Source organism: Podarcis cretensis, assembly GCF_951804945.1.
Source record: "Podarcis cretensis genome assembly, chromosome: 3".
NCBI classification, from domain to species: Eukaryota; Metazoa; Chordata; class Lepidosauria; order Squamata; family Lacertidae; genus Podarcis; species Podarcis cretensis.
The window spans coordinates 39,997,669-40,103,877 of record NC_137172.1 but is presented as its reverse complement, the minus strand read 5'-3'; the positions used below and the strand labels follow the sequence as shown (position 1 = coordinate 40,103,877).

The 106,209-nt window shown below is 45.1% G+C and overlaps 2 protein-coding genes across 8 annotated transcripts; one reads left to right on the top strand and one right to left on the bottom strand.

The window, feature by feature from the left end:
- Window positions 1-6,442: 6,442 nt before the first annotated feature.
- On the bottom strand, window positions 6,443-22,861 carry MRPL14 (mitochondrial ribosomal protein L14). Of its 3 annotated transcripts, none has more exons than XM_079969379.1 (3): window positions 22,740-22,861; window positions 12,905-13,000; window positions 6,443-7,007 (listed from the first exon to the last, which is right to left on the bottom strand). In XM_079969379.1, the coding sequence occupies exons 2-3, from the start codon at window positions 12,976-12,978 to the stop codon at window positions 6,644-6,646; spliced, it is 438 nt and encodes a 145-aa protein (XP_079825505.1). In that variant the 5' UTR covers window positions 12,979-13,000; window positions 22,740-22,861; the 3' UTR covers window positions 6,443-6,643. The 3 variants fall into 3 exon arrangements, with proteins under 3 accessions (XP_079825505.1, XP_079825503.1, XP_079825504.1); XM_079969377.1 differs by lacking the exon at window positions 22,740-22,861 and adding an exon at window positions 22,118-22,236; XM_079969378.1 differs by lacking the exon at window positions 22,740-22,861 and adding an exon at window positions 22,095-22,192.
- On the top strand, window positions 22,368-105,129 carry TMEM63B (transmembrane protein 63B). 5 transcript variants are annotated; one of them, XM_079969213.1, is made up of 24 exons: window positions 22,368-22,518; window positions 67,450-67,648; window positions 68,272-68,355; window positions 72,430-72,464; window positions 78,943-79,033; window positions 80,244-80,281; window positions 80,911-81,053; window positions 83,831-83,882; window positions 84,110-84,218; window positions 85,564-85,634; window positions 86,768-86,848; window positions 87,247-87,370; window positions 88,767-88,900; window positions 89,557-89,694; window positions 89,979-90,132; window positions 92,319-92,425; window positions 93,175-93,261; window positions 94,756-94,821; window positions 95,413-95,575; window positions 96,772-96,877; window positions 98,047-98,214; window positions 99,549-99,664; window positions 100,469-100,552; window positions 102,093-105,129. In XM_079969213.1, exons 2-24 carry the CDS (start codon window positions 67,472-67,474, stop codon window positions 102,255-102,257), a joined length of 2,493 nt encoding a protein of 830 aa, XP_079825339.1. In that variant the 5' UTR covers window positions 22,368-22,518; window positions 67,450-67,471; the 3' UTR covers window positions 102,258-105,129. The 5 variants fall into 5 exon arrangements, with proteins under 5 accessions (XP_079825339.1, XP_079825337.1, XP_079825340.1 ...); XM_079969211.1 differs by having other exon boundaries at window positions 102,090-105,129; XM_079969212.1 differs by lacking the exon at window positions 22,368-22,518 and adding an exon at window positions 22,738-22,847 and having other exon boundaries at window positions 102,090-105,129.
- Window positions 105,130-106,209: the final 1,080 nt, after the last annotated feature.

Sequence of the window (106,209 nt, the reverse complement as noted above, 5' to 3'; positions counted from 1 at the left end):
CTTCAGGCCAAGGGAGCCGGCATTTGTCCGCAGACAGCTTTCCGGGTCATGTGGCCAGCATGACTAAACCACAGCTGGTGCAACGGGACACTGTGACAAGTGCCAGAGTGAACAGAAACGCTGTTTACCTTCCTGCCGCAGCAGTACCTATTTATCTACTTGCACTGGTATGCTTTCTAACTGCTAGGTTGGCAGGAGCTGGGTCAGAGCAATGGGAGCTCACCCCATCATGTGGATTCGAACTGCCAACCTTCCAATTGGCAAGCCCAAGAGGCTCAGTTGTTTAGACAGGGCCTTCTCAGCAGTGGTCCCCTCCTACTTATGGAGTGCCCTCTCTGCCCCCTCTTTGTTGTTAACATTTAGGTGGAGCTGAAAATCATTCTTGCTTATTGGTTTGGGCTACTTTTAAATTATTAGTTGTCAGGATATTGTGTCTCTTTTCAAGGCTGGATTGTTTCATTGACTGTGCTGCTGCGCTGCTTTGGGAGGACGTGCAGCATTAAAAAAAACAACCAAATAAAGACATCAGCATCTTTGATTACCAAACTTGCAGCTGCCAAGTTGACATTCAGCACCTGTCTTGTGAAACTAGTTAGCTTGACACTCTCTCATCGCTAATGTACCAAGGCAGTACATTTCACAGACGCTACTGGTAAATGGTCATTTGAATAGGTGTTTAGTTACGTACAGCTTTCAAAAAGAAATCTTACTTTCAACACCCTGGACTATTACTCCCTAAAGAGTAAGTTTGTTTAAGTTGAAGGACAGAAAGACCAGCATTTGAAAAGATTATAGAAGCATTATCAGGACCTGGAATCTTTGACAATGACTGTATTACTGATGCTTACTGGATAAACCACAGGCACTGCTGTCGGGGTCCCTGAGCAAGAATAACGCTTCACATCTCCTCCACCCTAACTAGTACCAGGCTATTCGGACAATCTCACAATCACACCATAGGTAAGAGATGCTGCTGTCAAAAGCTGTCAGCAGACTTGATTATCCCTTGGCCTGTTTATGGCAGTCTTCCACTTAAACTATCAACCTCTACCCGTTGCTTCTTTCCCTTGGACTCGGGAGGCCTCCCTGTCTAAGATTTCTCCCCATAGGCTCCAGCGGCTTTGTCCTTCCTCAGTTGCCTGTGGCTTGGGAAAGCGCTGACAAAGGTAGATTTTGGCTATTTAATGTCAATCAGGATTAGCACAATCTCTTAGAAAGCCTCTCTGCCACTCAGGCCGAGCTGCTATTTCTACACCCAAGCTGCCCTCTTGTGGTAATCATAGGAGGTCTTTACACTCACGAATTTCAGAATGAATGCTTTCATGTGGTACAAGGGCATCCTTTTACACTAAAACTGTAAGGAGATTTTTATTTCTCTGGAGCAATGGGAGTCACTATCTTTTTACTCCTAGAGGAACAGTAGCCTTAATCCAGTATTGATAGACACATAACAAACCTAAATGGGATAAGGAAGGTGAGGGAGAAATCTCACTGGCTTAAAAAGCATTTTCATTCAGTTCTACCGTAATTCCTGAAAATTGTTTTCCCCATATTCCCCCTGCCCAAGATAATCAGAGATCCTCGAGGTTGGGGGGACGGGCTGCATGGGAACAGCCTTGAGCCATCTCCACCCCCCAGACAGACATATATATTTATTTATCTAAAAGTCTTTCCAAACCACTTAATATTTCAAAAATCTCTAAGCAGTGTATGTAATCAGTGGCTCTCAGCTGTAGACAGACCAGTCTCCTGTACTCAGCCAGAGTTAGAAAGCACTACCTCTGCAGTTCTCTGTTCTTCTTAGGGGGTGCATTTATTTGTTTTCAAGCATTCCCCTGCATCATGCCTCCTTCCAAAGCAATACCGATGAAACTGTAGGTGGCCCCCCCAACAGGAAAATATGTGCTGAGCTGTCTTGTAATACCTATTTATATTGAGCTCCCAGGTTAAGGATTTGTTCAAAATATTACAAATCAAACGTCTTTCTCTATTAGGATTAAAGTAGCATGTTCTATTGTCGTGCCCTATTCTCCTGCTCACCAGCTCTATAGGAGAGATATAAGATTTTTAGCATAATAGGTCAACAGCAGGAGCTATTCAGCTCTTAAGAAATGCACGACCCAAATTTTAATAATGAAATGGGAATGTTGAACAGCTTTTTTTCTAATCCCAAGTGGTGGTCTGACCTGGGTTCTTGTGTTAGCGATAATGGGCCTTTGAAGGGTTTTTCTTTCTTTTTAGTCAAAATTTTCAGTAAGTGAACGTGGGTTTTTATAGTATCAAAAATAGTTTCTGCAGAAAGAACGTAAGAAAAACCCTGCTATATCAGATCAAAGATCTATCTGATCCAGCATTCCGTTCTCACTGTGGCCAACCAGATACTTATGGGAAGCTCACAAGCAAAACATAAACAGAATAGCTCTCTCCTGGTGTTATTCACCAGTGACCGGTATTAAGAGGCATGGACACCTCTGATACTGGAGACAAAGCACAGCCACCACAACCAGTAGCCACCGAGAGCCTCATCCTCCATGAATTCGTCTAATTCTCCTTTTAAAACTGCCCAACTTGGTAGCCATTGCTACATCTTATGGTAGCAAATTCTAAAGTTGAACCATGTGCTGGGTGTGTGAGAGAGAGACTGCTCCACTAAGAGTCCCCAAGTGCAAATTCTGGCTAAAATGGGGAAGATGAATCAAAATAACTCCAGAGAAAATTGTCTGTACTTAGCATGAGGAAAGCTGAGCAAGGAACCCCCTGCCACAAGGAAAATGTTATGGCGCAGAAGTTAGCAGTTTCCGGAGATATCCATAGAAAGTGAGGTCAGTAACTGCCAGCTCATCATGCCAAACTCTGCCTCCATGTGCCATCAGTTTGTGACTAACTTTGTTCCTGAACCACCATTTTGAGACTAGAGGGCCTCAGGAGCCTTCAGTTGTGTCAAGTGGGCCCTGAGCTTCAAAAGCTTGAGAACCTCTGAGGTAGATTAAGCGACTACTCATAACTTACACAGAAAACCCTAACAAAACCTCACCTGATTCAGAGCAACTGATTCAGAGCAACAGTTCAAACCAGCCACATTATTCCGAAACACATTCCAACTTCCAAAAAACAATATGGATTTATGGATGTTGTTAAAATATTTGGTGCAGGCATTTTAAGCACTGTAAGGAAGTGTGTAAGAATGAAGCAGAGCGTGGAGTTCAGACCAAAATGGAGGGGGAGTGTTGCCTCAACTATTCGTATTATATTCCTGTTTTTGGTGCATTAATATGCCATAAAGGTTCTCTACTGATATTTCATATGTGTCATGGATGTGAGCAACACTATTCTGTAACTAAAGTCCACCTTGTAGATAGGCACAGGAGGAAGTTGAGGGAAGGGGCACACATGTTGCTTGTTATAGCATGGAAACACTTGAAACAAACCATTAATAATAATAATAAAAATAAAGAGTCAATGCTGTAGTCAAGAAGGTACGAGTGTGAATGAGCATCCAAACAGCTATTAGTCTGTCAGGGACAATGCCAAGGTTATGTCCTTCCTCCACAGTGCTACTCCAGCTGCCCAGTGCTGTGAAGGGTCAAAGTGGGCACCTGCAACCCCTGCCATTTTCATTCAAAGATCCAGACAGTCAGCATAAAACCTACCTTGCTGAAAAGAAGAACGGGGGGAATCCAGAACTGAAATATTGCATGGAAGTTTGTATGACCTTGGTTCTGGCACAGATCACAAATTCTTAGGCTGTGCGTGTGCTCAGAGGAACCTTAATTCTTAGTGTATTTTGCTCCAGTTGGTGGACCTTTGAGTTCTAGCAAAAAGCAGTTACCACAAACCTCAGGTCTGCCCATGCCTGATACAGACAATACTGAACTGCATAGACCGATGGTGTAGCTTGGGTGCAAGCCTGCCTCCTATATTCCTGAAGCAACATAAGCAACACAAGGCTTTGCAGTAAAACACATGGCTTCAGAACTCAGATTTATTAAGAAAGTCAGTTGAATCTAGCCTCTCTCATAGGCCCCTTTACCAGTGATACATATCCGGCCTTAATATACATTTCAGCGCCAAGGAACCACACCAATGGGAGGTAGTTTGAACAAACGAAACAGCCATGATGGGCATACAGTAATGATTTAAAATACAAGTAGCAGGAAAATATTGTCATCATTCTTTTAAAGGAAGAAGTGAGGAAACTCTGTCCTGTGGGCTGATTTTGACTTGCCACTTTGGCCCATGAGGCCATTTCCCCCAAACTGCGCCCACCTATCAACTAATGATATGGGGCGGTATCAGCTGGTGGGCGAAGGGGTTCAATCCTCCTGAGTGATGCTTTGCCAGGACCTTCCCGGTGCGAATAAGCTGGCAAAGCAGAGCGCACAGTTGAACCCTCTGCTCATCAGCTGATGAAGAGAGTTCAGTCCTGCTGGGTGCTGTTTTGCCAGTGCATTTCCTGCAGGGAACATGGTGGCGAAGCAGACCCCTCCCACCACCACAGGTCAACTTGGCAGGTGTGTGGATGCCTATCCCACCCCCTGCCTTTGGAAGTCTTGCAAGTTGCCGCAGGGGGATGGGAGAGGGTTTTCTAGATAGGACCAAGGTGAAACTATCAAGCTCCCTTGTTATTGTTGCCATTGACAGGAAGGGTAATGTTCTTAATGTACTCATTTGTAGCACTTAAATGTTATTGGGGTGAGGCAGGTTGTGTGTTGTTATATTCACTATTATGTTGTTGTTTTATTATGTTATGAATTTTTTCTTGCAATGGTTGATTTTGAGATGTGTTCCCATTTTTCTTTGTTGTAAGCTGCTGTTGAGCATGACTCTTTTTGTGGAAAGGCAGCATACAAATAAATGATGATGATGATAGCTCAGTTGGTTAGAGCATGGCGCTGATAACACTTAGGTGGCAGATTCAATCCCCATAAGGGACAGCTGCGTTGCAGAGGGTTGGACCATATGATCCTCAGTGTCCTTTCCAACTCTATAATTCTATGTCAGATGAGTGACCCCACCCTGCTGTTAAGGTTGATCTGCAGGATGGAGGGAGATACAAGATCCAGCCTGCCAAGCCAAAAAAAGTCCCTCGCCCCTGCTTTACTTCGATATACATAGTGATTGGGGGGGGGGGCAGCATGTCACATGCAATATAATACAGGGGTGTTGCTCTTGACAGACACATACAGGCTGTGGATTTATATGTATCCCATAAGTCACCACCAGATGGCACAAAGAGGGGAGAAATCCTCAATGTTCACCATAGGAGCAACATAAAAAGCAGATCTTTCATCCTTGGCTCTCACACAATGGCATCACATCTTGAAGGCAGGGTATTATTTTTTAGTAGCATTTTTATCACATTCAAACATTTTAATTTTCACATATGCAAGAGCCACGGGGACATAGCACAATCTCACCACTGCTAGAGAATATTTATTCCGTTTTCAATGTTGTTATCCACCGCAAACTTTTGTTCATTGGGTGTACTAAATATCAAATGACTTGTCGCCAGGCAACACTGGGGCACTGGGGGTGGGGGACAACTGCAAACACACACTTGTAGAAGAAGAAGAGGAGTTTGGATTCAATATCCCGCTTTATCACTACACTAAGGAGTCTCAAAGCAGCTAACATTCTCCTTTCCCTTCGTCCCCGACAACAAATACTCTGTGAGGTGAGTGGGGCTGAGAGACTTCAAAGAAGTGTGACTAGCCCAAGGTCACCCAGCAGCTGCATGTGGAGGAGTGGAGATGCGAACCTGGTTCACCAGATTACGAGTCTACTGTTCTTAACCACTACACTACACTGGCTGAAATCCATGAGGTTCGTGTGTTTTGAAATTACTCTGGATTTCATCCAATGAAACCAAGTAAAATGGAATGCCACCTGCCAAGTCACTGACACAGTGCCATTTTGTCACTCAGAAGCATGCACACCACATCTGCATGTATTAATTGTTCGTAACTGATTCTGCTTTCAGTATTTCACAGAATCTGGAATTATTTGGCAAGGACTGAAGAAGGGGGAAGCCATGGAAATCCCTCCCCCAATCCACTGATGGATTCCTTTCATCAACCAACAGACGACATTGGATACCACCCTTTGTGGGGTGTTTTGTTTTTTTCTTCTTTCCTTTCTGTTGCTCTTGAACAAAACTACTGGCTTAATGTTTTGTTATACAGTCAGTTATGCATTTTGTTTTTGCTGGTTGGAGCCTGGACAAGCTCAATATTTATCAATACATAAAACGTATTGACAAATGTTCTGGTTTAAGAAAGAAAGAAAAAGAGAGAAAGAACACAGACAGGACAAATCGGGAGATTAGCACAGGATATTCGCTAGTTTGCTCCTACAATTGGGTCATATCACATCTTCTGCCTTCCCTAACCCTTCTGCCTCGCCCTGCCCTCCCCAAAGGCATCAGCCACGCAAAACAAGCTACTGGATTAACAATCTTGAGCTTTAATCATATCATGTCGCAACTGTCACTGAAAAGGGCAACAATATGGCTTTCAAAAAGAAATCTTGACGTGTTTTCAACCCATATGCCAATGTGAAACTTCCCCTTGTTTTATTTAGGTTCAGAAGGGTTTAAAGCGGCTGGGACGGGACAGTACTACTTAACTGGATGTTCCCTTATTTGTCACACAAAGTTCTGGGCAATGGCCAACACTTTCGAGAATTCTTGCCGCTTCCTCAGCAGAGAGGGAATTGGGGTTTTGATTCTTGTCCCTACTGGGTTCCCGTTGTCTTCAATGAGCACCACGTTGTTAGAATCAAACCTGGGAGTCATGCGAGGGCCCGGCATCTTGTGGCCAACAATTAAAGCCTTTTTCTTCTCCCCTTTGATAGCCAGAAGGATCTTGTCGCCGACTTTGCCCACTCCGTTCTTGTTGTAGACATGGATGCATTTCGGAGGCCGGTGGTACGGAGTGTTTCCCAAGGCGCTGTTATCTACAACTCGCACACGGGTCATCTTCTGTATTGCACTGCACGCGCCGCTGATGCTGCCGAAAGATAAGTTCGAAGGCAATAACAAGTCAGACCAACGGTAGCAGTCCCAATCAAGGACTATCATGCTCCGAAACATGTGCCGTTACTATGACCTCCCTCGCACTCAAAATGCTGTTTAAAGCCAAAAACTCTAAATACGCTACCACAAAGGCAGTTTAATATCAACAGTGGATAGCATGAGAGGGTCAAAGGACAGCTTTTTTTATATAAAGCAACCCAAGAAATGCAAATATTTTCAAACCTTTGCCCTTCAGAAAGTAGCTTTCCACACCAGCTTATCTACTAAGGAATTGCTAGCGTATGATAAGAATTGCAGAGGATTCTGGGAAGTATTCTAGGGTGAACAGAAAGAAGCCATCTCACAAACAGAGGGTTGGGATGGGGGGAGAGTGAGCCCATTTCAATGTGAAGGTTGATTCCTCACAGAAACCAGATGCTGATAAGGAAGGAACTGGTCTTGTGGGTTTTTCTGTCTTCCCCCTAAACTGTGAAAGAATTGTATACAGAGCTGCCAGCTTATATATATTTCATTGGAAGCAAGTCCCACTAAACTCCATGAGGCTTACTTCTAAGTAAAATGGATAGGCCTGCACTGTTAAGACTCAAAAGGATTCCTGAACTGTTACCATCATGGCTTACTATTACAAGTAATGTTTACTCATTCAGTATTTGTAAAGCCATACAATTATTTCTTTATTTTTACAGTGAGTTAAAACACACGCTGGGTGATCCTTCAGTCAAACAATTTTCTGAAATACTTTTTTTTTTTTTTAGCCAAAAAAATTTATACACCAAATGACCGAACATTGTTCAGAAGGCAAGCAAGGGATTCTTAAACTACAGTATCTGGTACTTAGGGGACTTAATAAGGATTTGAAACTGGCTTCTCTACTAGAATGTTCATTTCTCACAAGAGACTTCTGCTAATTAGATACTAGTCTGACAGGTTTTCCTGGAGTTTGGCTTCTTTTTTGCCTCTTCTAATAAAGAGGAAAGGATTAGAGAAAGGGAGTCTGGTTGGTGAGAATCCATAAGTGACTTCTGAGCACTTTCTCAGCAAGGAAAAGCAATTATTTTTTATTAAAAACTGGGATTAACCAGACACATAATGGAACACATCCAAATGAGATGTCAGATTTGTTGATCAGAAAACATATTTCCGTATCTCAGTTCTCAATATCACCACCACTTTTGGTAAATTTGTGAATTGTTTATCTCTTAGAAGCAGTTCATTTAGGACACCCCTTTATATAAAAATAGTCATTGTTAGGTTTTTTTTAAAGAACTGGGTGGCCTTCTTATCAGGAGGTCCATTCTGTATGATGTCTGAATTGGGCCTTTAGTGTTGTGGCACCTGCCCTTTGGAACCCAATTGGTGTTGGATTAGAAATTGTATTTGTATACGTAATTGTTTCTATATAACTTTTAATTGTACTGTGAAAGACACCAGAATGCCGACTCAAACAGAACAGGCCTTGAGAACCCACTATGGCATTTGTTTATTTTTAACACCCATTTCCTCTTTAGCAACTCTGAGCATGTGGTACCCTCACACATGACCCCTTCCTTGAGATCTGCTTGCTTCTAGGTTGAGATGAAAAACAATTACAGACTAGACCCTCAATCTGAGATATGACTCAAGCTGAGAAAACCACTGCAGCAAAATTTGAAAACCGCAACTTTAGAACCACTTCCTGCCCCCCTTCAGCTTTCAGTGCATGGGAAATAATAATGTTATTGCCATCAGTGAATTACTGTCTTCATTCAAAAGGAGACACACCTAGAGAATGCTCGATGGCTTTGAAGCACCAACATCCATGCACCATGCCTATTCAATGGGACCCATAAGTCTCCATCTTGGCCCAAGTGGAGCCCAAGGGCTGGCTGAAGTTGTTGACTTCTGCTCCATTCTTCTGCCTCCATGATATAAAGCCAGATATAGGAATTAAAGCAGCACAAACCTATTTGATCTTTAAAAGCTTGTACATAGCTCAGTGAAGGAGCACATGGTTTGCACACAAGGGGTCCCACGTTCAATTCCTTGATCTCTCCAAGGAGGGTTGAGCAATCCCGCTCTCTGAAATCCTGGGCAACTACTGCCAATCTAAGCTAGAGGGACCAATAGTTGCCTATGTTTCCAGGTCTGGCATATCTGAAGAGGGCAGAAATGCAAAATGGCAACATAAATCCAGACAGACTAGAGCCGCAAATTTTTGACAAACCTAGACAGCATCTTAAAAAGCAGAAACATCACCTTGCCAACAAAGGTCTGTATAGTTAAAACTATGGTTTTCCCAGTAGTGATGTATGGAAGTGAGACCATAAAGAAGGCTGATCGCCGAAGAATTGATGCTTTTGAATTATGGTGCTGGAGGAGACTCTTGAGAGTCCCATGGACAGCAAGAAGATCAAACCTATCCATTCTGAAGGAAATCAGCCCTGAGTGTTCACTGGGAGGACAGATCCTGAAGCTGAGACTCCAATACTTTAGCCACCTCATGAGAAGAGAAGACTCCCTGGAAAAGACACTGATGTTGGGAAAGATGGAGGGCACAAGGAGAAGGGGACGACAGAGGATGAGATGGTTGGACAGTGTTCTCGAAGCTACCAGCATGAGTTTGACCAAACTGCAGGAGGCAGTGGAAAACAGGAGTGCCTGGCGTGCTCTGTTCCATGGGGTCACGAAGAGTCAGACACGACTAAACAACAACAATTAATTGATGCATATGAATGAAGAGTAACATATTTGAAGACGGTTCCAGAAAGTGTACTGGCCTGTGGGACAGAAACTTACTATGCACAGCATCTAAGGAAATGTGCACCTGTACACATTGAGATCTGCAAGGGAAACCTGCCCGACCTCAGTGCCAAACTAGGGCCTCAAAGCAGTTCCCACTTTTTGTTTACAGTGCCCACTCGAGAAATTCATGAACAGCCAGTTTCTCTCTCGGGAACTCTCTTATACCACAAAGCATTCATTATACAATGAACCACAAAAGTCAAGGGTCTTTGTTCCCTCTTGAACATGAAGGATTTGGCAGAAATATTCCCCACAAAGAGTAGCACGTTAAATGCCGAAGGGGGGGGGCACATACCTGTACCCATCTGAACTTAGGAACATTTTTGTGAACATACAAAGAATGAAATATTGCGTCAGACCATTTAATCCAAGCAGCCCCATGTCTACGACTTCAAACACCGATGGCTTGACAAGGTCTGAGGCAGGGCTCTTTCCTTGCTCTGCTACTTAAAAGCCTTTTAAGGGAAGATGCCAAGAATAGAACCTGCCTACAACAGGAGAAGAATATGGCAAGGGAGGGGAAGAAACAGATTTAACTCTTATCTATCCCAGGTAGTTCTGCAGATAAAATAAGACTGTGTTCACAGGTGTCATTGATTTCCATTGTCTTACATATATGTATACTGCACAGGGTCACAAAAACACAATGAATAGCTCATATTTGTATTTGGAAGACTTTTATTTTTCAGCCTACTGCTTCTAAAGGAGAAATTTTGCAGGGAAAAGGATATTACAGTGCTTTTTTATTCTCTGAGTTGCTATAAAGAGCCATCACCTTTTCCCATGACTATCTCTAGCTTTGCTGGAGGTTTCTGCTCTCCAGCTCCTTGGCCTGCAATTCAATAGCAGGAAGTGGCACAACTCCAGGTTCACCACACAAGAAAATCTTTAAGGATCCCACCTGTGGGAATGGTTTTCCTGTGCTTCAATAAGATGAAACCACAAAGTTATAACTCCTCTAGTTAAAAATGGATTGAAGAAGGAATTAAAATAAATGCCTACAATGATATTTGACCTCTTTTCTCCTAAGAATGTATTTCTCACAGACATCAGAAATAAATACATTCACTATGGTTGGTAAATATGCCATATATAAGAATTTATTCTCATACAATGGAAAATGTATGCAGTCCATATTTTTGTTCCCTTTTACCGTATTTTTCCGTGTATAAGACTAGGTTTTCTTCCTAAAAAATAATGTCAAAAATTAGGGGGTGTCTTATACACAGATACATCTCCCCCCATTTTCTTAAATATGAGTCCCCTAAAATAGGGGGCGTCTTATAGAAGGAAAAATATGGTAATTTTAAATTATTGTTTTATTGTTAATGTTTGACTTTAACAGAGGGCCTTCTCGGTAGTGGCATCCACCCTGTGGAATGCCCTCCCATCAGATGTCAAAGAGATAAACAACTATCTGACGTTTTGAAGACATCTGAAGGCAGCCCTGTTTAGGGAAGTTTTTAATGACTGGTGTTTTAATGTATTTTTAATCTTTGTTGGAAGCTGCCCAGAGTGGCTGGGGAACCCCAGCCAGATAGGCAGGGTACAAATAAATTAATTATTATTATTATTATTGTAGTGGTGCAGCAATAAAACTTCTAGCACATTGGCAAAGCTAAGCACAGTCTGGTACAGTTTCAAATTGAAAGGGAGACTCTGTATTGAGATTCCTGCATTGAAAAGAATTGGACTAGATGACCCTTGGAGATACCTTCCAACTCTACAATTCTGTGAGTCTAAATAAAATGTCAGGAAAAGTAATACATATATTAAAAGTGATTTAAAAAAACAACAACAGCTGCCCTTTAACAGAAGCCTGAGACCCAGAATCATATCACCAGTGTCTCTCCATCCTACGAAAATTTCTAGGACGTTAAGCTGCCATGTAATTTTCAAGGCAGAGAAATAGGGATAGTGCTTATTAAAAAGTCAGCAACACATTATATACTGTTATTAGGAATCTCATTAGCTACAATGGCACAAAGGAGGGTTTAGCCACATTTCCTTATGTAGGCAGCCACTGCCTCTAAGAAAGCAACTCACAGCACCTCAAGCTGTGGCAATTCTCCTTCTATCGTCTAGGAAGACCTGCATGGTGCTCAGAAACTGCCTCTCCTAGCTCTGAAATACATAAGGAGACACTGCCACGACTACCACAGTGGTTGGAAGGAATGGAGTTATTTATATCACACTTTTCCTTCACCACAGAACCCAATACAATATGCATGCAGTTCCCAAGTGGTCTCCCACCCAAGTACTGGCCAGACCCAAAGCCCTCATGTGCCTTCAGACCATACCTTGAGACAACAGTAAGACTACAGCAAATTTAAGTCGGTGAAAGACTTCATATAACATCCTACCACTGTGAATACTACTTGCTGTTTCCTAGCTTTTAACACAGTGACATTTTCTTCTTTGAGCAGTGCAGAAAACCATTATTTTTAAAACAACAACAACACACACACACACACATTCAATTGCACTTTAAAACCACTGCATTATTATAAAACTTCAAGGTATTGGAAGGATGTCTTGAATGAACTAGACTCAAAATTATCAACTACTTGCTAAGCTAAACAAATTGAGATTTGTCAAGGGGCATTGTTGAATGAATTTATGAGTTAAGACTAGAAAGAAATAACCTCCAACTGGAAATCTGTTCAGGGCATGACTAGATTATTAAAGGACAATGCTATACACACCTACTCAGAAGAAAACCCCACAGAGTTCAATGGGACTTACGCTCAGGTAAATATAGAACCACAGACTAGAATTATATGGGAATGGCAAAGTTAACAAATCATATTAGGACAGGAGGTGGCATATGTAAGTATAAAGATTTTCTACTGAGGTGGGATTTTAAATGATTTTAACCATTGGAACAAACCAGGAATATTCTTATCAAAAGGATAAATTCATGAAATACAGTCCTGTACACTAAACCATGCCCAATGTAATCTTCTAATTTTGCTTGTATAGAAAATAGGGAGGAGTTTGACAAATGAACACTAGGTTTGCTTCATCTGATTCATGTGCCTGTAAATATACTCCAGAGTAAAAAGCCATTATCTGTATTGGAACACATACCTGAAATTTCGCTGATATGTTGCCCTGTTTATTTGGGCTAGAAAAAGCTCTGGGTACTTTTTCCAAAGCGCCATCAGGATTCTGGTTTTAAAAAACCTGGACAAGAAACAAAAGATTACTAATAATATACTACTATTGATGGTTACAATTTTGATAAAGATAAATCAAACTATCAATTCCATGGGATACATTTGGGGGGAGGATATTCTGTTGCAGTGTCCCCAAAAGCCCTCAAAAGCATGCATTGTATTGTTAACAAAGCGCAGCAACATTCCCTCCTTGGATCAGAGTCAATGCAACTCAGTTACATATAACACAATGGTACTGTATTTAAATAATAAAAAAGCACTGCAGTGCAGCTTTCTTCTTCAAGGGCATAGTTCCTCTCTGTACAAGCATCCTCCTACCCTAACAGCTGTCAGTTTTTACAGCCACTGACATTTTAAGAATATCTGTGCATGGAGAGAGCAAAAGCCCACAACTCTTAGCAAGCTATACAACGGAACCATTTAGCAGTCACAATAAATTCATTTTTAAAATGCTAAAAGCATCAAAAGATATACTAATTTATTTGCTGCCACGTTTTAAGGGAAGCTAGCACAAACATTTTAAACAAGTTTGGGGGACAGTATTTTTTAAAGTATATCAAAATTAAGTTTTTAGGTTTCATTTGTATACTATTTGGAATTTTTATTTGATTTTAATCAGAAAGGAGTCTTAAAATTCAATGGGTATATAATCTTAAAATCAGTCACCAGCCAGCATAGAGCCAACTCCTAGGGGCCAAGCGGTCTTCCCCCCGCCCCCCAAAAAGAAAATTTTGAGGGGGCTGCCCCCCCAGTTGATGGGCATTGCTATTCAAATGGTGTCCATGTACTGTGTCTTGTGATCAGTTTTGCAAGGTGAGGCTTACTTGTCCCTCCTCCAATATTTTATTCAAGTTGGCACCCCTGCCAGCCAGTGATATTTCTAGAACGGGAATCATAAAAATTCCCCAAATGGTCTGTCCTCAGGTTATCTCCTTTGACATATATGAGCTTTTATGAATACAGTCCACTAAGTTTGCAGTGCCTTCACTTTGCTTTACCCAAGTTAAAAGGTGTATCATAGTCACTCTTAATTTTTACTTCAGGTACTTGTATGACATTGAATTTTCACTTTGGGTAATTATTTTCCTGGTTACAAAGATGTAACATAGCAAAGTTGCTACAATGCAAGGTTCTCTGCTACTTTTCAGGTTCAAGTGACCCACATGGGAGAAGAGAAAGCACTTTTGGCACACAGAGTAGCAGTAGTAACCACACTGCTAGAGCACTAAGCACTAAAGGAGGCGAATGCATTAAAATGTTCGTTCTTCTTAACTTCTGAAGCACCACAATTATCTGCATTCCAAAGATATGCTTGGAAAAAAGACATTTTCTTTCACCCACTTGCCCCCCAGTGATCTCTTGCCACAACATCTTCCCTCTACAGAGTCCTAAAGACAGTCTTCTCCAAGTGGCACATAGGGGGAAGAGTGAGATACCCAAGACAGGCAAGGAAATTGTATCCTCGCTTATGATTTTTATTCTTCTCGCAGCTCAATCATTCACGACACGCCGGTTTTGAGGCAGATGCTGACATTTCACTCCTTTTCTTCAAACTCACTGATCAAAAATAACTGCTAAATGTGAAAAGTGGTGTCTGACAGGAGAATATTCACACCACTAACTACAGATGTGGCTCCTGTAAATGGCAACCACACACAAACAGGGTGGTATTCAACTAAATTCTACTCACCGGTATTAATGGATATCACTAAGTTAAGTCCATTAATTTCAAGGGGTCTCCTATGAGTAAAACTCAGCTGAATACAACCCACACTTTCCCAATTTATGCCACAATTTCCATGCTTGATCTCTGGTCATCACTTTTGTTTTAAAAACGAGTAAGCCCCTCTGAATACTTTGAAGCAAGAAGCTATTATTTCATCTCATTCCCCTCTGTCTTTTTATTTGGACCAAAATCCAGTTTGAATTCAGAATAAGTTGTATAAAAGGATGGAAAATAATTAGTATAAAACAGGGATGTCCAACTGGTAGGTCGTGGGGGGGCATGGTAGATTCCTGGTAGAAGAAATTTATTGGAGATGTAATTTCCACAGATCATGATCACCCTAGTAGGTAATCAATCCTCTGGAAGCTCAACAACTTTGGTAGATCACTGCCAGTTTTTTTTATAGTGGGAGCAAATCTCAGTCTCTTGACAGATGGACATGCCTGGTATAAAAGAATGAAGAAAACTATTAATTAGGTAAGGAAAGCTCTAAGTGTTAAGAGAGATGCTCAAAATTCCCAATAATGTGTTTCTCACGTATGATAAATTTAGGAGAAGGATATTTGCAGGGAAAATGAAAGGCCTTAACCATTCCCTTGACCATTAAGTTTCACCAGCAGGTTTTCCACACCATGTCCTCTCCAGCTGAACTCTAAAAAACAGCCCATCTAGTGCTAGGGAGGAATCAGCACTTGGGGTGTGTATCAAGGATGTGAAGATATGTAGTTATGTGTTCCTGGAAGCAAAATATAGGTTGCTAGGGAAGAGTTTGAAAACTGGGGCCTTCAAAGCAGCTCTCTACAAAATGCTACCAGTTCCACTTGCAGGGCTACCTAGACAGGTGTAGCTGTGTAGTCTCAGTGCATGAATAAGACAGTGGTACTGGCAGTTTTGGATTTGTTTGGAGTTTGGATTTGTTAGTCACTGAGAATATTTTGGGACAAGCTGGGCCTGATCAAAAGGGACAGGGCTCCACTTGAACTGGGAAGGAACCAGATTTCTGATGCTTGAAATAAAAAAGATGGCAGAGCAGCTTTTAAAGTGATTGTTGGGGGGAAGCCAACAGAAGCTGGGGAGCATCCAGTTCAGAACAAATCATCCCCCAGGGATGAGGGAGGGACATGTTTATTATAATTCAAATGGGAAGAGGGCAGAGCTTGGCACTGAGATTGCTGGAGCCCATGATAGCTCTTCAGAGAAACCAAAGCACCATAGGTTAAATGCAAGTGCCAAAGACACTTGGAAAGAAATGCTGTATATACGGTAAGTGTTTGTATAGCAATGCTAGGAGATTAAGGCAAGACAGAGAAGCAAGAGCGCTTGGTCTCAGAGGAGAGCATACATACAGTGGGAATAAAGAAAACCTGGTGAAATGGAGGAAACCAGTGGAGCGTCATTATCTCTGGGTACAAAGTCTATAGAAAGGCCACGAAAGAACATAATGAAGGTAGTGTCACTCTGCACTTCAAAGAGGACATAGAACTCAACAAGCAGGAACTCTTCAAAGGGTGAGATTCCTCCACAGAATATCTATAGGTGGTGATACCACACCCAAAGAATAATTTAGTTTCCTCCTGATCATAACAGAGAATGAAATAAAAAAGGCATCCCAAGGAAGTGCTGTAGTAATGAGTGACTTCAATTACCTTTCCCATACATTTGGTATATGAATTCTTCAGTAGTGCAAAGAATTAAAATTTCTTAGTACCTAAGATGATTGTGCACTACATAACTGTGCCCTAGAACAGTTTGGTCACAAAACCAACCAGAGGGGTTAACCCTGGACTTAACTTTAAGTGGTTCCAGCAAACTGCTGCAAGATGTTGAATCAGTTTGGAACACCGATCATAGTGCTATCAAATTCAATCTATGTGTAAATGGACAATTGGCAAGAAATTCCAACAGAGGCATTTGACTTCAAAAGAGGCAACTTCCCAAATATTAGGGGATTGGTATAAATGAAGTTGAAAGGCAAAGTCAAGAGGGTCAAATATCTGCAAAATGCTTGGGAGTTGTTTAAAAACACAGATGCATGTCGCAGCTCAGGAAAGCACCAGCAGAGGCAAGAGGATGGCTTGCATAGTTAAGAAGCATTTCAAGGAAATTACTGGAAGAAGGCTTCCTTCAGAAAATGTTCTTATCCAAATGAGAACAAAAAGTAACACAAACTTTGGCAAAGGAAACACAAGCAGACAATAAGGGATACATAAAAGAATCTGAGGATCCCATTGCTAAAAACATGGTGACAACAAAAATCTGAAATTAGCAGAGGACCATCACTTAAGGAGGCAGCTGGACTTTGGATGAGAAGGGTATGCTAAAGGAGGAAGGGGGGATTGCAGAGCAGCTGGATGAATTCTTTGCAATTGTCTTCACAAATGCAGATACATGGCAGAACTTTGGGCCTGAACTAACCCTCTCAAGAGAGGAGTCTTGAGACACTGGGACAAATATATGTGCAGGTAATTTTTAGGGCAGAAGAACATTCAGTTGTGTAACCTGCAGTCTGACACAGGCTTACTATCTCAGGGATGGAGCTTCCAAGCATATAGTCATATGGAATAAGGACATTTTAGTCATCATTAGCCAGTATTTGTGCACCAAAACATTAAGTGCCTTATTAAAAATCACCACCCATACCCAACTCCATAAAAGTATTGCCACACAAGCAAATCTAGAACAATTCCAGAAAGTTGCATTCCAATTAGCAGAACAGTAGAACACCTAATACAGGGTGGCCTGAAAAACACCTGCACAAACACACCTTTTCTTATCTGTTGGGTCTACTGCTGAGGCCGGCCAGAAAACAATGTAACCTGCTTGGGGGGAAAAACAAAGCATGCAATTGCCTAAGAATCTGGAAGTTTCAGCAGCCCAAGCACGTTCATATTTGATGTCTTGCTCCCAGAAATATGATGTGGCACTTAGAAATGTGAAGTATTGTGCAGACCTACATTTAGTTAAGGGCCAAAAAAGCACTTCACTACTCTTGAGTAGCAAGGTGCTTTTCAAGCTCTGTGAGAAGGAATATAAGCTCCAAAGAAGCTGTATGGCAGGCATGCTGTCAGGTGCCATAAGAAAGCTGCAGAGATAGCGCAGGATAGTATGCACCCCGGAAATGATCTCTTTCAGCTTCTGCCTTCTGGAAGAAGGTATAGGGCTATAAAGACCAGGACTAGCCACCTGAGAAACAGTTTCTTCGCAAATGCAATTCTGGTTCTAAATGCAGCATAAGGAGTCTCACGGCCTAGGACCCTCGTACCTACGGGACCGCCTCTCCTGGTATGCCCCACAGAGAGCCTCAAGGTCCATAAATAGCAACAGCCTAGTGGTCCCGGGCCCTAAGGAAGTTAGATTAGCTTCAACCAGAGCCAGGGCCTTTTCAACTCTGGCTCTGGCCTGGTGGAATACTCTGCCTCATGAGACCGGGGCCCTGCAGGATCTGATTTCTTTCTGCAGGGCCTGTAAGACAGAGTTGTTCCACCTGGCCTTTGGCTTGGAGGCAATTTGATTCCCCCCCTCTCTTTCTTTTTTCTTTTCCTTCTCCTCCTGCGATGAGGCTACATTTTAATATTTTAATGTTTCAATATTTTAATGTTGTATTTTAATTTTGTTTTTAAGTTGTAATCATTCAACTTGTTTTTATTATTGCTTGTAAGCCGCTCTGAGCCCGGCCTTGGCTGGGGAGGGCAGGGTATAAATAAAAATTATTATTGTTGTTGTTGTTGTTGTTGTTGTTGTTACTATAGCATATTGTATTTTTAAATGGGGTTTCAGTTTTTAGGGGTTTTTGAATGTTTTATGTAGTTTTCAATTTCATTGTTCTGTATGGGACAATGACAATAAACATTTCGTATATATTGTATGGCCAAACTCAGCCCTCCACCTGTTTTGGGACTACAGTTCCCATCATCCCTGACCACTGGTCCTGTTAACTAGGGATGATGGGAGTTGTAGTCCCAAAACATCTGGAGGTCCGAGTTTGGCCATGCCTGCTGTATGGTATTATATTGTAGCCCAGCGTTAGGGATACCCAGCAGGCCTATAGCCTCATCTTTCACATCTCCAGGCCCACCTAAGCAACATCCTTGCATGCGGAGCATAGCCTGCACCGCACAGCAAGCATGACCATAGCAGGAAACACAGATATATCCATGCTGATAAACTCCAACTGCTCAATAGGAGCCTACACCCTAGAAAAAAGCTACAACCCAGTGTCTATCCCAGGCCCCAGAACACCCCATCATGACTGTCTAAGCCAGTTTGGAAGCAGAAAAAAGGCAACATTTTCAAGCCCTCTTGGTGAATCTTGCAGATACACATGCAACAGAACACAGAAAAATGCAGCTTGCAAGAGATTGTAGATCTTTATCTATAATTGGGGGGGATTCCCATTTATGGAAAAACCTTGACTACACTCAAGCACCTTCCTTCTCATGTAATGTGGGTCAAGTAAATGCCTCACATGAGTGCAGATAATAGTGCACAAACTGGCTTTTTAAAACGCAACCTCACCTTTTCCCTTAGCATGTAGCCAGTTACTATTCCCCTCTCGCAAACAACTTTCTCATAAAGAGTTCCAGGATCCACAACATTGGAGTTGGGAGGCGGGGGGCGGGGGGGGGGGAGAGAGAGATAGCAAATGGAATAAGGTAACAGTTTTCCCATGGCTGTTCAAATACATTGTTTCACTTTATCCTGCCTGTAACTCCAGATGTCCCCTTCTCAGGAAACAGACCTTTTTCTTCAACATGACACATCTATAGAACAAGTTGGATCCCTTCCACTTTGCAATTACCCAGATCTGTACCATTTCCACAGACTGGCTGATTCAGCTTTAGTGTCCTGAGCAGTCTGTTCCTACGGATGTTTCCTTGGAATTGAGTCCCACTGAGCTATACTTGCACACCAAATACGCATGCACTGGACTGTGCTGCCTTCGTTTAGATAGGGTTGCCATACATTTGGATTTTCACAGACATATCCAGAATACTGCAGTCGGCAGCAGTGTCCAGGCAGAAATTGGGAAAATCCGGACATATGGCAGCCCTTGTCAGCAGTACTGTCCCCCCCCCCCAAAAAAAAGCTCAAAACCAGCATTTTATTTATTTATTTTTTGCGATTTCACCTAAAAAGCTCAAGAACTTTGGGCAAAACTAAAGAAAGCTCAATAATCTTGCTGAAAAAAAGCCGAACAACTTTTCTGTTCAGATTTTCACTGTTTGAAATATGTCAACCCTACTTTAGACATGTTTATTTGGGAAATCTGATTCTAAAGTGGCATTTTTACTGCAGCGACTAGAATTATATTTAGTGAATTGTGTACACTCCTGATTTCAAACCACAGAAAAGAGCAATTTTTGGAGTAAGAACATGACCAAAAGGTATCGAATGTAAACAATGGCACTACAATGTGTTACACTACCTCTGTAGCTTCTGCAAGCTTGTTATCGGTTTCTTTTGCACAACAATCTACAATCCACTAACTTGCATTGTAAATGGAATCAGGACCAGAGTATCAATAACTCTACCTTTAATCTATTCAATTTTGGCTAATGACTGAGGGAGACAAGTCTACAAACAGAATGAACCTTAACTTAGCAGCCTCCAGTTTTAATTATAAGGTTGCAAAACACTCAGCCTCCAGTTTATTGTTAGCAGAAACGTAGCAAGATGTGATTGTTGAACAAACTTGAAGTCTAAGTCTCAAAATCCAAACTTTATTTTAAGTCCTTAATGCAGGTTCCCTTGTCCTATAATTATATAAGGGGTTATCTTTTGATTAAAGAAATGTTAGTGAATTGTAAATGTGCTGTTGATACAGTTTTGAAGAGAAAAGAGCATTCTCCCTTTGTTTTTAGATTATGCATGCTCATGTCACAGCAGGTACCATCTCTAAAGACATTTCCCCCTGTGTGAGAAGAGAACAGAAAAGACCTATAAACATGCACCTGCTACCTATGAATTTGAAAATACTTGCATTTTTTAAAAAAGTTTTTTTTAAATCTGATGCCTAATTAATTGGGAGCACACTTTTAATTGATCCAAAGCACATTGTAGTGTAGTCCCAAGCACTATTAATGTGATGATTTCAAAGATCAGATTTGACCAGGGATTTTGTATGGTCCCAAAATACTGTACTGAAACAAGACACACAGGTACAGAGCAACAAGTTTCTGATAGCAGATACTAGAGACAAATGTAGCAATAAACGAGCAAGATGGAAGTCTCCAACAGTCATTAATATGTACTGAACAAAGATCAAGGCAGGTCAACAAGTATGCTGCAAAAGAACTGTAAGTCAAACTGAGGCCTCAAGCCGCAGTCTTAATCATTACCCAGTACAGAAAGAGCTGAATCCTGGAGACTGGGTTCAAATCTGATCTTTACTTTGGAAGTGCTATGTGGCTTTGTTTAAAGTGCGGAGTACAGTAGTTGTTAAAGTGTCAGACCAGTCACTATCTGTTACCATAACCTACTTCACAGGCTTGAGGCTATAATGGGAAGGGAAACAGGTCGGACACAAATGCCACCCTGAGCTCCTTTGAAGAAGGGTAGGGTAAATTTTAAAAGCACAGCACCTTGCAAATTAAAAACGACGTGCAAATAAGTAGTTGTAAACACCCATGCTCATATGCGAGATCCTGTTGAATCCAAGGGAGTTGCTCTGCCTGATTGTTTACATCTCAGAAATAAATACAACCAGGCATACTCCCAAGAAAAGTGTGCATAGGACAGACACTTTACTCTCAAATAAAGTAGCAATGCCAAGCATGCAAACTAAAAAGTAAGTGCCGCTTAACTCAAGTGTAAACATGCCCAGGACTGGGCTTGTAACTCATTTAAGATGGGGGCTGTCATATTACTATAATAAGCCTGTATTGCCTTCAGGAGTGCTAGCTGGAAACACTTCGCGCGGTTAAATGGGCAGAGGATCCTGCTGCTAATGCCCTTATGCGTGAAATCCCAAATCCACCTACACGGGAGTAAATCCTACTGAAAACAGAGGCCCTGATTTGTGAACAAAGTATGATGCTGCCTTAGTAGGGCAAGAGCTTTTCGGGCATCCCGAAGGGAACCGGCTCCGTAGGGCATGCGCTCTTCCGGATCAAGGTTGCAGTCCCAAATACATTAATCTCCCCCATTTATCTATTATGCAACCCCAAATGCATTTATCGATAATGCACGCTCGGGACCGTGCAGCCCCGCTTGCTATGCACGGAAGTGCCCGGGACCTTCGTCCGAGGCTGCGGCTGGTCTGGCCTAGGAGCCTCTTCCCGCAAGCAGAAGCGAGCCCCGTCCCCGCCGCGGGCTCCCCTCCCACTCCCGCGCCGCAGGGCACCCGAAGGACCCCGGAGGGCAAAGAAAGACACACACACGAGCACCCTTCAAACTCACAGGCTCCTCGGGCCCAGGCTCCCTTCCAAACGCGCAGGCGCAAAGCAGCACAGCCGCGTATGGCAGGGCCCGGCAAGAAACCCGGGAGGGAGCGCGTGCGCACAGCGCGAGGCGGTTGGAGGGAGGGGAGGCTCCTGGCTTTCTCCGCCCGCCCTTTCCCCCGGTCTCCTGCCTGCGCCGGGCGAAAGACCACGCCTCCCTGCGCGGCTCCCTCCCTCCCTCCCCCCTCCCTCCCCGCTTATTCCCGAAGCCGAGAAGCCGGAGCTGGGAGGCGCGAGTCCAGGAGGAGAGGGGAGGTTGGGGCGCCTTTTCCTCGGCGGAGGGGCGTCAGCGGGAGCCCCGCGCTGAGAGGGCGAGGGAGCAGAAAGCCCGGAGGAGCCGCTCTGCCTTTGACAAGTGAGGTAAGTCGCCGGGGAAGAGGCTGCTGCTGCTGCTGCTGCTGCTGCTGCTGCCTGTGCCTGGCAATGCCCCTGCGCTCCCTCCTCGCCTCCTTCTCTTTCCTGCCGGGCTGCAGCAATAACAGCTCCGGAGCCCCGTTTCCAAGGGCGCCCGGGACGGCTTGGCCATCCCCTTGGCGGAGCGAGACGGCTCCCGGTGGCGCCTTCTTTTCCCTCCCACCTACCTTGCCAGTGCGGTATCTGTTTACTCGCGAGAGAGCGAGCGGGCGGGCGGGCGAGCGCTGCGTTGCTCCCTCTTGCCTCGAGGTGGAACAATGGCAGCGGAGCCCGAGGTAGGGGAGGTGGCGAGAGGGTGCCGGGCAAGGTCTGCCGCTCGCTGGGCGTGTGTCCCTTTTGCAGAGCCCTGCGGCAGGCTCGGGGTGGGGGGGGCCGCTTAGCAGGCTCCCCTCCTCCCTCCGCCTCCCAGAAAAAAACCTCTCCTTCCCCCCGCCTTGCCCACCCAGACACAATGACAGTCGTCCGCCGATCCCGCGCGCGCCCCTCCTCTCGAAACTGGTCCAGCTGCTGCGTTTCGTCGCAGTTCTCTGGATTCTCCCGCACAATGTCAAAGAAGGGAGGAAAGGAGGGCAAGATGCTTTTTCTTCGCCGTCAGACAAAGCGGCCATCTCGCTGGGGTGTGTGTGGTTGTTTTTTTTTTAAGACCCGATCAGGCTTTGTGTGCATTGGGCAGGATGGCGTGAAAGGAGGGACGGGGTGTGGGGGCGCAGGCTGCGTGTTTCTTTGTTGCTGTCTCCCCTCTTGGTGGTGTGATCGCGATAGTGATGCTGATGATGATGATGTTGGTCCGCGATGCTGCAGTCAATTCCCCCCCTTCCTTCCTTCCTTCCTTCCTTCCTTCCTTCCGCGTCAGGTGCGGTAGGGAAGGGAAATCCGAGAAAGCCATTTAATGGACTTAACAGTGCGGTATCCTATAGACAAGCCCGCTCGGAGTTAAGCCCCACTCACGGGACTTATTCCCAGATGTATGTGTATAAGGAGTGGTGTCTTTTAAGTTCTCTCTTTCCTGCTGCTTTTGCTCTGGAGATTCCCCTGCTGCCTTCAGAACAGCTTTCCTCCCAACGTGATGGTTGATGGGAGTTGTAGTCCAAAACATCTGACCGGCACCAGGTTGAGGGAGGTTGCTTTAAAAAAGAAAAGGAAAAGAAATGCACCAAATGCTCAGGGAAACTAGGCCCAAAAGGAGGCGGATGCAAAACCAAATCCATGTCCTATCCTGCCTCGCTGTTCCCCTGCTACCCTGCCATTGCGCTGTGCCTTCTCCAGGGATTTTCCTTTGATCTAGTCCCAAAGATAACTGAGAGCAGCCAGGCAGTCAAAATACCTTTCTTTCGCCTGTGATGTCCAGATGTTACTGGGCTGCAATCCCACCATCTCTTACCATTGGCCATGCTAGCTGGCGCGGATGGGAGTTGGAATCCTGCAACATCTGGAGGACCACAGGTTCCCCATCCCGGGGCTAAAGGAAGCATTGTGGTCTATTTCTATGAGGGATGGCAGGGAAGCAGGATGGACAACTTTTCCCAGACCTTCTCATGTGACACAATTATAGCACTTCAGTGGTTACCATCTTTGCAACATCTGGAGGCTACAAGCCATTCTAAGTCTAAACCACCAGTGTATGCAAAATGAGTTTTAATATAAAATAGATTAATAATTGCTGCTATATCAACTTAGTTCTCCTGCTTCTTATTCCCCCTCCCACCTCATTTTAAATAAAAAAGTTGGATTGAATGGAAAGGGAGGTGTATTGGAAGGAAGAGACTGAGAAGTGAATCTTCCTATTGCTATTATTATTGTTGTTATTATACAAAACCCCCATTTCCACCACCCTAATGACAGTGCCTCATTCTGAGTCAGGGTCAGCTAGTGTGGGTGTTACTGGAGCTCAATGTGTCAACAACATCTAATGATATCCATGGGAGATGGCTTCCTTACTGTTGGTGTGGCAATCTGAACATTTGGAATGCGGAATGAATGTAGAGGGTGTTTTTATATAGATAGCATAAAGCCTATCTCCAGCTGTGTTTGAATCTGGCATTCAAATCAAAGGGTAAAGATGTTTTGGCTTCACAGATGCTCATAGGCTGCATGTTCTAGCAAGTAATAAATGCTGTTGCTATTGGGGAAGGCATAGGGCCATGTTATGTCTTCTCCAAGTGCACAACAAAGAAAGTTCCTTTAGATGCCAATTTAATTGGTGACAGACTTTTGCAAATGTTTTATGGACTCTTTTGGGGGGGGGACAAAAGCAAATATAAAATATGGATAACCATAGATGAGATGTTATTAATTACTATGCTGTTTATCATTTGCATAATATTTTTGCATTGCTGTGTTTGCCCTTTTGGTTGCATGGAAGGAAAGTCAGTGTTACAGGGATGGACCTAAGGCAGGGAGATTCTGACCTATCCAAGGTCACACAATTAGTCCAAGCTGTTAATCCTCTCCTTCAAACAATGCCTCTGAAACTGCTATGGCAAATGCAGCTACTGTCTTCATTACTAGAGAGTCATGTGTAGCGCAAACCTTATCATGTTTTCTGACACAGGCTGCAGTATTTCAGAGGGAGTTACTCTCTTGTAATTGTGTTTAGGTTTGCAGTCGTAGTCTCCTTACAGATAGGAGATGATCAAAGGCATGGACTAGAAGATAACGGCAGTCAAAATGGGGTTCAAAGGATTGGCTCTTTCTCCTAGGTAGCTGAGGCAATAAAGTAGATTCCTGTTACATCATGAAACCAAAGGTGCAATAATTCATGGCTGTTTTTAAGGTAACAGCCTATAAGACATAGACGACATGGCCTATTGAAAACAAAAAATTGAAACCTCAGTGCAGAGAATATCTGTTTAAGAGGGTGTATTGGTTGGGAGACAATGGAAGAGTGTGCCTTCAGGGTTAAAGCCAAAGCATTGGAGAGTTACAGTGCCTGCTATAGCTGTAGAGACCAATATGCGACAGATATATTTCATTGCAGGTAGGGCAGATTACCTAGTAAGATAATGCTTAAAGCATCTCTGGACACAGTGTTTCCCAAACTTAGAATAATCATGCATCTCTTTTGAGAGTTTTACTGGCATATCCCCTTCGTGGGCGAAGATAATTTTGGGGGTAGTTTTAATAATATTATTTTATCTTTGAACTGTTTTCTGCAGCTAAAAAAACCCCCTGCAATAAAGTAAAATAAAATAGTATGCTGTGTGCCCTTTGAAACCCTTTCCTTTCTTCTTCTTCGGCAATCACTCACAGCCGAGTAAGATTGTCTTCCATAAACACGGTTTTAACAATGAGTCCGTAAGTGACTGTGGAGGCCAGTTCTGGATCCATACGTCCTTCCACAGTGGGGACATTGATTTCCGGTGGGGAGTTGATCACGGAGTTTCCCATACCCCCAGGGGTACATGTACCACACTTTGGGGAAGACTGCCTGGATGGATGGGGGAATTCCCATCCACCTTGCAGCAGGGTGGCAGCAATGGAATGGGCTAGGGCCGACCTGTCCAACCGGTCGATCACAGGCTGTCCCTGGTTGATCCTGAGATCTTCAGCGATCGACCAAAAAAAGCTCAACAACTCTGGTCAATTCAATGGATAGACCACTTTATTACTTTATTTATAGTGGTAGTAGGTCGCAGTCTCTTGGAAGTTGGACACCCCTGGGCTAGGGAGTTGTGTGGCTCTCCAGCACACACAAGCAGGGAACGAACTTGCATGCAGGGGTAGGGCAGCTGCCAGACTCCCTCTCTCAAGTGGACTCACAGCAGCAGTGACATTGCAGTAGAGTCAAGTAGCTGCTCAGGAAGCCTGTGAGTGAGCTTGAGGAGGAGGCTGGTGAATGGAGCAGCGTGGCTGCCAGGGGGCCAAGTGGCAGCAAACACTTTGCAGGGCAGGCAAGGCATCAGCTCCAGTGAGCCTTGTCAGTTGTGTGGGTCCCTGCTGTCCTACTCTTGCCATTTTGGGGCGGGGGGGGGGAGAGGGGCGGGGCAGGACAGGACAGGGAGAAAAGTGGGATATAGGGCTGTGGATGTGGTTTATATTGCTACAAAACTTCTGTGACCCCTTTAACCAGAAGTTTCTGGTTTTACTTGCCAAAGGATTTAATGAAATCTTCTGTCAACATCTGCTGTTTAATCAAACTTGGAGGTTGCATCACACACACCAGTTTTTGCTGTCTGCTGAAGAAAGGATATTTTAGGTGTTCTAAACTGTTATTGATAAAGTTAATCAGGGTGGGAAGACAAGAGGATTTTGCTTTATCGGTGGAGTCGTGACTGATCAGCAAATCTTTAAATACAAACTATGTATGTTTCTTTTTTTTAAAAAAAAGGAAAATGTAAATAAGTTGTGGAACCTCATGCTTTCCCACATTTTCTGTTAACCCACAAGTGGGAAAATAAAGAGTATATAAGGAATTCAAAAGTTAGGGAAAATGAGGTGACTTGGAGTCTGTTCAAAGATCATGACCAGCCATCATGAGCTCATCTTTGGACAGATCCATCTCAGCCGCTTGGGGATACACGCTTGCTTAAATAACTCAGTAAATGCAAATACGGCTTTAATCTCTGGAATGGTTTCTGGAGGCATTTGTTTCCTTTGATGAATTCCTGTAGAGCTCAGGTTCTGGACAACAGGCTAGAAAGATCCAAGAAGGGATTTTCCCAAGAAGGATTGTACAGTTTCCCCAACAAAAGGTTCCAGGATGCATTCACAGTCTTCACCAACCAAGTTGTTAGTCCCCCATTGCAGCTCTCATTTACTGAGAAGCAAAAAGGTCAAGGGGGAAAGTGCCATCTTCTGAGCATCCTGTCCATATCCTCGGACTGCATGAACTGAAAGGTATCCAGAACCAGTCTGCATAAGGTCTCCAGTTGTGGAGTCCAAGCTGGAATAGATGCAAGCAGCTTTATCAGCAATCTGCTCACAGCAGGCTGCTGAGTGCTCCACTCTTTTTCCGGACAAGTCAGAATGCAGTAGGCCTCAATCATTCACAACTGCTGTTTCTGTGCCAATGCAGTGGTGAATGCTTCTGATGTATGTTAGCATGAATGTATGGTGCCATCAGCCAATGAAAGAAACTCTCCAACCGAGGTGCTGAACAAGCTCTAAACAGGAAGAAGGGGAATCTAGTACAATTCTGTCAAGTGCCAGAAAGGGTCTCCTGATTCCAGAGATTAGTCAGAGTCATTAATGGAACCATTAAAAGACCTGTTGAATTCAATCCCACTGGAGGGCCCAAGAGGTGGTGGGTACTTGGGGGTGAGAGCTCATCAACGGCAACCTTGCTAGGGCCGCTAACAATGTGAAGCCAGATGACTAGTAATTGTAGCACAGTACTCCTAACTATGCCTATTCAGAAGTATTTCCTGTTCAATTCAGTGGCAATTACTCCCAGTTAAGTGGAGCTAGGATTGCAGGCTTGGGCATCTCCTAGAGGGCTTGAGCTAACCAGGCCCCATGTCTTATTAGGGCAATCATGTACTACAGAGACTCTCTCATCCATCACTCACCCCAATTATAAAGAGGACTGGTGGTATTGCAGTCCACCCATTTCTTACTTATCTGGGTCAGTAGGTAGGTTTTTTAATACAAAATATGCCATGTAAAAGTCTACTTTAGTTGTTACTCCCACTGACAAGAGTACAAGGCTAAATAACTTTCAGTGTCCAACTTGCCTTTCTTGGGCAAGGCAAAAGTGTATGTGTTAGTGCCTTAGCTCCGGGTCTGCCTGGGGGATTCCAAATATCATTATTCCTATCAATCTGACTCTCAGTCTGGATTTCGTATGTAAACCCTATTGGTCCCTCTGCTGGATCACATATGTGGAGGGATGCGTTGAAGGAGTGGGATCCTCTTATGTTCTAGATCTCTCTGTAGCATACTAGTAACGTTCTGGACCATCTTTCATGGATGGAGATTGGAAGCATCATGCTTTGGTAACACTTATCCTAACACTGTGGTTGGGTTCAGATAGTGGTACTGCATGGTTGCAGGGGCACTGGTGGTTGTTGGTTCTCCTGAGGTATATTTAAGTGCTTGGCCTATTTGAAGTTCTACTCCACCCTCAACCTCTCCCAAAGGACCAGGTAAATGGCACAGGAGTGCTCCCAAGAATACAGCAATTGTAAAATATTAAGTACTGAGGCCCAACATTATGTATAAAGTAATGCCCAAGGAATTCCACCCATCCAAGGCTCTAGTAAGCACTGGTTTGTGATTACAGTAATTTCCTTCCTGTTTCCCAGGTGCCCAGTCTCTTTCCTCTTCCCCTGAAATCTCTCCCTAGGTAACTGCATTGTCCCAGTGCAATTTTCCACCCTAACTTTAAACTTAGTATGTGTCAAAAATTCTGAATGTCAAGCAAGGCAATGAATTTAACTTCATTAATTATGCTAGTACTTCTATGGCACAGAATTTAATCTAGTTGTGAAATTTGCATTTGCTTGCACTAAATCACAACGGCCTGGGAAGGCCCTCATGGTGGAGGGGGGAGAGAGTGCAGCCTTCTGACACCTATTATTCAGTATTAAGGAGCACAGTGCTCCACTTTCAGATCTATTATGTATCATTCAGGTGTTTAGCACATATTAAACTCCTGCTGCATGTTACGCATTGCAGCAAGCACAAACCTTCAGGGACAAATACATGTGCCCTTGTGTGTAGTGGGGGGGCAGGGGGGCAACTATTGGTTGTCAGAATCTGCTTCTCTGAGCTGACTGTGAAGTCTTTGCAATGCTTCTCTCTTGGCAATTCTTTCAGATGACAGCTTGGCCTGATTTGTCATACTGTAGCTCTGTAGCTTGAAGTGGTTTTGCCGTTATTGCAGAGGAGTGTGCAACACTGCATCAGCAAAAAGCAATAGGAGCTGAAATCTCCTAAATAGAAAGAGGGAAGTGTCTGTGATTCCCGTGGAGTCTGAAATTGGCTGCTGATGCTGTGAATGGAATACCTTCAGCTGGGCTGCTCTCTTTAAAAGCCCCTGTTGGGCCATCCTGCCACTACCATCACACATCAAAGCATACCTTCACACACTCAGGGAAGCTTTTCCACATTACTGGGGAATGCCCATGAGTAAATCCATGTGTGAATTCATGTGTATGTTCAACTGGCACTCCATCCCCCACTAGATCAAAGCAGAGAAATGACAGGCACAAATTGGCAAAGAATGAGTGGATCTTTTGCATCAAGTCTCCAGTGTTTACATCAATACTATGAGAAGGGGGTTGGATTTATTGCCATGGGGCAATTGTGCAATTGTTAGGCTTCCAAAAAGGCAGTCATGCGAACCTGTGGCCCTCCAGATGTTGTTGGACTCCCAACATCCATCAGTCCCAGCCAGCATGGCCAATGGTCAGGGATGGTGTTGTTGTAATCCAGCAACATTGAGATGTGGGGATGAGACACAGGTTCCCCATCTCTGGTAAGTGTTTGGCCTAAGTGTAAAGACAGATGCAGCATTTTTAGGGAAGCAGAGCCAACTTGAATCTCCTTCATCACATTTATTCCAAACATGTATTTCCACCTTAAAGCTGGATTTTGAAAGCATCAGCTCTGCACTTGCAGCAAAAGCTTAAAATGTACTGTGCTAATTGGCTAGTGCCTGTGACATTCTGAAGCAGTTATACAATTATTGTTAAACACTCTGTGTTTTTTATGATTAAAAAAATGTGATAGGTGAACATTTCAGTTAATAAATGTATATGCCATTCTTTAACATATTTAAAAGATGGGGGGCTGCCTAAAATGCGGAGGATGAAAGACTTGTTGGTATGACTGACTGTTATTTCAGTTGCAAAGCAAGGAGGAAGTGAGGCTTGAACCACTGCCAGAAAGGCATGCTATAAGAGTCCATTCCACTCCTATTAAATCTGTTTTTACCAAAGTCATGGGGCAAAGGGACAAGTGCTTTTACGGGTTGACTAATAAACATGTAGTAAATGGTAGAAATAAATTAGTAGTTTTCACAGTGGAGGGATCTTCCAGTGATCCATATTTGGATATTTCATTTGTTCAGAAAGTTAAGGGTCAGCATTTTCATGGGGTAGTGGGGTGGTTTTGCTCACATTCACCAGTTTTGGCAGGAAGGACTGTATGGCCATGTTTGGGCATGATATTTCGGCTTTCAAAGCTGAGAAGTGTATGAGCCTTTTTGCCCATTCAGGTGGTCTTTTACTTTCCCCTTTGCACAAGCTACAATTAAACCAGGAAGCCTCTAGGTAACCAAAGCTGAAATATTGTTACCAGCTTTGGACCAAACCAGAATATTCAACCATATTTTGAAGTTGATGTAATCTCCTATCTTGGTAAAGTTGCAGCCTTCACACTAGATGTAGAAAAGTATCCATGATCACTGCTACAGCCCAGTGTCTTGCATTGTAACACATGTAGTCATGAGAGCCAATATTGTGAGTGCTGTGTTTATTTTTCTAAGATTGGAATTCTCAGCTTTAGCATTTGTTTGTCAAGAGAGAGATGACTGGCAGTGGCTCTGTTAAGTTTTCAGTGCCAGCTAGCTGAAGGCTCACTTATTTGCCCAGGCATCCAGAGGAGTCTGCAGAATTGTTTTTAATTTGCATTTTGTATTTACTTTGATGCAACCTAATATGGCAGGAGTTGGGAACTGGATCTCACTGGCAGGTCAGAACCTCATCTCTGTGCACACGCAACCACCCATCTACACGCTGTGCCCCCAACATATGCACTAGATTTGGCAAGTGAGTGGGGCCACGTGGAATTGTGATAATGTAAGCCTCATGCAGTTCAAAATCAGTCCATGTGAGCAAAAAAAGTGAGTGCAGTGCTTCCCAAGCACTCACAATCAGCTGATCGTTGGTGCTTGAGAAATGCTGCATAAGGGGTTTTGCAGACAGCTTATTGGTGATGCTTACAATGCCTCTTCTACCCAGGTCTCAGCTTTTCCTGCCTCACACTTGATGTCATAGATGTTTTGGTTTGGCCAGAATTAGACCTAATTAGTGCTGTGGGATGTGGGTGGCGCTGTGGGATGTGGGTGGCGCTGTGGTCTAAACCACTGGACCTAGGACTTGCCGATCGGAAGGTCGGCGGTTCAAATCCCCACGATGGGGTGAGCTCCCATTGCTCAGTGCCAGCTCCTGCTAACCTAGCAGTTCGAAAGCACGTCAAAGTGCAAGTAGATAAATAGGTACCGCTCTGGCAGGAAGGTAAACGGCGTTTCCGTGCACTGCTCTGGTTTTGCCAGAAGCAGCTTAGTCATGCTGGCCACATGACCCAGAAAAACTGTCTGTGGACAAAGTCGGCTTCCTTGGCCAGTAAAGTGAGATGAGCGCCACAACCCCAGAGTCATTCGCGACTGGTCTTAACTGTTAGGGGTCCTTTACCTTTACCTTTTAGGTCTTTAGTCTGGAGATTCCTGATTCCTGTGCTTTGGGATTGCCTTGGCAATGAAAAATGAGAGGGGGCAACTTTACTAAATTTTCCAGCAGAAAACTTAACACTCCAAACTCTGGTGTGTTCCAGATGTTTCAGACTACAAGTCCCATCAGCCTCTAGTAGCACAGCCATACTGCCCATGGCTAATGGAAGTTGCAGGCCAAAACATTTGGAGGGCTCCAGGTTGGGGGAAGGTTGTTGGAATCTTCCTGCCTGCTAGACGGTATTATCAAGCATCATGCAAAGTACTATTTGCAGGCTGGACAGCCCAAACCATCCCTGGCACAAAGATGCCCCATGAAATACTTTTCTTCTTATAACTTATTCTCTGACTGGCTGTTTCCAGGCTCTGCCTTCATGCTTGTGCATTTTCTCTCTTTCTCATTCTTCCCCTTCCCCTATAGCCATTATATGACCTGTTCAGGTTGTCCCAGAGCTACAGTTAAAATGAATGGATTCCAAACGTTTTTGTCTCAGAAGTAATTCATTCGTAATTTTTATTAGTGTTTACATCTGAGATGAGCAGAACTCATTTGTAATTAGAATTTGTTTTAGAAATTAATGGTGACCCCTTTAAAAAAAATAGAATATGTATTCCACTCAATGTAATTTTTATTTTATGATGCAAAGAGCAGGTTAAGCAAAACTTGTATGGTTGGTCTTCTTAGCTGCAAAGGATGCCATGGAATTAAGACGCATAGAATAAGGACCTTTGCATAGGAGACCTGAGCAATCTGTGTGGTGAAAGAGTTGGTGCTAAGCCCATGAGTAAGGGGGACCTTGAGTATACTCATATCTAGGATTGGCCTATAGAAGTAGTGTGTCTGATTCTACAACTGCTATATTACTGCAACAAAGGGAAAGGAGGATTCAATATGCTGTTTTGTTGTAGCTCTCTAGCTTTGATGAATTACTAATGGAGCTTGTGGTGGAGCTTCCATGTAAGCAGAGGAATGAATCGTATGGCATTCCATCCTAGATTTGCTTCTTAATGACTGCCAATGATCACCATTTATCCTTGAATCTCCCTAGTGACCTGTTCATAAATATGTGGCTGATTACGTGTCCCCAGCGTATGGACATGTGCATACAATGCAGTTTTTTGGTATGTGTGTTGCTATTTTACAGGATCTTAAATACAGAAATACAGATGACCAGCTGAAATCTTGTTCTATAAAATGATGATAGCATAAACAATTTTTTTGCCAGCAAAGCACAAATGAATATGAGGAAGTAGTCATGCGTTTAGTGCCTTCGCATGCATACATGTCAGTATACTTGTCTAAGTGTCACATTATATAATCGAATAGATTTTATGACATAAAAAATGAACTTACATATGTATCTATAGCTACTGGAGCATGAAAACAGAGCATTCCACATAGTTTTGGGTTCCTCCCCTCTCCGCTAAAATTAAATATATCATATATGTAACTTTTATTTCAATTAATCAAGACCTTTCCAAAAGAGTTATAACAATTATCAATGCAGCTCCATGTTTAAGCAAATAAATTATTCATGTTCATCCATAGGGTCTGCACAGTTATGAATACTAATTAATTTTACATGTAGCTAAACAGCTCTGTAATTATTTCAACTATGATATATTACCACTATAGTTTTCACTGAGGGACACCATTTTGCTTCCTAGATTACTTCCCAATATTTCTATCCCAGTCACTTGTATCCAATGCTGTCCATTCATGAGCAGAACAGACTTGCACAGTGGGACGTCCCATTCCTCTTCTCACCCCTACAGCTGCCTCACCCACAAAATCTGGAGGACCCTCTGGACCAGAGCAGATTTGGGGAACTTTCAGGGTGAAGAGGAGAAAGGTGAAGTGCTAGTGGTAGTTTACTTTTATATTAAATATTCTGATTCCAATACTGAATTTACCAACTCTAAAAATAAAATAAAAATCTCCTATCATCCCTGAACATTGGCATGCGTGCTGCTTCTGGTAGGAGTTGTAGTCCACAAACACCTGGAGGGAACCAAGTTGGGGAAGCCAGACAGTACTTTCACAATGTGACTGCTTGACTGTGTTCATAGCTATTGCCACACTTTTTTTGCTGTCAGTCAGCAGCATTATCCCATTGGCTTCATTCCTTCACCTCACCTTCCCACTTGGCTCCTCTTGTATCCTCCAGTGTGCAGAATGCAGAACAGCGGGATCATTGTGGTCACCTCTTTGCTTTCCCCTCTGGCATATCTATCAGTTTGATGTATAGCTGGAAGGACTGGGGGGAAAGATGCTCCTCCGCTTGCAGCAGGAACCCAGGCTCCCCTTGAGTCACCTTACCACGTCAGCAGCCGCCACCAGCCCCATGAAGTAGCCTTTCAAAGCATGCATGTAGCATGCACAGTCATGCCCCGAACCACTCAGATGGTCACAGGCTCCCATCAGCGACTGAATAGCAAGCATCATAAGCTGTGGTGCTTATATTGGCAATTCAGCTTTTGTGTAGCTCTTCAGAATTATCTGGAGGGGCTATGCTCAAAATTATCCAGCTTTTGCTGGCTTGAACCGAAGAGTTGAGTGGAAATTAAGCTTGTTTGTCTTAAGATATTTTATTGAGCTGCAGCAGAGCGGACGTTTCCAAACACAGAAATTATCAAGTAGTTTTATGATTTCTGATGTTTTCATTATGCATCTGAATACCAGTTGCTGGGAATCACAGAGTGCTGTTGTGCTCATGTCCAACTTGCAGGCTTCCCACAGGCATCTGGTCAGCCACCACGAGAACACCTTTTCTGGGAAGTGTGGTATTTTATATGTGTTGAGAAAATGGGCCTCAAGACTGGATATCAAGGGGAGGACTACAGTTCTTTTCTCTCTCTTTTTCGGAAGGGCCATAGCTCAGTGGTAGAACGTCTGTTTTGCATGCAGATGGTCCCAGGTTCAATCCCCAGAATCTCCAGGTGGGCTGGGAATATCTCTTGCCTAAAACCTTGGGAAACCACTGCCAGTTAGTGTAGAATCAATACTGAGCTAGACTGACCAATGCTCTGATTTGGTTTAAGGTTGCTGGGCAAAATGAATGTGCCAGAGGAGAGTGGAAATGCAGAAGCAAGCTGACCTGCCCATGATCATTAAAACATATAAGTTGTGATGTATAGATTGCACCCCACACTTTGCAAAAAGAGCTCTCCTCCTGCAACTGTGCTTCCACTTCGTCTTCTCTCCCCTGTTCCTCCCCCTTTAATCTCCAAAGAGTCTCTCATCCCTCTGGAGCAAATGTGAAGGTGGGAGGGAGGCTTTAGGGTGTGGAGGAGAGGAAGAGGAAATGGCTTCTCTCCAGACATCCCCTGCTAGGACCCCTAATGTCAGTAGGAGTCCCTTTACCTTTACCTTTACCTTTACTGGCACAATAAAAGATAGAGTTCTTTCACATGCAGATGCAGAACAAGTATTATGTGGCACCTCTAAGACTGCTATTTCTGTGGACCAAAGCAGTCGGGTTGTCATTTATGGGGCAAGGCAATCTCTCTCTCTCTCTCTCTCTCTCTCTCTCTCTCTCTCTCACACACACACACACACACACACACACACAGAGAGAGAGAGAGAGAGAGAGAGAGAGAGAGAGAGCGAGCTTTTAATTGTATGCCTCTCTGATCTCTTTAGGGATGAAGAGCAGGACATAAATGATTTTAATAAGGAAGCAGATATAATTTTAAAACAAGATTGTGTGCCTGTGTATACATGCACACCTACACATGTTCACAGTCACAACAGATGAGAAGAAACTGAATTGAAACAAAGTACAGCCTAGAAAGCTGTTGTAACCTGGGTAGACATTTGACCCACTATATGCTGCTGCTTTTTTTTTTAATTAATGTTTGCTCTTTTATCCCAGAGGAGATCAACTTGCTGAGCCCTGAAGGCCATACCAAAAATATTTTATGAGCCAGAGATGTCTGCATTGAATTTGCTTTATTTGTCTGCATGCAAGTGACAGAACCAGTGTGGCACAGTGGTTAGAATGTTGGACTAGGACCTGGGAGTCCAGGGTTCAAATCCCCACTCAGCAATGAAATTCACCTTGGACCAGTCACAATCTCTCAGCCTAAACTCCACCTCACAGAGTTTTAGTGGAAATTAAATGGGGGGGGGACCATGTAGACCACCTTGAGCTCCTTGGAGGAAAAGGTGGGATAGAAATGCAATAAATAAATGAGTAAATAGAACCTACATATAACAACCATAATGATTTGTTGTTTACAATCTGACTTTATTTATTGTCTTCTGCAGCATGTCTCAAGGTGATTTACATCACAGAACAAAAAATAATTAAAAATTGATACAATTAAATAGAATTTCAGACTGAAAGTGCAATTTAAAATATCCAGCAGTCACCACAATCATTCATAGTCTGCTTGCTAGAAGGAATTTATTATCCAAAGAAAATAAGAAATCATGAATGCAAGTTGCACATAATGTTGTGGGTTATGCTGTACTGTATACAGGTTGCGCATTGTGGGGCTTAACAGTTGTGTAGAAATGATTATTTTGTCACAGTCTACCTCTCCCGGTACTGAGGTCCAAAGACAAAGTTGCGGCAGCTGAAATTCTCCCTTCTTTCTGTTGCTGCACTAATTTGATGCGTTTTGTAAATTGCCTCCCTTCTAGCTTCAGGTCTTGAAGCATCACCAGCCTTACACTTCTTAATTATGCCTTGGAAAATGCCTCCTGGGCTGCAAGCAGTGCTACTGAAGGCCCTGGGGCAGCTTTCCTGCTAGAAAAACTTGAATTCTCTGCTGCCCTCAGGTGCATATTCAGCTGGTTTGGGGCTAGGTGCTTTTCTTGGGCAGTGTGGCCTTCATTCCATTTGGCAACTGCAGATAGTTTGGCACCGGAGAGGCAAAGAAGTGAATAAATTATGTGTTCTGTCTCTGGAAGGTTGGTTAAAATGAAGTGCTTGCTCTCTCCTAGTCAGTGCCCCCAGCCATCAGCAAATAGCACTGGGAGCCCTTGTGACTAATCGGAAAGATGCCTCAGCCACAGCAAGATGTTCCTGAGTCATCTATAAGTCACCTCTATGATGTGTCACATGCACAGTTAGTCTACAGCCAAACAAAGGAGACTCCCCCACCTTGGGCAACTTGTCCTACTGCCCACTTGCCCTTGTAGCTAAAAAGGCTTGGCTAGCATTTCCTCTCACTTAAAGTCTTACCCAAGTTCAAGTAACTTCCTGTTTGACTTGTCTTCCTCAGTCATCACAGCCTATGAGTTGCAGTCCTAGCTGAAAGAGATCCAGTACCCCTCCTGACACAACTCTGAACCCTAAATTTGCCTACTTGTAGTTTCAAAGCAATACTTCACCCATATTCTGAGTAAACAGCCAGAGCAACTCTTTCCTCTTTGTTCTAAGTTGTAAATAGCCATTCAGAAATCCTCCCCCGCCCCCTCGTTTCCGACCCCCTTTCTATTCCCCCTGCCCCACTTGGCTATTTCAAACCAGTTCATTTTTTCCCCATACATCCTTTTCACTCAGGGGCCCTGGGATCCCTGCTTGAAGCTCTTTGAAGCATTCAGCTTCAAATCTGCTCAAGCACTAATGCTCAAGCACAAACGTCAGTGGAGAGCATGTTGATTTATTAATGTATCTGAGACAATCTCAAGGTCTTCATGATTTCTCCTCCCCTTTTTTCCTAGGGGCAGAAAAGCAGGATACCCATGTGCAGGTCCTTTGCTATAGTGGTGGGCTGTTGTTCCAGGAGCCATAGCTCTCCTTAACTTGTTATAACGCTTTTATTTTCTTTAGCAAAGTGGTGGGGAACCTATGGGCCTTCCAATGTAGACCAGCAACATCTGGAGAGCAACAGGTTCCCTATTCGTGCTTTAGAACCCACTACTTCCTCCCCTTTGTGAGAGCTGGGGGAGGTTTTAGATTTGTCCAAGGCATATACAGTGCGTGTGTTTCTCTACTTTCTCACAGAGCATAGTAATTGTGATGTCAGTATCTGTTTCATAAGTCATGCAGAACAGGGTACCTTTCCCACAGGGTAGTGGTGCTGGATTAGCTCTGTGTAAAACATTGTGCTGCTCCACATCAACCATTATAGATAAAGGATGTGTTTGTGGGGGGGTTGTTAAAAAAAAAATCTGTAAACTGCTCTGGAAGCCTTTTCAGTTGAAGAATAGGATAAAAATGCTTCTAAGCAGATTCTAATAATAAAAATAAATCCAGTGAGTATTTCTCAACTATTTTCATTCAGATTCACTGGTTCCCAAGCCATGTTTTCTGGGCACCTCTCTTATCAGTTTTGTTCCTCTTCTTTTCTGAACCTCCTTTATTAAAGGGTGCAAATTAGAAATAACATAGAGTGCAGGAGTAGAACAGTACTGTTGCTTTCTGCGTCTAGGATACATTTCTTTCTCTATACCAAGCCAGAACAAATGTGGCAATTGTTGCAACAGTTCTGCACTGCTGAATCACGGTCACTTTGTTATTCACTAGATGTCCTTTCAGGTCTCCCTCAAACTGAACTCTAAATTACTTATTAATAAACGTATTCGGACTGTGGGTTTTAATGGATTGATTTAGGCCATTTGGAATGGGGAAAATTAGTTGCATACTGCAATGGTGGTTCATTCGAACCATGTTTCTGCACTTTGTGACAGTAACACAAAGCGGGACCGTGCAATGAGAGCCTTACTAAAGTTGTCTGTGATGTTTTCTGCAGACCTAATAGAAGTTAACGTTGTTAACAACTGGGTTCATTTGACATCATCTGTGCTTGGCTGTCAGATGTTACGCTACTGCTGGCATCAGTGGAAGAGTGTATGCTTTGCCTGTGGATGGTCTCAAATGAAATCCCTAACATCTCCAATTTAAAAATAAAGGCCAGGTAACAGGCAAGTGAATGGGAGCAACCTCAGTCTGAGACCCTGGAGAATGAACTATGTTGGGCTAGATCAGGCTTCCTCAAACTCGGCCCTCAAGATGTTTTGAGACTACAATTCCCTTCATCCCTGACCACTGGTCCTGCTAGCTAGGGATCATGGAAGTTGTAGGCCAAAAACATCTGTAGGGCCGAGTTTGAGGAAGCCTGGGCTAGATTAAGGTTACCAGATGTCCCTATTTACCAGGGACGGCCCCCAGATTTATAAATCAGTCCCCTGACAAAATCCATCTATTTAGTAGGAAGTTGAAAAGTGTCCCCGGATTTGTTGGAAAAAATCCGATAACCTTAGGCTAGATGGAGAGACACTTTCCATGCAGAGATTCTATGCAAACTATAGTCACTTCTTTTAAAAGTGTCAGTGCTGAAATTATGTACACAAGCCTGCAATATCCCAGAGTCCAATTTTTAAATTTAAGCCTGTATCTGCACTTTTCTGCTCACCTGGAACCTTTCCTGTCCTCCATAGTGACCATCTGTAAAGCCCACAAGACACAAGTAAGCTTGTTCAGCATTATAGAGTTTACTTTTATTGAGCTGCATTGAAGTGAAGTCTTTCATACTGGTTCAGTAGTCTCTGACTGCCTGACTTGAAGCACTTTTAGAAACTGGAAGGTCAGTCTGGCACCCTAATACTAAATACATTTACTTGGGGCTTTCCTGTTTGTTTGAGCAAAGCACACCCTCACTCAGTTTTATCTTTTGTGGGACAATGCTGTTGGTCGCTTCTTCTGGGTGATACTCATGAGATGAGAAACAAACATGACATGACATTTGCACTACATACCAATCCTCTACAAAGGCACAGAGATTCTGTCGGCTGATTTAATGTCTCAAGGCAATTCCCCATATATTCTGAGCAGCTGGGCTTTTGTCTATCATCTATTCCACATTTTTCTCAAGTAGCTACTTGGAGCCCATTAAATCTTTGTTCGATGAGCAAGAATCTGCTCTGCAAAAAGAAGAGTGCAATTATGCCTGTAATGGGCAGGTGATGTAGCCTAGTGGCTAAGAGGCTGGGTCTCTAAGCGAAAAGATCCCTGGTTTAAATCTTGCTTCTGCCATGAAATTACCAATTTATGTATTGATTTAAAATAGTTATAGCCTGCTTTTCTGAGCAAAGCTCCCCCAAGTGCCACACACACACACACACACACACACACACACTTCCAAAATACGAAATATTTCCGCAAGTGCGCCAGCATTAAAAGCTTAATAACCAGGAAACAATAAAGTACCCACCCAGCCCAGAATATAAAATCCACTTTCCCAGTTCATCCATATCACTGAGCATGCCTCATTTATAGGCTGTCTGCATGGTCAGCCCAGGACATTTTGCTGCTTCAGACAGAGCAGCAAATGACATTCGGCTGGGTGAGGACTGCAGGGCCTGCTCCCTTCCAGGGCCTTTTCCAACTGGCCCAGGGGGCGTGGCCCAGGACCTCTCTCCCGGCTATAAAGGGACTCCTGCTGCAGTGAGGCCTCGGACCATCGGCTGGGTGAGGACTGCAGGGCCTGCTCCCTTCCAGGGCCTTTTCCAACTGGCCCAGGGGGCGTGGCCCAGGACCTCTCTCCCGGCTATAAAGGGACTCCTGCTGCAGTGAGGCCTCGGACCATCGGCTGGGTGAGGACTGCAGGGCCTGCTCCCTTCCAGGGCCTTTTCCAACTGGCCCAGGGGGCGTGGCCCAGGACCTCTCTCCCGGCTATAAAGGGACTCCTGCTGCAGTGAGGCCTCGGACCATCGGCTGGGTGAGGACTGCAGGGCCTGCTCCCTTCCAGGGCCTTTTCCAACTGGCCCAGGGGGCGTGGCCCAGGACCTCTCTCCCGGCTATAAAGGGACTCCTGCTGCAGTGAGGCCTTGGAACATCGGCTGGGTGAGGACTGCAGGGCCTGCTCCCTTCCAGGGCCTTTTCCAACTGGCCCAGGGGGCGTGGCCCAGGACCTCTCTCCCGGCTATAAAGGGACTCCTGCTGCAGTGAGGCCTCGGACCATCGGCTGGGTGAGGACTGCAGGGCCTGCTCCCTTCCAGGGCCTTTTCCAACTGGCCCAGGGGGCGTGGCCCAGGACCTCTCTCCCGGCTATAAAGGGACTCCTGCTGCAGTGAGGCCTCGGACCATCGGCTGGGTGAGGACTGCAGGGCCTGCTCCCTTCCAGGGCCTTTTCCAACTGGCCCAGGGGGCGTGGCCCAGGACCTCTCTCCCGGCTATAAAGGGACTCCTGCTGCAGTGAGGCCTCGGACCATCGGCTGGGTGAGGACTGCAGGGCCTGCTCCCTTCCAGGGCCTTTTCCAACTGGCCCAGGGGGCGTGGCCCAGGACCTCTCTCCCGGCTATAAAGGGACTCCTGCTGCAGTGAGGCCTCGGAACATCGGCTGGGTGAGGACTGCAGGGCCTGCTCCCTTCCAGGGCCTTTTCCAACTGGCCCAGGGGGCGTGGCCCAGGACCTCTCTCCCGGCTATAAAGGGACTCCTGCTGCAGTGAGGCCTCGGAACATCGGCTGGGTGAGGACTGCAGGGCCTGCTCCCTTCCAGGGCCTTTTCCAGCTGGCCCAGGGGATGTGGCCCAGGACCTCTCTCCCGGCTATAAAGGGACTCCTGCTGCAGTGAGGCCTCGGACCATCGGCTGGGTGAGGACTGCAGGGCCTGCTCCCTTCCAGGGCCTTTTCCAACTGGCCCAGGGGGCGTGGCCCAGGACCTCTCTCCCGGCTATAAAGGGACTCCTGCTGCAGTGAGGCCTCGGACCATCGGCTGGGTGAGGACTGCAGGGCCTGCTCCCTTCCAGGGCCTTTTCCAACTGGCCCAGGGGGCGTGGCCCAGGACCTCTCTCCCGGCTATAAAGGGACTCCTGCTGCAGTGAGGCCTCGGAACATCGGCTGGGTGAGGACTGCAGGGCCTGCTCCCTTCCAGGGCCTTTTCCAACTGGCCCAGGGGGCGTGGCCCAGGACCTCTCTCCCGGCTATAAAGGGACTCCTGCTGCAGTGAGGCCTCGGAACATCGGCTGGGTGAGGACTGCAGGGCCTGCTCCCTTCCAGGGCCTTTTCCAACTGGCCCAGGGGGCGTGGCCCAGGCACTTATTTGGAACAAACTTTTTGGGAAGGGTGGGAAGTGTTCTGCCATTCTTCCCTGTTCCAGGTGGTTAATGTGCTTTAAAATGTCCTCCAGCAGTCGGTGGCAATTTAAATTTAAATTTAAATTTTTATTTTTTTCCCCCCTTTTTTCCATTGTTGGGGGTGGGTGGGATGGATATTTAGTTGGGGATTAATTTTAGTATAATTGTTTTGTTTCTTTTTGTTGTTGTTGTTTTATTGGTTCTGTATAGTTTGTGTTTTGTTTTTAAGGGGTGGGATCAGGGCTGCCTGGGAGTGGGGCCCCAGCCAACACGATGGCTGGGACAAGTTTCACAGGGGGGGAAGCACTGGGACATCCGATCTCGGTGATCATGGGCAGGAGGCGGAGTTACGCTAAGACCAGACCATGTCATTACCGAGGAGGCAGGTTTAGTCGTTGTTTGAAGACTATCCCTGCCTCCGGGTCTGGCCTTGACCAGATGGATACTGGAATCAACAGGGGAAACCTACATGACCTGAAGGTGTTGCTGTGTAATGCCAGGTCAATGATGAATAAAACCACTGCCATCCACGACCTGATTGTGGATGGAGGATTTGACCTGGCATGTGTGACAGAGACCTGGTTGGAGGAAGCAGATGGGCCTGTCCTTGCCGCTGCTTGCCCACCAGGTTTCTCTTACGCACAGCAACCCAGGTCATGTGGGCGGGGAGGGGGGGTTGCAGTGATTTTTAGGAAGTCACTAGCTTGCACCAGGCGTCCTACTGGGAAGATCCAGCTTTCTGAGTGCATGTTCTGGAAGTTGGGCAATAGGGGCAGTACAGGATTCCTTTTGGTGTACCGACCTCCCCGCTGCACCAAGGATTCCCTGTCTGAGCTGCTTCAGGTCGTGGCGGATTTTCTCCTGGAGACACCTAGTTTGGTTGTCCTAGGAGATTTTAACATCCATGCCGACACGACCTTACAAGGGGCTGCTCGGGACTTCGTGGAAAGCATGGCCTCCATGGGGCTGTCCCTGAATAAGTTTGGCCCAACTCATAGTCATGGACATGCCTTAGACCTGGTGTTCACCTCTAGTGACGTGGGTGATCTGACACTAAGTAAAAGTGAAACAAAAGAAGTGCCATGGTCAGATCACTTCCTGGTGCAACTGGACTTCTCTGCGACCCATCCCCTCTGCAGGGAGGTGGGACCAATTCGGATGGTCCGCCCCCGCCACTTAATGGATCCAAATGGTTTCCAGAGAGTGGTAGGGGATGCTTTATCCCATGTTGATGGCCTTTCAGCTGATTCCCTGGTGGCCCGCTGGAATGCGGAGTTAACCAGGGCTATCGACTGTCTGGCTCCGAAGCGCCCTCTCCGATTGCATGGAGCCCGGACAGCTCCGTGGTTTTCTTCGGAGCTGAGGGCGATGAAACAATCGCTGAGACGGCTAGAGCGTCGGTGGCAAAAAACTCACTCTGAATCTGACCGGACACAGGTTAGAGCTCAACGTCGAGCCTACCAAGTGGCGATAGCGACGGCGAAGAAGACTTTCTTCACCGCCTCTATTGCATCTGCAGAAAATAGTAGCAGGAGACTCTTTCAGGTGGTTCGTAATTTAACGGAACCACCTTTACCACCGAGGCCTTGTAAAGACCCCAAGATCTCCTGCAACGATTTTGCAAAGTTTTTTGCAGATAAAATCACTCATATTCGGAGGGAGCTAGACACCACCGTGGGAGCAGTGCCGGGGCGGGAGAGTGCTAGAGCTCTGTCTGGTCAAGTTGCATGGAATCAATTTCAATCCGTTACCCCCGAGGATGTGGACAGGCTGCTTGGACGCGTGAAACCAACCACCTGTCTCCTGGATCCTTGCCCATCCTGGCTAATAAAAGCAAGCCGGGAAGGGCTGGGCGATGGGCTCTGCGGGGTGGTGAATGCTTCCCTCTGTGAGGGAACATTCCCAGATCCGCTGAAAGAGGCGGTCATTAAACCGCTTCTTAAAAAACCATCTTTAGACCCGGCCAGTATGGCCAACTATCGCCCAGTCTCAAATCTTCCTTTCTTGGGCAAGGTGATTGAGCGCGTGGTTGCTGAACAACTCCAGGCACGCCTGGAGGATGCGGACCATTTGGATCCCTTCCAATCGGGATTCAGGCCTCATCATGGGACTGAAACTGCCTTGGTCGCGCTGGTTGATGACCTCCGGCGAGCTAGGGACAAAGGTGAGAGTTGTTTCCTAGTTCTGCTGGATCTCTCAGCGGCCTTTGATACAATCGACCATAACATCCTTCTGGACCGTCTAGAGGGGCTGGGAGCTGGGGGCACTGTTATACAGTGGTTTCGCTCCTTCCTCCTGGGCCGTGTTCAGAAAGTGGTGGTGGGGGATGAGTGTTCAGACCCCTGGGCCCTCACTTGTGGGGTGCCTCAAGGTTCCGTCCTCTCCCCCATGCTTTTTAACATCTATATGAAGCCGCTGGGAGAGATCATCAGGGGGTTTGGACTGGGTGTTCATCAATATGCAGATGATACCCAGCTCTACCTCTCTTTCAAATCAGAACCAGTGAAGGCGGTGAAGGTCCTGTGTGAGTGCCTGGAGGCGGTTGGAGGATGGATGGCGGCTAATGGATTGAGGTTGAATCCTGACAAGACAGAAGTACTGTTTTTGGGGGACAGGGGGCGGGCTGGTGTGGAGGACTCCCTGGTCCTGAATGGGGTAACTGTGCCCCTGAAGGACCAGGTGCGCAGCCTGGGAGTCATTTTGGACTCACAGCTGTCCATGGAGGCGCAGGTCAATTCTGTATCCAGGGCAGCTGTCTACCAACTCCACCTGGTACGCAGGCTGAGACCCTACCTGCCTGCGGACTGTCTCGCCAGAGTGGTGCATGCTCTAGTTATCTCCCGCTTGGACTACTGCAATGCGCTCTACGTGGGGCTACCTTTGAAGGTGACTCGGAAACTACAACTAATCCAGAATGCGGCAGCTAGACTGGTGACTGGGGGCGGCCGCCGAGACCACATAACACCGGTCTTGAAAGACCTACATTGGCTCCCAGTACGTTTCCGAGCACAATTCAAAGTGCTGGTGTTGACCTTTAAAGCCCTAAACGGCCTCGGCCCAGTATACCTGAAGGAGCGTCTCCACCTCCATCGTTCTGCCCGGACGCTGAGGTCCAGTGCCGAGGGCCTTCTGGCGGTTCCCTCATTGCGAGAAGCAAAGCTACAGGGAACCAGGCAGAGGGCCTTCTCGGTCGTGGCGCCTGCCCTGTGGAACGCCCTCCCATCAGATGTCAAAGCAATAAATAACTACCTGATATTTAGAAGACATCTCAAGGCAGCCCTGTTCAGGGAAGTTTTTAATCTGTGATATTTTAGTGTATTTTTGGTTTTTATGGAAGCCGCCCAGAGTGGCTGGGGAGACCCAGCCAGATGGGCGGGGTACAAATAATAAATTATTATTATTATTATTATTATTCCCTCACAACCAAGTTGAGATGCATAGCACCTAAGGTCAGTCAAATTATTTCTTGCACAAAAGACAGAAAACCCCACAAGCACCGTCCCCCATCTCTGATTGTTTTTGGCAATAATAATAATTTTACAAGTTGCCCGTTCAAGACACTCCAAATCAGTAACCATTTCACTAGGATAGGGCCTAGCTTCAGAATCTTTCTAAAAGACTGGTGTATGATGGTCTTTTGCAGGATGAAAGAAAACAAAATTGAGAGCCCCGAGGCCACCACTGAAAAGGCCCTTACACTGGTGTTAGGCATCAGTAGGAACTCACCCCATCTGTAAGAACTTGGATCATTTAGTGTGGCAGCACTGACACTTTGGAACTCCCTGCCTATTGGTATCAGGCAGGCGCCTTCACTGTATTCTTTTTGGCACCTGCTAAAGATATTCCTGTTTAGACGAGCCTATCCGGATTTTAATCATAAACTAAAAGTTGGGAAGTTTTTATCAGTTTTAATTTGTTTTAGTCTATCCTATGGTGGATTTAACTTCCTGTAGGCTTTAAATTATGGTTGTAGATTTTATAGTGCTAATTTTATTGTTTTATCTTTTTTGTAACCCACTTTGAGTCCCCCCTATAATCAAATGGTATGTAAATTTTATGAAATAAATAATAAATTAGCCGCTTTTCTCTTTCCTCCTCCCCACATAACCACCATTTGCAACATGGGGATAATTATCAGCCTATATTACAGGGAGTTGTAATGATTATAGCAATATGATTGTAGCAATATGATAGTAACACTGTAGTATATGTGATAGGCTTTAAATATTCTAAAACACTATATAAATTGCTACTTTTTATCACAGTGGTCTTAAATGCAAACGCTCTCAGCGACAGTTCAATAAAATTGATGTAATCCCATTGCAATTAGCTGTCAAGGAGCCATTATAAATAAATTACCTAAATCAGATATTGTTATTTTTATGCCTTTGGTTTGGACATGTCTGCACTGCAGGGTAAGCGTGTGAATGTGTTTGTTTTTGTGAAGGTTTTTTGGGGTCATGTTAGTTGAAAGCTGAAATCCCTCTCTCAGAACTGGATAATTTGTGGCCTTGAATTAGAAGCACATCGTGTATCTGTATGCAGTTGGACTCAAAAGACAACAAAGTTCTGTGCATGCATTCCTTGTTTTGCCATTTCTGCAACCTGACACACACGCACACTTTTGCCTTCTGGGGATTTTTGCTTAATCTCTGGCAAAATCAAGATATTGATGCATAGCAATGATTAGAACTGGCCTTGGGCATTTTGCTACCTGAAAAAATAGTACCTTGCTGCGGAAGAAATTGAAAAGAGAATTGCTGGCACATCACTGCATGTAAGCAACCAATGAGTAACTGGTTGTTTTTCTTTATCGTCTTCTGTGTTTAAGGCCACAAATTCAGGGAGTCATGTACAATAGGCAATGTTGTCTTGCATTTAAATAGTGGTATGCAAAGTCTCCACTTGTGAAATTATGCTAGTTTATGCGTGTCAGTTAATCCTGCAAACCGCACCCCCCCCCAGAAGAACATTTGTGAGAGAATGTCTTCCCCCTATTGGGCTTTTAAAGATTGTAATGATAATACATCTTAATTAATGGTCATAGCAGATGAGCGGTCCTGAGAACTGTCAGTTTGAATCTTTCATGGGAAATTATACAAATGGCATTGCAGTGGGGTAAAGGGGAATTAACTCTGCATCTCCTGGATTAGATTGCATGTTATGCAGCATATATGTGCAGCCCTCATAAAGATGTGGCCCCAATCCAGCTTGCAGTTGGATAATGCACAGTGCAATCCTACTCAAAAACAAGCCCTTTCGAATTCAGTGGGGTTACCCCCAGGTAAATGGGGCTAGGATTGTGGCCTTCGCTGGCATGCCTGTTTTTATCCAAACATGTGACTCCAATTTAGGCAGCCCTTTACCAAATGATTTCTGTTCCAAGAAGCCCTGTCCGCCTAAGGCAGTATGGTAATGTCAAGTATCAGTGGGCAAGGCTATGGCAGGTCTGCAGAGACAGGGGACAAACTCCCTGGAGCAAGGGAGTAAGTATGCAACATAAATTAAGCAAGCCATTTTCCCTCCTGTATGCCAGCAAGTGATGCTTTTCTCCCAACCCCCAGCCCACCTCCTGATTTAAAACATGCACCTTTGGTGCAACAGTCTGGCACAATTCACACTTTTCCAAGTGTTCCTTCACGCTGAATGATTTGCTTCCTCTTGTTCTAGCACAAGCTATTGAACTGAATCTTATCACCTCTTAGGAGGGGTTGGGCAGGGAGGATGTCAGTGTTTTGATGTAGAATTTATTGGAGCTTTCTGCCAGAAAAAAGGAGGGGCAGGGGGTTCTCATTCTCCAGAATGCCAATTCCCTCTCCCTCCCTTGTTGTTTTCTTGGTTCAAATAACTGAAGGCCTATGCAAAATATGATCTGTATCACTTTCTCACCAGCAAGACACTGTAATAATTATTGCTATGTATTTGCATGAGTGAGGGACGCAGGTGGCGCTGTGGGTTAAAGCCTCAGCGCCTAGGGCTTGCCGATCGAAAGGTTGGCGGTTCGAATCCCTGCGGCGGGGTGCGCTCCCGCTGCTCGGTCCCAGCGCCTGCCAACCTAGCAGTTCGAAAGCACCTCCGGGTGCAAGTAGACCGCTTACCAGCGGGAAGGTAAACGGCGTTTCCATCTGCGGCTCTGGCTCGCCAGAGCAGTGATGTCACGCTGGCCACGTGACCCGGAAGTGTCTCCGGACAGCGCTGGCCCCTGGCCTCTTAAGTGAGATGGGCGCACAACCCCAGAGTCTGTCAAGACTGGCCCGTACGGGCAGGGGTACCTTTACCTTTACCTATTTGCATGAGTAGGAGAATGCTATTTGAAGCAGAAAAAGTGACAAGGTAGGAACAAATGATTGCTATTATGTCCTGATATGTAAAATCACAGAAAGGGTGTACTTTCTTTTTCCCATGACTGTACACTATGTAGCTAGACCTCAAAGGAGGGGTGATGAAGGAGTTGGGATTTAAAAGTGTGAGTGTGTGTGTGTGTGTGTGTGTACAACCATCAAGAAGCAGGTTATAGGTATGGGATTGTGAATTACAAAAATAATAAAAAATGCTATATGTAGTTATGACACGTCTTTCACAGACCACACAGAAGAGTTTTTGCCATGGTTTTTCACTATTTGTTATGCCATGCAGAAGTTTATATCCTATCTTCATCATGGGCATATCCTTCTTTCTCAAATATTCAAAACTGGGCAGCTGGCTCACATGAGAAAAGTGATACTGGAAAAGAAATTGAGCTAATAAGTAATTCCACAGATGAATTTTAAAAACTCTTCTAGATTTCCTCTGGCTTTTTTAACACTGATAAAACAGGAGAGCTCTCTCTCTCTCCCTCTTTTCACTCACTTACACACACACAAATACAGAGAGAGAGAGAGGAGTTTACAAAGTTGATGGCATCCATATAATGGAGTGCACCTCCTAGGTCAGGGGTCAGCAAGGTTTACCTTGCCTGGGTCGGTTCAGCTCCAGTGGAGATCCCTCTGTGGGCTGGATTGCGTGTGCGCATGAGCATGTGCGCCTGTGATTTCTGGCATCTGCACCTGTGCAGACGCAATTTCTGGCTCTGTGGAAGTAAGTCCCCACACCAGTTTAGCGCAGCGCACGGGGACTTGGCAAATGGGCGGCTTGGTTCAGGGGCGGCTCATGGCCGGTTAAACGGCCCCCGTGGGCCTCTTATGACCCATGGGCCTTAGGTTTCCTACCCCTGTCCTAGGTGAAGTCAAACTGCTGTGTTAGCAACACCAAAGTGACCTCCCTGGGGCTGAAGCCTGGGCAGTGTGTATAGATGTCCTGGGCAGCAGAGCAATACATTTGGCATCAGCTTGACTGCAGGAGTTGCCAGAAGGAGGAGTACAAGGGATCCAACCATCTTAGGGACTACACTCCAGATTTGTGTAGGGTTTACTCCTAAGCATTTTCTTCTCTCAAAAATATCCTGCAAGGCAGTGGAGGTTTAGGATCAGAGTTTTCCTTCTCCGAGATGGGCGACCTTCCCAGGTGGACAAGCTTTTCAAATTTATTTTTAAACATCCAGCTATGCCATTTGCCATCCCCATTTCCTCTGGCAATGAATTTCAGAGATCAAATTACTTGTGAAAATGATTTATTTTTAAACTACCCCCTGTGTCTTTGAATGCCCTCCAATTATGGGAAAGAACAAACATATTTATTCATTAATTTACATATCTCTTATACCCTACTCTTCAACCCTAAATATTCCAGAGCCACTAACAATTACAAATCATCCAATTATCACATTAAATCAATAATCAATTACAATAAATCACCAGTTTAAAACTGAGGGCCTTCTCAGTAGTGGCACCTGCCCTGTGGAACGCCCTCCCATTAGATGTCAAGGAAATAAACAACTATCTGAATTTTATAAGACATCTGAAGGCAGCCTTGTTTAGGGAAGTTTTTAATGTTTGATGTTTTATCGTGTTTTTAATATTCTGTTGGGACCCACGCAGAGTGGCTGGGGAAACCCAGCCTGATGGGCAGGGTATAAATTTATTATTATTATTATTATTATTATTATTATTATTATTATTATTATTACCTTAAATTGTAAAATAGTAATAGTGGCAGATGTTAAAACTATATAAGATCAGAAATTTACAACATACATAGAAAAGAACTATACACAAATAAAGACACTCGCGGGACTGTAATAGAGCTCATAAGGTTTATTAAAAATCATTTGGTTTGGACTTAAGATTGTTGAACAAATATATTACAACAATTGAAGGATGTACATTAACAAATTTTTGAACAGTATTACTTCATAGTATTAAGTATACATAGAATGTAAACAGGACAAATGCATAAAGAAACTATAGAGAAACCAGAAGAAGGAGGGAGGGAAGTACAAACTCATTAGAGTTAAAGCATTAAGGTAAAAAGAAATAAGCTATGAATTATGATGGTGAAATTTGTAAAATTTGTAAAACCAATAAAGATCATTAAAAAAAAACCTATATAAGATCTATGCCCGTAAGTAAACATTATACAGTGGTTTACAGTCCTGGTTTAGAAGGGTGTTGTTTTTTAAGTATAGTTTGCTCCATTACTCAAACTCCCCCCCTCCAGGAAGAATTTCTTGACAATCAATTAATCCTTCTTGCAGTTTAAACTCATTTCTGCCTGCTGTACCCTTCAAAGGCCATGATAAATGACTCTGCTTCATGGCAGCTCTTAAGGAAGAATCTGGTCCCTTGACCTCTAGTAGCCTGAGTCTGGATTCCATTCTTCTGCATGCTCATTGGTGGAACCTTCACCCTAGAAGTCTGCTGGAGCATTTGCAAACTCTTGCAAGGTGCTGGGATAAAGGAAGGCAGCTTGCCAGGTGTGAAATTCCACCCCTTCTGCTTATTCCTAGGGCTGTGGCAAGATTAGAGTGACAGGAATAGACTGTAAACAAACCTGGCCCACTGCAATGAGTTTCTCCCTTTGACGTGGTGTATTTTTCCATCTCTGAGTGTGGTCAGTCTTAATATAGCCTACAGCTTACTTTGTGGAGGTCTGGATTTTCTCTTTAAGAGCTCCATCCTATTTAACCTAGTGCTTCTCAAACAAGCTAGCCAATATTCCCACTGCCTGTGCCAGTTAAGCTCTGTCTGCTGCTTCCTGTTTCCACTACATAAGAAAACAGTGATGGCCTAAGTTAAAACAGCCATAGGTCTGTCACTTGTCTGAATCCTGTGCAGTTTCATGGAACATGCCATCCATTGCTAATCATGGCATTATGCACTACATTAAGCAGTGTAACATTAATGATACCATTAAACAGGTCAAGTAAACCAGGTAGCAATTTGTGGCTAGTGTGTTTCTGCATCGTAGAATTGTAAAAAGGGGGAAATGATTTCCTGCTGAGCAAGGATATATAATATTTTTTCACACTTTTATCCTGCTCTTTCTCCAAGGAGCAAAGCGTGGGACATCATTAGGTTATCTCATTTTGTCAGCGAAAAACACGTGACTTCTCCAAGCCTATTCAGTGAGCTCCTTGACTGACTGGTCAGGGGTGAAATAGAGATGGACAATCTATTTTCAGCCCATGCTAATTTCACATGCTCATTCACAAGACTGTTGCATCCTGTTTCTGTATTAATCTGCATTTTATTTTATTTAAAATCTGCATTAAAAGTTGCATTTAAATACGGTATATATATGTTTATGATAAAAGATGTGTTTAGATAATGCTTCACTTAGTGTGTGCATTCTGATGGCATTGTATCTTAAAATACACATTTTTCTTCCTTTTTTTTTAACCCAAGGGCTGATTGGATTTTTAAAAAATAAGACATTGTCTGAATCAAGGCACGATGGCTTACTGCTATGCTATCAGTCCTGAGGAAGCATTTCATAGGAGTACAGGTTTTAAACACATTTTATCCTGTGCTACTAGCACAATCCTCTAGCACAGAAGGTGTACTGGGAGTGATCTTGAGAAAGGTGTACATTGGTGTGGGCTGTATATTGAAAGAATCACTTGTGTCCTTACTGTTTGCCAAAGGGAATTCAGAGTTTAAAGGTAGGTTTCCTGACACTGGCTTCTCCTGAGAACGATTGACATATGTCTATGCTCAGTCAGTCAGAATAAATTATGGAGCGTTCAGTATTTGAAAGAGTCAGCTGGGGGAAGTAAGGGTGAGGAAGAGGGTATGTGTGAAGGATCTAGTCATTTTTACTTTTCTGGAATCCGCTTTCACCCAGAAGCAATGAACTCCAGTGACTCAGCCTTGACAGCCAGTAGAAAGAAGAATGCCTGCATATTAGTTTTCCAGTAGATCCTATGCAGTGAGTATTCGACTCTGGGTGAAGCCCAACTTGTCATGAGTTAACAATACATGCAGGGTGGGTTCCAAGCACCCCCTCCCTCCTGCCCTAACAAATTGCACATTGCAAAGTGTTTTGAAATGGATGGAACTTCCAAGGTGGGGAAGGGTCAAAGAGGGGACAAAAATCCAAAGCGTATCACTGTGTTCAACAGTCCAGTAATGCTTTAGATTCCTCCCACAGGCCTGATCATATGCCTGCTGGTTGAGAACTCAACTAACTTGAGTCAACATTTATAAGATTATTCCCTTGAATAATCTACTGTGCCTGTGCTCAAAGAGTTGCGCTGGCTTCTGAATTGTTATTGAGCTATGTTCAAAGTTTTCCTGTCAGTATATAAAGCCCTGAATGGCTTGGGAACAGGTTACTCGAGGGATCAGTTTGGCCCATGCATGGCTATTTAACCACTTTGTTATGCAGAACATTCATTTTTATAAGTGCCATATGATAAAGATTTCACATTTACAAGGAGCTGATCTTGTAGTGTGGCAGCACCAATGCATAGGCACTCCTTACATATTGACATCAGTCAGGAGCCCTTTCTATATAAGCTTTACACACTTGCTGAAAACTTTTTATTTCAGCAACTCTGCCCAGACATCTTTTAGTCATTTATGTTAGGTTATAATGCTTTACTGGCTTTATCTGTGTTTTATCGTGTATACCTACTATTTTAACAGTTTTGTGGATTTTAGCAATGATTTGTTGATAATTATATTGTGTACACCACTTAGAGAGTTTTATAATTAAACTGTCTATAATTTTTTCTAAAAGCCACAAGCAAAGGAAGGGAAAATGTCACCAGAGGCTTTTCTCTTGGGCATGGTTGGCCAATTGGTGTTAAAGAAGGATAGGATTTTCTTTATGTATGCTACCACAGCAGCAAGAATTCTACTGGCAAAGTATTGGAAGAGGCAAGAACTACCTACTCTGGAAGAATGGCAAACAAAGGTGATGGACTTTATGGGACTGGCTGAGATGACGGGCAGAATCCGTGACCAGGGGAAGGAGACAGTGGAAGAGGACTGGAAGAAATTTAAAATATACCTTAAAAACTGTTGTAAAATTGAGGAATGCTAAGATGTCAAGGGGTAAGAAACAGAGAATTACAGCTGTAACTAAAAAAGTAAAGGAAATTTAATAAAAGGGAATCAAGATAAATTGACCAAAGGGTTGCTAAAGAACCATAAAACAAGGATGCAGGGATGGGGAGGTATGGGGAAGTCGAAGGAAAGAAGGTGTATGAAAATACAATTATGAAGTTATACTTGTTTAAATGTTTTGTATGTTTTTGTTTTTGTTTTGTGTTTTGTTTCTATTATGTGTTTGAAAAATGAATAAAAATTATTTTTTAAAAAAAAAGGAAGGGAAAATGTCTATGTTGGCTGTTTGATGTGAAAGATTCACAGCTTGAATCCTGGATAAGAAATGGCATTCTCATATGGTGAATCAATGATCTCTGTGCAAGAACAGGGGGGAAAACCTGTTCTCTGCAATTGACACCGAGGTGATCATACTTTGCATTTTGTACACCAAATTTGCACAGAGCTCAAACTGAGAAGTTTTCTGGATACTTGCCCCAACAACTGCCTTTCCTTGGAGATTTTCACAAATCTGATAAATCTGAAAGAATTGAAATAGCTTGTTGCATGATGGAAATGCCATTTTAAATACATCTTTTTATAAAAGTATATCTATACTGCCCACTCACACAAAATACCAAAGCGGTGCACAGCATTAACTATTTTTAAAATAATACAAAATAATCACTGGATTAAACGGTTTATCTAAAAAAAGGAAATTAAACTGAGTAGGCTCATTGGTATAAGAGAGTCTTCAAGAGATCTCTGGAAGTTGACTGCTGAATCTCTGTTGGAAGAGAGTTCATAGCATGGAACTGGTGACACTAAACCTTTGGCCTGATATTAAGCAGCTGTTGAAGAGGGGAAGATGTCTAGTTGGGATTTACATTTACCTGATGTTTTTCAAATTATCAGTTATATGTGTGTATTTTAGAGTATGCTGCTGTCCTGGAACCTAACCAAGATGGACTAGAAACCTTGGCATAGGATGGACCAGAAACGTAAACATGCAATACCATTCATAGGGTCCAGAGACTTAGGAGAGGAGACTCTAGATAATCTGAGAAACGGAATGGAGGTTATTAAATGTCAGACAGGCAATTTTCTGGTTTCCAATTTTTACCTTTAAGCTTACAGACACATGTGCAATATTCTGCAGCAAAATGATACTTTTAATACCTTTCCGTGAAATTTTGCTTATGTAACCTTCATCCTGCATTCCATTAATGCTGTTGTAAATTACTGCATACTGATAGGCTGGTCATCTTTGAAGGCTAAGATATTATCTGTTTCATGTCATTAGAAAATGATTCCTTTCCTGTTAAGAGTGACCATTTCCTGATTTCTCCTCTTTTGATGAGACTGGAAGCCTAGAGATCAGACTAGTCAGAGTAGTGTGCTAACTGGGGTGAACGTCTCTCTGCTGCAATTCTGTGCATATCTACCTGGAAACAAGTCCCACTGAGTTCAGTGAGGATTACTATTAGGTAAGCATATAGGATTGCAGTCTAAGAGGCCCAAGTCTTCATGCTGGTCACTAATGAGACTTGAGGGTAATAGCTGATGGCAGAGTAGCCTTGCAGCAAAGCCACTTCCGGCCTGCCCCAGGAGGTGGGGTTGCAGGCTTCACGCCCACCCCACATGAGCGGGGGCTGCCCCCGCGAGAGCAGGGGATTCCCGGTCAGGTCTGCCCCCCCAGCCAGCCAATCAGCTGGCTGGTTGGGGGGCATGGCCTGCCCTATTTAGGGCCGGTGCAGAGGGGGCTCGCCCTCTTTTCGCCAGCTCGCCCCCACGTTTGTTTCCCGCATATCAGCTGTTCCTGCTTGTCGGATATCTTATCTGCTTGGAGCGTTCCTGCCTTGCTTCTTTGTTGCCTTTGTTCTTGAGCTGCAGGGCACCTCGTGGAATATGCTGCAGCTTCACAGAAAAAGCTCCCTTTCTTTTACAGGGAATTTACAGCATTCGCTGCTGGTGTTGCATTATTTCTAAACTGCTTGATTTTCAGGAGTTGTTATCTCTAGTTTTGTGGGGCTTTTCTCCTTCTGGGGGTTTCCCCCTTTGCGCTCCATTCCAGCTGCTGCAGTTTAACACCGGAGCTGTAATTGAGCTAAAATCACTGTGTGTGAGTGTTGTGTGCTTTCCTTCCAGCATCTCTTTCACGTCTGCAGTTTTACAGGGAGCTCTGTGTGTTTCGGTGCAAGTTCCCTGCCCTCAGGAGCTTGCTGTGCCTGCTGCTGCATGCCCCCTTCAGAGGAATTTATTCAGCTTTGTGGAGCTTTTTCTGGTGATCCGTTGCCTGCACTCGGCTGCTGACTGCCTGATCTGTTCACAGTATACCTGACCTGGCTTTGTTACCTTCTTTTGCTTTCAGGTGACGTTGTGATGCATATTTGGAGTATAGGCCCTGCAACGTCCACTGGGATAGAAACCATGCCGTTAATGGGGACCTAGGGTGCAGGAGCTATGAGGGTGCGCATCTGGATAATCGGGCACAGCATGGTGCATTGGGCCAGGGCCCGCGCCATCAATTCCGGTCTCGGGCCGCACCTTAGCTACATCAATATATCTTGGATCTCTTGAAGGGGAATGCGCTGGGCCAAAATGTTGCCCACTATTAGGGCCAGAGTGGCAGCGGAGGGCCCCCCAGATGCGTTAGTTATCCAATTAGGCGAAAAGAGTTAGCTTATAGAAAGGCAGTCGACTTGAGGTGGCATATATTTAGTGACTCTGAGGAACTTAAGGCCTCTTACCCAAACGTCACTACTATTTTATTTGGGCCTCGTGGATGGAGAGGCGGGTTTGGAGAGATTGCAGGTGCCCGATAGCCATAAATAGGGCTAGGAAAGCCTTGTATTTGGCGGTGGTGCGTAGAGTGGCAGCCCTGGGTGGGAGGGTCATTGACCACCCGGGCATATGTCTCAACGGTGAGGCCCTCTACCTGTTTGATGGCGTGCATCTTGCAGATGCGGGAAATGATATTTGGCTGATGGCGTGCATCTCTCGGATGCTGGAAATGATATTTGGCTGGGGGATATAGCTAAGGGGGTAAGGGATTGGTTTCAGGCATGAGGGTATTGGCGGCGAGCGATGGCTCGTGTGGCGGTAGGCATTGGTAAGAAGGGGTTAAGAGGATGTGGGGGGGAGGAACGCCATCACCTCCCCCCAGCGAGCGAAGGGTGGTCCGTTAAAGGACTCCGGGGGGGGCGTGGCCCTGTCCGAAGCCTATGGAGGTGAGGGCCAAAGGCACGCCCCAGAGCGGTGACCCGGGGGAGCTCCTAGTCGACGTGCCTCGGCAGGAGACTCCCCCGATATAAGGTAATCCCTTCCCCGTGTCTCCAGCAAACGGGCTGGAGCCGGATAGTCGTTAGGACCAATGCCTAAGCCTCTCATTCCTGAATTCAATAAAGTTGTGGCCTAATTCGCCCAATTAACCTTAAATTATGGTGTCTCGTGTCTTTATTTACCCTGGTGGGGGGCGGGAACTCGCCACGCAACTAAGCTGCTTCTGCTTCTAGATGAGGCAACTCTGTAACCAGCCACCCTGCCAACAAACATCTCTTTGTCTATATCTCTGATATTTTAACTGTTAATTTGCTAAATTTGCATTTTATGCATCTTGTTAGCAGCCTTGGGCTCCTGTGGGAGGAAAGGTGGAATATAAAAATGAACAATAAATGTGCTGCCGCAGACCTTATAACTAGGAGCTAATTTTTCCACATGGGATTCTGGGATTGCCCCAGGCTCTGGTGATATTTTCTGCTTTGATCAGGTATGATTCTCTTTTACTCTGTACCAGTTTGGGCTGTGCATTTGTTGTTGTTGGCATATTCTTACCAGTGCCAGAGGCTTGTGTTCTTTTGTCACAGCTGTAGCCTGACAGACATGCCGGATGCCCTGCACCATGTTTATTTTTACCTGTTGATGTACAACACCTCTCTGTCGCCATTCCAGGATGTTGCTTGCTTGCTTCAATGCTGGCTTTTGACTCAAAAGGTTATTTCCTTATATCTCCTGTCACTCATCAGCACTTACATCCTGTTGTTTCCTCTGCTGAGCAAATAGACTTTCTCTCTGAAAGATAATGATGTAGACGAGGGTGTCAGATTCTATTAGCTATAGCAAGCGACCACAGAGACACTTCCTTCCAACTAAAGCTGCTGGGGCACAGAGAGGCCCTGAACTCTAGTCCAGCACACAGAGACCACCTACACCCTGTCATCGCAGGCTTGCTTTTTAAGTAGTACAGTATTCCCATATTCCACTAACCCATAATTCTAAAACAACCTTCGCTGACCTGGTACCCTGCTGATGTTTTAGATTACAACTCCCATCAGCCCCAGCTACGGCGAACTTTGGGAAGCTCTAGGGAGCCCTCCTTCCTGTTTACACTACAGAGCGTGTATAAAGTTCCATTATCAGACATTAGTCCAGCCACCAGCTTGTCTCTCCTGGGGTCAGGCGTTCCTTTAAGAGGCTTGGCTGCCAGCTGCCAGGTTTGTTTCTTTGTTTATTGCTTTTGACACCCACTGCAGTTGAAGCCTCACTTGCCTGTGTGTTGCTTTTCTGCTCTCGACTCCCAATTCTTGTCCTAACTGCATCTCTGTACGTGTGTACATACCAATTACTAAATTAAGTGTCACCTTACGACTATGGGGATAGATCTCCTACTCCCCAGTTCCCTTGATCATTAGCATCCAGCAGCAAGCATGTAATTGTATAACGGTGTCTCTTGTAACATTTAATAATATTTGCATTGTTATCGTCGTCTTCTGCTGGGACTAGGAACTTGTACGTGGCATAATTCCTTTCACAGAAATAAATTCAGAGAAAGAAAGAAAGGGAAAGAAATGTCTTCCTACAGTACGATTCATTAGACCTTCTCACACTGCTTTCCTCATACATGTGCTGAATCTTACAATGCAGTTCATGCTTATAGGACCAGTCTCCCACTTCACATGTTAATGTACTTAAGGCCTATGTGAAGACACATAGGAACACATGAAGCTGCCTTACACTGAGTCAAGCAGGATGGATTTGATTTAAATCAAATTGATTTAAATCACAATTTAAATCACTAGTCAGTAAGACTTGATTTAAATAAAAAAAATTTGCAGAAAGATTCATTCTTGCTGGTATAATCTTAATATTTACAACCAGATGAAGGTTTCATTTTCGGAATAATAAATTTTCAGAGTAGTTTTTACAGTTCTTTCAAAAATTACTGATTTGGTTATACTATTAGAAATACATAGACAGATAATTATGAAATTATTGTGAGGTTTAATAAGTTAACTGTTTATATTTGGACAATTTTTCTGCTGTACTTTACTGGAAGGAGAAAAATAATAATTTCCTTAATAACAATTTAAACAATTTATTTAACTAAAACAATAGCATTGTAGCATATGGATCCATGTTTGTTAACTGATGTGGTTAAACAATTTTAAAAAACTTAGACTGAGTTTTAGCACACATGAAAAACAAATCCTTATTTCCTGATGAATAGCCTTTGGACTATAATGTAACTTAAATAGAAAACTATCTTTCGAAAGATTTTTCCTCTAAAAGTGTTTTATTTTAAAATTTTGATTTATTTTTTTTTAAAATCCATTTTTGATACTTAAAAAAAAATCATTTATTTTTATCCACCCTGGGGTCACGTCATTGATCTATTGTACTTAGCATTGTCTACAGTAACTGGCAGCAGGTGTCCAGGATTTCAGCCCTACCTGGAGATGCCGGGCATTGAACCTGGGACCTTCTGCATGCAAAGCAGATGCTCTACCATTGAGCTATGGCCCTTCCCATTTTAGTTAATGAGGCATGCTTATTGCTGTACCAGTTTAGTTTAGTCCATATATGAGTGCTATTAAACCTAATTATTTCTCTCCAGCATATTGACAAAATGTGTGGATATAGGAAGGGCTTTCATACAGAAGGTACCCCAGCTGATGTGGGAGACCTGCTTGTTCAAAAGCATAAATGTCTTTTCAAAAACCAGTCACTTCTGTTACATACAGAAGCGTCTCCACCCCCATCGTTCTGCCCAGAAGCTGAGGTCCAGGGCCGAGGGCCTTCTGGCAGTTCCCTTATGACAAGAAGCAAAGCTACAGGGAACCAGGCAGAGGGCCTTTTTGGTAGTGGCACCTGCCCTGTGGAACGCCCTCCCATCAGATGTCAAAGCGATAAACAACTACCTGACATTCAGAAGACATCTTAAGGCAGCCCTGTTCAGGGAAGTTTTCAATATGTGACACTTTAGTGTATTTTTGGTTTTTGTGGAAGCCGCCCAGAGTATGTTATTATTATACATACATGCCTGAAATAAATAGCCATGGGTTCTTAACTGTGTGGATAATGATTGCAGAGCGCTATGCGGAAGTACAGTTAAGATTTTTATCTTGAAATTATGATTTGCCGTGCTCTTCTACAAATGTACATTAACATCGCTTCAGGTTCAGGTTCATCTATCTTAGAAGCATCTACCTCTACAGATGCCCTGGCAACTGAAATCCCAGGACCACCCAACAGCCAAAAGCTAGCATAGTTGAGCTGATAACATGTTATGCATTTGAGGCACTAGCTTAAAAAACGTTTTAAGAAATAGCCTCTACCACAAAGTGAGTCAGAAAATGCATCTAATGCTTTACATTGAAGGAAAGGGGCATTAAAAAAGTAGACAGTGTTAAACCTGTTTTTGTGGGCTGCAGTAATTTTGCAAAGGGTTTTTTATGGCTTACTTACGACAAAGATCAATAGAAGCAAGAGAAAAGGAGAAAGAGAGAAACAATGAAAACAGAAGGATGTGCCATGAAGCACACAACCAAAGGAAGTTTGGGCCCAAGGGAAATTAAAGGGCAATTATATGAAAAACTACTGCTACAGAACAGCAGGAAATATAGGTTCTAGCTCGAGTAATTATTTTAAAAGATTCACAGAAATCTGCTTTGTATTCCTAGCTTTGGTAAGAATGGAAAATGCTTGTCACATTTCACTGTCTGCTATGAGAGTCTGGCCTAGCAAAGACGCTGCAGTCCTGTACATGTTTGTTAGTGCTCATTTCTGCCTAAATAGGCTGTATATTGGACTGGTCCAGTCGTCTCTCCTTCGCAAATCAAAGACTCGGCTGCTATATTATGGCGTGCCCATGCTGCACTCTGCCACAATGGGAGTTCAGTCCAATGGCAAAACTGTCTTCTCGCTCAACAAGCAACTCATTGTCAACCAGCCTTGCACAGTCAAGTCCACTGCCTGCCTGGTGTCAACCCCTGCTGTGCAGAATGCAAATGACGCTGCACAGACCTCCCTGAGCTGCTCTTCCCAGACAGCCCTGCAAGTGTATCTGCACACAAGGCACCAAAATAGAACAGAAATTGGCTTCAGCCAAGTTGTATGTGCAGTCCCTGGTGAAATCTCAGACGCTGCCTCCAGCTGCCGTTTATTTATTCGCCCAATTCATTTATGCCCTGCTCTGTCCTGCCACTGCTATTGTAGTGCTCAGTGTGGCTTAAAACATGCAAACGTTACAAAATCGTGCACATTTTTTTAATTAAAAAAACCCCAAAAGTAGTAAAGGAGAAACAGCTGGTAGATGAAAGCAGCTAAGGAGGGATCAGTGCAGACCAGCTTGAGCAAAAAATGTATTTGACTCGTGGTAGAAGACCGAGAGAGAGGGGGCAAACCAACTTTCTGAGGTAGAGCGTTCCATAATCCAGGTGCAGCTGCAGAGAAGGCCCTGTCTTTCTCCCAACCAATGGCGCCTCAGCCATAATTGAGATGCAGAGGGAACTCTCTCTAACAAGTCATAAGGAGGATGTGGGATAATTTGGCAGAAGACAGTCCTCTTCTGCCATTGACCCAAGCCATTTTAGGCTTTAATGGTCACTTATAGTTGAGACTGGAAATGGGCAAGAAACCAAGGCCGCTGCCCTGAAATAAGAGATGCAAACAACACAAACGAGGTCTCTGTCCTCCTCCTCCTCCTCCTCCTGTAACTTTATCAATATACAGTAGGTAGGGTGCAAGCCACCAGCAGTTAAGCTCAGCAGAGGGCAAGGCTGGACCACTTTGTGTGTTGGAAAATCATTGCCACATGTACAAGATTCCCTCTTTGCCTTTCAGAGCAGGTCTAAAACAACTGGAGAATTTAGGTTTGTTGTCTTGCTAGGGGGAGGGACGATCCATAAAATAAATCCCCAAAAGGAGACTGCTAAAAAATTTCCCTTCACTCACTTTGTCAATCTGCCTCATGTCTCCCATTCATAAGTAGAATGTTACAGCAAATATCTATGCTGCTCTTTTAGGCACTTTTATAAAGTTTTATAAAATTAAGAAGTACTTACAGGGTAGTCTTAAGTGCTTTTCTGGCTCCCTCTCTTTTTGTTTTAAAAAAACCTTTCTAGCAAGAAGAAAGCACAGTGTTTTCTGAAACCTCCTACTGAAAAGTCTCTGGAAACTGTAGTACATTAGGATCTGCCACCGTTTCCTGGATAAATGTACAAAGAAAAAGATGGATGCCCCCATGTATCTTTGGGGTACAGCCATCTTTTTTCTGTATCGTGTCTCTATAAGGCACGACCCTTGCTTAGAAGGCTTTGTGGACATGTAATCTACTCCATGTGTTTGCATTCTGATCCAAGCATGACCTGTCCAATGCAGACCAAGGAGTTTTTATTCAGATTGTGGGGCCTGGTCATCTCTAGTCATTGAGCATAAAGAACTACCTGTAATATAAAGCCATTGTTTCTTGTTTATTCCTCTTCTTTCAAAGCTCCTGTCTAACATCTGAAAATAACTGCAAGTAGGGGACTCTTCAGTGAAAGATCCCCCTGTATTGGGTAATCTGTGATGTAGAAATGAGGGAGTCCGTCTTCACACCCAGGATACGGGAGAGGAGTGGTTCAGAGAGAAATGAGGGAGAGATCAGTTTAATTCTAATAAGAAACAAATGATTAAGTGAAAGTGACAGCTTGGATAACACTGTTTCATAGTCTGTCGGGACTGGATGACAGTGGATTAGAAAGAGACTCTTTTGAAGAATCACAGCTGTGAGACAATGGGGTGTGGGAAGATCCTTATGAACTGACTACTGTCGCAGGCTACCCAGTTTAATTTCTCTCACTGCTAAAAGGTTATTCAGTTCCACTTTCCCACACCTTCATTACCACTCTCCTTTCACCTCTCTCCCCCAGGAGCCTGGATTTGGGGCAGAGGTGGCAGCCTTCTACCTGATCAGTCACAAGGGATGCCTTGACGAACTTCCACCATCCTGCATATGCCTCTGTCTTTTCAACAGCAATAGTGAAATATCTGAGGTGGAAGAATAGCCTTGGGGTGGGAGGTTTTTCTGGGGAGAGAGGCCTGCCTGACTTAGTGGTGGTGGCGACCCAGGCACCAAAGATGTTCAAAAGGTGGGCCTTGGAAGAAGAGGGTTGAAAGGCAGTCCAAAATGATTGAATGTAATAACTATTAATATAAATACACTCCAATACAGTGGTGCCCCGCAAGACGAACGCCTCACAAGACGGAAAACCCGCTAGATGAAAGGGTTTTCCGTTTTGGAGGCTCTTCGCAAAACGAATTTCCCTATGGGCTTGCTTCGCAAGACGAAAATGTCTTGCGAGTTCCTGCGGGTTTTTTCCCTGGTGGCCTTTCTCCAATCTGCCTCCAACATCTCCCTATCTCTTCTCCATCTTTCACCTTAGAGAGGTAGGGAGACCTGGATGCGGACTGGTGGTTCAACAAAGATGCAAGAAAGGAATCTGATCGTGAGTTGCTTGTATGGAAGAGCTTGGTTAGATGGGACCCTGTTGGTTGCTTTTCTCACCTGGTCCCTGCTGGGCTGGAAGTTGCAGCACCACACTGGCTCTATCAAGGGTAGCACTGCAGACAGTTCAGCAGAGATGAAGGCAGCATTTTCCTTTCCTTTCCTAAGCTGTTATGGTGCTCCCAGGAGCTGAGGCACCTGGATTTAACAGTGTTTCGTGGAAAAAAACTGTAGCAGAAGATAATGGGGCAGCAGTACCTCTGCTTTGGGATCTTCTTGCCCTTCAGCAGTTGTGCAAGAAGGACACACACATTTATGGGTCTAACTGCATCCATCTGATGAGGCATCTCTTCTGCCATTGACTGGCTATATGTGTTTATTAGTGCATTTCAAAGCATTGAAACAGGGATATCTATCAGTACTGACTTCCCAGCCAGAAAGTACTGGGTAAGGAGTGGCTTATCAAAAGTGACCAGCTGAACGTGCAAGTTTTCATGGCGGTGAGCAAACAGGGTATGGAGCTCTATAGTCAGCTGTTGAGCACTCAAGCTTTTGAGCTTTTGACTTCTAGACTGCAAGAGATGTGTAACTGAGAGGCAGGGAAATCAAGCTCCATGCAGAGAAAAATAATATTAGCATTTTATATTCTATTAATATATAAAGAAGAACAGAAATGTGTTGTTATTATTAGAAATAGTTGTATCTCAATGGATCTGCTTCCTCGGGAGGTCCTGTGCAAATATTGTGCTGGATAAGAACACACTAGGTGGCCTTAGGAAAGTCACTGTTGCTGAGCCTCTATTCCACAACTGCAATACAGTGGCACCTTGGGTTACAGACACTTCAGGCTACAGACTCCGCTAACCCAGAAATAGTACCTCGGGTTAAGAACTTTGCTTCAGGATGAGAACAGAAATTGCGCGGCAGCCGCACGGCAGCAGCAGGAGGCCCCATTAGCTAAAGTGGTACCTCAGGTTAAGAACAGTTTCAGGTTAAGAACAGACCTCCAGAACAAAGTACCATAAGTTCTTAACCCGAGGTACCACTGTACAGGGATAATTTCAGTCTACCTTACAGAGCTGTTCTATGTAAGATAATATGTGTGGAGCTATTTGAACAATTCAATTTCTAAGTCTTAATATTATTGCTACACTAACAGGAGAACTTTGCCTAAGGAACTAATCTTTGTTCTTGTAGCATTACCACACATTTATGTCATTGAGGCTTGCGCAGGAGAACTTCCCTGTGGGTTGCATCTCATTGGGCAGATCTGCCTGGATCCCCACAACCACCATAAGGCTCGCCAAAACCCACTGCCTGTAGCAATTGTTTTGTATTGTCGCATGTTAGGGCTGCAAAATATGGTTTAGCAAGTGCCTCCTAAGCAGTTTAATATGGTCCTGAAAGCTCCTCAGTCTTTTTCATTGTAAGTTCCTCCTGCAGTGGAGACTGTTGCAGATTCCTGGCTGTTCTGCTGTCCACTTGCTTTCTCTCCCCGCCCCCATTGCCTTCTCCAGGTTATTCTCAGGTACCTTGGTTTCCTAGTTTCCCCCGGTAGCTGTCTCATTAAGAATCCTTGCTTGCAGAGTTTACGCCCCCTCGCTTTCCCAGGGCTCAGGCCTGGCCTTCTGCTTTTTGTCTCTTAATCCATCCACTGCTGCTGCAGCATCTCCCTGCTTTTTTTTCCACCCTGCCTCTGTATTTTTTTTAATGCGTTGCATGGCTCCCTTCCCAGATCTTTTGGGCCTCCTATTAAGCAAGTGAAGCCTCAGCCTTGTGGTGATTCCCTGTGTGCTCCACATGTCAGTCAATACCCTGCGTGGCCCTTTGTTTATCATTCCTCTGCCAGCTTGAATCCCTGTGAGCAGGCCTCATCCAAGCCAATAAGGAATTAATTTGTGGAAGCAAAGACAAGACTCCTGTGATATGACAGTGCATGTTTCATAATAAAGTGTGTTTCGTTTCCAGCAACGCTGTTGGGACGCTGCTATGTTTTGGGGGCTAAATAGCTCGAGTGGGTGGCTTTTAATATTAGGCCATGTTTGCAGTGTACGTTCATCACTGATAGGTCCTGGATTGAGGAAATGTATGGTGCACATTTGATTTGAGATTGGAATTAGCAATGTTAACTAAGCTTAAGCGTTCTACTACATTCCTCACTGTTGGCTGGGGCTGATGGGAGTTGTACTCAAAAATATCTGCAGGACGCCAGGTTGGGGAAAGGTGTCCTTCTAGTTAGAAGACAGGCACATTTCCAGTTTGGTTTGGTTTGTTTCTAGCTGCCTCGGACCCTGGGAACCTACTTGGTGTCTCTTGGCAAGTTGTGCTTGCTGCAATTAGAAAAGTAGTGGCTGTGCATTTACAACCGATTGGACAGAACAAATGATATACTCCAGTGTATACTTGCCTAGTGCTGGATGTTCCCATTGCACCATAGAACAATCATAGACAGTCCTTGGGGCACATGCAAGCTCCAGAATTAGGAGCATTTCGAAGTCTCAATCTAGCACTAAAGCAGATAAGAAGCCCCTGAAATGGAGCCAAATATTATCTATAGATTCTCAAATGTTTCAGATCAATAATGAATGCATTTAAAAACAACAAGCTGCCTTCAAACCAGTGCTATCGTTCTAGAAAAAGAGATGCTGGAACTCACCATGAACATCTCCCTCATTCTCTTAGTATGGCAATGGCGCCCACCTGAGAGGTGCTAAGTTCCAGCGAGTTCCAGCTGAAAAAAGCCCTGCTTCAAACACTCTGCAGATTTGTCAGGTTTATATATTCAGGGTTATAGTTATATGATATCTGATTTGATGAGGTGCGCTGCAAGTTTGTTTTCAGTCTTGAGCCTTTGAACCATGAAAATGTTACAGCTTTGACCTTTTCCCCCAGCTATGCATCTGGAGGGGTAGCTTTAAAAATAAAGGGAACTCAGAAGAGGAGGAGCCAGCTGTCAGAAAGCAATAAGCACAAGAATATTTCAAAGGGTGATCAACGTCTTTTGGAATATTCAATAGAATTCTGGCCATGCTTCTGAGTCCATAACTCTTTTCAACATGGGTGAATATTAATTATGATGAAAACACACTTTCAATGGCTATTGTGCATGATAGCTAAAAGGAGCACCCATGCTGAGAAGCAGTCTCTCTCTTGAGATTCAGATGCTAGAGACAAAGTGGAGGAGGGATCAGTTGCGTAGCGTGGGGGGTGCAGGGGGGGCCGGCCGCACCGGGCGCAACATCTGGGGGTTAGGGTTAGGGGGCGCAAATCCACGGGTTGGGGGCGCAAATCCACGGGTTAGGGGGCGCAAATTACTTGCCTTGCCCCGGGTGCTGACAACCCACGCTACGCCACTGGGAGGGATGAACCTTCATGTCCTGCTTTTAGGCTTCCTAGAGGCATCTGCCTGATCCTTGTTATAATACAGAATGCTGGACTAGAATGTCCTTTGGTCGGATCCAGCAAGGCTGCTATGGCTCTTATGTACATAGAGGTGGTGAAGGTCTCTTCGTGACCCCATGTACCAGAGCACGCCAGGCACTCGCTTGCTTTATAGGTTTCAGGAGTGAAAGGTTGACTCATCTTGTTCATGATGCATAGGTTGGCAACCTGAAACCACTCCTAGTTATGTACCTTTCTACAGGTGATCTGTTCAGGCCTAGCAAGAACAATTTGTTCCTTCCCCCCCCCCCCGTCTACTGAATGCAAAGAAAGAGGGGGTGGGAAAAGGGGGTAGCAGAAATAAAAAAATTAAAAGGGGGGAGAGAGAGAGAATGACTACACCCACTGGTGACTTTGACCACATCACTGTTAGCATGTAGACTCCAGATTACTCCGACTAGGTGGTCTAACACCTGGATAGCTCACTTGGTTAGAGTGTGATGCTGATAATGCCAAGGTTGCAGGTTTGATCTGCATATTCCTGCATTGCAGGGGGTTCGACTTGATGATCCTTAGGATCCCTTCCAACTCTATAATTCATTGTATAATCCAAAAGAATGTGGTCCTCTTCAGAAAAAGGGTTCTCCACCTGCCTGCACTTCCTAAATTTGACTGAAGCTTGGTGATTCAAACACTTAACCACTCTCTTTTGAACTTGTGCAACACAAAAAGGATGCTGAAGAGCAGAGGCCAAGGGGGCTGGGAGATGAAAGTTTGGTCCTCCTCGAGCTCTTTAGCTGCTTCCTTCTTGTATGCAGGTGGAAGAGCTTCCCAACCCACCCTTTTCTTTGCCTCTAACCAGGTTTTCCTCTTCCTTCCACAGGGAAGACAATGAAGTACTAGAGATGCTTCCCTTTGTGTTCGCCATCCTGGGCTCAGCAGAGGCTACCTGCAGGACCGCCGCCTGCAACAACACCACCAAGGATTACTGCTACAGTGCCCGCATCCGCAGCACTGTGCTGCAGGGCTTGCCCTTCGGAGGGGTGCCCACCGTCCTTGCCCTTGATTTTATGTGCTTTCTTGTAAGTATGTTGGCAGTGTTGCTGTCTGGCTTGGCACTTGAGCTAGGTCTCTTCCCCCTGCATCTGTCGCAGAAGGAAAGTCAGGTGTCATAAGGAGATATGTCCAGTGCCATACAGCAAAAGATTCTGAAGGGAGAGGAACAGGTGACCATGCAGAGCACAGGAATCCTGCCTCAAGTGCTAGAGTCATTTGCAGATCCTGTGTGTTTTCAAATGTTTTCACGAGGACAGGAAACTTCTCTCGCTCTCTCTCTCTTGTTCTGAAAGTTGAGATGCTGGAAGAATCTGTGTAGATGCCAAATACTTCCCAGACATCCACACAATAAATCGTAGTGTTACTGCTACTAGCACTTTGCAAAATCGTCCACAACCTTCATTAGAGTTTCTTGCTAAAGGACTGAATAAAAATTAAATTGTTAGAATAAGAGGCGTTTGCATATCTTTATGTTGTGTGCATATACTATTTTGCAAGCAATGTGGAGAACTTAGCTTTCTCTATGGTGGAAACAAAAAGCTATACTATGTTTTTTATATATCACTGGGGGCACTGCAGTTTGGTGGAGGACAGAGTATCTACTAACCAGGGACCTTGGCCTTACATTTCCTTATTTGCTTTTCTGCAGGCACTGCTGTTTGTTTTTTCCATTTTACGTAAAGTGGCCTGGGATTATGGGCGTCTGGCACTGGTGACTGATGCTGACAGGCAAGTGGAACTCTCTCTCTCTCTTTTTCTCCTAGAAAGTGGAGAAACATCCTCTTTTGTCAAATAACTTCACCTAGAAGTTAGGATCAGTTACTGAAATGCAGTCCAACAGGTTAGCGTTTTGCAATCCATCCGTGGGCCAGAACTCTAAAGAGGTACTTTAGGTGCACTCAAGAGGGGACAGTTCCACAGCACTCAAGTACTCGGTAATACCTAGTGATTTTTTTTCTTCTTCAGACAACAGTCCCTCAAGTCCTATCGCAAACTTCTTTTTCCTGCAACTCCCTCAGTTTTGAAAGAGGTGTGATGTGGAGGGTTATTGCTTGATACACTCACATCCTTCCAAGTTTCCTTTTGGTGTATGCAGTTCTTTAGACGTAGCTGGTGCCCACATACAATATACCCCTTCTCCTAGCATAGTAGAAGATCCAGCCTGGCTAGTCCTGGGTGGCTCATAAAACATCTGGCCATCCAGTCATTGCAGGGCAGGGGAGGCAGATGAGTGATTGCACAGCAACCCAAGAACTTGCTCCTCCACCATTTCCCACTAGGGATGTGGAAGGGGGTATGGACCCTCTGCCTAGGATATTCAAGGTCAAATGGCCAGCCCTTTTAGAAGGGCAAGTGATTGCAGCCTCATATATGCTAGTAGTGAACTCCTTTTCCAAGTGATGATTCTTATGTAGCAAAAAGGTCGCCATTCATGCACAAGAGGGAGCTAATAGTGGGGGGGGGGGGTGGACTCAAAGTTTCCAGAAGTACCAAAATGAGAGGGGACTTCAGCAGGGGTATCCCAAAAACAGTCCCTTGAGGAATCAGGTGGGTACAGAATCTGACGGACTGTTGGAGAGGCATGATGAGTTGAGAACCCAAAGTGGAAGCATTTTATACTGCAGCATTTTATTGCAGGTTCCACATTGTTATTTTTACATACATACATTCTACTCAGGAGGGCAAAAGTACAATCACTAAATATGTATCCGATCAAATAGCAGCTTCTTCCTTTCTTCCTTTTGATGCCAGCAGTAAGGATTCTTTTAGTAGAGCAGTAGTTAAAACTCATCAGTATGAGATACAGGCCAAAGGTCTGTAAAAAATAAAAAAAGGAGGAATGTTTTGGCGCAGGGGTGATAAGTCAACAGTGAGGGTGCCAAAGTGAGCGTCTCTAGGGACAGCAGTCAAAAATTTAGGTGCAGCCATAAGATGACGCAACCCTGGTGTTGGTGAGAGTTCAGAGGTGCATGATTCATAAATAATTATCTGAAACACAGCAGTTCACAGACTCGAAGAGGCAGAGAGAGCCTGCCAAGGAACGGTACACAAACGATGGGGGGAAATTGTTACAGGGTTGCAAGGTTGTGGTTGCTGCTTTCTTAGCCTGCAAAACTGCTTACAAGGCAGACAGATCTTTGATTTTACAGATGTTCATTTCCCAATGAAACTGGAGACCACATGCTATGCTCTTGGATGCTGCAGCTTTTTATTTGTACAGATGTTACAGTTTTCAATCTGCAGAAGTGAGAGCTGGCAAGAGGGGACAGTTCCACAGCGGCAATTCCCTTGAGTCAGAAAGTTGGTTAGGGGAAGTCTTGGGAAAGAATGGTTAATGATAGCTTCTGTGACTGGAGGGAGAGATAAATGACTGTTGTTAACCACTGTCCCTTGTGCATTTTGCCGCAACTCTGCGATGCAGAGCAGAGTTGCATCGTGAAGTAGGGGAAAGCATTCTTGTCTTCACAAAGAAGGGAAACAGGACAGGAAAGTGTTCTTAGAGGGCTCATCACCACTTCCGCTTGTCCCACTGCTTTCCCTCAGGGAAACATGCTGTTTACTGCTGGTTCAGAACAAAGTCAATCGTTTTTTCTTTTAAAAAAAATTATTAGATTTTCCACAATTATAACAAAAACCACAGAGCAGAATGACACACAAAAACAGAAAGAAGAAAAAGAAAAAAGAAAAATACATCAATGAACGAAAGAAGAAAAAAGGAACAATAAACAGATAAACAATAACAACAAACTTAATTCTTTACAAGTCCAACCTTTTAAACATCTTGGTTGACTTCCTCTAGTTCCTCCCTTCTGAGTTTCCTTGTAGTTAAAAGTAACAGCTTTCCAATATCATTATTAAACTAAAACAATTTCCAATTATAGTCCATCTTATTCACTTTTCTTAACATTCTAAATCCCATTTATTTAATTATAACTTAGTTTAATCCTAGGCCTATTTGTTTCTTTCAAGTAATTTCTAATTTTTTATATTACAATATTTATTCAAATAGTCCTTAAATTTCCTCCAGTCCTCAAGAAACTCCTCTTCTTTCTGGTCGCAGATTCTTCCAGTCAGGTCAGCTAGCTCTGAGAAATCCATCATCTACAGTCAATCGTTTTTTCTGCAGATTGACTTTTGTTCCAATTCACAGTAAACAGTGGGTTTTCCTGGGGAAAGAGGTGGGACAAATGAAAAACCGCTCAGAGCCATGCCTAGAAAGTCTGGGACAAGTGGAAAAGAAGAGGAAGAAGAGTTTGGATTTGATATCCCGCTTTATCACTACCCGAAGGAGTCTCAAAGCGGCTAACATTCTCCTTTCCCTTCCTCCCCCACAACAAACACTCTGTGAGGTGAGTGGGGCTGAGAGACTTCAAAGAAGTGTGACTGGCCCAAGGTCACCCAGCAGGTGCATGTGGAGGAGCGGAGACGCGAGCCCGGTTCCCCAGATTATGAATCTACCGCTCTTAACCACTACACCACACTGGCTCTCAGCCCCATGCTTTCTAGCATAGAAGTGTGGCTGAGCCCAGTGTGTACATCAGTGCTGTCATGAGTGACTCTACTGCTGATAAAAATGGATGTCATTTGGAAACTAAAGCTGCCACCTCAATGCACAACCCGTCTTCATTGGTCATAGCTCAAGGGTCTCTCTGATCTTGGGCCTCCTGGACTGCCATCAGTGGACAGGTTTCAGAAAGTTGAAGCCTCGCTCTCATGACAGCAGCAGCAAACCAGAAGAGATGAGGACGCAAAGAAATGGGAGTCTCAGAATATGAGAGAGAAATTAGAAACCTTTACTGCATTTTATTTGCCCAGCCGTCTCCTGCATTGCTGACTATCAACATTTCAGTTTTGTTGAGGGCCCCTGGATTTGGATTGGTCCTGGCTACCTGATGAGAGAAGGACAGCAAGAAAAAGAAATGTAGAGATTTGTGCAATATATCCGGATAGGAGGCTTAAGAGAACCAACACAACTTCAGTTGATGGGATTTCTAGTTTTCTGAGCAGTCCACCCTCTGCTGCACATTGGCCACAATATGATCTACTTAGTTGCATCGCCTCCCTGGTTCCTTTTATGATAGGCTCAGAGACCATGTCAGCATGGTCATGTCCGGAAGGCCCCAAAGGATCACCGTCTGTAATACTAGCTGATGCAGTCAAAGAGTGTATACTAAAGAAACTTTCCTTAAAATGTGCACATCTTCCACCCAGGCACTGACCTGGCTTCGGGAAGGGTACCAAAGACCTAAAGAGAGTGAAAAACAAACGAAACAGAGTTTGCCTGAAGAGCAAATGCAGTTATATGTACATAGGCTTTGTTAGGCTTCTCAAGGAGCAATTCAGAATATCAGCTGGTGTATTTCAGTTTGCTGTTGTGGCTTTCATCTACAGCTGTTTATCCACCTGTTGCTAATAAGAGGGCACAGAATCTCATTTCCGAGGGAGGGCAGCCACATTTGCTTTGCGTTTAAGTTTGCCTGGAGACGCACATGGCAAGGCAAATCTGAAATGAATGTAGAATAGATTTATCCCAACACCAGAGTGAGCAGGAAAACCCTGACAAGAGAGAGAACTGGCTCCAGTCCTGGACAGTTTGCATGAACCATAAAACTGAATCTGTAAGCCAAAAAACGAAGTTTATTTTCTTCCTCTGGATGAATCTGGTGAACGATTTCCTTCCCAGGACCCCAAAATGTCAGCACTGAGAGAGGAGGACCCTGGCTCTTGTTTGAAAGATCCAACTTGTTTGTAACTCTCCCTTTTTCTCCCCCACCCCCTTCATTCTTTTTCTTTTGTCCCCAGGCAGAGGCGCTGGCAGCAGGAGCAAGAGGAACGGGAATAGTACGTTGCGGGTTTTCCCAGGGTGCTTCTTCCATCCTTCCTTAATTCTCTTTTCCTTCCTGCTTCTGTTGAAGTTTTCTCCTTTTGCTTCTGAACTAATCTTCACCGGGAGAGCAGGACTTGTGATTGTTGTCCACACTGGTCACTGCACACATAACCCTCTTGTGTCAGTCACACTACACCAAAATGGCGGTGGGGGAAACTTTCCTTCAGGGAGCTCAAGGTGTCAGACAAAATACTCTACCTCCCCATTTAGCCCTCACAACGTCCCTGTGAGGTAGTTTAGGCTGGGAGACTGTGACTGGCCCAAGGGACCATCTGTAGTGGGGGGTGGCCAGATTTCTGCTGGGCAATTCTGCCACCATTTTTCAGCAATGAGAAATGTTATCTTCTGCTTTGAAACATTCTCTGCCTCCTCAGCTGACTCATGCAGGAGCCCAAAGAGCTGATTTAACTAGACTCTTCAAATTGCTCTTCCCTCAGGATTTTTTAAAAAAATATATTTAGGAACCTGTTCCCTAACCAGACATCCCATGAAGCTGGTAAGAGTTTTCCACACTGATATGTTCTAACCAAGAACAAACTGGGGCCCAGGGCCAAGCAAAGATATCTGGCTTCCTCAGAAGAAAGGACAAGATGGTTCCCTCGTCCCCCATCAACAAACAAAAGCTCACTAAATAGGGAGCGAAACCTTCCGTCATTCCTAGTGACAGAACAACACCCTTTGCTACTCCTGAGGGTAGCAAGCTTGCTTAGGGGGGAGCAGAGTGGGTCACACCACTGTGTTCTCCAAATCTTGCCACCACCATCCCACCTCCACTTGCTGTATGTTGCCTGAGGTGACTGCATCACTCTGCCTCATGGGATGTTCTATGTAGAACAGTATTCTTGTTGAGATGTAATAGGCACCCATTATCTGCATTTTCTGGAAAGATTTGAAAACATTTTTGTGCTGAAAATCTTGCCTATCTAGGTGGATAGGTCTCTGCCATAGATGTCTACTTTAAAAAAAAATTTAAAACAATTTTTAAACTGTTTTAGCTGTTTTTATTATATTCGTCCATTGCCTTGGGGCATATGTGGAAGGCAATAGGAACCAGGGGCAAAGGAAGGTGTCATGACACCTGAGGCGGGCATCACGACACAGGGTGCATGTGCGGCGTCACTACGTACGACGCATGCACCGTACGTAACGATGCAGCATATGCGGTGTATAGCGGTTTGCCGCCGGCGCCACTCCAGCACCATACGGACGGTGCCGGGATCCCTCCGTTGCCGTTGCAGCTGCGAACACTGCTGTGGTGGCGACAGAGGGATGCCGGCACCGTCCATACAGTGCTGTAGTGGCACCAGTGGCAAACCGCTATACAGTGCAACGCCACACATGTGCTGTATTTAGCTGCAGCCACGAACTGAGGATCCTCTAAAGGCGGCTGCGGCAGCACTGTGGCTGCTCACACCACCGCGAGCCCCTGCAGGGTGACTCCTTGTCACCCCCGCAGGCATGGAACCCGGGGCGTACCGCCCCCATGCCTCCCCCCGTTGCGACGCCTCTGATAGCAACAATGCCCACCCTGCTGGTATATTGGGGGGGCCAGCCCTACCATGAGGTGAGGTGCAATTCAAGAGAGCCAAAGAGTCAAGTTATTTCATTTGCTTTACCACATGAAAACATAGTGTGGATTTCCTGACTCAGGCACAAAATTCCCCTCAACCAGGCTTTGGTCTGATTAATATTATATGGCCTTTTAAATTGGTGTCTTTTTGTGGGGGGCAAGTTATTGTTTTGTTTTAGCTATTTATTTTGTGCTTTTATCCTGTATTTTTATCTTGTGAACCGCCCTGAGATCTTTGGGTAAGGGGTGGTATATACATTTAAGAATCATAATCATAATAATGTCTCATGAGATATGGCAACGAAAGGAAAACCTGGACCTCACAATGACATGACAACCGGTTAATTTCTGAGAGGAGAGTGTTTAAACAGGCCAGGAGATGTGGTGAGGCTCATATTTGTGTGTGGAATCGCTGCGCCACTTGTCAGTTTTAGCTCCAGATTTGGGCAGGGAGAAGGGCTTGTGCCCCTCCAGTCAGGAGACCCACCTGCTACTCACCACCATTACTGCCAGCTGTTGCTGCCAGCAGGGAGGGAGGCAGGAAGGGACAGTGGAGAGGGGATGAAATAAGAAAAGATCAGTGGCGGCAGCACCTGCTGCTGCTTCTCCTCTTCATCACCATCCTCACTCACTTGCTCACCTTCTTTGAACAATAGCAAAAAATAAATAAATTTTAAGATGGGGGAGCCATAGGGCAAGTTTGCTCTTGGGCCATGCCAGGGCATGTGTTTGCCAGCCATGCCGCCAGTCCCAAACAATTCCAAGATGGCTGTCTTTTATTACAGTCATACCTCAGGATAAATACGCTTCAGGATAAGTATTTTCAGGTTGCGCTCCGCAGCGACCTGGAAGTAACAGAGTGCATTACTTCCAGGTTTCGCCACTCGCGCATGTGTAGACGGTCAAAATGACGTAATGCGTGGAAGTGGCGAAACGTGACCCGCTCAGACGCACAGTCGCGTCTTACGTTCTGTTCAGGCTGCGAACGGGGCTCCGGAACGGATCCCGTTCACATCCTGAGGTACCACTGTACTGCATTTATATCCCTGTTTTCTGCAAAGGGGGGCGGGTACATGGTTCTCCTCCTCCCCATTTTTATCCTCATAACAGCCCTTTGAGGTAGGTTAGGCTAAGAGACCTGAAGTCCCCCAGCAACATTCATGGCTGAGCGGGGGCAAACTTCAAACCCTTGTCTCCTAGATCCTAGGCAAACACGCTTAACCACCACCCCAAACCTGGCACAGCACTACTTGTTGATGAATGGAAGATTCACTAAATGGGTGTGGAGGCCTACTTGATTATCATCCCACATGTTCCAGGAGTGAGTCCTGGCATAAGAAAAGCAGGCTTCCATGCCGAGCCCTAAGTCCTAGTTACCGGTAAGTGGCCCAGCCTAGCAGCTATTACAGTCTGGTCATGTCGGGCCTTTGGCACAGGGCGTGTATTTCGCTGCATAGCACAGTATGGAAGTTTCATCACACACAGTGTTTGGTAGCTTGGTGATAGAGTGCCTCAGCACTGCATACAGGCCTCCCTGGGTCCATTCCCTGACATATCCAGGAAAAGCTGGGAGTGTCCCCTGCCAGAAAATCTGGAGAGCCACTGCCAGTCAGTGCAGACAGCACTGAGCTGGGTGGAGGAATGGTCTGACTCAGCCTAAGGCAGTTTCCTATGTTCATAAATCTCCTTATCTTCTTCTGTCTTTATTACTCAATGTAGCCCTATTCTCCCCCTCTACAGCCACATTCACACCTGCTGGTGAATCAGTCATTTATTCTTCAGTGGGAGGAGGGGGGCATATGCCCACCCCCTCACAGGCAGATTGGAGGCGGGGGAGGGGGGATTTCGCAGCCCTACTGGGATCCACATTGCCACTTCTTACATCAGGCAGCGCCAAACCCACTTCTGAAATCTGCCTGGCAACATGCTGCCCTCCAGCTCCCCCTTGTGACTGTTCCCTTTCTATGTTCCCTTTTAATGCACCCTGTTGCGAACATTTAAACAAACGTGCAAGCAAGTCACTATTGCACAGAATAGTGCATTGGGATTAAAAAAGGGGAAAGCTACATGGTGCTCAGCTAATCTGTGTCTGGGACAAAGGTATGAAGCTGCCATACCTTTTGTTTTCCCAGAGTGCCACTTGAGTGCACACTATACAATACATCTGCAGTCCCCTTTTAGGGCTTGGAGGCATTTGGCCACTGTTCCGATCTGTGAACAGGGGAAAGAGTGGAGGCCAGACTCCATGCTGTTGCCTTGCTTACATGACTCCCTTCTCTCCTAACTAATGCTAAATGTGCATTAATCATCCAGGTCCCTGCAGGGCCTTACCACGAAGCCTCTTTTGCTAGCCTCCAGACTTCTTGAAAATCCAGATGGGTCAGTTTAAAAAATATTGTCATAGAGGTTAGGCAAGCAACACCCCTCCAGTGTGTGTGTGTGTGTGTGTGTGTGTGTGTGTGTGTGTGAAATGAGCTGTACCTTTTGAGAACCTGCTTGTACTCTGAAAGCTCATTCTGATGGTGAGCAGAGAGTCACAAGGATGGGGCAATACTTTCTCCTCTGTGCTCAAAATGAGAAGCAGGCAGCACTGCCTCCGCTGGTCCCAGAGAGGCCTCTTGCCACTCACATGGTCTGAAAAGACCAACAGGGGTTGAAGCATCTGCAGCTGGGATGGGAAACATGTGGCTCTCCAGATTTTTCAGGACTACAACTCTGATCATCCCAGGCCCTTGTCTGTGCTGGCTCTGGCTGATGGCGGGTTGGAGCTCAACTTCTGGAGGTCACCAAGTCAGCCACCCCTGATCTAGAGCACTGCTTACGTTCTGTGCTCTTGATGCCCAAAAGAAACAATCTAGACAAGCGCTATAAAAAGCTCTACCAACCATTTCACATACTCTGGGGTAATTGTGTTTATCTCCTGCAATGTTACAAGTACCCGACATAGAATTTAGAGAATTTCAGCTTTCAAATACACATGCATGCATACTTCTAATCTTCTTGGCTTACATGGTGTTGGGAGCTAATCATGGTGACAATAATTAGTTAAGTGGGCAGAAATCACTGAGCTTTTAATGACACATTGAATGCTACATACATAATAAACCACATTATGCACTCAGGAATTCAAATTGTTTATCATCTACTGTATCATCCAGAAGATGAACAAGGTACATTTCCAACTCCTAAAATTTCCATCTAATAAAGCCTAAATTCCATAGTCAACTGAAAGGATTTCTGTTCAAAACTCTAGTTCACTTTATGCATATTGTTATTTCTGCCACTAACAGTTTCATCTTCTTAACCCATGTTTTTAATTTGGTACTCTGCACTATCCTGTGTGACACTGAGATCCTTAGGTGTTTGCTGGAGGAAAGAGGTTTTCTTTCTGCCTTGGTAGCCATGTGTGTGCTGTCTTCCAATAATTCCATAGGAGCCTCCCTGACTTGTCACAAGAGGGAAAATGCAGGCCATCACATCTGACCAGTTGTTGATTTCACCTTCTTCTTGTTCGCTCATCTCCTTTTCAGAAGACTTAACCTTCTCTTTCTCGCATCTCCTGACTGTCGTATGCAAGTTTGGCTGCATAGTAGGTGATGGGCGGCCTGGATTGCTTCTGTCCAATGCATGTGGCACACTAGTGGTGTCTGAATTCTTTGGGCATCGCTGATGGGGCCTTGTGGTGTTGGAGCAGTCTGGTGAATAAAAGCCCATCTCTTTCTCTTACGTTGCAATGTTAACGTCACTTACCTAGCAGTAAGCCCATTGAATTCAGTAGGACTTACTTCTGAGTAGGCATGGTTAGAATTGCACTGATAGTCACAAACTACTCATTTTTTTAAAAAAAATCATTATCATTTATTCCAGTAGCCCTTTCCTGGCTATAAAAGATGCATTCTATTTACCTTGCATGTGTAAAGTAGATTAGGTTGAGGGACCAGTAACCTGTCAAAGACCACAAGGATATATTTGGTTATTTGTATTTTTAAAATTATCTCTCCTTTCTAGTGCCCATGTATCATTTCATAAGCTGCCTTTCCCCCTCAAAAATGGCCATATCTTCTCTGCTGCAAGCACATGGATTGGGCTGTTGCCGCAGGATTAAGCTCTGTGTTGGAAATTGGAATTCATGAGCAGAGCCACATGTATATTGCAATTCCATAGGAGTGCAGAACGTAACACCTGGCATTGGGCACACACCTTAGCTGACTGGAAATATTTCAGTTTTTAACAATGCTCCTAGCTGTTAGGGCTGCTGAGACATGCTCAAAAGAATACGGACAATGCCTGCTGAAATCTCCAAGGTGGCTGAATGAGAATCCAGCAGTTGAGGACTAGATTTCTTTTGCCTGGTCTTTGCCTTACTCAATGAGTAGCAAAAGCGTAACAAAGCATAGCAAAAGCAAAGAAAAAAGAGGGGGGGAAGCTTTAGAGTGCAGAATAAATGAAAGTACATGAAATTTTATTGAGAGCATCTATACAGGATAAAGACTTGAGATTTTTCTTGATGCAGCACTTTGATTGGGTGCAGAGTACACACATCCCTGCTTATGAAGCAGCCCTGGAAGTGCATCGCAGACACCCATGTCTGGACCTAAACCTCTAAGGCTGCTTCTGTGGAGCCCAGCATCTTGGCTCTTGTGATGGAGAGGTTTGCATTGGATCAGAGTAAAGGGAAAGAGAAGGGCAATCTCTGCTAATGGCTTTTTTCTCTCTTGCCTTTTCTCTCTCTGGACTCTCTGGAAGTTTTCTCTTCATCTCGCCTGGGGCAAACTGGCTTGTGTTAACTACTCTGGTGGCCTTCTGGTTTTCTCAGCCTCTTCCCAGGCCCTGATTAACTGTCCCCTCTGTTGCAATTCCAGTGTGGCGTCCGCCTTGCATTCTGACAGCCATGACCGCTACGAGCGCCTCACTTCCGTCTCCAGCTCTGTGGACTTTGACCAAAGAGACAATGTGAGTGGCAGGCAAAAGGAATCCAAAGTTTTCCCAGCAGCGCTCTGCAATTAAGCTCTTGCATCAAGGAAAATGGGAAATGAAGGGGTGGCGGTGCTCCTTGCTCAATTTCAATGTGCACAGTGATGATCGATAGTGGGGATGTGGTGTGAGCAAAGTCCCCTAATGTTATTGATCACGTAGGGCAAGTGCATGACAAGCCACATACAAGGGGCAATTTCCACTCCAGTTGGGTCTCAGGAGGGAAGACTTAACATTTGCAGCAGGAATAGCACCCTCTGTGGCTGTAACTTAATTAACAAAAATGGATGTTGCAATGTGCTGTACAGTTGGTGTGATGTTATTTCATAGAATTGTAGAGTTGTCGGGTGGGGGGGTGGGGATAGCCAACATTTAAGGAGTCAGTATCTAAGGTTGTCAAGCAGCTTCTAATGAAGGCAAGGTGTTTGAGCCTTCACAATATTCAGAGCTGGGACCTAGAAGAGCTTCAGCTTCTATCAAAATTTTGGAGAACAACAATATTAAAGAGCTGGCATTTCCCAGCCCAAGGGCTCTTCCTGGGATTGCATGCCAGCAGGTGTGGCCTGAGGCAAAAAGTAGGTTGGACTTTTACAGCTGGGATAGCATGAGACTCTTAATCTCAGGGTTGTGGGTTTGAGCCCCACCTTGGGCAAAAGATTCCTGTATTGCAGGGGATTGGACTAGATCACCCAGGTAGTCCCTTTCAACTCAACAATTCTGTGATTTATACAATAGGCTATGTTCAGTTTCACAAAATTCAGAGCTTAAACACCTATTCCTTTCTAGACAAGCACGAAGCATTGTTGCAGTACAAGGCATGTTCCACCCATCAAAAGCACTTGAGGGGAGGGTGCAGAGCAGGGCCAACAAGGGGTATTCTAGGCAGAGCCCTTAGGGGCAGATAAAGAAGCCTAGGGGGCCACATGCAAGCCTGAGGCCTGGGGTTCCGCACCATAACTTACAGTGACTTGTAGTGATTATATGGCAAGTTTGTCCATGTGGGCTTGTTTGTAACCTTACATGTCTTAGAACTGATCTGGCCGTTGCCTCGTTTCGGTTCTTCCATCTTGGTAGGAGAAGCTGGTAGATCTGAGGTTGTAGGGGGCTCTGTACTAGTTGAGAAAAAGTAGCAAAGTGGGGGAAAGCGAAAGAACTCTGATTAACTTGGGCTTGTTTTGTCTCCGCACAGGGCTTCTGCTCCTGGCTGACGGCAATCTTCAGGATAAAGTAAGTTCTCCCATCTCCATGCAGAAGGTCCCCACTTCTTGTTCTTGCATCTAACACCAGCCGTCAGAAGGAGCAACATGGCAGAAGTCCTGACACTGCAGGGTCATATCACTGTTGTCATTCATTGTTAGACCAGGGGCTCTTTAGAATCGAGAGCAGGGATGGGGAACCTGATGCCCTCCAGTGCTTGTTGGGCTCCAGTTCCCCTTAGCTGCAGCCAGCCTGGCCAGTGTGGGATGATGGAAGCTGTAGTCCCTGAGCCAAAGGTCCCCAGCCCAAGAATAAGGATCCTCTGTTGCTCAAGATGAAAACAGATTTAGTCCTCAGGCTCTCCTGGATTAATTAAAGATGGCAGGACCTGAATCCTCAGTATATAGACTGAGAGCACTGGTGGGAAACAGAGCTGATAATAATTCTGCTGCCAAACACAAATGTTCTGCGACCCAGGGGAGCTAGAAGCAGAAGGGTGGAAATAGAGGCTAGTGAAATTTGACAGCATTTGGGCAGGGGAGTAAGGGGGGCAGCAGTGCACTCACTTCATTGCTCTGAAATGTTGACTGCGCATCACACCTTGCCCCCACGATTCCTCTAGGTAGCCAGCAGCTCACCCCCTTTCTGTTCCTTCCCAGGGATGATGAGATCCGGGAGAAGTGTGGGGCCGACGCAGTCCATTACCTCTCCTTCCAGCGGCACATCATTGGTCTGCTGGTGGCTGTGGGCGTCCTCTCTGTGGGCATCGTTCTGCCAGTGAACTTCTCAGGGGACCTGCTAGGTAAGCGGAGAGGCAGCTTTTTACTATTCCTGCTGGGAAAGTATTAGACAATCTCCCTCAGTTCTGGGAGGGACCTGCTTATCCTAGTGCTGGCTAAAGAGGCTAAAGAGAATAGTGGTGATTCAGACACAGGGGCATGTCTTTCTATTTCAGATAGCTCGCCATGACGCAGGAGGGCCCCTTGGGAGTACTAAAAGGAAGCATGAGGAGAAATAATCAATACTAACAGTCATTTCAACCTGAGCTTTCTAGCTCTTCATCGCTGAGCTTTAGGACTGAGTGAGCTGCAATCTCTACATCTATCCCCAAACCTGGATGGTACAGCCTGAAAAGGAGGATATTTTACCTCCCGGCTCTAAGTGGGAAATTGGGATCAGGGGGTGCCCATCTGATAGCATACATCTTTCTACCCTAATTGCACCATTTACCCAATTAGGAGACTTTTTGGCAGTCAGCCTGGCTGTGCTCATCTGCCCGGCTTAAAGAATCATTCAAGGGATTATATGGAATGGAGGAAATGCTTTCTTCCCAATCTTGGTTAAACTTCCCCAAGAATCCTTTTAGCATTGAAGCAGACAAAACACATAAAAGCTTATAGCCCCCGCCCACATTTGCTGACCTCTTAAGCTCCAGAGAGTTTAGACCACCTGGCAGATGAATAATCCTGAAGATGGGTGGGAAATTAGGACCAATGGATGGGCTCCCCTGACCCCAACTGACCTCTGACCCCTTTAGGTCCTTGGCTAAAGGGAAGCAAGGGACAGACCATTTCCCACTCTTCAGACTAAGACTGTACCGGCACTTTACCCTCTTGCTGCCAAGTTTGGCCTCGTTTGGTCTTCCATTTTGAACCAATATTTTTCTAGAAATCTAGAGGTTAATTGACAAAGAACAGTGTTTTACATAAGAGGAATTTCTGTCTAACTCTGCTTGTCTGCCAGAAGGTTCTGCCACTGCCTTGACTAAATAGTGTAGTCATGTACTCAGAAGTAAGCCCTATTGCATTCACCAGGCCTTACGCTCAGGTAAGCGTGTATAGGATTGCAGCTTAAAGTTTATCCTCCCTCCCAGACAGCTAGTCAAACACCATGCTGTTTTGAGTTTAGACTTTGTTAATGTTACCAGGATATGGTGTCGGTCTTTCAGAAGCCTTAAACTATCAGCTTACAACCTAAAGCTCAGTAATGCAGTTCAACAAAGCATACAGCTACAATTAGTTTGATGGTGGGTTCAGTTTCTATTTCATACTACAGTATTTTTTTAAAAAAACAAACAAACATGATAATGTTTGGGTTTGTTTTCTGGTTTTTAATAGAGTTATACCTCTAATAATACATTATTCTCAAAATATAAAATATAGACTAAGATAAACAACATTAAGTTCCCAAGTCTTACCAGCTCTTGTTTAAGTTGCTGCCATCTTGGCGGTCCAAGCAAGAGAGCTTCAGATGGTAGGATGCTCATATCATTTTATACAGTTTTGTAAAATCATATGAAGATGTTAACTGCTTCATAAATTTGGCACACAATCTAAACTATCCAATTCTTTCTTGAGATTAAAATATATAAAAGAATACCCCTCCTTACTAAATTATTATTCCTAAGCAAAAAGTCCCATATATTTCTATTAGATAACGTCAATCCTAAATTTATTAATTCACTTTTGGCAAGTCTTAACTCAGATTTTTAACCATAAAATTAATACGTGACCTTTTGCAACTATCCTTGTCATGACAAACATACACTTAAGTTTACAATGTTTACAGTTTTCTAACATGAAATTATTGACCCTTTACATTGATTATTATTTATTGACCATTAACAAAACTTTAAGTACATGTTAATAGATTGACCATCTGACTGGCCTAATTCCCCTCTGACCTGAGTCACAGGGTTTTGACACAGCATTCTTTTTATAGAAATGATACCGATCATTTGGTGAATTAAGTAAGTTACCAGAATTCATTATAGCCCTTTGCTCTGTGGGCAGCAGCCTCCAGGAAATGCCAGAGATGAATTTGGGATGAGATGAATTTCATTTATATTCTGCCAGAGCCCTGGGACATTTATAGTAATGGCTCACCCCATTGTGCAGATTCAAACCGTCAACCTTCTGATCAGCATGCCCAAGAGGCTCCATGGTTTAGACCACAGCGCCACCCACATCCCAGCTTCTGCCAACCTAGCAGTTCAAAAGCATTCCAGTGCAAGTAGATAAATAGGTACCACTGTGGCAGGAAGGTAAATGGTGTTTCCGTGCACTCTGGTTTCTGTCACGGTGTTCCGTTGTGCCAGAAGCAGTTTAGTCATGCTGGCCACATGACCCAGAAAGCTGTCTCTGGACAAACACTGGCTCCCTTGGCCTGAAAGCGAGATGAGCACCACACCCCATAGTTGGCTTTGACTGGACTTAACCATCCAGGGTTCCTTTACCTTACCTTATAGTAATGGCAATGAAGTTTTTCATGGTATTCATCCTTTTCAATAAACCATGAGATACTTGGATGAAATGGTTAAGGTTGGAAGTTGAATCTTTGGAGCAGCTCAAAAAGAAGTAAATGAATAGTCACTAAATGAAGAAAGATTGAGCGTCAGCAGAAGAGCATGGAGAATTTCAAAGTCTCCCATTACAGCAGGCATTGGGCTGTTTGCCTCATCATCTAATCCAAGCCACTTTGAGTCTCTCTGATAAAAGCAGAGCAATTTCGTTCCAGCAGCTTGATGCCTTCTCATTGCATTGCACCCAATTCATGATTCTTTACTTGTTTTCTTGCCAGAGAACAACCCCTACAGCTTTGGGAGAACAACTATTGCTAACTTGAAATCTGGGTAAGTATGATATTGGGGTGCCATCAAGGAACCATGTTTTCTAAAAAGGAGGAGGAGGAGGAGGAGGAGGAGGAGGAGGAGGAGGAGGAGGAAATATTCATATTATTGAAGGGGACTATTATCTGGGAGGCTTGTGGATTAGCACTGGGATAAATGGGCTGACCCAAAATGCAGAAGATACATTCAAGCAGAGATAAGTATTGGGCATTTCCTTTCCCTTGTGACAGGAATAACCTGTTATGGCTGCACACGTCCTTTGCCTTCCTGTACCTGTTGCTGACTGTGTACAGCATGCGCCGGCACACCTCCAAGATGCGCTACAAGGAGGATGATTTGGTAAGTCCAAACTGGCATCCAGCTAGACTTGGTCAGCTGGAGCAAGCAACCTCCTTAATTGGGTGATGTCCTACAGTAGGTCATGGGCACTGCATTTCCTGCTCCTCTGATTTTTAAGCTTCTCTTTTTCATGCTCCTTTTGCAATTGTGATATCTGTTTACTTGTTTCAGGCATGTGAGTTTGGGGAGCTTTCCTTAGTACCTTTTCTAATAGTTCGGGTTTTTTAAAAATACATTGTTTTGACCTTCTTTCAGTTATTATTTTGCCATTAAATGAGATCCTGTTCTCTTCAAACACACCCTTTCCTACCTCCCTGGTGCCAACCTAGACATAATTATCATTTATTATTTACATGATGCCATCAGGAATAAAAACGTTCAGATATTAGCCTTGAAGAATTTAAAACCTAAAATTCAACTCAGCAGGGACAATGGAGGAATGAGATAGAGGGGAAAACATGAAGAAGAGGAATCTGTTTTATTTATTTAGAATTGCTTCTATTCTACTCTTCTTTCCTAATGAGATCAGAGAGGCATATAATTAAAAAACAGTAAGAGAGTATGTAAAATAACAAACAACATTGCTCTCCTAGCAGTGCAACAATAAAACTGCTAGCACATTTGCAAATCTAAGCAGTGTCCAGTATGGTTTCAAATTGGATGGGGGGGCTGCGTGTTGAGATTCCTGCATTGCAAGGGGTTGGACTAGATGACCCTCGGAATCCCTTCCAACTCTGCAATTCTATGACTAAACGTAAAGCAGCCAAAATATCCACTATTGCAAAGAAAAGTTTTAAGTGCCTCCCTGATATGCAAACAGTGAAGTAATATGACTCTCCCAGGAGAGGGAATTCCAAGGGTTGGGAGGGTGGCACAGAAAAGGCCCTATTGAGCAATGCATTATTATGGGAAGCTGATTGGGAAATGAGAGGGACCTCTGTGGAAGAGCTCAGTTCTTGAGCAGGAGTATGTGGGGAAAGGCAGTCCTGGTCTCAATTCGTTTAGGCCAGGAAATGGATAGGCAGCCAATGTATCTGGTAAAAAGGAGAGTACCACGAGCCCTATGTATGACCCCCATGAAAAGCCTAGTTGCCATATTCTGAACAGACTGAAGTTTTCAAATGGTCTTCAAAGGTAACCCCACTTAGAGCTTATGAACAATGATAAGACATATTCCATTTCTGCTTCTCCATTTCACTTGATTTGAGAGCAGGGTACATTTAACATAAATTCACAACACATAAATCCCATAAACTGATGCTTCGCTTGGGCTTAGTCTCCATTTCCTGCTTCAACTGTGAAAGACCTCAGATCTAACGTTCTCTCTGCCTCTTGTCTGCTCCAGGTGAAGCGAACTCTCTTCATTAACGGAATCTCAAAGTATGCCGAACCTGAAAAGATCAGAAAGCATTTTGAGTGAGTCTTGTTCCCTGGATCCTTTAATTCTTAGCTCGACCCTCCTCTGACAAAGAAAAAAATATATAAATCAGCTATATATATAAATCAGCCAGTTTTTCTTTGGATAATTTTTTAACCCAACACCGTACCTTTGTATGCCTTAGATCAGAGCTAGCCAATGTAGTTCCCTCCAGCTGTTGTTTGCTGCAGCTCCCAGCTCCCTTGAGCAATACATGGGCCAGACCATTGGTACATCTAGCTCAGTATTGTCTACACTGGCAGGCAGCAGCTTCTCAGGATTTCAGATGGGGAGTCTTCTCCTGGAGATGTTGAGGACTGAGCCTGGTACTTGCTGCAAGCAAGGCTGATTCTCTGCCGCTGAGCTCTGTCCCTTCCTCCTGCTAGCTAGGACTGAAGGGAATTGTAGTGCAGAAACGTTGTCTACCCTTGCCTTAGATCAGGGATAGGCAAACTCAGCCCTCCAGATGTTTTGGGACTACAACTCCCATCATCCCTAGCTAACAGGACCACTGGTCAGGGATGATGGGAGCTGTAGTCCCAAAACACCTGGAGGGCCGAGTTTGCATATGCCTGCCTTAAATGGACATGGTGTCACCCTAGGACAGGGGATACATTCACTTCTGGGCAAGCTTACAGGGTTCACATGCTAGAAATGGGCAGGGCTTCTACACATACATCCATGTCCCTCTCTGTCCTCTATCCAGGCATGCAAGAGGCATTATTATCAGGTAGGCAAAAGCATTCATGGAAGGTACATGGCAAGGCCAATGAGGGGGGTGACCTGAGGAGAAGGGAAGCGCCTGGGAGTGGGGGGCAGAAGTGTGACCTGGAGAGAATTCGGAGGGCCACATTTGGCTCCTGCTCCTGCAGTTCCACACCCTCTGCCCTAGGTCCTTGTTACACTTCTTAACAGGAATGATGGGCACTTACTTCTTTCAGTTCCCCCCCCCCCCCCCCGCTTGCTCCTACAGAGCTTCAGCATGCAGCTGAATCAAAAGCTGAAGAAGCCTTCCTTTTCAGAGTCAAATGTGCCGTTTCAAGCCTGCTCCTTGAATAGGAACTCAACCGGGTTTTGCCAACCCTGCAGGTTTCTAATAAGCTCCTGCATTGTTCCTTTTTCCCGACTGCAGGGAAGCCTACGCCAACTGCACGGTACTGGAGGCACGTCCCTGCTATGATGTGGCCCGGCTGATGTTTCTTGATGCAGAGAGGTACAGTCTGGGATTCGTAGGGAATGGGGGCTTTTAAACCTGATGTGAGCAAGGAGAGGTCGGTGTGTGTGTGTGTGTGTGTGTGTGTGTGTGTGTGTGTGTGTGTGCCGTAAGGATGCTTATGCAGCAGCAAGCCACATCCAGTTCTAGCACCGCTGTTCACAAATCCTAAGTTTCCAACAGTAGTGGGAGAGGGTACAGTTCAGAGGTGAGGGCAGGCGAAGCCAAGCTGAAAAGAACAGGAAGGAACAAACAGGAAGAACAGGAAGTGAATATACTGCAGGACTCAGTTGTGCAGAAGACCCAATGCACGCTTTCTTTCTTTCACACCCCAATTTGCCTGCTTTGTCTTGCTAGCTTCTCTGAGCTTCCTCTTCCCCTGCACTCTTCTGTTTCAGGAAAAAAGCAGAGCGTGGAAAGATCTACTTCACCAACTTGCAGTCCAAGGAGAACACGCCCTCCATGATCAATCCCAAGCCCTGTGGCCATCTCTGCTGTTGTGCCATCAAAGGCTGTGAAGAGGTGCAGAGGGGGGAGCAGGGAAATGCAGGGGACTGAGGGGTCCCTGCATAAGGGAGGGGGGTTCTTGATGGCCACAGGTCCATTTTTACTACTAATGGCACTCTGTGAGGCTCATGCTTGTGGAGAAAGTTGTGCCAGGGATCCAGTGGTCACCTAAGCTTGGGCCTTTGGGTTGGATCCAAATTGTCCCTTCCACAATTTGTTCGTTCCATTTCAGGGAAGGGTCTGAGATTCAGTAGAGACTCCTGCTGAAGGAAGTGAGGCATTTTTGTCAATTTATGCCACCTTTCTGCAACCACCAGTGCCAGATTCCACACTGCTATGGGGGGTCCGCAACACAAGATCTCAATGTTGTGGGTCACAGGAGGCTTTTGGGGTGGGGTGGGGGAGAATTAGCTAAAATCACCTCTGTCCTCCATGCTTCCTCCAGCAGGGAATCCCATCAGTAGTGTTCCACCTATGCAAAGTTTGGATCCAACCCTGTCTTGGCTGCTGTCCCCTTATCTGTTTCATAGTATCTCTTGAGAACCCTCTGCAGAATACATGTGCCCTGTTCAGCTGCCCTTTTCCTGCACAGTTGCAACTGATGTACCCTAATAATCAAGTGGCCCTTTTATTATGCAAGAAGATCTGCATCCAGTTGTTCCATTCTATACTCACAGCAACTGTCTGGGTGAGATTAGACTGAGGAACTTGCTCAAAGCCACACAAAGGAGCTTAGTGGGTGATGAACCCAATTCTTCCTAGTTCAGGTCTACCATCTAGCCCTACAATAACAGAGCAAACTAAAACCCCTTTTTGCCAGGCTGCCAGGGTGGATGGCTAGATTGGGCAGAAGTGTTGCTCTCCCCAGCCCTGCCAGCTTCACCCTAGAGAGTGACACCAGCATCACTCCTACAGTTTAGAGTTTGGCGTTCCACCTGCTGATTGGATGGCAGCAGTGGATAGCCCTGGAATGGGGCGTTCTTGGGCCACAGGGAGGAGCTGGGTCAGTCGCAGATCTCTTGAACCCTGAGCCAGCCCCACAACTATCACATTAGGTTCAAACTGGGTCCAGTTGCTAGGCCATTTCCAGGCTGGCACAGTGCTCTGCCTGTCCCTCACCTTCTGATCCAGCATGCTTGGCAGGGCTACAGATGACCCTGCTGCTCCAGGTAGCAGCTGGGGTTAAGACTGAACCCCAGTGCTTTATCATACAAGAGCCTGTGAAACCAAAATATCAAGCGGCTGGTTCAGATGACCAGTTGGTTCCCACTCGCTGCGCAGCCACTGATCCTGAATAAATTGGAATTCAGTACCGCTGTGTGTTGGGCTAACATGCCATAAGTTAGCCCATCGTTTGAGGTGGCGATGTGGCTGCAGGGCTTGTATTCTCACCTTGTGCATGGTTGCCTAGGTGGAAGCCATGGAGTATTACACCAAACTGGAGGAGAAGCTGAAGGAGGACTACAAGAAGGAAAAGGAAAAGGTGAACGAGAAGCCGTTGGGCATGGCCTTTGTCACTTTCCACAACGAGGCCATTACAGCCATGTGAGTGCCGGGAGCACAGGGTGATGGGGAAGAATCATTTTGATGGCTGGGAGGGAGGGAGGGAGAACATTTCCCAGAAAAAGGCAACTTGGGTGTCGTTTTAAACCAAGATGGTGGATGGAAACTTTTAAAACTATTAATTTTACGCACTTACTTCAAAACTGCAATGATTTTTTTGGTTTCTTAGAACTGCTGACAGACAGACAGATCTATCTACCTACAAACTATCATTTTCTAAAACTCCAGTCATGTTCCCCTTTTGCCTGTCTTATTCAAAGACAGAGTTTTAGTTGTGACTAGTAAAGCAGCTGAGTGAGGCAATAGCTACTGCCACATTGCAGAGACTTGAGAAGGCCTCTGGCCCTCCTCCAAGGAAGCTTCATCTGTCCTCCCCTCCTCCTCCTCCTCCTCCTCCTTCTCCTCCTCCTCTTCCTCTTCTCCTTCTCCTTTTCTTCTACTAGACACAATGGCTATGTTCTGTCAGTGCTCTCATGCCTCTGAATCTCGGTTGCTAGGAATCACAGGTGGGCAGGCTGCTCTTGGGCTCAGGTCCCACAGGCCTCTGCTTGACCTCTGTGAGAACAGGATGCTGGGCTATAGATTGTGCCACTGACCCAGCAGACTTGCCTTACGTTCTGATGTTCTTCTTCCTCCAGAATCCTTAAGGACTTCAATGTGTGCAAGTGCCAGGGCTGCAAGTGCCGTGGGGAACCCAAGGCCTCGTCCTGCAGCGAGTCTCTCCATGTCTCCAACTGGGCAGTCTCATATGCGCCTGACCCTCAGAATATTTACTGGTAAACAAAATGGTGCCTCTCTGTGGCCTAAACTGGGAATTTGCCATCCTGGCGCCATGCTTTGTGCAGGACTCTTTCTGGGCTGCATGGATGCCAGAGCGAGAGATGCTTCTCCATAGGCTTGTTGTTAAGGTAGCTATTGGTAGCAGAGTGTTTTTAAAGGGGATGCAGCCACATGAGGACTGGATGCCACAAGGTTTTCCAAAAGCCTCTCCGGTCCAGTGTCTCCAGTGTTGGGTTCTGCCACCCTTAAAGTTTGGTTCTTCGCTTTGTCTCTCCTTCAGGGAACACCTGTCCATTCGTGGCTTCACTTGGTGGTTCCGCTGCTTGATCATCAATGTGGTGCTCTTCATCCTGCTCTTCTTCCTCACCACTCCTGCCATCATCATCACCACTATGGACAAGTTCAATGTCACCAAGCCTGTTGAGTACTTGAATGTAAGACCTTGACCCGAGAGATTTGGAACTTCCCTTCTCTCTTTAGCTCCATGACACAGGAGGGGAACGGCCTTTCATATTCAGTAGGATTAAGCCCAGCCTCAGGAGCCCAGCCCTCTGTGGTTTTGTGGAAACAGAGCAGGAGCAAATTATATTCATGTAGCTTTCACTGCACTGTTTGTGTCCTCATGCTGTCAGTGAGGTTGCAAGGAGAAATGACGAGTGTGTGTGTGAGAGAGAGGGAGAGGGAGAGGGAGGGAGGGAGGGAGGGAGAGAGAGAGAGAGAGAGAGAGAGAGAGAGAGAGAGAGAGAGAGAGAGAGAGAGAACACCTTTGATAGCATAGAACAAGTACATACTTTTAACCTGTGAATAAAAATTCATGGTACTATGTCTTTTTGAAACTTAAGTTCATTCCTTCTGGTTTCCTGTATAATTTTAAGTGCTATAATTACATTCCTTAATGTAATTGTGATAGCTTGACTTGAGGTAGCAGCCTCTGAGGTCCATGTATTATGGGACTGTGGGACCATATAACATCTGGCTCAAGTGAGGATGTTATCTGTTGGATCTCAAAGATGTAATTCCACTAGTGGTCAGTGTTTAGAAACTACTACTTTTAAATTAAGTTTGTCTAATTTCATTTGCACAAATGAAAGGGAAATTATTGACTCAAACCAATCTAGCAAGACCAGTGGTATTGAAATGGTGTGTGTTCATGCTCAACAGAAAATGACACATTACCAACCAGTTGCCAGCTAAATCAGCTTATATAACTAAACAGATCCAGCTGTGTGTGTGTTCTTTAATGGCACTCCCCTGTGTGGTGTTGCCAGTCATTTGTTGAAATTTAAATTAATTAAACTGGCCTTAGGAATTCTGCCAGCCAATTTCTCCAAGTTAAATACAACCATGCATTTACAGTACTGAGGCTCATTAAATAAATGGAGGAGAAATACAAGTTTCTCCTCAAGTAGTTTGTGGGAGATCTGAACTGACTTGTACTGAGTGTGCAATACTTGAATCAGATAACAAAGAATCCTTCTGCTTTTAAGATAATGAATATTTGTATAAACTTGGCTTATCTGTTAGTATAAAGGTAAAGGTAAAGGTACTCCTGCCCGTACGGGCCAGTCTTGACAGACTCTGGGGTTGTGCGCCCATCTCACTTAAGAGGCCAGGGGCCAGCGCTGTCCGGAGACACTTCCGGGTCACGTGGCCAGTGTGACATCGCTGCTCTGGCGAGCCAGAGCCGCACACGGAAACGCCGTTTACCTTCCCGCTGGTAAGCGGTCCCTATTTATCTACTTGCACCCGGAGGTGCTTTCGAACTGCTAGGTTGGCAGGCGCTGGGACCGAGCAGTGGGAGCGCACCCCGCCGCAGGGATTCGAACTGCCGACCTTTCGATCGGCAAGCCCTAGGCGCTGGTTCTTAAAATATGGTTCTTAAAATATGGGGTGGACTCATCTTAGTCAGACATGGTTCTGGGGCATGAAATAGTAAGTGCTTTCATCTTTGCCAAGAGAGCCTCCTGGGTGCATTGAATACTCCTGGTGTTTCAAATGGTGTTAATTCGCCTGGCAGAGGACTCTTTCACTGGTATTCTTTGGATTTGTGGGGATCACTGCAGCCTCACCCATTCTCTTCCCAATGTAATTCGGAACAGAGTTCAGAAAAAGCTGCTGCTTTGTTCCTATTCTCTTTTCCTGTGCCTGGTTTTAGGAGGAGTTCAAAGATCTCTTACGCTATTTCACATGTATCCCATACCACAAATCCTGGCCTGCAGTGGCAGGCAGTAGACACACACTTGTGTGCAAATATCTTTGCATGCTTACCTACAGAACTGATTGTTCAAGCTGTGTCGTATAGGGGGACAGAAAGCAGAGTAAGCTTTGAATTCAAGAGTTGTGAGAAACACAGGGCTGGCAGCTACAACTGGACTAACATAGATAGGCAGGTCAGGAAACACACTCATTCCAAAACAGACTAGTAATAATCTCTCAGGAAAAGAACACCATGCTGTAATATCAATATTGGATTTATATATTTCACACACATACACGTGTTATGATAACATACAACCAACTTAGCCAACCTAGTGCTCTGCCATTGCACACTTTGTATTCTTGGTTGCTATATATTATTCAGAGCAAGTGACTGATTGTTTCTTTTTCTTTCTCTTTCCAGAATCCCATCATTACCCAGTTCTTCCCCACCCTGCTGCTGTGGGCCTTTTCTGCTCTGCTTCCCACAATTGTGTACTATTCGGCATTCTTTGAAGCCCACTGGACCAGGTAAAATGGGGAGATTGTCTCTGCCTGTCTGAGAGCTGAACTACTCAGAATCTCTGCTCAGGCCCAGCTGCACTGCACTAAGATTTGATTTCTGTGGACTTCATGTTTCTTCTTTTAGCAAACTTTAGAAAAAACTTCATGCTTCTTCAAATCCCATGAATCCCTACTGAGGAAAATAATAAAAGGCAAAAACATATTGTTCCAAGTTCTTGTTTTTGCAACCAGTGTTCTTCTCTGATATGTATTTTATTCCTAGAGTTCTACAGTATTAATCTAACAGTATATTGCAAACTACCTTGAGAGCCATTATAGGATGGAAATATGGTGTATACATTTAAAAATATTAAATCAAGGAGGCCTTGCCAGCCCTTATTCACATGTTATGTTATGCATACCTTAATCTGTACCTCAGGAGGGTGGGCACAAGAACAAGCCTTTTCAGTGGTGGCCCCCTTGCTTGTGGAAGGCCCTCCCCAGGGAGGCATGCCTGACACCTTCAGTATCTTTTTTTAGACACCAGGCAAGGATTGTTCTCTTTTTCTGGGTTTTTGGACCTTAATTTGGAGGGGGGGCATTTGTGGCCTCCTTTAGTGGGGCAGGATTTGTTGGTCCTGCCTTTTAATTGTTAAGCTGTGTTTTTCGGTAGCTTGGTTGCTCTTATTTGTTTTAATGTAACTAGCTTTGGGTCACTCTTTCAGAAAAGTAACTATCACATATAATAACTAATAATAAATTATCTGTTCCACTAGGTCTGGAGAGAACAGAACAACCATGCACAAGTGCTACACTTTCCTCATCTTCATGGTATTGCTGCTGCCATCGCTGGGCTTGAGCAGGTAAAAGAAAGGTTGCTGAGTAGAAGAGAACATATCTGGGATGGATCCAAAATATCTATTCTTTCCAATGGTGGTGGCAACTTTCACCATTTCCCCCTTTCTCCGGTGTCCCTCTGGAGTAGAGAGTGCTGCAGGGGAAAGGAGGAAGTGCCGAAATCACCTCCCTGCCAAGAAACAGCACCATTGCTGAAATCTCACCCCAAATGGATGGGATCTTGCCCAAAATTGGTGCTGATGGTAGCAGCGCTTCTCTGCTGTTGGCTGTGGTGGTGGGGCTGGCAGGACATCCGCAAGCGTGGCACCTGGGGGCTTCAGCCACCTGAGGCAACAGCCTCACCCTGCCTAATGGCTGAACCGACTCTGGCTGTTGTACATCAAAGCAGTGAGGTTGAATGTCAACTCAACATGCACACATCTCCACACCATGTATTTTCAATTCTCAAGTGTTCATGCAGTCTCTTCTTTGTTGTTTTCATTTTTAATTGAGAAATGAGAGGGTGCATTGCAGGTCATCACAATAACCTCCATTCAGTGTGTATAAGATTCAAATTAGCTCAAGGAGAATTGAAATGGTCTGTTAAAATTGGAGCTGAGGTGAAAAGCTTGGCTTCAGTCATTGGGATAGTAAGGCTACAGTCCTGGGCCTACTCACCTTGGAGTAAGCAATGAATGTAGTAGAGTACACACATAGAGAATTTTGCTGAATATTACCTTGAATGAGGCCTGCTTTCTCAGCTTCAGTTCCCTATCTCTAAAAAGAAATATTGAATGGCCTACTTGTGGGATCTTGTGAATGGAAAGTGTGTGTGTATGTATATCTCCACACTAAAGTAAAACAAATAGGATTAATTATTATAATAATACGATTTGTAACAAAATGAGTACCAGAAATATGAGAAATGATTCCTTTGAAGTCTAAGTATCCTTTATTTTTGAAAAAAAGTAAGTTACTTTAAAACAACACTAGAAGGCCAGCATATCTAAAATGCTTATTTTTTTGTTGTCTGGTTGTAATACATGCTTTGTTTTCTTAAGTGGCTGTATTGTATAGGTGGATTTGCTTCTATAAATGTAACCTCCTCTAGCACTGCATTAGTAATAAGACCCAGTAAATGCAAAAATAAATTAATAATGGTTCCATTCCCCCATCCTTGGCCTAAAAGAATGGAAGCATCTTTTGTTCTGCTATCGATCTCTTTTAAATCAATGCTTTTAAAGCGATCCCTATATAAATATAATGCCAGTGTGGCATCAGGAACTTATCTGAGGAGGGAGAGAAAGAATACACAATAAGAAACTGGGTTGGGTTGTTTAATGTGGCCTTGAGCTTTTTCTTGGTCATGGTCTGAGACAGAGGGCTGGCCTTAGATGGACTGGGGCCTTGACCCAGCATAGCAAATAGAGCCTCATGAGAAGTTTGCTAACACTGCAGTTGCATCCCAAGTGCCTCTTGGTAATAATTACTCTGCACTCTTTGTGTGCTTCTCTTTCTAGTCTGGATGTATTTTTCCGCTGGCTGTTTGACAAAAAGTTCCTGGCAGAGGCTGCTGTGAGATTTGAGTAAGTAAAGCCTTAAGAGGAGGGAAGTGCGTGGTTTGGTGCCATGCCTGCTGTGGTGCAAATCTCTGCTTCTCACAATCTTCTCCTCCCACCACTTCCTGCTTCCCTTGGTAGGCCACTGTCCGATAACATCAAGCCATTTAAGCATCTGCCCATATGCTGTCAAAAACTTATCCTTTGATGCTCCTAGTTGCCATATTTCCTTAAATTACCTACTGTGTAGGCTGTGAATAAGACAAAGCTTTATTTTCTTTGTGAAGGTGGGACACAGAGACCATGCTAACAGAGATACACCTACCACGGTTGGGGAATAAAGGAAAACCACTGTATGTGAACCAACATGGTAACACAGGTGGATGTAGGAGTCACAGATGTGTTAGACAGCTAATAGCCCCTAATTGGTGGTTCAGGCAGTGGGGACATCCTACACAAGGAGAAAATGACTCAGATGAAGTAGTCAAGGGCATCAGTATATCCACATCTGACCCAAAATTTACTACCCGTCTTCCATTCTGTTAATTCCCACACTACATTCCATTTGCTTTCCTGGTTGGGAAGCTTTTTTCTATTGCCCTCCTTTCTCTTTCCCAGGTGTGTGTTCTTGCCAGACAACGGGGCCTTCTTTGTGAACTACGTTATTGCCTCTGCCTTCATTGGGAATGCCATGGACTTGCTGCGCATCCCCGGCCTCCTGATGTACATGATTCGCCTCTGCCTTGCCCGCTCAGCTGCTGAACGCAAGAATGTCAAACGGGTACGTGGCTCATGCCAGCAAGAGTTGGTCCAGTCACACAACTAAAGACAAAACTGGAACCATACGTCATAAGGGGATATTTGACTGCTGCCTGGAGCGACCCACAGACACAATTGTCTAAAAGTTTCAAAACAGTGGTGCTTTGAAGACAGTTTGGAGGCAGCCCTGTTTAGGGAAACTTTTAATGTTTGAGGCATTACTGTATTTTAATATTGTCTTGGAAGCCACCCAGAGTGGCTGGGGAAATTATTATTATTATTATTATTATTATTAGGGAGGTTCTTTTGCCTTGTAGTGTTAAAAACAACAACATGGAGATAAGACCCCAAAAAAAATCATATCTAGGGCTGTCAACCTATCATATTAAATTTATAATATTCTCTTTAGTCAATTACCGTATTTTTTGCACCATAACACTCACTTTTTTCCTCCTAAAAAGTAAGGGGAAATGTTTGTGCGTGTTATGGAGGGAATGCCTACAGGTGGCATGCCTACGGATTTTCCTCCTCTAAAAACTATGTGCGTGTTATGGTCGGGTGCTTGTTATAGAGCGAAAAATATGGTAATCAATCCAATTTGCATATGGATTTTTAAAAATTGGTTCTGGGACTAGAAGCATCTTTTTTATTTTAGATTATATATTTATGTATCATAGCAAGCATTATCTTAGGGGAGACATTTTTGCTGCGTGTGAGAGTTTAATTTTAACCTGCCTGCTTAATCAGGGATAATTTTTCTACTCAAAAGGTCTCCCCCTCCTCTCAGTTAATCTTAATGAACTAACGTATTAAATGTTGCAACCCAAATTATATCCTGTAGATCCTTCTGTTGAGCTCCTAGATACTTGAATTTATTTTATTCAGAAAACTTGCACAAGTATTCCACAATCCGGGCACAGTCACTATGAAGGCCCTCACTCTCACCCCCACCCCCACCCCAAATAGCCAGACTCCCAGGCGACCTTAAGCCAAGGCACTGACATACTGAAGTGATTGCACCTTGCCTGTTTCCATAGCAACTTAGGGAGCCCAACTTCCAGTACCATCTTGGTGTAAGTGCCTCACTGTGAATCTGTGGACAAACGGACTTGTGAAAATTGTGGCTTGTTTTGACACACATCCAGAATATAGTCATGTGGGCTCCTCACTCAGACATTCATGTGTACGCCAACAGGATCTCTGTTTCTTGCCTTTCAGCATCAGGCCTATGAGTTCCAGTTTGGGGCCGCTTATGCCTGGATGATGTGTGTCTTCACTGTGGTAATGACCTACAGTATCACCTGCCCCATCATTGTCCCGTTTGGTAGGTACCACAACATCTCCTTGGACTTCCTTTGCCTAGCACAGACATGGCCAAACTTGGCCCTCCAGATGTTTTGGGACGACAACTCCCATCATCCCTAGCTAACAGTGGTCAGGGATGATGGTAGTTGTAGTCCCAAAACATCTGGAGGGCCAAGTTTGGCCGTGCCTGGTCTAGCAGGTTTTTAATACACCAAATACCTAAAGGCAGCAGACATAGATATATTCACAATGGGTTTTGTGTCAATTCATTACAGTGAGTTTCTTAAGATGACACCTGGGTGATAACATAGCAACTGACTCTAATCTTGTGATCTGTGGGTTCAAGGTAGCTTGAATGAGATTTGCAAGCTCCCATTTTGTGATTCATTTCCTGCTGGAAGCTTAGGCCAGGTACAGCATTGGGGTTGGCACTGTCAGCCACTTGCCAGTGACCTGAGGTGACCCACCATCCAACTTCCCCTCTGTTTACTTTAGGCAAGTAAGTAACAGAGGCAGCAAGAAAGTCAGTGTAGCCAACAATGCAGACACCGTTTCAGGGAGTGGGACCCTATCTCTGGGACCCCAATGTAGTACTGCTCCAAAAATATCCTATACTGGACCTCCCCAAAGCATTGTGGGAGAATTAAAACAATAGATGTCATGAGTAGTGCTTAATCTGCTGGCTGTACTGGCATTTTTGGTATCTGCCTGCTTCAAGGTAAAGGGAGTAGAACAGAACTGCTGTCTCCTGGGGCCATTTTGGTAGCTTGTCTACCACCACCTGAGGCAGATTTTCTCTCACTACCACCCAAACAAGGGGTGTTTTTATCAGCTCCACTGCTGCCCAAGGAAGGGACATCTTCTGCCACTGCCAAGGGAAGGACTTCATTGCCACTGAAGAGCTTATGTTGTGGGGTCTAATAAGGACCCCTCCAAAGCTGGCACCAGTCCTGGCTGAAGAATTTGTTTTGGTGACCCAGCAAAGTTGTGGCTAAGTAGGTAATTTTTTCAAGCTTCCTCCATTCCTCCAGAAAAAAGGAAGCTGCCAAGCGAAGCATTGGTCTCTCATATGTCTGATGCCTATAGAAGCTGTTTAAGAGGCACCTAACAAGTGGAAATAATTAATAAGTAAAGCTGCTCTTCATTCAGCCTTCCAGCTGATTGCTCCATCCCTCCCCATTCTGTTAGGCCTGATGTATATGCTACTGAAGCACCTGGTGGACAGGTACAACCTCTATTATGCCTACCTGCCTGCCAAGCTGGATAAAAAGATCCATTCAGGGGCTGTGAACCAGGTGGTGGCAGCACCTATCCTCTGCCTCTTTTGGCTCCTTTTCTTCTCCACCGTGCGCACAGGTAAGCAGATTCTTTTACGTCCAGTCTGATTTGCTAACGTCTGCCTTTATAATAAATATAGAAGGGCTTTCAGTGAGACATTGATGCCCAAGGTTCAAGAAGCATGCTGAGCAGCTGCTCCACAAGCAGTGCAGATGGAACCACCTTCTGATCATTAGAAAGTGCAGTTAAATGAGTTAATTGTGTTAATCTGGAGCAGATATGGGGAACTTGCAAGATCAGGTACATTCAGTCCCAGGACCCATTTTTAAGTAAAACATGCATTAGGGGACCCATATTTTAATCTTTTACCATATACAGTATTTGCATTGTGGTAGTGCTCCTGTTGTGACCCACTTTGGATCAGATTGCTCAAGACCAGTGCTCTAGATTTCCCCGACCATCAGCTCCCATCATCCCTTGTAAAAGCCCTGTGTATCGTCACTGTGATGTTTAAGAGATTGCAGGTGGCAGCTCCATACCATGGAACACGGTCCCAAATGGCCAACTTGAGGGCTTCAAAAGAGGATGAGACAGATTCACAGAGGATAAGGCTATCAATGGCTCCTAGCCATGATGGCTGGGCTCTGCTTTGATGGCCAGAGGTAGTAGTGCTTCTGAATACCGGTTGCTGGAAACCACAGGTGCCAAGAGGGCTGTTGTGTTTGGGTCCTGCTTGTGGACTTTCCACTGGCATTTGGTTGGCCACTGTGAGAACAGGATGCCTGGACTAGATGGTCCAGTAGCCTGACCCAGCAGGCTCTTCTTATGTCAAAATGTGGCCTGTGAGGGGTGGGAGAGATAACAATCTGGCCCTCTGGAGTAAAAATAAACAAATATTCCCCACCCCAATCTATTGTTTCTTCATGGGCTACTGCCTCCATTTTGCTCCTTCTGAATGGGAACCTATGACCTGACACAAAGCAATGACACTTGGAGCCACCTCTGCCCACAAAACATCACTTCTGTAACATAAGAGCCCACCCTGGCTGTCTTGGGGACCTGTGTTGCCACACATAACCATTGTATAGCCACTCTGGAGTGCCACAACAGATGATAAAGATGAAAGGATCTTCTTTCCCATCTTGGTTACACACATACATACACACACACACACACACCCCACGATTGCTGTTCAAAATGGTGAATGTTGGGTGAGTGTGGAGGGGGTAGAATGCCTAGCTGTAGGTGGCCATGCTTCAGCAGAGAAGTGGCTTGCCCTGTTCTTTAGGTCAGCAGCTATAATGAGAGAGGACCAAGGCCTAAAGTAAAGCCCCCGGAGCGAAGAGCAAAGGCAGAGAAAAGAGAAGGTATATACTTGGCAACCTTGACAGAGGTTATTTTGCATTCCTCAGGGTTCCTGGCTCTCACATCCATGTTCACCTTCGTGGTTCTCGTCATCACCATCGTGATCTGCTTGTGTCATGTCTGCTTTGGACACTTCAAATACCTCAGTGCTCACAATTACAAGGTAATTATAGTGGAAGGGCATTTTCAGGGCAACTGAGAGGGTTGTGTGGTGACTTCTCCTAAGAACTGCTTCAGGTGTTTCCCTAGAGAGATTTGGGAAGGGGGCAGAATCCCAGGCACACCTGTGTGTTGAAGAGATGGGGAAAGCCCTGTGTACACTTGTATACACATACGAAGGCAGTGGGCTTGCCTCTTGTGCCTCAACATGTGTACCCACAATTGGAGAAGCGTCCTGCAAGAAGCAGAATCCATTCTGAGATGAAAAAAGACCACCTCCTAATCCCTTGTTTTTTGTCTTGGTCTTTCTGCCCTCACTGCATGTCTCAGCCACTTTAGGAGCTATGTGGGGGCTGAACCAGACCGTGGTCCTTCCCCACAGAAGGAAAGCAGGGGAAACCAGCCCCTCTCGCTGTTCTTCCATTTTCAGGAGCCATGTGAGAAGAAACTGTGAAGAAGTAGCTTCCATAGTGATGCAGATAAATGGAACTTGGCCTTCAAAGTTTTATTGCTGTGGAGGCTCAGAACTTCTTTCTGCTCCTCTTCCACATGCAGAGCACCTGAAGCCCAGCTCTTGCACATAGCTGTCAACATTTCCCTTTTTTTTAAGGGAAATCCCCTTATTCCGAATAGGATTCCTAGCAAGAAAAGGGAAAACTTGACAGCTATGCTCCTGCAGTGATTACCACCACCGGCACCATTCTGGTTGCATCATGTAGAAACATTCCCGCAGGGCAGGCAGGTCCAGAACTGACAAGCTGCTGACTTTGCTGTTTGGTTTCCTGCCACACATGCTTCTGTCTTCCAGATCGACCACACAGAAGTGGATGCTGTAGATGGGAGGGAGAACGGACGGCCCGCTGCCAGCCACCCGCCAGCTCCAAAATCAGCTGTGAGTCTCCAGCTCCTCCGCTTGCCTTCTGCAACGTCGGATATTCTGTGCCCTCTTATGTCTGAGTTTGGGGAGGAGGAGGAGGAGGAGGGAGAGGCCTTTGCAGATTTCCTATCAGGCCCCCACCTTTTTGGCTGTACACGAGCAGCATCCACGGAGCATGGGCAGAAAACAGGCCTCTCTGTTACTGGCCCTTTCTGAGATGATGGACCGGCAACCTCACTCTGCCCCTCCCCCAGTGCTGTTTGTTCACTTTCTGCCTCTGTCTCTCAGCTTGGACAGTGAAGCCAGACTGGTCAGTGCCCCTTTCTCTTCTGCTTTCTGGCTCCTAACGCATCGGCATGCTCTGCAGAAAGAGCTGCGGCTGTCATTTCCCAATGCAAGTTAGTTTTGAGTGGGACGGGAATCTTTAATTCATTCAAGGCTTTGTGAGTCACCCCCTTTCCCTGCACCCCAAGTTGCCCAAGGTCCAAACTGTCTGCAGACAAGCACTGTGGAGATGTCAAAGGCTGCAGTCACACCACACAAAAGAGCAGCTCCGGAGCCAAATCCTAAGTATTAGCTTAATTGGGGGCAGGGAGGAAACACACACTGAAAACAAGTGGATTGGTTACCCTAAAAATATAGAAAATAGAGAGAGCCTGTATTATTATCATCCTCATCCTCATCCATTTAACAAAGCATTTTAGTTGTGCCAAAATTATTTACAATCTTTCACTCCAGTCCAGAGTCCCATGTGTGCTTTGGTGCATGTTCAGAGCTTCTGCATGAGCCAGTTTCTCCTTTTGCTGTACACTGGAGGAAGACAGTCCACTTGCCCATCCTCACCTTGTGTGTATGTGTGTGTGGAGCTGCACCGTACATTGAAGTGAATGGTGCTTTACTGGTACACCAGAGCTCTCCTTCCTGTGAACTGGGATGTTCGCCTCTTTTTGCCCTCAAAATGTATCCAGTGAGAGAGGTCACAATTCACCTTTTTTACACACAAGGAGCTAAAGCTAAGCTATCTTGCTGAGACAGACCTATCTGTTGCAGATCTGAATTGCAGCCACAGTATTACTGCGAGGGGTTACTTCTATTCCTAGGGATGAAAGGCCCCTTGCAATGGGTGGTTTCTGAATAAGGCCTCAGTAGCTCCCTTCAGGCTTGATAAAGGAGGACAGAATCCTTGATGCTAAGGCTCAGGGCAAGGAAACATCAGGCCCAGGCTGTGGAGGATCCTCGGTGCAGGTTTTTGAGGCTTCAGGGCTGTGTTTCTTCTACTGGATGTCACCTCAGAAATATTGTCGTACTATTCGAGCCTAAGCTCTGGAATCACACAGCCCTTTTTTTTCTCCTTCTCCCACCCTCATTTTGCTGTCAAACAACTATTCCACACAATACAATTCTGTGCCAGCATGACTGCTCTTGGGCTCCCGACTGCATGGCACTTACCCATCATGCTCTGCTGCCTGAGTCCCCACAGAGAGAGGAAGAGGGTGGGGGGCTAACTGGTCCATTGTTTTATTCTTCTCTTCTTTTTATACCGGCTCTGCAGCAGAAGTACATTGCCCAAGTGCTGCAAGATTCTTCACCTGAGGGCGACGTGGCAGAGTCTGAAGAACAGGGGTCCCAGGACGAGGAGCTCATCAACCCCAACGGCATAAACGATACAGATTTCCAGTCGTGCGAGGACAGCCTGATAGAAAACGAGATCCATCATTAGGGGCGCTGGAATGCAAGAGGGGGCAGGGGGAGTCCTGTGAGCTGACGAGGCTGCTGGGCACCGGTTGTATATGTGTGCGTGAGAGGGAGTGAAAAGCTGTGTATGTGTGAGAGAGGGAGCGAGACCAAGGAAGCGGAAGAGAAGGCAGCAGGAGACGAGACAGGTGGCATCCATTGCTCCTTCCTACCTACCTGGCTGCTGCATTATTGCTCCTTCCAAGATGGGGAGAGAGAACCTGTCCCATTGCTCTCTCTGTATTCTTCTCTCCCTCTCTCTCTCTCTCTCTCTCTCTCTCTCCATCCTTTAGTATGGGAGGAGGATTTCTCTTACAAGCTGCCTACCCTGAACACCATCTGAAACACCCTACAAACCCAAGATGGAGCAGAAGAAATGGCCTGCCTCTTTGCTCCATTGTGGCCGGGATGGGGAGCAAAAGGAAGGTGCAGCAGAAACCAGGCGAAAGATTCCCCTCCTCCCCCATTCCCTGCTCCCCTGTCTAGAATCATGAACACTAATAATGTATTAGGTCTGAAAGCGAACTGAGCTTTAATCAAGGCACTGAGTTTCCAAACGAAGAGTCGAGTGGCTTTGAACCTGGCTGGGATCAGGGATTCCAGCCAAGCGGAGCTGTTTTGTTTTTTTTAAAAAAAATCTGTGTGTAAATCGCCCTCCATGCCTGTGCATCAGTAAGTATTTCATCTCTGGTGCCCGAGGCACGACCCTATGACGACTGCGGTCTCGGCCAGCCCTTTCCACTCTGTCTCTCCAGGGATGGCTGCCAGAGCGTGGTCTCAGAGCCAGAGGGATGCTGCGTGCAGGAAAGGGCCCCTGCTACCAGGAATGCTCCTCGATGAAAGCCGCAACTGGAGAGTGCCACCCAGCAGCAGAGGCTGCCCCCGGGCAGCTGCCTGGGGCAAACGCAGCTCCAGTAGCAAGAGAGCCCCCTTGCAGGGCAAGGGGAGCGCAGGGGGATTGGCAAGGAAGATTGTCCCAGGCAGGCTGGCGGTACTTCCCTTCTTTTCCCTCCCCGCTCACAACTCAAACAATGATGGTAGTCCATGTTAAGTGAGACCCAGGGGTCTTGAAGCAGAGGTGCCGTGATTTGGGCTCTGCAGCATTTTTTTTGCACTTTTGTTTTATCTTCAAAACTGACTAAAACCCAAGCCGCCCTCTTGCCTAATCTAATTTTTAGGGAGGCAGAGGAGGGAAAGATGGGTTGGTTTCCTGAAGACTGCTAGAGGGGGCAAGACCACAGGATCCCGGGCGTGTGAGGCTTCTGAGCTGGTCCAGCTGTGCCCCGGGTCCTTGCTTTTGAAGCCTCTCATGCATTTTTAGTAACTGGCAGCTTGGCTCCTGTTTGATCAGGCTCCCCAGCCCCAGCCCCGCTGCCTTGCATGTGACTCCAAGGAACTGCCTTATGACTCAAGGTGTCGCTGCCTCCTGAGCTTTCCTTTTCAAAGGGTTGCGAGAGAACCTTCCATCCCACCCATTGCATCATTTGCACAGAAGGTTGGGGTTGCCCAACTCATAGGGCTCTTTTGTTTTTGTTTTGTGCTTCTGTAAGATTGGCATGAGCCAAAGGGTGGCACGGAATCCATTTCTGTGAGCACATCGAAATCTATTCGGAAAAGTATTTCCAGCCTTCAAGGGAATGGGCAAATAGAAGGGATACAGGTGGAGCCAGGAATGGCCTTTGGGGTTGTTTTGGGGGATGTGGGGAAGCAACGAATCCCCTTTCACTCTTGGCGAGTCTTGCCTTCAGCCGGGGACACTGGGCCTTTTGTCTAGGTTGAGTTGGTTCTTATTCTTGAGCTGAGTATCTGCACCGGACCCATTTCCCAAAACACCCAAATGAAAAGCCACACACAAAAGAAGGCTATTTAGCTGTCTTAAATTTTCCATTCCCTTCGTCTCCACAACACTGTCCCTCCCCTGCCGTAAGCAGTCCTTGAGGGATGCTGCCAGTGTTACACAGAAGCAGAGACCAAGAGACCAACCCTCCCTTCAATGAGGAAGTAGGTGCAATTCGCTGTCTTTGTTCTTCCAGCCAGGGACCTGAAGCGTTTTCAAAGATGGGACTAAATGTCTCGATCGCTTTTAACACTGGGCAGGGCTGTGGAGCGGGGGCTGATCCACCTCCATGGGGGAAAGCAAGAGAGCTGAAGTGCAGGAACACAAGATGCCGTCACGATTGTGCAAAGTCACGGACAGTCACGAGTGCAGCCGAGAGAAGCCCTTTGCTTCCCGCTTCTTGACTTAGGAACCCCAGAAAACGGGGAGAAGGAGCTGGACTTTGTACTCCATTCTGGGAGGAGACACATGAGTTTGAGGAGGAGCCCAGTTCACCCTTGGGAGCTGGGCCATAGCTTGGGGGGGGGGAGTGTCCAGGAGTTGGGGGGAGGTGGGAGGAGCCTGTGTTCAAAGTGACCCTTATTCCTCCCCCACCATGATCATCACCGCCGCCACACTGCTGCTGGAATGCATGTGGGTTTTATTTTAATTGTTTAAGGATGTTTTTCTTGGATACTGTCTAGAAATAGTATGTGTTCCATGCCAGGGTTTCCCGTCCACACCTGTACTGGTCCCTTGGCACCATATTCCTAAGCCCAGCCACCACTGCCCTATCTGCATCGGCCCCACAACCTCAACTTGGGATGACTGGGATGGCCCTGGGATCTCCCTGTACATACAGCTGCAGCGCAGGGCTGGCCTATGCTGGTGATGGATGGATGTGTTGGGTGCGGACCACTGGTGCCCCCCCTTGCAGGGAGCTGTGTTCTAACTGGCACTGTGTCTGTGTAGAGATGTGTATAATACCCTGTATATATTTGTGTACAAAAAAGGAGAAGAAAAAAAACAGGAACTTATCATATTTCTAGTCTCTGTGTGTGTGCATTTGGGGAGTGGTGTAACAGGGACGGGGAGTGGGGGGGGGGGAGACCAGCCTGCTGCTTGGGGGGAAATGAATGCTAGCAGATAATATCAGAATTCAAGGTGTGTTTACATTCCCATTTACTGTGGCTGGTGATTATCTTTTTCCACAAAGTCGTCAAGAATAGCATCATCTGGATGAAAGAGAAGACATGCGTAATTATTTAAGTGGGGGTCACTGTAGATCTTAAGGAAGCAAAAAGGCGTGTTGGTAAGGGGCACCTGAATGCTGTTAAATTATAATTAGCCCTGTTTAAGTGAAGCAGGTTGATTAATTGGGCGAAATCTGCCCCAAATTTGGGGAGGGGAGGCATCATAGAAACACGAGGAGCTGCCTTATAACAAGTCAAGTCAGAATTTTCTACAACAGTAGTGGGGAACCTGCAGCCCGTAGGACTACTTAAGTCCACCAGGCCTTGCCACTTGACTTGTGCTGTGGTTTGGTCCAAATCATGTCCATGTTTCTGTCTCCTGATGACATCGTGACAGGAAAACCTTGGGGCCCAAGTGAAAAGGAAGAACCAGAAGCATGCTCTGCTCTTCAAATAAAGTTCCTTGGGAGCCTCAGCTTGACTTCAAGTCATGGTTGCTGCTACAAAACTGGAGGGTGCTCCCAATTCTTCCATTTGATCCTGAGGTTTACTGCTGGAAACAGGCCCATGGGTGCAGCAGAAGGGTTGCTATGCCAAATAAACACTTCTCTTTCCTTGCCTTTTCTGGGCATCTGTCAACCCTAATGACAGAACATATATCCACCATTTAATTTAAAGAATGGAGCAGGCACCTTGCATCTAGAGAAGTTTATCTGCCACAGTGTTGATGAGCTTGACCAGGACTTCCCAGGGTGTGGAAATCTCTTGTGCCCATCTCCATATCTCAGCCTGTCAGTCAGTCACTTGGTGCTACAAACTACTGTAGAGTGCTCTGTGCAGTGCAACCCTTGAGTTGGTTCAGAAGCTGCAGCAGAATTCTACAGCTGGGACGGCTGCTACTATCTAAGGTCTATTAGTTTAGAAAGCCC

What these genes read in the sequence shown, in the direction of transcription:
- MRPL14 (XM_079969379.1), bottom strand. Translation starts at nt 12,978, where the DNA reads ATGGCGCTTTGGAAAAAGTACCCAGAGCTTTTTCTAGCCCAAATAAAC. An exon ending in ACATATCAGCGAAATTTCAG is followed by an intron (nt 7,008 to 12,904) that starts GTATGTGTTCCA and finishes ATCTTTCGGCAG; the next exon opens with CATCAGCGGCGCGTGCAGTG.
- TMEM63B (XM_079969211.1), top strand. Translation starts at nt 67,472, where the DNA reads ATGCTTCCCTTTGTGTTCGCCATCCTGGGCTCAGCAGAGGCTACCTGC. An exon ending in GAGCAAGAGGAACGGGAATA is followed by an intron (nt 72,465 to 78,942) that starts GTACGTTGCGGG and finishes TTGCAATTCCAG; the next exon opens with TGTGGCGTCCGCCTTGCATT. An exon ending in CTTCTCAGGGGACCTGCTAG is followed by an intron (nt 81,054 to 83,830) that starts GTAAGCGGAGAG and finishes TTTTCTTGCCAG; the next exon opens with AGAACAACCCCTACAGCTTT.